Source organism: Phascolarctos cinereus, unplaced genomic scaffold (genome assembly GCF_003287225.1).
Source record: "Phascolarctos cinereus isolate Bilbo 61053 unplaced genomic scaffold, phaCin_HiC Scaffold_4;HRSCAF=312, whole genome shotgun sequence".
Lineage (NCBI taxonomy): Eukaryota > Metazoa > Chordata > Mammalia > Diprotodontia > Phascolarctidae > Phascolarctos > Phascolarctos cinereus.
Window position 1 is genome coordinate 178,226,568 of NW_027555847.1, and position 144,179 is coordinate 178,370,746.

General features: G+C 39.0%; 1 protein-coding gene across 1 annotated transcript; it reads right to left on the minus strand.

Moving 5' to 3' along the window:
* Window positions 1–11,212: 11,212 nt before the first annotated feature.
* On the minus strand, window positions 11,213–75,184 carry LOC110218853 (ubiquitin carboxyl-terminal hydrolase 48-like). The gene is made up of 2 exons (XM_021001841.1): window positions 74,978–75,184; window positions 11,213–11,986 (listed from the first exon to the last, which is right to left on the minus strand). The coding sequence occupies exons 1-2, from the start codon at window positions 75,182–75,184 to the stop codon at window positions 11,213–11,215; spliced, it is 981 nt and encodes a 326-aa protein (XP_020857500.1).
* Window positions 75,185–144,179: the final 68,995 nt, after the last annotated feature.

A 144,179-nucleotide genomic window follows, 5' to 3' on the forward strand; every position in this document is an offset into this window, starting at 1 on the left:
TCCAGTTCTAAATGATCATTTCCAAAGCCTGATGAAATGCAGATAAGCTTTTCAAATTTATCTTCTAAGTTGGCTTCCTTCCTTCCTTCCTTCCTTCCTTCCTTCCTTCCTTCCTTCCTTCCTTCCTTCCTTCCTCCTTCCTCCCATCCTTCTTTTCTTCTTTCCTTCCTTCCTTTCATTTTTAGGATCTCCCTCTCAGGAATAGTCAGGAACAGTTCAAACTGAAAAAAAAAAAGGAAATTATGTAAAGGCATGATAATTTATGTAATAAATTAGTGTAATAATTTATTTTTCCTACTCTATCCATGGCACTTAAGTTCCCAAGAAGATTATTAGACAGCCAATTCTTGTTTTTATTCAGTCATGTACTATTCTTTGTGACTCCATTTGGAGTTTTCTTGGCAAAGATACTGGAGCATTTTGCCATTTTCTTCTCCAGCTCATTTTACAGATGAGGAAACTGGGGCGGAGTTAAGTGACTTGCCCAGGGTCACACAGCTAGTAAGTATCTGAGGCCAGATTTGAACTCAGGAAGATGAATTTTCCTGACTCAAGGCCCTGGGGCACTCTATCTACTGCACTACTAGTTCTCCTCATACCATCTTCCTACTTCTGTTTCTTCCATAGTAATTAAAGGTCCCTTGTTGTTATTGTTCATCCTACATTCTCAGAAAGGACCAATGACATCAGGAGAGTGATGTCTTGAGTTGCAAATGAATTGCATTGAAGTGAGGAAGAGCTTTGCAGAGTCATCAGGCTCCTGTAGAATCATCAAAGTCCATTGGCAAGACATAGATCAGGATGACTGGTGATGGCCCCAGATGCAGTGGGAGACCTTGGCCTTTTCAAGCTAAGGTCTTTCTTAGGTCTCACTTTGTCTGAGGCAATATCCATTCAGTGATTCAAGGCTAGGTGAGAATTGAGGCAAAAGATAGCCTAGTTTGCCTTCACAAAAAAAAAAAAAATCAGTCTGGGAGAGGAAGACCCTTAGAGTGTCTGGTCAGAACAGAGACAGTTGCTATTTATGCTCACTCTGAGCCATCAAAACCCAAACAATGAGCAAGTGAGGCTGGGGATAGAAAAGTCCCTTAGTCTACAATCTAGAGTAAGCACCCCTAGCTTTTTTTAAGAGGGTTACCAATTTTTTATTTCCCTCAATCACTAACAAGCATTTGTTAAGCAACTAGCATGCAAGGTTCTGGGCCAGGCACATGGGATAAAAATACAAAAATGAGATTCTTTGCCTTCAGTGAACAAGCTTTCTGAGGGAAAAGAAAGGTGAGAAACAACAGAACAGTTTAATACTGGGGCAGGGGTAGTAATTCATAGGGTTTGGTATAAGCAGCCTTTAGTATGGTAGTCACAGGCTTAACTGTCTTGGAGGTTCAGGGATCATTTTGGCAGTTTCTAGCTATAAGCTTCTGCCAATGCCCAGAGCTGAGGAGTGGTTGGGTAATGAAGGATGGTGCTGTCATCTGTAAGTCTAAAAGATAAATTTGTAACAGATGGTGCCCTGGGTGCCCTGGTTCTAGAAGAGATCCTCAGCATCGGGATCTCCTATGCTTGGTAACTGTCACCTCTAGCAACCCTCTTTGGTGTCTGGTACAATTCAGGTTGAGAGCTATCAGGGGTGGAGTCAAGATGGCAGAGAAAAGGCAGTGACTTCCCTGAGCTCTCCCCCAAACCCTTCTGAACACCTTTACATAATGCCATAAAAATAATTCCTGGAGCAGCAGAATCCACAAAAAAACAGAGTAAAATGATTTCCCAGCCAAAGACAACTTAGAAGGTTATCAAGAAAGGTCTGTCACACCTGGATGGAAGTGGAGCACAGTCCCACACAGGCCTTGCCAGCACAGCCCTGGCCCCAGCAAACCAGGATCAGGCCTTGGGAGCCACTGGATCAGCAGCTACTTCCATAGGTCTCAGCCCACAGGCAGTAAAGAGGTTAAACAAGTGATCAGAAGATGACAGCTGTCACTTTGCTAGCATTGAGGCAGGACTCTGTTGCTTTACCCATACTCGGATCTGGTCCCACTACTGGGTAGCAGTGCCAGGGTGAGGAGGAGCACTAGTATAGCAGAGCTTATGGCAGCAGTTAAGAGGGAAACTTCTTCACAGTTTCAGGGCAGAAAAGAGTGCTTGTGGTCACTCACAGGCTAGAGCACAGGCCAAGAGGAGTACACACCTCTTCTTAGATCATACCACCTTGGAAGCACTGAAAACTTACAAGTCCCTAGAAGTATCTATGGAAGTAGCTGCATAAAACCCCTGAAGCTTGGGACAGTGCACCCTCCACCCTGGAAGCAGATCCCTACTTTAACAAAGGGTTAAAAGTCAAAAAGTAGACTCAGGAAATGAGCAAACAATAGAAAAAAAATTCTGACCATAGAAAGTTACTATGGTGACAAGGAAGATCAAAACACAGACTCAAAAGAAGGTAACAAAGTCAAAGCTTCTACATCCAAAGCCTTCAAGAAAAATGTGGAATTGGTCTCAGGTTATGGAAGAGCTCCAAAAGGACTTTGAAAATCAAGTAAGGGAAGTAGAGGAAAAATTTAGAACAAATTGAGAACTATCCTTGGAATATGGACCCTCTACATTCTGGTTCTGCTTTTAACACAGCGGCTGAATGAACCTGTGCAATCCTGTAACCTCTCAGTGCCTCAGGCAAATTTCTAATAAGGCCATCAGTTGTTGAGGAGTTTATCACTGCATTGATAGAAGGAGTTTCTTTATTGGGAGCTCCCCACAGGGATGAAACTACAAGTCCAGATCAAAATGGAAAACAAAATAAAACAAGAGAAATTTTAAAAAAACAGTATTGTCGCAATAATATACTGGTTCTTATTCTCAGATCAAAAACATGAATCAAAGGCACAGAGGGTGCAGAATAACTGTTAGCATTTACATGGTGATTTGAGGTTTGCAAAGTGCTTTACAAATATTATCTCATTTTATCATTTCAACAAACCTTTGAGGTAGGATTTATTATGATGGCAGGTGAAATTTTATAGATGAGGAAACTGAGGCAGGTGGAGGTTAAGTGACTTGCCCAGTATTACATAGCTAATAAGTGACTGAGGCAAGATTTAAACTCAGAACATCCTGATTATCCACTATACCACCTCACTGCAAAAGGGTTTTGAAAGATCTTCTAGAACAGGGGTTCTTAAAATGGGGTCTGTGAACTTGCTTTTAAATAGACATACATACATACATACATATACATATATATATATATATATATATATATACATATACACACACACATACATATATATTCTGATAACTATAATAATTTGTTTCCTTTGTAAACCTGTATGTTTTATTTTATTCATTTAAAAACATTATTTTGAGAAGAGGGCAATAGATTTCTCTAGACCACCAAAGGAGCCCATGACACACAAAAAAATTTAAGAACTTCTGTTCTAGAAAGATCCTAAAAAAACCAACAACCCTAGAGTTAAACACTTCCTGGGTGACATATGGGTGCCCATTATCCTTTTCATTTACTCTACCTGTCTACTCTCTGCTCCATCACCACTCATGATCACAAAGAACAGAATTCAAGCTGAGCTCAACCAGGTGGGGTGAAAGCTGAGAAAGTCAAGAATCCATAAATAGGTCCCCACTGTGGCCTACATAGAATAGAACTTAAAGTGATCACTGAAGCTTTGGAAAAAGATGAGATCACTAACAAAGAGAATATACAGGGAGAAAAGAGGGCCAGGACAGAAACCTGGATGTTACCAACAAAGTAGAGGGCTGGAGCATTCTGGGATCACAGGATCATAGATCTGGAACTGAGAGGAACCTCAGAGGTCATCTAGTCTATTTTATTTATCAAATCAGTTTTTAAAAATTTTCAACTTTATCTCTTTTTTGTTTTCAGAATTTTTTTTATGTTCAGTTTTTTAAAAACAAAAATTCATCAATCTTTCTATCTTCTGTGAATGGAAGTATTTAAAGATTAAAAAAAAATCTCTGTAAGGACTATCTTGGCTGCATCCCCCAAATTTGAGTATATTATGTCATTATTGTCAGTGTCTCAGATGAAATTATCTATTGTTTCTATGGGGTTTTTTTTTACTTATTAATTCTTTAGTATTATTTTCTAAAAGTTTGAATGCTTTGTTCAAATGCCCTTTGTTGATTAACAATGCTATTGCATTGTGACCATTAAAGGACATTTTTAATATTTCTGCTTTATGAATGTTTTTGAGGCTTTTATGTGCTAACATATGGTCATGGTCAAGTTTTTGCCACACACACAGCCAAGAAATGTGCATATTTCTTTCTATTAACATTCAATAATTGCCAGAAAGCTCTCATATCTATTTTTTTTTCAAAGTTTTATAAAAATCCTTAATTTATTTGTTTTTCCTTTTCTTAGATTTGACTAGATGTAAAAGTTACTGTTGTAGGTCAAATTGAATTCAGGCTGGTCTGTTTACAATTCAGAATTTGAAAGAGGTGATACACTTGTAGATAATCTAGCATTTGACAAAAGGAAATTTACTTAACTATAGTGTGGAAAGGACATTCAGCAAGGATATAGCGTTGATTCAGTTGAACACAGTTTCCCTGTTTTGGCCATGCTAATACTGGCACATCAGTTAGAAGTGAGAGAGAACAACACTTGCTTCTTAGTGCGTGTTTTTGTTCTTAGACTACCAGGAAACTATATTAATGGCCCTTGTCGTATGAATCTCAAGGATAGTTTCAATCTCAATGAAGGAAAAACTAGCTGAGTCTACTTAGCATATATTGCTCCATACTATAGTACACATGGAAGTCCTTACTATGGTTTTGCTGTCTATTTCTTATTATTTTATAAATCCATTATCTTTTACTTTAATAATTAAGATCTTATGCTATTTAGTACATAAATATACATGGTATTGATACTATTTCATTACCTATGGTGCCTTTAAGAATAATGTTTTCTGCTTATTTGTTTTAGACATGTTTGTTTTTATTATTATCTTGCTTATAATTTCCACCCTTGTTATTTTGAATTCACTTTAAGTATAATAAATTCTACTTCATCCCCTCATTTTTTAATTCTGTATGAACATTTATGTTCCAAGTGTGTTTTTATAAACAATATATTTTTGGATTCTACCTTTTAATCCATTTTACTACCTTCTTCCATTTTATAGATGACATCATTCCCTTCACCGTTATAATTGTTAATTTTTCAATTCCCTTTATCTTCATCTCTTAGAAAGATATGGAATCTGATGAATATTAATTAGCTATAATTGGTCTGCTCATATTCCTTGATAGCGCCTTTTTTTTTTCCACCAAGCCCAGACACTGGCCTCTGGTTCTTATGTTTTCTTTCTTCTTTAACCACCTTTTATTTTCATCCCTTCCAAAGAGAAATTTGTTTTATTTGTGACTATTCACTCTTTGCTTCTGCTCTACCTATTATATCTCTTTCTCCCTGCCCCTACTTTTTTTTCTTGAGTTTAATGTATTTCTATGCCAAACTCTGTGTGTGTGTGTGTGTGTGTGTGTGTGTGTGTGTCTGTCCTAGCATTCAACTCTCCTTTGTCTGGTTCAGTTAAGAATAAGGTAAGATGTCTAATACTTTTATCCCCATCTTTAATATTTCTGTAGTCTTCTTATGTGCCTCATCTATGTACATTCTTATATACCCCTGTTATAACATGTTGATTTGCATAAAATAAGTGCTTAATAAATATTTTTCCCTCCCCTCCCCTCCTCTCCCCTCCTTTGTCCTCTCCTCTCCTTCCTTCCCTTCCCTTCCCCAAAGTCAAACAGGTAATGTACATCAAAGATGGCATTTGAACCTGAGTTTGCAACTCCAGAGGTAGTGGAGCTATGTCACTAAAAGAGAAAGAAAACCAGGAGAGCGCAGTGTTATAGAAGGCAAAGAGATTGTAAACTTACAGAATCTGAGTTGGAAGAGTCATCAAAGGGCCTTCTAGCCCAAGGGTCCTTGACCTTTTTTGAGTCATAGATCCCATTCACAATCAGGTGAATAATGTTTTAAATGCATAAAAATTCATAGGATTATAAAAAAAAACAATTATATTGCTATGCAGTTATATGTGTGGGTATTTAAATTCACAGAATCCAGGTTAACTCCTGCTCCCCAGAATCCCTGATCTAGTCCAATCTATACCTGAATAGTAATTCCTTCTATACAATTGCCAGCAAATGCTTATTCAGATATTGTTTGAGAGGAAAACTCACTACCTCCTAAAAGTTCATTCAAGCTTGGGGTAACTCTAAATTTTATGCATTGCTGCTGATTAAACCCTTTAAGGGGGAATCAAGACATTATTGATAAGCTGGAGTATATCCAAAGAAGGGTGAACAGGATAATGACTATGAACAAAATCCATCACATTATTACGAGTGTTAGTTGGAGTTTGTCTGGGAGAAGAGAAGGGGGAGGGGAGGAATATAATGATATTCTTCTGATTACTTTAGTAGAATTGTCATATGGAAGAGAGATTAAATTTGTTTTTCTTGCATCTGGAGGGTAGGAATTGGAGCAATGGATCGAAGTTACAGAGAGGAAGATTTTGGCTCAATATAAGAAAAAAAAATTGTTGAGAATGATGTTGAAAAGTAGAATAAGTTGCCTTATCAGACAGTGAGTTCCCCATCATAGGAAGTTTTTCAGCAGAGGTTGAGTGACCATTTGTTGGAAATGTTGAAATTGATATTCATGATTTGAGCAGAGATTGTACTCTAAGGTCCCTTCCAACACTAAAGATATTGTTAATTCTAATTTTTGTTGTTCTGTTGTTTCAGCCATGTCTGACTTTTTGGGACCCCATTTGGGGTCTTCTTGGCAAAGATATTAGAGTGGTTTATCATTTCCTTCTCCAGCTCATTTTACAAATGAGGAAACTGAGGCAAACAGGGTTAAGTGACTTGCCCAGGGTCACACAGCTAGTAAGTGTCTGAGGCCAGATTTGAACTCAGGAAGATGAGCCCTCCTGACTCCAGGCCCTTCACTCTACCTGCTGTTTCACCTAGTTGGGTATTCTGTTAGTATGTCTAACAACACAACCTCATACTCATAGTGATGCCCTTTCTTAAAGCTCTTTATCCTCTACTCTCCAAGTTCTCCATTCTTTCAGCTAATACTTACATGATGTAGTCTCCATTGCTCTCACTATCTTCATCATTCTTTTAAGAACCCTTTAAACTGCATCAAGAGAGGCTGGTCAAGCAACAAATGTCGCAAAGAATTCAATGAAGAAACAGACTGAGAATAGCCCATTATATTCAGAAAATAGGAGGTCACCTTTAGGGAGTAGTTTGAGTACAGTGATGGAGACAGAAGCCAAACTACATGGGGTTGAAGGATGAGTTGATAATGAAGAAGTAGACCTAGAAATTGTAGACTCCTTGATCAATGTTTGACAGAGAGAGGGAGAAGAAAGAAAATAACTTGAGGGGATAGCAAGGTGAATGGAAAGATCTTTTTCTGTTAGAGAAGAGCTATGAACATTTGTAGGCAGAGAAAAAGAAACCACTGGAGAGGAAAAGATCAAAAGTACAAGAAAGAGAAGCAGTAATGGACAGAATTAGGACTAGAAAGATGGGACAGGGTGGGATCATATGCATAAGGGAAAGGGTTAAATTTGGGAAGGAGTAGAGCCCTGCTTCCACTGAAACATCAGGGAAATAAAAGAATGTAGGCATGACAACAGAAAAGTTTGGAGGTTTACAGAAATGGAATTATGGAAGTTCACAGCAGATAGCCTAGATCTCGGTAAAATAGATAATAAAGTTTGTGATTACTTGACAGTGTGGAAAGTGGGTAGAAAGAAGAAAAGGTTTGGAATAGCCACAGTGGGGAATATAGAATAAAGAATCAATAGAAATTGAAGAAAAAGGCCATGGAGTAGCAGTAAAGGCCTGGCCATCATTGGGCAGCGTGGATTTAACAGAAATGTTTCCTTAGATATGCTCAGAAACCAGAAAGTAGGGACAGAGAAATCATCTGGTGAGAATTAGCAAAGAGAAAAAGGTCAGAGGTTCAAAAGAACTCTAGGGCTTCTAGTCTACTTTGTCAAGGGAAATGATGTGAGATAAAAGGCTATAGTGAAGGGTTATATTTCAGGTAGACAAGACTGAACTTCCAATTCCTTGTATAGTAAGCATGTAAGGGAGGGAGATAGTAAGCATTTATATAGCACCTACTCCATGCCTGGCACTGTGCTAAGTGCTTTTATAAATATTATCTCATCTGACCCTCACAGCAACTGTCTACTCACAACACAAGGTAGGTGCTATTATTATCCCCATTTTACATGTGGGGAAACTGAGGAAAAGAGGGGGTAAGTGACTTTCCTCAGGTCACAAAGCTGGTGAATGTCTGAGGCCAGATTTAAAATCAAATCTTTCTCACTCCAGGCCCAGTACTCTATCTGCTGCACTAATAGGTGCCTAATTTAATGAATACTTATTAATTTACTTGAAAAGGAATAATGAGTTATTGGTAATTCTTTTTTCAAAAGAGCCAAATCAAATCTTCGTATGATGATGGGCCTATGAGTTCTTCGTGCTCTATGCCTTTTTGTGGTACAGTGCATAAATCAGAGGACCCAGGTTCAAATGCTGCCTCTGTCATTTTCTACTTATGTGATCTTAGGCAAGTCACTTGACCCTTCCAGGCTTCGCAGTGGTAGGACTCAATGATCCCTGGAGGTCCCTTGCAGCTAGCTATAAACCAGTGCCCATGCCTGGGAACTTTCTGAGGGCTATGGATGACTGCTGATATAGAAGGGCTAAAGAAAAGTTAAAGAATTTGCTAGAGGAGACCCCAACTCTGAATCCCAGTAGTGCCTAGAATTGATGTCTTCCTTCCACAGCCTTCAGCCTTTCAAGATCCAGCTGAGGTCCGAGTATGGTTGTGAGGTAGCTCTGGATTCCTCCTTGTAGTAACCCTTCTTGCTCACAATGAGCAAATATATGGTTCCCTAAAGCTTGGGCTTTTGGGATGTGTGTGTGTGTGTGTATGTATGTATCCAACTCAAGACGGCCAAAAGCTGGGTGCTAATCTTAGTGTTTTCCATTTAGAGCTGGAAGGGATTTTAGCAGTACTCATCCACCGTCTCCATTTTACAGATGAGGAAACTGAGCCCCAGAGAAGTTAAGCAATTTCTGCAAGTGACCCAGGTAGTAAGAAGCAGAGCTGGGAGTCAAACTGAGGTCATCTTACTCTGGAGACAGCACTATTCTGTACCTTAAGCTTGCCACTCAATCCACAGGCAGTGAGCGGGCTTACGGCTCAGTAAGGAAGGCAAGTTAATCTATAGAGGATGCTTTACAGCCAGAAGAAAGTAAAGGAAAGGCTACCGCTACTTCTTAGGTGTTAAGGTAGCCCAAGTTAACTTATAGCAACTCTCTTAGCCAAAGTCAACTTTCTTAAATAAACATTCCATCCGCTCAAAAGGTTTAAGTTTATAGCTTGGCCCTCAACTAAAATGTCAGAAAAGGTCTCCTTAGCTTATTGTGAAATAAGCACATGCCTATGAGAGGAGACCTGTCCTTTCATATTACCTCCCCAGCCTCCAACCACTGCAATGCAAAAGTTACTTTGAGAAGAATTTACAACTATAACCTGCTGTTTTTTAATCTATAGTCTTTCTAAGTCTTTTAAATTCAAGCTTTTAAAATACATTTGGAAACAGCAGTGAGTCAAGATGAGTCAGGAGGCTATAATGAATAGTCATTGTTATCCCCATTTTACAGATGGGGAAACTGCATCTCAGAGATTTGACTATGATCATATATGCTACAAGTGTAAGAAGCAAGATTGGAGTTTTATTTTTTGTGACTTCAGGTCTAGTGTTTTATCAACTAATGCCCTGTTACTCTGAATAGCTGGGGCAACTCAACTTTTTTTTTTTGTCTCAGTTTGCTTTTCTGTAGTCTTTGGGAGTGGGACAGGGTGAACTTCATAGTCATTTCCAATTCCTCTGTTCAGTGATTTTCTGTAAGGAAAGGCAATATGAAGAAGTGAAGCTATAGATGGCTTTGGAATCAGGAAAACCTAGTCCATACTAGCTGTATGACCCTGGATACATCAATTGACCTCTCCTTCCTCCATGTAATTCTTTAAGTAAGTGACAGCTAAGTTGCCAATATGCATTTTTCTAGAAAGTATCTCACTGGGAGTTTCCCTACAATGATGAAATCATAGGTCTCATGGTTATCCACACTCCAAAATAAAAACAAACAGACAAATGCTACCACTATGTCTTGGATGGCTGATGCTTTCATAACTAAGCCATGTGTTTGGTTATTTAGTTATTGGTTAGTTATTGGAGCCATAACCAAGGTAGAGAATGTGGGATTTTGACCCAGGTGGCAGCAATCACTAGCATGGAGGTAGCAGGCAGGGTCAACCCAAACCAAGAAGGAGAAACTTATCCATACTCTGGGCTCCATCCCTCTACCATAAACTGCAGAAGATGGGCCTAAATATTTCCTTTTTCTTCAGTTCATCCAGGCTCCAACTCTCTGGGTACTTTCTCCTATTATTAGGCAGAAAGAAACAATATGGGAATGGGAATAACCAGGGGGGCCTGATCTTTAAAAGCTACCTCTGGACAGGACCCTAGTTACCCTAATCCTCATCTTTGGCAGGTCACTTAAATTCTGAGTGCCCCAGAGAAAGTCCTGTAAAAGATTGTAAATTGCAGAATCTTTGCTAATTTGGTTTGGTGTCAGAAATTCCTTTTGTAGAATTAATTGCTCATGTAGTGAAATTGTAGTGGGTCTAGACCAGGAATGTGCTGGAGCCAGCTCTGGCCTGATTTTTAAATTTTCAGTGTGATCATTCACCCCTCAGAAACTGGCTATAAATCAGGGCTTGATTTATTCTTTTGTCGATTGTTTAGACTTAAATAAAATGATGAAGCGTATGTTAGTAATGCAGATTAAGCCTGAAAGTGTGTCTCCTTTTTTTTTCTCTTAGAGACCTGGTTGTTAAACACATATAAGCACACTTTTGATCTAGACTCACACACACAGATACCCAAACATATACACATATAGCTACAGCTAGATTTTATGTATAGATATTATTAATATTTTATTATTTCAAACATAATTAATCATATATCACCATATGAGATATAATAATGATACAATGTAACATTATCATTATGTTAAACTATATTAATATATAATAAATATATGTGCACGGTGTTTATATGTGTGCATAGTCTGGTACTTGAACTGTCAAAGAAGATTTCTCTTGGGTCTGTAATCTATACACCAACATGTAGGCATTTCCAGAGCAGTGAGTTCCTTTCCCACACTTAGGTTTATGGGTCTGTGACTTGGAAGGCGCTAGATCTTCCTCAATCCCTAGCTGTAATTTCTTTCCCTCCATCTTTTCTATGTCTTCGTCACTGAATTTATACCATTCTCCAGTCTGAGGATCCTTCACGTGAGCAATGTAGTGGCCAGAATATGCACTTATGCCTCGGTGTATGAGGACAGCACTGAGTTCATATACACAGATGCCTTCTTTATGCTCCATGTAAGGTTCCATATCCAAAAGTTCTGAGAAACCAATGTAGGTGTTCAGTTTTTTCTTATGTCCCATTTGTCTGTCAAACACAAAACGCATTAGCTGTAAATTAAGTATACAGGGAAGACTGAGTAGTCGGATCTTCCTCGTTGCATTCTGTTTACTCTGACAGTTTTTACAAAAGTATCGATTGTCTCCTTCTAATTTTTCTTCCTTGAGAAATTCAGTGATGCAATCTGTTAACTGCTTGTGCCCTTGGATATTTAACTCCAGTTCATAAAATTTTGAGAAAAGCTTAGACTCACGACCACACTGGTTACAGACGGTGACATATGCATATTCCCCACAAAATTGCTGCTGGACGATGTTTTGCACATCTGGATTCTTCTGCTTAGACAAAGTATCCTCCAATAAAGACATAAACAGCTTTGAAAACTCTTGGGCATCCTGTGACAGAAATGCTTACAATTGTTCACCAAGGTGAAGTGATCAAATCACAGTTAAGGAAAGTGACTATTCATAGGTTTTTCTCGGAATTAGCAAGGCAATTTGCTTCAAGGACCATCAAGTAGAGAAGAAGAAAGGGTTGAGTCATTGGCTTCTAAGGAACAATGTACTAATTCTGATTCTTTCTCATAACCTGTAGGTGTAAGAATAGCTTCTAGCACTAGCATCATTTCTAAATGTTCTCCCAGAGTCATACTGGACTTTTGAATGACCTTTCCCTGGGGCAAGGGTGGGGCATGGGGAGACAACCCTCTTCAGTCATTGTCTATTGTCCCAGATGAGAACTGAGACACCACCGAGATTTGTATTGAATCTTAGAGCTAACAGCTTCCTTGGAAGATATTTGCGGTAGAAGGATGTGTGGCATATAAAATCTAGCATAACCCATACATACTTTGAGACATTGCATTTTGCTCATCTTCACTACAGTTTAGCACTTTCTATGCTATCAATATGCTAATATTTATTTTAAATTTTCATTCACGTCTTTTTTTTTTTCATCACTTCATTTCCTTATACGGCCCTCATCCATTCCCGTGCTCAGAGACATCCATTAAAACAAAAAGTTTAAAAAGAGAAAGAAAAAAAGCTGTTCAGCAAAGCTAACCAACATATCAATAAAGCCTAACAATATATGCAGCTGGGTGGCTCAGAGGATAGAGTGCTGGACCTCGAGTCAGGAAGACCTGAGTTCAAATCCAGCCTCAGACACTTACTAGCTGTGTGACCCTGGACATGTCACTTAACTCTATTTGCCTCAGTTTCCTCATTTGTAAAATGAACTGGAGCAGGAAATTGCAAACTACCCCAGAATCTTTGCTAAGAAAATCACAAATGGGGTCACAAAGAGACTGAAGTGACTGAACAAAAACAGTAACAACATATTCACAGTTCCCCACGTTTTCAAAGAAAGAAGAATGGCTCATTTTCACATCTGTCCTTTGGATCCAAATTTAGTCATGATTACACAGCATGTGGTTTCAATTTTTGTTGTTCTTTCTTCAATCAAGGATTTATTAAGCATTTATTATATGCCAGGTACTGTGTTAAGTGGTAACGTTTCTTCATTGAAAGTTCCATTCACCAATAAAATCATGGTATTGGACCAAATATGTGTGTGTATGTGTGTGTTTAGGGGTGGGATGGTGAGTCAATTAAGAATGTCTGAAAGGATTGCCTTGACGCAGTGAGGGCCCCATTGAGATTATATAACATAAATTTGTAGTAGATCCAATCAGCACAGTTTTGTGATTTTCTACAGCTTCAATCAACAGCATATGTGAAGGCTGTGGACGGTGGAATTAAATGAAGGCTGAGGCTTGGTTTTGAGAGAAGAGGATGATGTACAGTTGACTTAATTCGCCAATATATCAAGATAAGGAAGGGAGGAGTCTTTTGCCAGTGGAAAATTGAAGGCCTGGAAAAGAACTAAGAGGTGAAGGGATCAGAGATTATGGTTAGTATAAAACAAACCAAAAAACAAAGTTTGGAGGTAAAAAGTAGAGGGAGAGGTGGAATGACAATAGATTGTAATCAGATATGGGAATGGGGCATTTGTAAGTGATGATACAATCAAGGATGTGATCATCTTTGTGTGTAAGTTAGAACAGAACAATAAGTCATAGGAATATGTAAAGTGACTATATGGCCATCTAGGCTGTTTGAGGGAGCATCAATATGTATATTGAAGCCCCTAGTAAGAGGGAAGGAGTTGGGAAGGGAAGACTGTGAGCCAGGCACAGAACTCATTGAGTAAAGGAGTGCAGTCTCCTGGAGGTTGGTAGACAACAGCTACCAGAATTTTGATTGGATGGTAGATATGTATTTAGTGAATCTCAGTGTAGGAAACTTTACTGAATATGATGGTGGTAATGGGAGAGCCTGGAAGTAGCAATGGGGAATAAGGAGTATTCCAACTCTCCCACTCAACTAGGGAGTCAGAGGGAATGAATGAATGTGCAATCAGTGCTGGAATAGGGTAACCAGGGATGCTGTGTTATCAGGAGGGAACAAGGTCTCAGAAAGAGTAGATGGAGTGAGAAGGAGTGAGAAAGGGAAAGATTTAAGATGAAACAAGCTTGTTACCTATGAAGCATTAATCCAGAGAGTATAGTGGAAGATATGCCCTACTTTACAGAGGAACGTCGCTGGAGGAGAAGGGGGAGGAGAGGGTTGAGGGGAATAGGAATAAGGGATCATGCAATAGAAGAGAAAAAACGGGGTTTGAAGACTGATGGTTGGAAGTTCAGAATTACTGATATGGGGAGGCTATGACCAAGTGGGAGTGTGTTAATCATTAAGGAATGAGTTTAGGTAAATCATCAACATCCCTAGAGATTTGTCCTTAGAGTGGAGTCCTCTCAGGGCATTAGGAACATCCTTTCCTCTTCCTCTAAGGGAAGAGACCAGTGCTAGATGGAATGACATTTCTTCCTTTCCTCTGAAGTCTGGGAATTGGGTGAAGTTGTACTAAATAATTCCAAGGGCCCTTTCAGTCATAAATACATGGGCTTTGTGAGTAGAGATCATGGCATGTTTCTTTTGTACCCCCTTCACACCTTTTATTCAGTAAATACTTATTGACTAATGAATTAAACCTTCAAGTTCACTCTCATTCCTTCCCTCTAAGGATGATACACTCCACTCAGGAATTGTCAGGGAAATATCCTCTTTCTTTTCTCTTCTCACATTAATTCCTTTCTCTAATTCTTCCAAATTCTCTTTGGACCAGTAATTTACTTGCATTCTTCCTCAAATCTTCCCTAATTCTCTAGGCTTTACTATTGTTGGCATTCTTTCATCTTCTGTTCTCCTTCATCATTTCCCCTCTAGTACTGATTACCCAGCTGTGACTTCAGTGACAGTTATTATAGATCATTATTATATCACAAATACTTATTATAGAATCACAGCCATAAAGTTTAGAGCCAGAATGGACTTAAGAGGTAATTTAATCCAACACTTGCAGTTTACAGATCAAGAAACAGAATTCTAGAGATGTTATTGTTCATTGTTCATTTTTGAAGAGGACCAATGACATCACAAGGGCCATGTCTTGGGTGTGAATTGAATTGAAGTGAAGCAGAGTTGCTAAGTGTCATCATCCTCCCTCTGTCTTCCAGAATCATTGAAGTCCAGTGGCAGGACAAAGTCAAGATGGACCATGTAATGGTCCAGGATGCAGTGTCATTGTGTCTTTTATGTCTGACCAAGCTCTAAGTGCTTCACACCATCTGTTTTAGCCAACTTCATGGCCATTGGAATAAATTGTTCTTACTCACCCATTCCACCAGGGAAAGTCTTCACATGCTTGGGGTAGACCAGTTGGTAAGGAGCTACACTGGGATTTGAACCCAGGTCCTCAGGCTCCAATCCTAGTGACTTATCCAAAAATGAGTTAAAGTTCTTTGTGAAAATATAATCAGTATTCTTCCATCTCGACATCCAGAGCACATGTTCAGTAGCCCCCACTAGCTAACAGCACAAAGGATTAAAGTGAGTGTGAGAAGTAGTGGAAAGAAATCTAAAGGATAGTTTGTTGTCTTTATGTGGCGAGATGATTGACAAGAATGATGGGAAGAACTGGTGTAAGTCATGTATCGAGCAACCTGTGTGGCCCAGCTGTGTTCAGAACAAAAACCAGGGCATGTGATGCAAAGAGCTTTGAATAGAGCCCAAGATTGCATGGAGAAGTTGCTCTTGTTTCTGTGCTGAGAAATGCCTTACTTTGTGAATAATGTATTTATATTTCTAGCACACAGGGCAGACATCATTCATATTCTAAAGATACTTTCCCCATCACCCTGGCTACATTCCCTAGGCAAGTCAAGTTTATAAAGCTTCCAATGAAGAGAAAAATTTCCTTTTTTGCAAAAACAAACAAGCAAAGTTGAGAAAACTCCCTGACAAAATCCCACAAAATGGATCATCCTTTATAGTGAAGATTGATTCAAATGTTCAAATTGACACATATGCATTTGTAGTGTCAGGGTTCACGACCCCCAACTCCAAGCTTATGAGCCCCCACAGATGTGTTTATTTTTAATAGTCAGCCAGAGGACACAATTAGCCTGAGACATTTCATGAAATGTCATATTAAGAAAAAAATAGTAACAAAATATTTCCCTCATAAACTTTGAAAGGATTGTAACATGAATATACATAACATCAAAGAGAAGAGTAGGCAAACGTATGGGGATTCATGTGGAGAAGCATAACATGTAGGAAACAAACATGGCCTATCTCATCAATAGAATCCTCTCATCTCTAGAGCAGGAGATAATGTAACTCAGTATCAAACTGTTTAGAACAAAGAACGATTCCAGTAAGATAGCTAACGCCCATAGATCTTTTCTTTGGACTTGTCTTTTTGGTCCAGGGGCTTGTCAGAGACTTTACCAGAGCCTATGGTGGGCAGTCCATATAACTCCCAGTTTTCAACTTCTGCGGTTTATAACATAAGCCAGATAATTGTTATTTGCCTAATAAGTACTGAACAGCTCTGGAGTTTGGGTTTCCCCAGTTTCCTGAACCTAAGTGCCTTTTATTCTCCCATGTAGATGAATGGGTAGAGGAGACTAGGTATAAAGATAAGCTAAGCCCACAGGGCAAAATCATTGTCTTTTCTACCTGGCTAATTATATTTCAGACCTTTTCATGATCAGACACAGCTGACCCAAAGCTCAGAAGGAGTTTGTGGGCAATCCCCTACATGCTTCTCTGTTTAAATATTGTATTTTCCCCTCCCCCAGAAAAATAAAGGCTTCTTCTTTTCCCTTTTGTCTTTATCCTGTCTTTCAGCAGAGTATCTTGGTTATCCTCAAATGCTCAATGGAAATGGGTAGTATCTCCAAGGATGCAAAATGCAACCCATCCATCCATACTTATCTTGTGGAATTTTTCCCTTTGCCCTCCTCCCATAGGTTTACCAGAATGAGAGTATACTCATTCTCTTAACAACACAAAGATACCTATGTAGCCCATTGGCTATTCATCTAAACAAGGAAAAAAATTTAAAAGGACTCTCAATCCTAGGCATGCTTATTTTGCTTCTATCATAATGGCAGTAGAATAATGGAAAAGGGAGTAGAAAAGCCTAGAATCACATAGGATTTCCTTTGTAATATATATGTAACACACACATATGTGTCTGTATGTATGTAAATATGTGTATATGTGGGTACTTAACTGTTACCACTGGGAATGTGAGATCTCTGTCCAATGACCAACAGGAGATGAGGATATGTCATTGGAGGAACTAAATCATATCAACCTTGGCCTCCTTGCCTTGCACATAGTAGGCACTTAATAAATATTAGTTGGCCAGGGTTAGATTAGATTGCTTAAGCCTCTGGAGAAATTGACTTTCTGGAAGGGGAAATAAGATCATTCATTCTCAGGGCTGGCTCACTTACAAGCTTCACCTGAGAGCAAGCCATAAGCTGTGTCAACCTGTGGTGAATTATAAGGTTTGGGTGAGGTTTTTCTTTGTATATGTCAATGGGGTGGGGATGGATAGAGACTGAGGGGCAAGTGATGTAGTTTACCTGCAGTGACTCAGTAGGGACCTGGGAAAAGGTGTGTGTGTGTGGGAAACTCATTTTGACTTGGAATAAAATGCATCCCAAGCAGGATAAGAGAAAAACCTTTATGAAGTGCTTTGTCTGAAAAGCTACCCAAGCCACCCTCCCGCACCTACAATAGGTACCCTCATGTCAGCTAAGTGGCACATGCCATCTACATGCAGACACACATATGTAACAAATAAATAAAATACCCACATGTACACAGTGGATTTGTTCCATCGCAGTGGGAAGCCACAGCATTTATTACATTTCTTTCTCAAAATAAACCTCAAAGCAAGCATTTCATCTTTCCCCATGTAATCATCATAAGGTAGGAAATGAAATTTCCCAAACCTAAAAGCCTGCCGCCAAGAGCTTCAGGGCACTGCGTGTCACTTTTTACTTTGATGTACTTTGTGTGTGTGATGGGGGGTTGGGGAGGGTGGGAAAGCAAGGAGAAAGAAAAGAATAGAGAATGAAAAGATGCCCTGCATCTTGCTTGAGATTTCCTGAGAGCATGCTTTAACTATTTAGGCAGAGACAAGATGGGTTGGCTTAAAAAGAAGGAAAACCAGGTTTCTGTACCAGACCCCTTCAGAAGCGAAGCATTCCAGGAATGGTGGGTAAGAACTCCCTTCAGGAACAATCAGGGATGATTTCACGCACCCTCTTGCATATTAATGAACAACAAATAACCTCCCTTTAGGAGTGCAGGTGTAACTGTTTTAGGAGCGATGCCAACATCCAGCCAGAAGTGCCAGCTCCCTAGGAAATACATTTCAGGCTAAGATTAGAAAAGTAGCCATCTGAGCCAGGCCAGAGAAACACTGTTCAGAAACCCGCTAGAGTGAAAGGGTGCCTACTGAGCCTATGTGCTTTGTCAGTGGCAGAGTCTGGGAGGGCGGGGTGATGGTGCCTCCCAATATGGAAGAAATGCTGGATCCCGGAATCAGAAGACTGGGAGGTGGATCTCAGTTCTTTCACTTGCCACCTGTGTGATCTTGATCTTGGCAATGAATAGAGAGAAAATGCATTTATTAAGTACCTGCTATGTGATAAGTGTGATAAGCATATTGCCACATGCTAGGAATACAAATTGGAAAAATGAGACAGTCCCAGACCTCAAGGAGCTCAAATTCCAATATGGGGTGATAAAATATAAGGGAAGGTGCAGCTACAGGGTTGATGGAAAATATTGGTCAGCTGATGGTATTTCTGGCAATATCTCTGCTGATGGTGGCCACTAATCCTGTAGCTTCACCATTACCCTGAAGGATTAAAAAGTAAACTGTCTGGCTGTTCCGCAGCTTCAGACAAATGTGAATATACTATGTATCTTTAAGAATTCTGCTCTCAAGGTAAGTCCAGTAAACTGTTTGTTGCATTTGCCTAATTTTTTAATTTGGTGTAGTAGTGATCTCTAGGCCTACCAAGTAGTAGACATGGATGCATATGCCCTTCCCCACCCGTGTATTTTGGGGTTAGTCTGAAAAAAATGTGCTGAACAAACTGCTTGAGACATTTTAGATTGAATTTGACATACCATTGGAAAGAAAAAAAAGAAAAAGAAAATACTGGTCATCCCCAGGATGCAGTGGCAAGGGTCCTCAAGATACATCTCCAGGGAGGATTATAAAGAGGGTTCAGTAGAGGCAGCTAGTGATGCTTAGAGTGGCAGAGGAAGTCCCTCAACCCTTCTAAGTCTCAATTTCCTCCTCTGTTAAACTAGGGAGCCAGGTTTGAAGGTGCTCTCTAGCTCTCTATCTTTGGTCCTTTATGCAGGGGATGCTTGTTCTACTTATGAGCAGCCCTCCCTCACATAAATCCAATTCACTTGCAAGTCATAGCATCACCTTCCTGATGGCACAGTCCTCTTTGAGAATGAAGGACAAACAACAGCTCCGCCTTCAGCTCTTGATCTGTGAGCATACTTATTTTCTGGGGCAGCAGAATTTCTCACCAGTCAAGTTCAGGACTTCACCGATCTTTCTTCTCTCTCCCATGCTTTTTAGGATGTTGCACATCCCTCCCCCTCACTTGAATGCACAGCCCTTCCTTTTACTCTCTATTCACAACCCCAGTTGCCTCTCTGCTATTTCTATCTCCCCTCAAATTTTGACAATCTTTTCATAAGGAAAACTCCTGGAATATTCCCTTTCAGAGTTCTTCTGTGTTTTTTTTAAACTATGCTTGAATCTCCCCCCACCATTCCCCTTTGCCCCTACATACATACTGTAACATCACTGTCAGCTGTGCTCACCATCTGCTTCCAAAATTCCTATGATACGGAAATCACGTGATGGTTTGAGGTTTATCCATGTAAATGAGGGAGGTTTTTATTTTATTGTTTGTGGGGTTTTTAGGAGTATTTTTTTTGTGGGAGATTTTGTTTGATTTTGTATAACTATGAATTTGATGTCTTTGAAGGTGGGGTCATAAAGCACTATTTTATATACCAGACACCACCTGACCATTCACCCCCCCCCCCCCCCGGCAAAAAGAGAAAAACTACCTATCCTTGGATATTATCTTTTCTAGGGGTATCTGGACAAATCTTGACCTATAGTATCTATTGTCAATCCACTTGTGGAACTCTGAGGGGAGACTGCTTACTATGTTAACTCATGCTAGGAGTGTGAATATTAGGATAAAACCTAAAAATTCATTTTTTCCCTGAGGTTCAGCCCAGAATCAAATTAGAAGATATCAAAAAATAGGTGGAGTGACAATTCACTTTTGCAAAGCACCAGGTTGGCAGGTTCTGTCTTAATTCATTATTAACAATCAATCAACAAACATTTATTAAGTACCTACTTATGTGCCAGGCATTGGATTAAGTGCTGGTAACTTAACACTTAGTAGTGTGAGTCTGTGCAAGTCGTATTAAACCCCTCAGTTTCAGTTTCTGCACCTAAAATTGGAGATAGTAATAGAATTTACTTCACAGGGTTGTTGTGATGGCCAGATGAGGCAATGTGTGTCAAATGCTAGGCAAACCTGAAAAAGCTACATACAGGCAAGTGATTACCATCATCACCAACATTATCATTATAGGTATAAAGACAGAATATCTCTTCAATTTCCAGTTTCACAGCAACCAAACTATCTGCTCCCTCCTACTTCTGCCCTTCCTTTTATCAGTGCCCCCTCCACTTCCTTTCCACTTTTCCCTCCTATTTCCCTATAGGGTAAGATAAATTTCTATACCCACCTGAGTACGTATTTTATTTCCTCTTTGTGCCAAATGCAATGAGAGTAAGTTCAAACAATGCTCACCCCCTCCCTTTTTTCCCTCTAATAGGTCTTTTGTACCTCTTCATATGGTGTAATTTACCATATTCTGCCCCCCCCTTCCTCTTCTCCCAGTACAATCCTTTTTTCACCCCTTCATTATTTTTTGTATCGTAATATCAAAGTCAATTTATACTCACACTCTCTATCTATATGTACTCCTTCTAATTGCCCTAATAGAGATACAGTTCTCAAGAATTACAAGTATCATCTTCCCATTTAGGGATATAAACAGTTTTATCTTATTGAATAATATGATTTTTTTCTTTCCTGTTTACTTTTTTTATGCTTCTCTTGAATTTTATATTTGAAGATCAAATTTTCTGTTCTGCTCTGGTCTTTTCATCAGGAAAGTTTGAAAGTCCCCTATTTCATTGAATGTCTATGTTTTCCCCTGAAAAATTATGCTCAATTTTGCTTGGTAGTTGATTTCTTGGTTGTAATCCAAGCTCCTTTGCCTGCTGGAATATCATATTCTAAGAACTTTAATCCTTTAATGTAGAAGCTGCTAAATCCTGTGTAATCCTGACTGTGGCTCCTTGACATTTGAATTGTTTCTTTCTGGCTGCTTGTAGTATTTTCTTCTTGACCTGATAATTCTGGAATTTGGCTACAATGTGTCTTGGAGTTTTCATTTTGGGATCTCTTTCAGTAGGTGATCAGTGGATTCTTTCAGTGACTATTTTGCCCTCTGGTTTTAGGCTGCCAGGGAAGTTTACCTTGATAATTTCTTGAAAGATGATATCCAGACTCTTTTTTTTTAAATCATGGCTTTCAGTAGTCCAATAATTCTTTAATTATCTCTTCTGAATCTATTTTCCAGGTCAGTTGTTTTTACAATGAGGTATTTTACATTTTCTTTTCTTTTTTTCATTCTTTTGATTTTGTTTGACTGATTCTTGATGTCTCTTGAGTTGTTAGGTTCTATTTGTCAAATTCTAGGTTTTTTTTTTGCAAGGCAATTGGGATTAAGTGATTTTCCCAGGGTCACATCGCTAGTGAGTATCATGTGTCTGAGCCCAGATTTGAACTCAGGTCCTCCTGACTCCAGGGCCGGTGCTCTATCCACTGTGCCACCTAGCTGCCCCTCAAATTCTAATTTTTAAGGAATTACTTTCTTCAGTTAGCTTTTGTACTTCCTTTTCCATTTGGCCAATTTTACTTTTTTTTTCTCCAGCCAAAGACAAGGTTTATTAGAACATCCATCATATTGGGCAGACCGAACATTAGTAAACTATTGGCTAGATTATAAGAATCTAAGCAGTGGTTAGATTTTAAGAATCTAAGCCTCCAATTCTACATTTTAAGGAGTCATTTTCTTCAGTGTATTTTTTTTTCATTTGGACAATTGTATTTTTTAAGGAATTATTTTCTTCAGTCAATTTTTGTCCTTCCTTTTCCAATCTGTTGACTCTCTGTTGTGTAACTCTCATTTCTTTTCCCAATTTTTCTTCTACCTTTCTGATCTTTAAAATTCTTTTTGACCTTGTCCAAGAAGGCTTTTTGGGCTTGAGACCAATTTGTATTCCTCTTTGAGGCTTTGCATGTAGACTTTTGACATTATTATCATCTTCTGAGTTTGTGTTTTGATCTTCCCTATCACCATAGTAGCTTTCTATAGTCAGGGCTCTTTTTCTGTTTTTTGTTCCTTTTTTGCCTATTTCTTGACTTCTAAAGTTAAACTCTGCTCCTTGGGTACAATGGCACTGTCCCAAGCTTCTTGTGCTTTCTGCACTGGGGCCTCAGGTGCTGGTCACTTGCCAGTGTGCTGCTGTGGCCAGACCTAGTTATGCCTATTGTGGCTGGGGTTCTGGGGCTGGCAGTTTGCCTTGTGCATGAGTGTGGAGGCCTCACAGCTTGCCTGCTGTGCTGCTGGCCTGCTGAGCTAGGACTTAGGGGCCTCAGTTGCTGATCTGTGCTGTGTCTAAAAGACTCTCACTGGCTTACCTGGACCCTGCCTGTGGTAGGCTGTGCTCCCCTTTTACCCACGTGAGACAGATCTTTCTTGAAGTCCTCCTAAGTTTTCGTACGCTGGAAAATTTCACTTTTTCTTTTTGTAGGTTTTATCCCTCCAAAATCCTTGATTTAGCATTGTTTCTGAGGGAAACTGGGGAGACCTTAGGCAATTTACTGGCTTTTCTGCACCATCTTAGCTCCTTCCTTCCAAATTAACTAGATTTTAACCTCAAGCTTGTTATTTTTGCTTCTTGAGAAATTTTTGTGTCGTGAAGAGGAATAAAGAACCTTAACATATCAGCTAGCCAACATCATTTATTGAATATCTTCTGGTGTTGACTTTGATGAATTCAATTATCATTTCTATGCAGATGGCTTTCAGACATATACATCCAGCTTCAATCTGAGAACTAAATTCCAGATCCATTTTATCAATAATTATCCATTGTACATCTCCAAATGTATATTACATAAGTATTTCCACGTTCACTGTTGAACTAATTTTCTTTCTCCCCAAACCCACTGATCTTTCCAATTTTCCCATTTCTGTTAAGGGTAACACCATCTTTCTAGTCACCCAGGTTGGCAACTTTGGATTAATCCTTGTCTCTTCCTAATCCCTCATCCTCTACAACCAGTTAGTTATCATGTTTTGGTGATTATAACTCCACAATAATAATAATAACCATAAAATAGCTAGAATTTATACAATGCCTGAAGACTTATGAAGCAGTTGGACTGCTGGCAGCCAAAATGGTAGAATAAGCAGTAAATCACTGTAGCTGTCCCATATTTACCTCCAAACAAATATAAAATAGCACCCCAGAACAAATCTTGGAACAATAGAGCCAGCAAAAAGTTGAGATGGAACAGTCTTTTAGCCCAGGAGACTTGGAAGATCAGCAAGAAAGGTTCATCTCACTAGGGTAAAAGAGGAGTGCATTATAGGACAGGAAGCATCCCAGAAAGCCAGCAGCAAGCCCCACCTTAGCAAACTAGCCGGAGATCCTGAGCCCCAGTGTGGTGCAGCAGGCAAATGCCAACACCAGGACCCATCCCTTCTCCCCCACCACATGCTTCAGCGTAGCTGAGAGAGCCAGCAGACTCTAGCTCTGAGAACCACCACATGCTTCAGCACAGTCCAGGGAAAATAAGCATCCTTCAGTGGCCAGACATCCATGTAATTCAGTGTAGCCCTGGGGAAGCACAGAAAAAATCCACCTGGCCTCAGCACACCACTAGGACCCCAGTTCAATACAAGGTAAGTCAGACTCCTACAACCTCCAGAAGTGTCAACCACCCCCAACTCCACTCCTTCTACACAGTACCAGACACCAGGGTCTCCTGTGGGCCTCAGGGCAACATCAGAGCAGCACCAGGTAAACAACCAAGGCCTGCAGACACTAATACAAAAAGCTGGAGACAGTGACCCTTCCATCCTGGGAGCAGAGCTCAAATTTAAAAGAAAGGGAAAAGGAAAAAAAAAAGATAAGCAAAAACCAATAACAACAACAACAACAACAACAAAAAATGACCATAGAAAGTTATTATGGTGACAGGGAAGACCAACACACAAACTCAGAAGAGGATGACAATGTCAAAACACCTGTGGGTAAAACCCCAAAGAAAAATGGGAAGTCATATCAAGCCCAGAAAGAACTCATGGAAGAGCTAAAAAAGGAGCATTAAAATCATATAAGAGAGGTAGAAGAAAAATAGGAAAAGAAATGAGGGTGATACAAGAGAATTATAAAAAAAACACTCAACAGCTTAGAAAATTGCTTAAAAAGTAGAATTGGCTAAATGCAAAAGGAGATACAAAAATCTGCTGAAGAAAACAACTCCTTAACGAGTACAATTGGCCAAATGGAAAAGAAAGCACAAAAGCTAATTGAGGAAAACAACCCTTAAAAGGTAAAATTGGACAAGTAGAAGCTAATGACTCTATGATACATCATGAAACAATCAAACAAATTCAAAAGAATGAAAAAAATGGAAGAAAATATGAAATATCTCATTGGAAAAAAAATTGACATAGGAAATAGAGCCAGGAGAGACAATATCGGAATCATTGGACTACCTGAAAGGCATAATCAGAAAGAGGACCTGCATAGCGTCTTTCAAGAAATTATCAAGAAAAACTGCCATGATGTCCTGGAACCAGAGGCCAAAATAGGCATTGAAAGAATCCATCAATCCCCTCAGGAAGAATATGCCCAAATAAAAATCTAAAGGAATATTATAGCCAAATTTCAGAACTATCAGGTCAAGGGAAAAATATTATAAGTAGCCAGAAAGAAGCAATTCAGATGTCAGGGAGTCATAATCAGGATTACACAGGACTTTGCAGCTGCAACATTAAAGGATCAGAGGTCATGGAACACAATATTCTAGAAGGCGAGATGATACTTGTAACTCTTAAAAATTGTATCACTGACAGTACAGATAGAAGGAATATACATAGACAGAGGGTATAGGTATAAGGTGAATTTGAGGGAATGACAAAAAAAATTAAGGGACAAGAAAGAGCCATACAATAGATGTAGAAGTAAGGGAGAGATAGGATAGAGTAAATTATCTCACATGAAGAAGTGAGAAAGTCCTATCACAGTGAGGGGGCAATGGTCATTACTTGAACCTTATTCTCGTCAGTATTGGCTCAAAGTGGAGGATAATATACACAACCACTTGAATATAGAAATCTATCTTATCCAACAGAAAAGTAGGAGGGGAGGAGATTAAGTAAAAGTGGAGTGGGTGGGGACTGAAAGAAGAGAGGACAGATTAGGGGAAGTGCAAAACACTGGTGAGGTGGGAAGGGGTGAAAGGAGAGAAAGGTCAAACAGGAAGAAGAATAGGATGGAGTGAAATATACAGGTATTAGTCATAACTGTGAATATGATTGGGATGAATTCTCCCATAAAATGGAAATAGATGGCGGAGTGGATCAAAAAACAGAATCCTACAATATGTTGCTTACACTTGAAGTAAAGAGATACACACAGAGTAAAGGTAAGGGGCTGGAGAAGAATCTATTATGCTTCTGTTGAAGTAAAAAAAAAAAGCAGGGGTAGCCATTCTGACCTTAGACAAAATAAAAGCAAAACTAGACCTAATTAAAAGAGATAAGGAAGGAAACTACATCTTGCTAAAGCATACCATAGACAATAAAGCAGTCAAATTAGAAGAACAAGGAATAGTCTACCTGTTAGATCTATGAGGAGTAGAAGAACTCATGACCAAGCAAGAAATAGAGAGCATTATAAAACGTAGACTAAATAATTTTGATCATATTAAATTGAAAAGCTTTTGTACAAGCAAAACCAATGCAACCAAGATTAGAAGGAAAACAGAAAGCTAGGAAACAATCTTTACAGTAAATGTCTCTGATAAAGGCCTCATTTCTCAAATATATAGAGAATTGACTCAATTTACGGGAATACAAGTCATTCCCCATTTGATAAATGGTCAAAGCATATGCATAGGCAGTTTTCAGATGGAGAAATCAAAGGTATCTATAGGCATATGAAGAAGTGCTCTAAATCTCTTTTGATTAGAGAAATTCAAATTAAAACAACTTTGAAAGACCAACCACACTAATCAGATTGGCTAATATGACAGAAAAAGAAAATGGCTAATGTTGGAGAGGATATGGGAAAATTTGAACACTAATACACTGTTGGTGGAGTTGGGAACTGATCCAACTGTTCTGGAGAGCAATTAGGAACTTTGCCCAAAGGGCAACCAAACTGTGCATACTGTTTGATCCAGCAATATCACTATCGTGTCTGTATCCCAAAAAGATTATCTAAAAGGGAAGAGGACATACATGTGCAAAAATATTTATAGCAGCCCTATTTGTGGTGGCAAAATATTGGAAACTGAGGGGATGCCCATCAATTGGGAAATGGCCAAACAAGCTGCTGTATATGAATGTAATGAAATGCTATTGTGCAATAAGAAATGATAAGCAGGCACATTTCAGAAAAAAAAAAAACTTGGGAAAACTTGTATAAACTTATGCAAAGTGAAATGAATGGAACCAGGAAAACACTGTACACAGTATCAGCAACAATATGTGATGAACAACTATGAATGGCTCAGCTTTTCTCAGCAACTCAATGATTTAAGACAAGTACAAAGAATTCAGGAAGGAAAATGCTATCTACACGCAGATAAAAAACTGATGGACTCTGAATGCAGATTGAAGCATATTTTTTTCACTTACTTTATTCTTTCTTGTGTTTTTCCCCTTTTGATCTATTTCTTCTTCCACAAGTGCAATGAATATGGAAATATGTTTTACATTATAGCATATGTATAAACTATATCAAACTGCCTACCATTTTCAGAAGAGGAGGAGGGAGGGAGGGAAGGAGGAAGAAAAATTTGGAACTCAAATCTCATAAAAATGAATGCTAAAATTTTTCTTGATATATAATTGTGGGAAAAATACTATTTAAAGCAAAAAGAAACTTGCAAAGCACTTTGCTAATATGATCTCATTTGATCCTCATAACAACCCTGGGAAGTGGGTGCTGCCATTATCCCCATTTTACTGATGAGGAAACTAAGGCAAACAGGCTAAATGACTTGTCCAGGGTCACACACTAGTAAGTATCTGAGGTCAGATTTGAAGTCAGGTCTTCCTGACTCCAGATCCCAGTGAGTACTTTCTCTCTCTCTCTATTTCTTCATTTTTTTGTACCTCTTTCTGTCTCTCTGTTTCTTTGTATCTCTGTCTCATTCCATCTCTCTGTTTGTCTTTTTTCTCTCTATGTACATGTCTCTATACCACTCTCTGTCTCTGTCCTTGTCTCTATCTCTCCTTATGTCTCTATCTTTCATTCTCTCTGTGTGCACACACACACACACACACACACACTACACACACACCCTGCCACCACCACCACCTAAGTTCATGTCATTGTCATCTCTAGACCAGACTATTATAGTAGCTCTTTACTCAGCTAGCTGCCTCCAATCCTTTCCACTTCCAATTCATCTTCCATGTAGCTGCCAGAATCATCTTCCTAAAGCACAAGCCAGACTCATCATCCCCTTGCTTTAGAACTTCCAGTGTCTTCCTATTTATTATTTCTAGGCAAAAATACAGATTTCTCAATTTGGCATTTAAAGCCCTTCACAACCTGCCTCTAGTCAACCTTATCAGATATTTCACTTTTTTTTCCATATATATATATTCCAGCCAAATGGTTTACTTATCCCAAATTCAGTGCTCCATTTCCCATCTCTGTTCCTTTGCCCAAGTAGCTGCTCCTGGGATAAATCATCTCCCCCATACCTTGCAACCTCTTTAGAATCCCTGATCCAACCATTCAGCTCACATTCTATCACCTGAGGGCATCATTTCCTAATCACCTTAACTTTTTGTACCTTTTTCTTACTCTTTAGGCATTATATCCTGATCTCTCCCTTTCCTTGGGGCCTGGGGTTATTTTTAATTTTGTTTTTGCATCCTCAATACCTAGCACAGTGCCTGAAACACAGTAGGCACTTAATGCTTGTTTATTTGGTTTGGAAAAAGGTGCCTGTGGTTTCAGGGCAAATTACCTTTTCCAGGCATGTGTGTGTGTGTGTGTGTGTGTGTGTGTGTATGTGTGTGTGTAGAAGAAGTCACATTAATGTGAACATTAGGGACTGCCTCAAAAGTGACCAGAAGTCACAAAACATATCCATGCTGAGATTTCTATAGCTACAGCTCTCTAAGATTTGCAAAGTGCTTTGTAGAAATCATCTCATTTGAGCTTCAGAATTACCCTGTGAAGTACATCCTACTTCATATTATTATTATTATTAATATAATTTTATAGAAAAGGAAACTGAATCTCAAAGAGTCTAGGTTGCCTCTATGATTATAGTTTGTGTCAGAGGTAGGATTTGAACCCAAGCCTGCTTGATGCTAATTCCAGCACTCTATCCACCAGCATGTTGCCAGTAGAATGAGGCTTATATGTGGAATGTGTATGTATGTATATATATATGTGTGTGTGTGTGTATATTATGTATATGTGTGTGTCATATACATATACAATTTGTTGTTGTTGAGGTATTCAGTCCTGTCTGACTCTATGTGACTTCATAGACTTTGTTCGTGGGATTTTCTTGGCAAAGATACTAGAGTGGTTTGCCATTTTCTTTTCCAGTTAGGCTGGATTTGAACTCAGATCTTCCTGACTCTAGACCCCCAGTGCTCTATCCACAGTACATCTAGCTGCCACATACACACACACACACACACACACACACACACACATATATACATAAACATATTATGGGTGTTTTTGGGAGCCACATTTTGCTTCCCATGGGCTGCCTTCCTAATTCATACATAGCCCAGCAGGCACTAACAAGCATAGAATCCTTATAGTGGGGGAATAGTTGCCTAAGTTCCTGTTAACAAGTCACATTTGCACCACCTGCCATATTGTACTATTGTGGGAAAGTGTCTCATAGACCTTACAGTTATATCTATATCTATGTATCTATACATGCATACACATACATATATATATGTATACACATACACATAAATGTTTGCATATATTACCTCTGTGTTATTATTACTTTCCTTCCTTTGTTTCAGCCAAACTGGCCTAATTATTATTTCTCATACATGGCATTCCAGTGGCCCAGTAGACAGAACATTAGAATTAGAGTGAGGAAGACCTGAGTTCAAATCCAGCCTCAGATACTTACTAGCTGTGTGACTTTGGGCAAATCATTTAACTTCTTTCTGTCTCAATTTCTTTATCTATAAAATGGGGGAAACCTTCTGAGGATATTTTGAGGCTCAAATGAGATAATTTGTAAAACATTTTGCAAACCTCAAAGTACTGTATAAATACCAGTTATTCTATTATTTTTATTAATGTTATATTCCAGCCTTTATATAGGCTATCCCCATGACTAGAATGCATTCTGTACTCAATGATTGTTCTTAAAATATCTAGATTCTTTCAAAGTTCAGATTCATAGACACCTCCTACATAAAGTTTTTCCCAATTCTCCTTTCAGAATAACCTTGTATTTAATTTGTACGTACTTCATATTGATATATGCTTCAAGATTCTTTAAAACAAATAATAATAGAAATAGTACTTATTGATGCCCCTGTGCTCTTCAATATTAGGCAAGGAACAAACAGGTGGAGGGCATGTTGACATATACTAGTTAATAGCTAACATTTATATGACACTTACTGTGTGCCAGTCACTGTGCTGAACACTTCAAAATCATTACCTCATTTGACCCTTAAAACAACCTTGAGAGGAAAATGCTGTAATTATCTCTATTTTACAAATGAGGAAACTGATGTAAACAGAGGTTAAGTTTCTGAGGCCAGATTTGAATTTAGATCTTCCTAACTACAGGCCTGGCACAGTGCTCACTGTGCCACCTAGCTTCCTCTGTGATAAAGGAAATTCAGCTTAAAGTCCAAACTGAAGGGAGTTTTCCTATGAATGAGGAGGTCTTTCAGACAAGCCTACTTATGGATCACGCTGGTTGGGCTGCATCCAGCCCCTGGAATAGATCTACATTCACTTAAAAGAGTATAGCCTGACAATCCACATAGGAAAGACCAAGTAGATGAAAAACATCCATTCTTCAGATTATGACATTCATCTGGATGGAGAATCTATGGAGTTTGTCAATCAGAATGTATATCCAGGGTAGATAGTACAGAGGGACCACATTTTGGGGCAGGAGGAGAGAAGGATGGATTGCATTTGAGAAATTGCAAATTTCTTTTAATGACACAAGCTTCCCATGGAAACGAGGGCCCAATGTTTTAGTACCAACATTCTATCAATGTTACTATGCAGAAGCAAAGCAATAAACTCTGAAGAATTAAAATTGAACGTAACATGAAGATATTGGACAAGCATATAGAGGGAATAAATAGACTGCAATATGCAACCAGTGAAGAACTTTGAAGAATAAACTGTCTTATCAAGGAAATCTATAATAGGAAAAAAAAGATATTGCAAAGATAAGGAATGACAGGTGGTCTGCCAAAGTGTTCCACTGGTACATATGTGATGTCAGGAGAAATCGAGGAAGGTGAATAGGACACCAAGTGTGCTTCCTGTGGCAATCCTATGGGATGACAGAGATAGGACTCATACAGTGACTAGTGATTGCGAGCTCTTCTACCCCAACTTCTCATTTCAGGTGGGACAGTATGAGCCCCACAGGATAAGCAGGCATGGATAGACTGGGACTCACCTACATTGCATGATTTGTCATCTGCATTACTGGAGAACCTCCCATGTCAATGAGATCATAGATGCATGTAAATTTATTTTATATTTGCTTATGATTCTATGTTGATTTCCCTGGTAGAATACAAACCCTATGAGAATCAGAACTATTTAAATCAATAAACAAACAAGTAGCTTTGTATCCTTAGCACGTAGAACATAGTATGTCACATGCTATACACTTAATAAAAGTTTTTATTGATAGACCTAGTATTATTGTTATCTCCTGCTGTGGTCATTAGTGGATCAATGAAAACACAATGAGTGATACTGTAGGTAGCAAGCTTGTCAAAGTTGCAGATAATAGAAAGGTGGGAGCAATAATTAACATCTTAGAAGACTGGCTTAGGATCAAGGTACACTGTTAAGTGTGCAATAACTAATTCTCTGGAAATAAAGCCATATATATGCAAGACACTTCTAAGTTTAATCTGAATTATTTACATTTTTCCATCACTTTCCATCACTGTCTGTCTAGACAATCAATAAAACAACAAATCAAGCCTTGATTTGTGGAATTTTCCAATTTCCAAGGTGTTACTGCTCACACTAAAAATTTGACAATTATTTCTAATGAGCCAGTATGAGTTGCTCCAGCATATCCCTGTTTAAGTTCCAAAAAGATGTGGACAGGTAGAGTTGATGGAGTGAATTGAATGAGATGGACTTTAATGGAGACAGATGTAAACTTCCTTAAGGTTCAAGAAATCAATTTCACATGTACAGGATGTAGGAGAGTTACAACTAAAGACCAATTTCTATGGGAAAAGAATATTCAAGAGTTTTAGTGCATTGAAAGATTGATAAAATTCAAGAGTGTGACATGTCAGTAAAAAGTAGTTCGTCCTAAGTTATGTTAGGAGAGACAAAGTATTTGGGATGAAGAGCTGAATAGCTCTGCTATATATTTTGCACTGAGAAGAACACATGAGGAGTCCTACGTTGTTGTTTGGATGCCACATTTGTGGCAGATAAATTGAAATGGATCAGAAGAGGGTGACCAAGGTGGTGAAAGAACTGGAGAACATGTCATGGAGGAACAGGAAAGGAATAAGCATTTATTAAATGCCTACTATATATACCAGGCACTGTGCTAAGAGCTTAACAAAATTATCTCACTTGATTTTCACAATTAAGGTGCTAGGTAGGTGCTATTATTATCCCCATTTTACAGTTGAGAAAATTGAGGCAGACTTAAGTGACTTAGCCTGGAGAAGACAATGCAGGATGTATGTATTAATCTTCAAGTATTGGAAGAGAAGTTGTATAGAATAAAAATTAGATTTTTTTTTCTGCTTGGCCCCAAGGGCTGGAACAAAGAAGAACTAGTAGAAGTTCCAAAGAAAAGGATTAGACTTAACATTAGGAAAACTATTCTTCAGTTAGAGCTGGCCCATAGTGGAATGGTCTGCCTCTGGAAGTGATAAATTACCTTAAAAGTGTTAGAAGTCATCATCTGCAAAGTGAAGATTGTAATACTTGAACTATCTATCCAATAATAATAGCGAGCATTTATATAGCACTTTAAGGTTTATAAAGTGCTTCACAAATATTATCTCATTTTATCTTCACAACAATTCTGGGAAGTAGGTATTGTTATCATCCCCGTTTAACAGATGAGGAAACCAAGGCTGAAGGAGGTTAATTGACTTGCCCAGGGTCACACACACCTAGTAAGTGTACAAGGTCAGTTTAGAACTCAGATCTTTCTGACTCCAGGCCCAATGCTTTATCCAGAGTACCTCCAAACTTCCTCTTAACTCTGTTGTGGTTTCACTATAACATTGGGCAAGTCACTTTAAGTACTATTACCTAGACACCCAGAACGGCAGCTATGAAGCTGTTACATTGGGAAAAATCCCTCCCTGCTCCTTCTTTATTGCACAAAACTGTTGTGAGGACTACTTTGTAAACCTTGAAATGCTATAGACAAGTATTTTATGTATATTTCTCTAGGACAATGGTTCTCCAATGTTGTAGTGTCAGGACTTCTTTAAGCTTTTAAAAATCATTGATGATCCCAAAGAAGTTTGATTTATGTGGGTTGTATGTATTGATAATTACTATAATAGAAATTAACATGTCATAGTTATGAAAATCTTTTCATGCTAGGAAAAATTTTGATCTCCCAAACTCTCTGAAAGGTTCTTAGCATTCTTCAGATCCTGCTTTGAGAACTGCTGCTCTAGAAGATGACTGTAACTTTGTTTACTCTTCTATAAACTTTTATGTAGGGGATTTGGGGTCAGGAAAGACCAGGTTGTGGGCTCTGACCCTTGCTAACTCACTTACTCTCACTGAGCCTTAGTTTCCACATCTATGAAATGTTATCCTACAGTTGCTGAAGCACTTAACTCTTAGGGTTATTGATCAATTGAGACAGCATATGTAAAGTACTTTGCAAACCTTAAAGCATCACATTATTACTAACAATACTATTCTTATAGCTTCTTTTCATTATGTTGTCTTTTCTTTAACATCCCTATGAGCTTCTTCTTCTGTTGCTTTCTTTTCTGTATTCTTCTTGTTCTTCTTAGGTGGAAGGATCACCAGTGTCAGCAAGAACAGATAGGCAAATGAGCCTATCTGGTCCTCTTCTCTACAAGCAGGTCTTTGCATAATTGCTTATAATGATGAACCATCTTGACTCTGAAACATCTCTTGTCCACGACCTTATTGTGGCAGAGTGGGAAGACAAACAAGAGGGAAAAAAGAGAGGGAGCATTCAGTTCACAGCTACTGATAGACATTCTCTGGATGTCTCTGTCCTTGTGGCAGCAGGCCCAGCTCCTGTTAGAGGAGGGGAGTGTTTCATATTATAAAATATATGTCTCAAGTATTTCTTTTCATTGTGAAAAACAAGAGCTCAGAAAGCCAATGGCTGAGGGAGAATCTTGAAACCTTTGTAGAGCAACATGAACTGTCCATTGTTGGCTGGGCCTGGGAAGGCTAGTCGGGTCCAGGATTATTACCACCTCACCAGTGAAAAAATGAGGCCTAGAATCAGAAACCCACCAAGAACGGGAATATCTAGCTTGATGCTTTGAACAGGAAATCTATTCTGAAAGGAGGTCCCAGGCTGGTGGAGTTAAACTCAGTGGAAAGAAAGATGGAATCTTGGGTAATAATGAGAGGATAGGGGTGAGGGAAGGACGTAGAGCATGCTGAGGGGAGTGGAGGTCATGTCGGGTGCTGGAGCCCAAAGCTTAGAGCATTGTCCAAACCTCTAGTTTTACTAGAGAGGGAATGGAGACACATCACAAAGTCACTTGCTCAGTATCATAGTGAAATAACAGCAGAGAAGGATGATAGGTAAAATTCTCTTGACTGCCAGGTTAATGTTCTTTCCATTAGGTCACATCATCTACAGAGGATGCAAAATGCCAGCCTAAGGCCACAGGGTGAAAAAATTCCCCTCTCACATAAAAGCTGGGTTAAGTATCACAATCAGCTAGACTAGCAGTCTCTAAAGTGGCCGTCTAGGGTTATCTAGATGGCTGGAGTATGACTTCAAGGGGACATTGGCCTGCTTTTAGTATTTAGTATCATGTATTCAACTCATCAGAGGGTAGGAAGATGAGTCATTTCCCAGCTTCCCTCTGAAAATCAACCATGTGGATTATCTCCAATAGAACCACACCTACCTACATCTTCCTCCTTCTCCAGATCCTTAATTATGCAAGCTCCTAATCTACCCCCTTCTGAGCTGGGAATAAGCTCCCTAGGAGGGATCGTTATAACTGAACCATTAACTGGGTACCCAGAACAGCAGCTATGACACTGACACATGGGGAAAATCTCTCTCTGCCTCTCCCTATGAGTTTCACCTTCACCTCAATCTCTTAGAAAACTAACCCTCTACTGCCTACTGCTATGACAGCTTTCAGGGAAGTGCCTGGAGAATAAGAAGCCCCTCCTCCCTTTTTCATTTTTCATTTCATCCCATAAGATGATCAGGCATGGTTGTGACCTACATGGTAGATCTCATTACATTATCTCCCCCCTCTCCTCTTCTAAATGTTCCTGTTACCATAGAGGATCCAACCATCCTTCCAGTCACCCAAATTCACAACCCTGATGTCATCATTGAATTCTTGTTCTTTTTCATCGTTTGCTAAATCCTGTCATTTCCACCTTGGAAACATTTTGCACAATCACAACCTTTATTCAGGTCTGCATCACCCAAAGTGACTACTACTAATTGGTCTAGGGCAGCACTTCTCAAACTGTGGGTCATGTGTGGGATCAAGGAAAATTTGGCAACAGTAAATGGTTTCTGAATGCTTAATGATCAAAAATTCATTAAAAATCAAATGCATAGTGAATCCAAGGTGTTTTGGGCAGCATTTGCCTGTTTTGCATTGGACAACTTCACTGTTGCCTTGGTTCTGAACACAAAGCATGCACACTTTGCACTGTGCATGCCCTCAGGCTAGGCAATGCTAAGGAATGCTGCCAAAATATGAAAAAGGGTCTTGAGTGGAAAAAGTTTAAGAAGCCCTGGTCTAAGGTGATGCTGTAGTCCACAGAGCACCAGGCCTAGAGTCAGGAAGACCTGAGTTCAAATCTGGCCTCAGACACTTACTAGCTGCATAACCCTGGGCAAGTCATTTAACCCTGTTTGCCTCAGTTTCCTCTTCTGTAAAATGAGCTGGAGAAGGCAAACCACTCCAGTAAAGTGGCAAAGATAGCCAAGAAAACCCCAAAGGGGGTTCACAAAGAATCAAACACAAATGAAACAACTGAACAACAACAATAACAAAAAACAATTGATCTCCTTGACCCTAGTGTTTCCCCTCTCCAATCCCTCCACTGCTGCCAATGGAATGTTCTTGGTTCAATCGTGTCACTCCCCTACTCAACAAACTTCAGTGGCTTCTTATCGAATCTAGAATCAAATAATATTTCATCTTTATTTCTTCTTCTTAATTTCCACTTTCTTGTTCATAATATACATAATTATTAGCACAGTAGTATATCTATGTAATTAACAGGTAAGTAAATTTGCACATATTAGGGGTGCATACTTAACTTTTTTAACCTGGTAGAAGTGTAAGATTGGGGGCAGCTAGGTGGCACAGTGGATAGAGCACTGGCCTGGAAGTCAGGAGGACCTGAGTTCAAATCTGGCCTCAGACCAAACACTTGACACTTACTAGTTGTGTAACCTTGTGCAAGTCATTTAACCCCAATTGCCTAAAAAAAAAAAAGAACAAAAAAAACTGTAGGATCAAAAAATTTTGAAGGTCACTGATCTAGGCAACTACTTCAAGGCAGCCAGGCAAGCAACTAAAGGAAATATCTCTGGTATATCAATACCCTGGTGTGCCAATGGTATACTGTGGTGTGCCAATGGCATACCAATACTCTGGTGTGCCAATGGTATACCAAATAATTTGGTGTGCCAATGGTATATCAATACCCTGGTGTGCCAATGGTATACCAATACTCTGGTGTGCCAATGGTATACCAAAATATCTGGTGTGCCAATGGTATATCAATACCCTGGTGTGCCAACGGTATACCAATACTCTGGTGTGCCAATGGTATACCAAATACTCTGGTGTGTCAACAGTAAACCAATACTCTGATGTGCCAATGGTATGCCAATACCAACAGTAACCTAGGGGGAAAGACTAGGTTACTTCCCAGACCAAAGCCAGAAAGAAAAGAATAGTTCAATTTCAGGGGCCGTGGGAGGGTTCAGGAAGCATGTTCTAGAATGGTTGAGATATCTACAATTTTGTCAAACAATTCATTTGGCTTAAGATAAAGAAGTGAGATAACATTCAGTTGACTGGCTCTTGGACTAGAACTAGAAGTTAGAGGTAAATCAGACTTTTGTTCCACATCCCCCAGTGACATATTCCACAGCCTGTCCTTATTTTTTTTAAGTTTTTAATTTTTTTGTTTTTTTGTGAGGCAATTGGGGTTAAGTGACTTGCCCAGGGTCATACAGCTAGTAAGTGTCAAGCGTTTGGTTTGAGGCTGGATTTGAACTCAGGTCCTCCTGACTCCAAGGCCAGAGCTTTATTCATTGTGCCATCTAGCTGCCCCTCTGCTCCTTATTTCTGACCTTTCTTTAGTGGTATGTGAAGTCTAAAGGAAATGAGGCCATTATTCATAAAGGGGTTAGGAAAAGGCTTAGTTAAGGAGGAAACTACTTGAACTAAATTTGAATGTAAAGGATGTATGCATATTCAACAGGTGAAGAAAGGAAAGAGGACATTCAAAAGTCTAGTAAGTAAAGTTATAGAGAAAGAAAATCTTAATGAATATTGGGGGAACTGAGGTGAGACCAATTTTTCTGGATCATAGAATATAAAAAGGGTAGTGGTATCTGTTTGTGAAGGTCCATGAATACCAAGCATCAAAATGAATTTTCCTGTTAGAAAATGGGGAGCCATGGAAGATCTGGTATCACCATATCTACTTCTGACAGTGATGTGAAGGATGAACCAGAGGGGACAGATTGAGGAGGTGAAAAGACCTTCTGTTGAAGGCCACTGTAATACAATGTTGTATAGTAGTGAATTGAATTAGAGGCTGAAGAACTGTGTCTGGCTTGGTTACATTGTGTGATTTGAACAAGACTTTTCACACCTCTGGTTCTTAGTCTTCCTTCAATGAAACAAAGAGGTTGGCAAAGATAATCTCTAAGATCTCTTCCATATCAAAAATATTAGGATACCAAGGCATCATAGTCTAGATGCGCAGTAATGAAAACTTTGCTGTTCAGTCATTTCAGTCATGTCTGACTCTTTGTGACCCCAACTGGAATTTTCTTGGCAAAGATATTGGAGTGGTTTGCCATTTCCTTCTCTGGAGCATTTTACAGATGAGAAAACTGAGGCCAACAGGCTTAAGGGACTTGCCCAGGGTCACACAGCTAGGAATCTGAGGCCAGATTTGAACTCAGGAAAATGAGTCTTCCTGGCTCCAGGCCCAGCACTCTGTCCACTGTGCCACCTAGCTACACCTAATGTGAACCTATATGAGTTAAATTAAAATTTAAAGTCCCCTGTATGTTTATTTGTGTTAGGGTCTAATAGCGTCTAATAAAGACATGCCAAAGAGAATAGGGAAAAGAAAAGAAGTGGAATATAAGTTCTGAAAATATTTTAGTTATATCTTTTTACCCCCTGAACCCAGCACAGTGTCCATCATATAACAGTGAGAGACAACATGCAGAGTGGAGAAAGTGTTGGGCTTGGGTCAAGAAGATCTGGTTCACATCTTGCCTCCATTATTTACTTTTTCAAATGTAATATTATATTTTTCCCCAATTACATGTTAAAATGATTTTTAAAAACTTTTTTTTTTAAGTTTTGAATTCCAAATTCTATCCCTCCTGGTTCCCTGACATGGTAAGCAATCACCTCTGTTACTTACTAACTTTGTGATGTTGGGCAAATCACTTGCTTCAATCTAGGATCAGATGGTCTCTTCATGCTCTAAATCTATGGTGTTTAAACATTAAAATATTTGTAGATTAAGATCTCCTTTTCCACCCTACCTTTGCTTGTCATCTTTTGAAACTTCAGTTTTCATGGTGATGATTCCACAATTCCTTAGCTTCTTCAATTCTATTAACCTTATTTGCCCTCTTCCCTCTACCCCTACTTCACACACTAACATGGTCTCAGCTGAGATGAAAACCATCTCTTAAAATTTTACATCTCCAAGACCTGTAATTCTGAGCTTCTATCTGTTCACAACTTGTCATCCTTTCACTTACCCTGCCCCATTCTCTCACTCACACTAAACTTTGTCTTTGCATTTGTGCTGACTTCTGGTTCCTTGAACCATTCCTATTGTCAGGGGTGTGCTGGAGCCCACCTCCCTTAAAGCCAATGGTTAATTTTCATCATGAGCATTTACATTTTAGAAGTCAACAATCTCTACAATTCAGGGCTTGATGTGACACTGTTTATACAATTACCTATGTTTGTATCTTATTCCTTACTAGGCTATAATCTGAGTGGAAAGGAATTGTGGTTTATTTAAACTCCATAAATCCAGGGAGCCTAGCACAGTGCTCTGCATACAAAGAGTGCTTAATAAATATTGGTCAAGTAGGCAAATGATTCAGTCCTTGGGGCTATTGTCCTTTATTGCAGGTCATACAACTCAGGTTTTTGGGTTTCTAAACTTATGTAGGTGCTGGGGCCACAGAAAGCTAACACCATTTCTGCATACTTTGCGGATTATAGGTCAGAATCCTTTCTAAACTATAGCTCATGAACCCACATTGATATGATTTGCTTTTACTAGTTAGGAGGAGGACACAGTTCAAATAAAAAACATTTAAAAAAATCTTTTGTAATTATCATTATTATTAACTCATTAATTATCAACAAATTCAAATATCTCACCATATAATGAACAAAAAAGATGATTGCATGTGAAACTATGAACTATTGTTCCATGGAGTTTATTTTTAAGTATTATATTACTGTGTTTGCTTATCTCTTTCTGAACCTTTCTTCATTTACCTCTCTGCAAAGAAAAGCAAAAACAGTCACTGCCTTGAAGAAGCTCGTGTTCTAATGGGGGAAACAGCAAGCAGATAGCTGTGTTCTAGGGATATGCAAGACAAACTGAAAGTAATCTCAGAAGAAAGGCATTTGTTGGGGAGGGTCCTTAAGTGTGGCCCTAACTATCACTGAAAAGAATGGAAAGTCCTCTTATGAAAAGGGAGATTTGAGTTAAGGAAGCTAGAATAACCAGGAGGTAGAGATCAGGAGGGAGGGCATTCCAGGCAAAGGTCACCGAATCAGAAGATGGAGGGTCCTGTTTGAGGAATAACGAGAAGGACATTGTCTCTCTCATTAAAATGTGGGCTCCTTAAAAACAGAGACTGCCTTTTCCTTTCTTTATATCCCATCCTTTAACAGAGTGCCTGACACATAGTAAGCACTTAAGAAATGCTGTTGGAGTGACTGACCATACAACTCTAATGTTTTATCAATGCTGATTTTTTTTCATTTTTCTGACTTTCCCTCTTACTCCTGCCCAAGTAGAAGGCTTCTTATGTAAAACAAACAAACAAACAAACAAACAAAAAACCAAAACTAATATAGCTGGACAAAAAAGCAAAAGCAGTTAATGAAGTAGCATAATAATTACAACATGCCATTTCCTCCATAAATCTCTAGATGACTCTTCCACAGACATTCTAATGCTCAGGGGTAAGAATGAGCAGGCATAGAGATAATTTGTGAGACATACACATCTAAGAGACATATGTAGCTAGACTACCTACATGGAAGTACACACCCAGGGAACACTAGCTACTAGACCAGGGGTGGAGAACCTATGGCCTTGAGCTTCTAGGTCCTTGAGTGCAGCCGTTTGGCTGAGTCTGAGTTTTACAGAACAAATCCTTTTGTTAAGGGGATTTGTTCTGTGAAGTTTGGATTCAGTCAAAGGGCCACACTTGAGGACCTAGAGGGCCACATGTGGCCTCGTGGCCACAGGTTCCTTACCCTTGTACTAGAACACAAGTGTCGAAAGATAAGATTTCTATTGCTGCAGAACTGTTGATGTCTTGTGATGTCATCATGACATTTTCTTTTGTATCTTTTCCATGCTGAGCATCATATCAAATGTTCCTCACCAGGCATTGCATATCCGCCTTAGCTGGTCACCCACCATTCATTAGGACTACTATGGTTATAGTAAACCTCTCCCTCCAACAGACAGCTACAGCTCTTTCAGCTACCTTTGTCACTCAGTATGGAGCACTCTAGCTAGTGACTTTCTCATCTGTAGGAAAGGGATGTCAGCCTTTTAGCAATTCTTTATTTTTAGCAGTTTCTTCTGTGCCTCTTTGGCTAAGGAGCAATCTTCAGGGCCACCTGCTACTCTGTCCTCCATCCATTGTGGGGATGTGTGCTATGAATGATAAGGTACTCTGCAGTAGGGGAATAGAACAGCTCTCAATCAGTGCTCAGCCGGTATCTACGGAGTTCGTACCCTCAGCCAAGCTGCTCTTGGAAGGTAGCAGCAGATTATAGGATCACAGCTTAGACCTGGAAGGGACCTCACAGGCCAATCTCTTCATTTTACACATCCAGACTAATGCTACATCTGTGCTTTAGACCACTCCCTTTTTTTACCCTCTTCTTTGACTTCTTTGATTCATCAATCATTCGAGATCATCAGAAACTTATTTTAGCTCTTTGTTCTTATTCCACTCCCCTAGTGAAGCAAATACTTTTTTAGGTTTCTACTTTCTGAAATAAAAAAGGATCTGAGTGAAACTCTGGGGAGGAAATTACTTTCAACTCTCTGCTACCTACTATGTTATTATGTTCTATGTAATTTACATGGACTGGATAGTTGGAGAAGACTGAAAAGTCTGGTGATCATTTCTCCAATTCTTCCCCGCAACAAATAACCAGGTTTCTCCATAATTAATAGTAAAATACTTTGAAACACCTAAAACAAGTTGCTATGCTATTTTCAGGGAAGATGTGTTAGGGAATTACTTGCCTTTATCCTTTTCCACAGGCCAAGATGAAATTTTTACAACTATGTTCATACAGAGAAAACAGTAGCAGCTAAAAAACTGCAGAACCCTAGAGATTTAACTATCATGGGGTAATTGTCTCAGAACACTGCCATGCAGGAGTGGGAAGATAGTTCCTCCTCAGGAAGTTTTATTTCTTCCTTACAGCCACCACTGTCCCTCCATTTTACTTCATGGTCCTCGACCAGACTTTGAAACTACCTTCCTAAAGTTCCTTCACCAAGGTACTCCTCTCTTTGACTGCCTTTCCCTACCCAACACCCTCTGGGACAAGGTTCGGATGGCCTTCTCTCTTGTCGTGACTGTATCTATTTTCAGATACTCTTTATCTCCTCTTTACCGTCTATGCCTGGGGTGTATGGGGTGTTCAAGGAGGACCAGCATCTCTGGCATGAGGGCTTGCTGAAAACTTTTCAGGGCTGCTCATCCACCTTTGGTGTCTACCTGGCACTCAACTCTTAACTGTGGCTCCAAGAAGCTGTAGTATATGCAGTAGCCACATCCTGGTAAACCATCTCAGCAGACAGGCTAAACCAGGTTGAGGGTAACTGATGGGCCTCAAGCCCATCGGTGAGTTCAAGTATTTGAAGACTTCCTCTATGGAAATGGGCAGATGAAAACCATTTGTTCCAATGGCCATGAAGGCAGCTGAAGCAGGCGTTATGGAGCACTTAGAGCTTGGTCAGACATGGAAGACATCAAAGCCATCTTGATCCTGAGCCATCACCAGTCATCTTGACTTTTGTCTTGCCACTGGACTTAAGTGGCTCTGGAAGAGAGAGTGAGGCTGATGACTGTACAACTTCACCTTGCTTAAAAATCCAATTGACACATGAGTCAAGTCATCACCCCATGATAACATTAGTCCTTCTCAAAAACAAAGGACAAACAACAACAAACAACAACAACAACAACACAACCCTCTATGCCACTGGGGTTTTTTGCCTTAGGTGAAAACATTTCTAGTTACAGCTATAAAGGCATATAAGAGTTTGCTATGAAAAAGAAAAGAATGGCAATGTGGGGTATCACGACGTTAGTGGGATCATATTTCTGGATAATGCTACTGTGATAGGACTAATATCTACCAGTGTTTCACCATGATTTAGATTAGGTTGGGGCAGCAAAGTGACACAGTGGATAAAGTACAGGCCCTGAAGTCAGGAGGACCTGAGTTCAAATCCGGCCTCAGACCAAACACTTGACACTTACTAGCTGTGTGACCCTGGACAAGTCACTTAACCCCAATTGCCTTACCAAAAAAAAGAAAAGAGTCAAAAAAACCAGATTAGGTTCACATTTTCTCTTTCTTCACTGTTTCCTCCACCTCCCAGCACACCTAACGAAAATTAGCTTTGTTTAAAATGTAACAAAACTTCCCTCTTAGGCAGCTTTGTTGTCAGCTAACGGCATAAAAAACCTCACCCATTTAGAGTCTGGGCCTTTCAGACTTGGTCAGTGACCAGGACCACACAAGTCGTCTTATCCTTCTGTGCTGACCACATGTTTCCATAAGGAGGAGAGGATGGCTTCAACTTCCAAAGCTAAAGCTAATTGCCACTCTATCCTTCGTGATATATTTTCTATGATATTGTTGACTGGACCTATGAGGATCTCATTTCATTCCATCCCATTCCAACATTGAACTCAAGCTAACATGGTCCCAACATCAGGCTGGTCCCTAAAAACTAAGGAGATGTTATGTGCACATATCTACCTTATAATCATCAGATAATGTAAAATATGTAGCCTCAGTTACAGGAATTTGATAGAATCTGGAGAAGATTCCATTTGGTTATATCACTTTCTACCCAAGTTTCTCAGAGTCTAAAGGATCTGCATGTGAAAACAAGAAATAAACAGGAAGAGGGGTGTGATATGATTCATACCAACATACCTTATGTACAAGTATCTGTTCATTAACAAAATTACAAGTGGCGATACACTGCTCTGTAACTGATAGCTCTAGTTTTATCATCAAGGTAATAATAACAGGGACAAGAAGAATCTTGGCCTAGTGAACAGAGATCCATCCTCTGCATCAAGAAGATCTGGGTTCAAGTGTCTCCACTCTTTTCTGTCTGTGTGATTCTGGCCAAGTCACTCAATCTCTCAGTGGTCTAGGCAACTTTCTAAGACTATAGATTACAGAGGAAAATGCTGACCTGCATTGATAAAGGGAATTTCCTTAGCAGGAATTTCTGTATATTGAAGAAATCAGAGTTCTCATCCCTAGGCATTATCAAATACCTAGAAGTAGGCAGACAGAAATAGAAGCTAGGATGGGGGTGGAGGGAGAAGATTAAAAGCTTATTCTGTACTTTCTGAACATCTCACCAATTACAGAATTTTACAGTTGGAAGGGAACACAGAGGTGATGAATTTCCAAGCTATATCTGAAAAACAATTGTCTTTACAACTTTCCCAGCAAGGGCTTCAAGGCTTAAAGACCTTCAGTACCAGGGGAAGCCATTGCCCTGGTATTATGGCAGGTTGTTAAATAAATGGCTGTTGGTTGGGAGACAGCTAAATTACACAGTGGATAAAGTGTTGGACCTGGAGTCAGGAAAACCTGAGCTCAAATTTACTTCTGAAACATACTAGCTCTATGACCCTGGACAAGGCACTTAGCCTCTGTCTGCCTCAGTTTCATTATTTGTAAAATGGAGGAACAGTAGCATTGATCTTCTAACTTTATTGTGAGGATGAAATGAAATATTTGTAAAAACCTTTACAAACCCTAAAATACTGTATGAAAGCTTCTTCCTTCTGCTCATTCTTGTTGTTGTTGCTGCTGTCATCGTTGTTGTTGTTCTTCTTGTTGTTGTTGTTGTTGTTCTTGTTCTTCTTATTTTTGTTCCTGTTCTTCTTGTTTTTGTTCTTGTTCTTGTTCTTATTTTTCTTCTTGTTTTTGTTCTTGTTCTTCTTATTTTTCTTCTTGTTCTTATTTTTCTTCTTGTTCTTGTTCTTATTTTTCTCTTTGTTCTTATTTTGTTCTTATTTTTCTTCTTGTTCTTTTCTTTTTGTTCTTATTTTTCTTCTTGTTCTTGTTCTTATTTTTCTTCTTGTTCTTCTTGTTCTTCTTGTTCTTATTTTTCTTCTTCTTACTTTACTTCTTGTTCTTGTTCTTATTTTTCTCTTTGTTCTTATTTTGTTCTTATTTTTCTTCTTGTTCTTCTTGTTCTTGTTCTTATTTTTCTTCTTGTTCTTATTTTTGTTCTTCTTGTTCTTATTTTTCTTCTTGTTCTTGTTCTTCTTGTTCTCTTCTTATTTTTCTTCTTCTTGTTCTTATTTTTCTTCTTGTTCTTCTTGTTCTTCTTACTTTACTTCTTGTTCTTCTTATTTTTCTTCTTGTTCTTCTTACTTTACTTCTTGTTCTTATTTTTCTTCTTGTTCTTCTTACTTTACTTCTTGTTCTTATTTTTCTTCTTGTTTTTCTTCTTGTTCTTCTTGTTCTTCTTACTTTACTTCTTGTTCTTATTTTTCTTCTTCTTGTTCTTATTTTTCTTCTTGTTCTTCTTCTTACTTTACTTCTTGTTCTTGTTCTTCTTCTTACTTTACTTCTTGTTCTTGTTCTTCTTGTTCTTGTTCTTGTTCTTATTTTTCTCTTTGTTCTTATTTTTCTTCTTGTTCTTCTTGTTCTTGTTCTTATTTTTCTTCTTGTTTTTGTTTTTTGTTCTTCTTGTTCTTGTTCTTATTTTTCTTCTTGTTTTTGTTCTTGTTCTTTTTCTTGTTGTTGTTGTTGTTGTTGTTGTTGTTGTTCTTCTTCTTCTTCTTCTTCTTCTTCTTCTTCTCCTTCTTCTCCTTCTTCTTCTTCTTCTCTGCCTCCTCCTCCTCCACCTCATTCCCCTCATTGAAGGTCTTCAAGCAAAGGGTTGTTGGACAACTTGTAGGGGGAATTGTTTTTTCAACTCTGAGTTCATTTAGATTTTGAAATTGATTTTTTTTAGACACTCAAGAGGTACAGGGCAAACTTTGATATGATTCTACTAAAGATCATAGTGCTTTAAAGAAAGCTCTGTTAGAGAGGAGATGCAAGTCTCTCTAATGTAAAAAAAGATCAGTATTGTTTTGTGGAAGTAATCCCAACATACTGGCAGATTGTCTTGTTAGATGAAGACTGTTTTGGACATTCATGCTCAAACTGAATAATCCTTTAGCTGTGGTTTCAGCAAGATTTTCCTCTTGTGAGTGCACTGTCTTTCTAAAACTCCTTTTCTGCCTCTGATCACACATTTAGAGATGATTCTTTAAAAAAAAGACAATAAAAACTAATTAATTACCTAAAATTAATTAATTAATTAAAAACAGCAATGACAAAATAAACTCAAACCATGGACAAGTCAACTAAAGACTTTCAAAGAATGCTTTAAATTTTGCGAAGCATTTTATTTCCAACATCCCATCTGACTCAAAGAAGCCTCTGTGAGATAGGTACCACTGCCATTATTGTCCCTACTTTCCAGATGAAGAAACAGAGGCTCAGAGGCATTAAGATACTTGTCTATGGTTACCCAGCCGGTGACTATCAGCGATGGGATTTGAACCTAGTTCTTCCAGATTCTGAGCATCATGCCACATAGTGACATGTGGAGTGAGTCATATGTTTATTGCTTTGTCATAGACCTCTGTGGATGCTAGCATCAATATTTTTCAATACATTTAAATTTATTTAACTTAAAGTAAGATTCATGATGATATATACCAAATATCTGCAAGACAACATGGTCCAAAGTATCTTGCTGATTGATGGCAACCTCACATATTGCTATAATCATTCAACAACAAAACTATCATATCAAAGCAAAACACCTTGTGAGGAATTTTCTTTCTTAAGGCTCAAGCTGAGAGCAGAACACATTTTTCCCCCTTTCCAAAGAGGCCTGTGCTCTGATCCATGTTTATTACTTTTATTATTTAATAATATTATTTATTATGTGTTTGTTATTTTATAATAAAGAAAATAAAAATATATAAATAAAATTCCACAGTGTCCTCCAAAGCTGATTTCTGCAGCTCAATCTCATGAACTTTTGTAGGATCTGGAGACAAAAAAAAATTCCTGATAAATTACAATCCACATGCTATTCTCCCCCTCCCTCCCACCAACTCTGTTCTCTAAGAGACCTCTCCAGCAGAAGCTTGCCAAGTTATCTGGAGCCATTCAGCTAGCTGGCAGGTTTGGGTTTGTCCATTCTCTCAACACTGCAGGCGAGTAACCTGTTCCCTTTCCCTCCATCTGCCACATCCATTTCAAGTTGGATGGGCAGAGGAACAGTGACCATCCCTTCAAAAATGAGTGCCACCCCCTTCGATCTGTAGATAGCCATTTGAGTCCTATTTTGTAATATTATACTTCTAATAATGCACTTCCCTGCACAGCATGGCAGTCACAAAAATTATAACAGGACCTACAGCATCATAAACTCAGGTAGAGTCACCATGGGCCAGGAGACCAGCTACAGACCAGATGGCCCATTAAACGCTTGCCTGTGTCAGCCCAGGAAAAAAAAAGTTAGCTTAATCATCTGAGCCCCCAAACTGTAGTGAGTGGTGGGGCCCCAACATCACCATTTTTAGACAAATATGTTTACTAGCTTTTGTATCTGCTCTTGGCACCATCTGTATTCTCATTTTTTTTCCCATGCCAAGAAATTCTCTCTGAAATGCTTGCATTTGGTCACTTCTCTATCTTCAGAATATATTGTTATGTGTGCATGCACACACAGCATACTTGCATATGTATGTATATTCGTATGTGTGGGCATGCCCTATAGTTGAAAATTCAGTCTAGTATTTGTCTCAGTTGAGTTAATTGTGTTTCAGGGTCATATGTGGCTCCCACAAGGACTCCCTTTCAATCTTGGCATTTATTTTCTTAGTGCTGGAAGGAAAATCTATTCCATTTTTCTCCCTAATGTATGGCTGTGCTGAAAGATTACTGAGTTCCTGGGTTGGCTTAATTTTCTAACTGATTGTGAAGAGCAGGATGAGTTTGTAAACAGTAGATCTTCCTCGGCAGTGAGGGCTTAGCTTAGATGTCATAGCTGATTTTGGGGGTTGGCATATTTCACAGAATGCAACTATTACCGAAAATGGGGCTATTAGCTTTGCAGGTGTTCCCTGCAGAGACGACTCTGGGAGCAGGTACTTAGCTCCATAGGTTCTGTCAATGCGGCATCTCTGCTCATGAAGCATCAGATGCCTGATGAGACATCTTGGCCCATCCTAACCTCCCAGATCCACTATACATCTCAATTCCTGTTCACTTTCACAGTGGCTGTGCTATATTGCTTTTGGTTCCTACCCAGGTGCTATGGGGCATCTATAGATTTTTGGCTGAGGCTGGATGTCATGTAACTAGTTGAAGTCACAGGGTCCTCAACGGGTGATCAGCAGAAATAGCAAAATTCAAAAAACAGCTACACTGCAGACACCTTCAATTAGAAGTGTGACTCTCAGAGCCAGGCCAAGAATCAGGTGGAACGATTTATAACAGTCTAATTCATAAATAAAATAGTCACCCTCCTCTCACTCCTCCTACCTCCCATTCCTTATCAGTGCACTTTGTAGCATGAGTGAAAAAATCTTAGACGTGAAGAATGACTGGGACCTTAATTAAAGATGACTTGTCTAATAAGGTACATACCACTGCAGAACTTAATTTCTACCTTTGTTGGAAGGCTTGACTGACAGTTTGAGAAACACTGCTGTAATGAGTGCCATAAGCCAAGAGGCTTCTCCAGACCTCATTTCTCACCTTCCCCTATTATCTTCTTCTTCCCTCCCCTAATGGAGGGGGGAAAAAAAGGAATTGCCCAACTTCTCTTCTGCGCATTTCTAGCAATTGCAAGGTAGGAATGGCTTAGTAAAAAGCCTAATTCCATTCAAAATGACTCATTTTATAGTTCAAAGGAAGACCGAGTATTCTGCATTTTGAAGTTGAAAAGTGAGGGAAGTAACCAGGTACAGTAGAAAAGAGCCTAATGTTGTAGAAAGAATTACACGATTTGAATTCAGATCTCGTACTTACTACTTGTTTGAACTAAGGCAAGTCACATAACCTCGATTAAGTAAGACTCTAAAGTCTTTTCCAGTTTTAGAGATACATATGACTAGAGCCTGTATGTCATGTGTCTAGATTCCTAGAGTAGCTATCTATAAATCAATCAGCAAACATTGAGTAAGCAGCAGCTATGTACCAAGTATTGTGCTAGGTGGTCGGGGTAACAATCCCTGCCTTCAAAAAGCTTACATTTTATCTGAGGAGACAACACATACATTTATGAGCATATATCCAGTAGATATATAACAGGACATGAGTAGAACTACCCTGTCTGCTTCTAGCTGACCATATGTGTCAGTTCAGGATCTGGGTGCTTCGGGGTTGTTGAATTCCTTGACTGTTTCTCACTGGCCATACCTATTAAACACTGATGGATTTTGAGTGTTTTGGGGAAGAAGCAATTTCTTTATTGTCTACTGAGCAGCAAGAAAGCCTGATAACTCAATAGACCTTTTAGAAAATGAGTGGTTCTGCTCCTGTATCTCTTCTTTCAACCTTCCAGAGGGCATCATGTAATTCTGGGACTTCCCATGAGTGGTGACTCTTCTCCACACTGACAGAAAGTTAACTACTGCCAAATGGTTGGTAGAACAGTGACATTCAGCTAGGTGAGGTTGAGCCTGGATCTTTCGCTATCATTTCTATTTAGTATTTGTTTGCTTTATCCTAGGTGACTGAAAATTGATTTCAAGATGGATGGATCAGGGCTTGGAAGTATCCTTATGAGTCTGACAGATCCACAGATCTTGGATTCTCATTTGGAATCAGTTATACTTTGGAAAGGGTCTATGGCAACTACTCCAGTTATATTGGAGATGACCCTGGTCTGACTGCTTAGAAGATATCTGTCATGAGGAGGACAGTGCCAAATGGAGGTGAAATGTAAATGCCTATTTTGCAATCCCAGTTAATGCTTTGTGTTTTGATGATTTTAGGTTGACTTCAACAGGTGACTTTTTGTCTTATCTTGCCTCCATGATACTTCCTAGACTGCTCCATGTATATATACATGCTCTACGCTGTATACGTAATCCTCTCTTTCCAACTCCCTCTTAGAGGGTTGGGACTGTCTTGCTTGTATTTTTATCCCCATTGCTGAGCTTACCACAAAGCCAGGCACATAGCAAGTGTTTAATAAATGCTCTCTATATGCAAAGCATTTAGCACAGTGCTTGGAATGTAGTAATTTAATAAATGCTTGTTTCCTTCCTTAACTTTGGAAACAATACCTCTCTTAATGTAGCCCAAAAAAATTATAGGTTTCGTTTGGGTTAGGTCTGCCACATTACATTGCTTACTCTAATTGAGTTTGTAGGCCATTGGAACTTCCAGAGCTTTCTCAGAACTCACGCTCTACTATATTAGTCTTTCAGGATTCATGGTCCCCTTGATACTATTATGGAGTGTTAAGGGAGGACTTTAACAGAATAAATGATGCCCAGCTTAAAATTTAACAAGGTAATCTGGGAGCTCCAAAAGCAAATTTGCTGGATTGGATAAAGATCAAACTCAATGACATTTCTGGGTCAACTCCAAATCTGGGCTCCAAATTCATGCTGGACATTAGTAAGACTCCGTATTCATACTGGACATTAGTACAAGTGTCCATCTGTCCCCATACATGCTATATATGACTTTGTGACTTGTTATGGTCCAGAGAGCCATGGTTTCACTAAGAACAGTCTCCCAAAAGAGCAGTCTAAGTCTTAGTGTCTGTACCATCAGTGCTATTAAAGATTTTCATCACTTTCATTATGATAATTTAGATGTAAGACTTTTTTTTTTCCTATTCTAACACTTTGAGAACTGGGTTAAGAGGCCATAGAATGGAACTTACTTGAGACCACTCAATGGGAACTTAATTAGAAAAACACAGGCATTGTTTTTGTTGGTAGAGATAAACGCATGGTTTCTGGGAATTTCTTTCCCTTTTTTTTTCCATCTCCCTGCCCATTTGATGAAGCAATGACTTCCTCCCTTGTACCTTTAATGATGGTATCTTTTTTCACCAAGCACAATCACTGGTCTCTAGGACCTTCTTTGTTTAAAAACAGAAAAACTTCCCCCAAAATGATATTTTGTAAGCAAAAAATAGAAGGGAGAGGAAAAGGGCCAGATTCTACATAAAACATCTAACTATTACTAACAGGTTATCGTTTGGCTTCTGTTACCTGGGACATGCTTAATTGGGGCAGCTGTTTTATTGGGCACTCTCTCTGGAAAGTCCATGCAGCTTTATGAAAACAGGGGTAATAAAAATGATGCACAACTTCTGGTTGTAGGGGAGAGCTTTGGCATAGTGGGAGGCAAATTGAGAGTGAGCTTGGTCTACTGAATTGAACACTGACCTGGGAATTAAGCCATTCTGGGATTCTGGGAAGTCTCTTTTTAATGCCGAGTATCCTCGTCTCCATGAAAACAAAATGGGTTGAGTATAAGTCACCTATCTGCTTTTGGCATCAGTTTAGACTGAAGCCCAGTTTATGTTTCTTATGTATGTACAAAGGTAAGTATATATGTGTACATGCAGATGTATATCTACATATATATTCACCTATGTGTGTGTATATGTGTGTGTGTGCGTGTGTGTACATATATACACACACATACACCTGTATGTATACGGGCTAAATCCAGGTTGAGGGTAGCTGACAGGTCTCAAATCTGTCAGTGAGTTAGGTGGATGTCTACTCCCAGCATGTGAAGATTCTCCCTGGCAGAATGGATAGATTAGAACAATTTGTTGCAATGGCCATGAGGGCTGCTGAAACAGGCCCTGTGGAGTGCTTAGAGCTTGCTGAGACATCAAAGATGCCGACATTATCCACTGCATCCTGGGCCATTGCCAGACATCTTGATTTTTGTCTTGCCACTGGACTTAGGTGAATCTGGAGAAGAGAATGAGGCTGACAACTTTGTGGCAACTCTATTTCACTTCAATCCACTTCACCCATGAGTCAAGCCATCACCCCATGACATCATTGGTCCTCTTTGAAAATGAAGGATGAACAATGAGTACAATGTATAGGTATACATACACATATGTACACTTGTCTCCTTACTTAGAATGCAAGTGCCTTGGAGGTGGGATTATTTCATTCTTTATATTTCAAAATCTAGCACCTCGCACATACTATGTTTTGAATGAATGCTTGTTGATTGAATGGTTGATTTGGTAAATCAGTTCACTTCACTGGATCCCTGTTCTCTCATTTTCCCACTAACTACGTCTTCATTGTTTTGTAACCATAAAGCTCTGAACACTGTTCTCTAGGGATGGTAATCCTGAAACAAGTTTGGAGGTTAATAAGCTCACTGGACTGGGGGGGACAGCTCCCTAACTTTCCCCAGCTGTTGAAACTGTTGCACTCTTAGATCTGTTAGGTTATCAGGGCTCTGGGAATCTTTTACTCTTGGTATTAATGCCACAGCAAAGCTGAACAGACAAAATTAACAATACGTTGCTCTAGAGGGGGAAAAATTAGTACTTTTTAATAAGGATCATTAGTGTCAACAAAATGGATACAAAATTGAACTTGAAAGTAAGAAGACCTGGGTTCAAATTCTGCCTTTGACTTTTCTTGTCTGTGCAGTCCTGGGCAAGTCCTTGATTTCTCAGTGCTCCAGGCAACTGTCTAAGACTACAAGAGTAAAGAAGGTGGCAGGCTACAATGGTAGGCATTTTCTCACCAGTGAGATTCCCTGTACGAAAGAAATCATCGATCCACTCCTTATCTCTAGCTATTAAAATATAGATTATAGAAGAATCCTTTACTCAGTAATGAACATACCAGTCTAGTGTAAGTCACACTACCAAGTATGATGTCCTTGGTCCATCAGAGGAATCTATGGCTCAATGAAATACAAATCTATCAATTACAAGTTATGTATAATTATAAGTATTAAAATGTATCAACAGTTTTGATAAATACATACAGTACATGTTTATTCCTCTAAAGAAGATGAAACTGGATTATCTATTCTAGGCCTGATTGATGAGCATTTCTGGATTGCATCCATTTGGAACTTGGTAAAACAAATGGACTATCAGTGACAGACAGACACAAAGACAGGAAGAGAGGTAATGAGAGAGAAAGAAGAGAGGGGAAGAGAAGAGAAGAGAAGAGCAGAGAAGAGCAGAGAAGAGAAGAGAAGAGAAGAGAAGAGAAGAGAAGAGAAGAGAAGAGAAGAGAAGAGAAGAGAAGAGAAGAGGAGAGAAGAGAAGAAAAAGAAAAGGAGGAGAGAGAGAAAAGGAGAGGGAGGGAGGGAGAGAGAGAGAGAGAGAGAGAGAGAAGAGAGAGAGAGAGAGAGAGAGAGAGAGAGATGCAAAATAAGCTAGGCCTCTGTTGTACTGTTTGTTCCAGCTCCAGGTCAGCAAGCAGGGACAGGAAGAAGACCTACAGGATCTGAGTTACCAGACTGTTGTTCTCTCAACAGCCCAGAGACTAGAGAGCAAATATAGGAATAGAACCAGGAAGTTTTTTGCTCCTTTCACAGCTACCAAATGATAAAGCAATAAGAGGGAAGGTTGAGCATTAAAGGTCCTGAAATTCTGATGACTATTTCTGATCATACTACGTACTATGCTCAGGCATGTTTGCTCCACTTCCTCAAAGATGATGCAACCCTGTCCAGCATAAATGAATATGGATGGGAGTCTGATCTCCATTGAGTAAACAGAGTTCTATCTTTTTCCACGAGGGCCACATGATTGAATCATGAGAATCCTGACCTATATCTAAGATATTTTCATTCTATCACCCATTGGGTAACATGCTTGTGTCCTCCTAAAAGAAAAGAAGGAAAAAAGCACTTATTAAGTGCCTACTATGTGCCAAGCACTTCAGGTACTAAGTGCATTATAAATATCACTGCCCTTGATCTTAGTGACAACCTTGGAAGGATTTTACAGTTGAGGAAACTGAGCAGACAAGAGGTTAAATGATATGCCCAGGGTTACATAGATATTGAGTGTTTGAGATTGAATTTGAATGCAGGTCTTCCTGACCGAGGCCTGGTGCCGTATCCATTGTATCACCCAGCTGCCAGGTGAATTGACCAGACAGGTTAGAGAATTGTTAGGCTCTTCTACTACCCTCATCATCATTCAAAGAACCAGAAGATATTACTTGTCAATCAACACACTGCCAAGGCTAGTGGAGGAGGAGACATCCCTGACACAGCTGGTACAATTCAGACAAGTTGTGCTAGATTGGATTTGACATTGTAACTTCTTCATCACTTTGTTCCCCAATGGTGCATAATGGCATGTGGGCACTAGAGCAACGTGAGCCATGCAAATGGATTGTAAACACCTCATGAGACAGGCAAATTAATAATAATAATAATAATAATAATCCTCACAATAGTCCTGTTAGGTAGGTACTATTATCACCACCATTTTACAGTTGAGAAAACTGAGGCAAACAGAAGTTGAGTGACTTGCCCAAGACCACACAGTAAGTAATGAATGCCAGATATCAGATTTGAACTCCACTCTTCTTGACTCCAGGCTCAGCACTCTATCTACTGTACCACCTAGTTGGCTGCGAATGGACTGTATGACACCTCCACACCCCTCACTGGTAATGCAAAGGGAGTAGCTGCAAAACATAAGTCACAAATGCTAATGATGCACCACACTGCCTCTGTTTTGGGGGCTTTCTTTCACATGCATAACACTGACCAATTTTTTTTTCTATTTTAATTTTTTTTTTAGGTAACTGGGGTTAAGTGACTTGCCCAGAGTCACACAGCTAGTATGTGACAAGTGTTTGGTCTGAGGTCAGATTTGAACTCAGGTCCTCCTGTCTTCAGGGCTGGTGCTCTATCCACTGCACCACCTACCTGCCCCGGTACTATTTTAAATTTTAAAACATATTTTTGTTGCTATATTTTGTTTTATATTTTCTACAATTCCTCTTGCATCTCCTCCTCTCCTAACATCCCAGAGAGCTATCCCTTATAAGAAAGATTTTCGAAGACGAGATAGGAAAAAAATTAGTAAAACCAATCAACAAATAAAAAAAATCTGGTGATCTATGCAATCTCCTAGTCCTGTTGACCTTCATCTCTGGCAGGAGAGGAGAGGAGAGGGTAGGAAAGATGTCTTTTCATATCTCTTCTCTAGCTGACTGACTTTCATGATAATATCCACTGGTTTTCACCAGATACCTTCCATCATGTTCTCTTACATTCAAATGCTGGCTAGTTTCTATCCCCACCCAAACCACATTTCCTGGTCCTCTTTCTCCTCTTTGACAAGATTCTTAAGATGCCTTACAGGGTCATTGGACAGAACGTTAGATCTTGAATCCAAGAACCTGGACAATCCCACCTCTGTCCTTACCTTTGCAACTCTATAGCTCTTATGGGGTGTAGTTATAGCTCTGATCAGTTCCCTATTATCAGAAGGGAAGACTGATAATTTTAGGTAGAGTTTGGACTAACTGGTTTCTGAAGTTCCTCTCAAATTTTCAGTTTAATGGTACTATAGTATTTGGTCAGGTTGTTTAACCTCTCTGAGCCTCAGTTTCCTCATCTATACAACAAGGGACTTAGACTAGATAGACTTTAAGGCCCATTCAAGCTCCAGATCTATCATCCTATGAACTGCTGTCCAGTCCACGGGTACTCACAGCAGAAATGCTTAGGGAGATCTCCACCATGTTGTGCAAAGTAGACACCTCAGTTCATTCTTCTGCCTCTCTACCCTGGGCAGCACTCCAATTCTGACCTCCAAAAGTCAAATAAGGTCTTCACAAATTTAACATTCTATGAGCCTATGCTTTTATTCTATGATTTCACATTAAAGATTTTGTGATTAGTTTGTTAAGTCCTGTGTGATCTTCAGTAGAAGGTTAAACTAGAATTAAAAACTTTCTACCAGGATCTTTAGGCTAAATGGCATTTCCCAAATGCCAAAGCCTGAATTCCATTCAAAGACATACGGACAAGATTCTTAGCTCAGTGTCACGTGCTAGACCAAGAGTCAGGAAATTTGAATCCTATTCTTAGCCATCTTCAAATGTGTCAGGGGCTGCTATGTGGAAGACACATTTGACTTATTGTTCTTCGTTCTAGGAAAAATAGGTAGAAATTATACAATAGCAGATATTAACTCAACTCTCTAATAATTAGAGTTATCTAAAACCGGAAATGGTCTGCCTCAGAATTCCAGAGCTGGAACTAGCTTAGGGGAGGTGGGCCTTTGATCTAGAGTGCTGACATGGATAAGGTGAGGACAAGGGGTCTTTCCTCCCTGTGGCAACCAATGCTGGTATTGCATTGCTATGATGCCATTTTCTCTGGGGACACATTTTCTTCCAAAGCCCTAAGGTAGGGATAGCTAGGGTGTCATTTCACCCTTGGTCAAGCTGTCTTCTGTGTTGCTAATATGTTGCGCTTTTCCTTCATTGAATTTGTGCCATGTGTAGTTATGGCACCGACAGTTCCCTATTATCAGAAGGGAAGGATAGACAATCATTTGTTGGGCATGTTGTAGCCAAGATTGATGATTTCTGGTAGAGTTTGGACTAAGTGACTATTAAGGTTCCTTCCAAATTTTCAGTTTGATGGTATGATGAATAAAGAGGGCTAGTCAAAGGATGCTTAAGTGGAATTTAGTTTTTTAACTCAGATAACCCATGCAGAAGCTTTTGGAATTATTTTCAAAGGAGATCAAAGGATCTAGTCACACCTTTCTTTTTCAATACTGAAAATGATATTCATCAGCTTACTCACCTACTTTACTCATAAAACTTGGCTCCAAAAACTTTTGGCCAGTTAAAACATTCAGATCTACCCTCAAAGGACAAAAACTTATTAAAGATCTTTGGCAGAATCTTTTTAAAAATATGCTATAGTCTCTGGCTACTAACCAAGTCTCCAAACAAGTTGTTCCAAAGTTGTTTTCAGCAAGGGGAGCATTTTTGGAATATGTGTGTAGCTTCCATAGGTGACTATTTGGAAAGGGACAGCACATTGCATCATAGCTTCAGAGCTGGAAAGGACCTCAGAGGCTGAATCCAACTCCTTCACCTTACAGATGAAGAAAGTGAGGAATAGAGAAGTTAAAATGACTTGCCCAGGATTACAGAATTAGTAAGTGCCTGAGGCAGAATTTGAACACAGAGCTTGACTCCAAGTCAATGTTTTCATTTGTGTGCATAAATTGTTAAAAACTCTTTTGTTAATATATCAATATTCTTATCATGCAGCCACATTTCACATATCATTAATAGTATGCTTAGGAGTCAGATCCTACAATAAAAATGAACATTTATGTAGTATTTTAAAGTTTACAAAGCTTTCCCCTCCCATGTCTCTGAAGTAGGTAGTACAAGTATTTTCTATGCCTATTTTATAGTTGAGGGAACTGAGAGAGATTAGGTACCTTGTATATACCACAAAATTTCAAATGATTAGAGTTGAGAGTTGAATTCAAGCCCTCAGCTCTTAATTTTTTCTGTATTTGGCTTTTCTTTTCCTCTTCATTCCACCCTCCCCCCCCAAAAAAACACCTGCCATTGTAGTCTTATTCTCTACTCTTTATTTGGAAGGAATGAATATCTAATAGAGAAGATGAAACAATATTATTTCTTTGTGGCTTTTCCTAGTCTGATCATGATGGGCCCCTCTCAAACTTTCCCCTCTCTCTTTTCCACAGGGAAAAGGCCTTCTAGCTCATTGCTATGCTATTCAGCAAAGCACCTTGAGCTGTTGAAATGTTTGCAGTCTGATCATAAGGTCAATGCTAGAAATTTTAAGGTATAAAAAGGATTAGCAAGAGCTTGCTGCAGCGTGGTGATGTCATAATCATTGTTGGAATTAATGTTGTGTTACCTCCACTATTTGCCTCCCAAAAGTCTTTGGGGGTTGTTCTGCTGAAGGTCACTCTGGGCTGAAGAATTGGCATTTAAACGATTTTGCTCATAATGAATTTCTTCTCTGGGAATGGCTTTATGCCATCATTTGCTATTATTTTGATTAACAAAAGCCAGGGTACAATGAAGGATCGTAAAGTCTGCAGTTGCGTGTATGTGCATCTTGGCTCCTCATGAACAAAAGCCAGTTATCAAGGGTCATTGACTTTCTGGGCTAAACTACAGACATGGAATTCCATTTCCATAAAAAAGTTGGCCTTGTGAAGCAAGATTCTGAAATGCTCCTGGTTTAGGTTGCTCTGGCTGCTGATTTATATACCAGAGAGACTTCACCAATCTTAGGAGCTTAGAGTCAAAGCTGGTAGGAACCTTGGAGATCACTGCATCCAATCCAAGTGAGGAAATTGAGGCACAAAGGCATTATGAGCTAGTGTCTGAAGTAGAATTCAGACTCAGATCTTCATCCCTCCAGATTCAGTATTCTATCTACTTTACAATCCTTCCTTTCAGATGATTTCAACCCAAATTCCAAAGCATGACAACAGTATTTGACCCTATTTGGATATCTTTTCTTTTACATTGGCAAGATAAATGGATCCCTGCTGTTGAGGTTCATTGTCAGTGACATACGGCAATGGTATGTTTGTGAAGGGAATCATTACTAGTTGTCCACAATGATGGCCCGAGTGTGGTATAGGAGACATTTGTTTTTTATTCTTCCTGCCTAATAGAAATTCTTCTGGAGAGAATAGAAGGTAAAGCAGGAGATGTGGGATAGCTACTGAGGACTTGGTACTCAAAACCGTAGTGGGGACTGTGATTCTGGTGATTCGTCCTTCCAACAGGAATTTTGATCTTATCTATCCCATTCTTGAGAGTTGGTTGACTGACCGCAGGCCATTTTCTACTTACATACAAAAGCATTCTTAAGTTGTACCAAATAAGGTAGTTATCCTAAGTCTTATTCTCTGGGAACCCTATTTGGATAGAGATACAGGAAGAATGAAGTGGTCCTTCATTTGGTTCCTTTCTTCACCCATCTCCATCATGGTCCTCCTTCCAGGAGAATAAGGTAACTAGTTAAGATTGGTTTGATCATGTCTCAGAAGCTGATATGGGATACTGCTAGTATTTGGGTCACCAGTTATTCAGGAAGAAGTCCAAAAAATGGAGAAGAAAAGCTATGCATTAAAATAAAAACATTTTATTGATATCTTTTGCTTTTACATCACTTTCACTTCCCAATATATCCCTCCTCATTCTTCTTCCAGATACCTATCTCCTATAACAAAGAATTTTTTAAAAAAGAGGAAAATAAGAGCAGTTCAATAAAACTAATTAACACATTCACTAAGTCCACCATTATATACTGTGTTCCAAACCCATAGCCCCCATCTATTCAAAGACGGGAGGGAGCTACATTCTCATATGTCTTCTTTAGAAACAAGCTAAGTCATTACAATTTCACAGTATTCAGTTTCCATTTTTAAAGGAGTTTGCAATAATTCTGTATATCATTTTGTGATTCTGTTTATTTCACTCATTAGTGGTTCACATATCTTCCCATACTTCTCAGTATTCTTCATTTCTTATATTTCAGTGCTATTCCATTACATTGAGGTGCCATGATTTGTTTAGTCATTCCTCATTCTGTGGTGATCTGCTTTGTTTTGAGTTCCTTGCTGCCATGCAAAGTGTTGTTATAAATATGTGTAAGATGTATATGAGATCTTACTGTCTTTGACTTTGACTTCCTTGGAATATACATCTAACAGATCTCTGGTTCAAAGCTTGTGAGTGTTTTAATTACTTTCTTAGCATAATTCCAAATTGCTTTCTTTCTAGAATGGCTCAACTAGTTCACAACTCCATCAGCACTGTATTAAGGTTCCTTTCTTTTTACAAGCCCTCTACTATTCACTATTTTCATATTTTGTGATGTTTGCCAATCAAGCTACATATTTGTACCTTGGAAGATGGGAATGGGAGATACTGGCCAGTTCAAAATCAGGATAAGCTTAATTTAGCAGAAGTTGATAAACTGAATGTGTGAACGGAACATCTAACGAACCTAAACATTCTGCAAGAACTATTTATCATTCATTCTACTCTGGTGCTCCCTATTCAAGGGTTACTCAGACATTCTCAGCACACAGATTTCCATGTGGATTTTCAGAAAGACCTTAGTAACATGTTGGAATTGAGGCCACATGCCCAAAGCTTTTGAGTAGTGAAAATAAAAGAATGGCCTGAGTTCAAGTCTTACTCCTTTGACATACTGGCTGTATGACCCTGGGCAAGCCAATTTACCTCTGAGGGCTCTAGGTAACACTATAAGACAATAAGTTGCATAAATGGTGTCAACCTGCTTTGATAAAGGATATTCCTTACCCAGAAATTCCCATGCTAATGAAATCATGGGTCTGGTCCTTATGACTATTACTAAAAACATGAATAAATTATATATTAATATATAATTTGAGGATTGATATAATAACTGAGGACCCAGTGGAGGGTCAAGATAGCCAATAATAATTAAAAAAATATTATTCTCATTAGATTTAGGAGTTATAGTTGATCCTACTCTTAAAGATCCAGGTAAATTGGAATTTGGAAGTCCAGACTGAAGGACAAATGCTAGAGGCCACAGTGTTGTAGACATGATTGAGGTAAGAAGGGCCACAGTTAGTATGCCTTTTTCATTAAAAAAAAAATCCTATCTCATAAGGTCATATTCTTTATTTAGGATGAACTGTCATTTGCTGAAACCTTGTGCTTTTCCCCCCATAAGGCTAGTAGACTTCCTCTGAATTAGTCTATTCCCAAGAACCCGGGGAGATCAACCCACTGGATGTATTCACTTCTGTGAACTTTTTGGCTCAACACCAGTGCATTGCTCTGTCATGGCTTGGATCATGGCTTAGATCCTTAAGCCTTTATCTGCTCCTCTTCTCTCCATCCCCCCAACCCACGCTCTCCTTCCAGCCCTGTTAATCATCCCTATTCATCACTGGTAGTGAACACACCTCCGGAGAGCAAAGGTAACTAAGAACAAGTCTGAGCAGAAGTGCCCAGAAAGGGCCACAGGGGAGAAGGGGGTTGGAAAAGGTCCATGTGTAGTATTTGCCAGTTTCAGTTCACCCCCAGTTCAGGCCCAAATCACATTTCCCCTAGACTATTGCAACAGCAATCTCATTGGTTTCTTTGCCTTTCTAGTTGACTAGGTAGGTCTTTGGATTAGCAAAATGGAAGCACTATCCTGCCATCACCCAAGTTCAAAAATAATAATTACAATGGATGAGACTAGACCTGTGATTTCATTTGTATAGGGAGCTCATGATGAAGAAACTCCTACCAATGTAAACCAGTGTTTTCTCTTCAACTAATAGTCTTAGAGAGTTTCCTGGAGCACTGAGAGGTTAAATAATTGCTTAGGTTGACACAGCCACTATATGTTGGCCAGCATTTGAACCCAGACCTCACAGATGCCAAGGTCAGCTCTCTTTCTAATGTGCTACATTGCCTAACTTATAATCATAATCTCCCTCCTCTCCTCCCTCCCTTCCTCCCTCCCTCCTTTCCTTCCTTCCTTCCTCCCTTCCTTCCTTTCTTCCTTCCTTCTTTCTTTTTTGATATTTAAACATATACTTTAATACTCTTTGTATTAACATTCATTTCAAAGCTTAAGCCAAGTTACAGGTGATTTAGTTTATAAAATTGAATTTTACTTTGTTGTCAATATGGAGGATTTTCTAATCTCTGTAAACAAAGAAAATATCCATAGTGTTGAGATTATGGATCCTTGAAAGTATCTCTCATTGCTAAAGGGATTTCATGTAATAAGGCAAGGAGGGGCAGGTACTATGAGGGGGAAGACCTTTTCCTTGACCCTCAAATAATATTAAGTTTAAGGATAATTATGAAGGCAAATCTGCTATAGTCATTTTCAGATGTCTAGGTCAGAAGGAACATTAAGGTATCTGGATTATTTCTCCTCCTTCCTTAATTTTAATCTTTTCTCTTCCATCTCCCCTGCCTAATATGCCTAGATTCTATGGTCCCAGAGCCCATTCTCACTATATCTTTTCTTGTTCCCTGGGCCACCACACATATTTTGTATTTTTCTCCAGCTGCAGCATGGCAGTGGCTCTCCAACCTCAGGCAATTCCCAGCCTCATATTCAGGTTTTCCTGCCGTATCAAACCCTCAAGCACCAGCACACAAGACAACTGAAGAGGAAAAGATTAGGGAAAAACTGCCCAAGATATGCCTGTGTTGGGAGAGGGCAGTTGGGTACATATAGACAAGGGACTGAGAACACTCTGCTCTAGTTGTGGGGTCTAGGTAGTGGGGGAGGAAACCCTAGTTGATGGGGAGCAAGATCCAGGTGTTTGTCTTTTAATGTGTGATAATAGCAATAATAATATGGTACATGCTCTCAGCTCAGTACTGTTCAGGTCAATTCATTTCAATGAATTGGACTCAATTCAACAATCATTTATCAAGTACCTGCAATGAATAAGGGATTGTACTAGGAACTGAGAATACAATGAAAAGAACTGAAAGACTTCTCTCCCTGAAGGAGAAATGATATGTTCTCAGGTAAGTAGAATACAAAGTAATATGAGTAAGGAGAGAACTCTAAAAACAGGTGTGCATGTGTGTGTGTGTGTGTGTGTGTGTGTGTGTGTGTGTGTGTGTACGTGTGTGTGTATGTGTATGTGTGTGCAGGAGAAGGGGGGGCTGGAGAGTGGGGGTGGGTAAGATCAGGGAAGGCATCAGAGGATATGGCACCCGATCTGAGTCCTGAAAGAAAATAAATATCATAAGAGACGGAAATGAGGGCAACAATTCCATTCTAGGCTGAGTTGTGGTTTGACAGGCACAAGGTGGAGGGAGGGGAAGGATGGAATCTTGATTTCAGGAAACAGGTAATTGCCCATTTTGGCCAAAATATAGAGTGGGTTCAACGGAAGAACATAAAATAAAACTGGGCAAGTAAATTGTTTCTGCCAATGATTATGCATTTTAACCCAGAAGCAATAGATGGCTTATTGTTATTATTATTATTATTATTATTATTATTATTATTATTATCATCATCATCATCATCATCATTGAAAAGGGGAGTAATTGTGCCTTGGGAAGTTGACTTTGAAATCCGTGAGAAGCATGCATTGGAGAGGCGAAAAATGTTACAAGAAATACCAATTGAGAGGTTTTTTAAGAACTTGAATGAGGATTACAGTCATGTTGGTAGAGAGGAGTTGTAGTTTTGCCCAGGTCATTCCCCTACTCAGTAACATCCAGAGGCTCCCTATCACCTCCTGGATCAAACACAAAAATGCTCTGTTCGACATTCAGAGTTCTTCATAACCTAGCTCCTACTATCTTCCCAGTCTTCTTATACCTCAACACAAACTATTCGATCCAGTGGCACTGGCCTCCTTGCTATACCACGAACAAGACACTCCATCTCTTGGCTTTGAGTGTTTTCTTTTGGCTATTCCTCATGCCTGGAATGTTCTCTCTCCTCAACTCTGCCTACTGGCTTCCCTGGCTTCCTTTATGTTCCAACTAGTTTCTTTTGCCTCTTTTTGTATCTTCAGCACTTAGAATAATTCTTGCTACATAGTAGACCCTTAATAAATATTTATTAAATGATTTGTTGAGCCACATGCAAGAGATAATGTGGTAGTGGGACTGACAAACCTTGGTAAATGGTTTTAGGGGGTGAAGGCAATGCGAAAATTAAAGAAAACTTCAAGGTTTGAAATCTAGGTAACTTGAACTGTCAGTGGTACCGTAGAGATAGAGAAGCTTAGAGGAGTGAAAGTTCAGGAAGAAATAGTTGGCCTGTATAAAGTTAAGCCAAGCCAAGTCAACAAGCATTTACTAACTGCCTCCTAGGTATTAGAGATAAGATTTGGGGCTACAAAGAAAGGCAAAAACCATCTCTGACCTCAAAGAATTTACATTCTAATGGCAGAGAGAACTTTGTAAACAACTACATACAAACATGATATTTAGAGGATAAATTGGAGGTAATCTCAGAGGGAGGCACTAGCATTAAGGGACTAGGAAAGACTTCTTGCAGGAGGTGGGATTTTTAGCTAACACTTAAGGAAGTCAGAGAAAAAAAGAATGGGATAATTTTCAGCACTCTATAAAAATTATCTTGCTTCTCCCCGAAACAAATTTAATAATCTAAAAACTAAAGGTATTATTTTTTCTGTTTTATGAATGAGGAAACTGAGGCACAAAAGGGCACATGACTTGTTTATGGTCCTACAAACAAAAATGTCGGATGTAAGTGCTGGACTGAGGTTCCTCTTTACTTCAACTATAACCCTCTTCCAAATCATACTTTCAATAGTCCATGGGAGATTTATTTAATGCTATCCAACAGACACTTGGGATGGAAGTCCAGGAAAATAATTAGGGTTAGATATGTAGATATGGGAGTCATCTATTCTTGTTGTTGTTGTTCATTTGTTTCAGTCAGGTCTGACTCTTCACGACCCAATTTGAGGTCTTCTTGGCAAAGCTACTGGAGTGGTTTACCATTTCCTTAACTGAGGCAAACAGAGTCAGGCCAGATTTGAACTCACCAAGGTAAGTCTTCCTTATTGCAGTCCTGGAACTCTCTATCCACTGAGCCACCTGTATAGAGATGATACTTAAACCTACCATAACTGATGATTCACCAAAGGATAGTGTTTTGTGTGTGTGTGTGTGTGTGTGTGTGTGTGTGTGTGTGTGTGTGTGTGTGTGTGCCTGGCACATAGTAGGTACTTAAATAAATGTTTATTGACTCTGACAAACTTCTGATCCTTGTTAAACCTCCTGTGTTAGAGTTGAGTCTGACTTATGTCAAATACCCTTTATTTCAAGTTCAGTAATAGAACAAAATGAGGGGCTGGTAGATTATTCAACAGTCAACAAAAAGAGATAGCATAATCTTTTTTTTTTTTAAATTATGAAGGTATTTTAATCAATAGGTTTTTGTTCTGTTTGGTTGTTTGACACTGCAATTTTGAAAGACTCAAAATTGAACAAGATCTCAAAAGTCATCTAGCCAAACTTGAATAAAATCCCCACTAAAATATTCCCAATAAATGGTTATCTAGTCTCTATTTGAAGACCTCCAGTGCTGGAAATCATGGAATTTTCTCTTTTTTTCCCTTTTTTTTTGAATTTTATTAATTTTTTTTTGATTTATTAACAATCACTTCCATATGCTTTTGAGTTTAAGATTTTTCTCCCCCTTCCTCCCCACCACTCTCTCCAAGACAGCACACAATCTGATATAGGCTATACATTTGCATTCCTATTAAACATATTTTCACATTAATGATGTTGTAAGTAAAAAATTAAAACCAATAGGAGGAACCATCAGAAAGAGGAAACAAAACTCAACAGACTAGAGAAAAAATAGCAATTCAAGTTCCATAGTTCTTTCTTTGAATGTTGATAGCATTTGCTATCATGAGGCCTCTGGAGATGTCTTAGATCCTTGTATTGCTGGGAAGAGTTGAGTTTATCAATATTAGTCATCACACAACATGGCTGTCATTGTGTACAACGTTCTCTTGGTTCTGCTCATTTCACTCAGCATCAGACCATACGAGTCTTTCCAGGTTTTTCTGAAGTCAGCCTGTTTCATCATTTCTTATAGCACAATTGTATTCTATTACATTCATATACCACAACTTGCTCAGCCATTCCTCAATTGATGGGCATCCTCTTAATTAGAAAGGCTTTTCAACAAGGATACTCTAACTTAGCTTGGGTGCCCTCTTCTCCATATGGAAATGTCAGCAGGGCAAGGTTTATGCGGTCTTGAGACCTCTGCCAAGTCTGAAAGGTCTGACTTCATACAGGTGGGCCTTTTTTGTACCCTTAGGTGACCAGGAAGTTCAGCAATATGACTAGAGACAATCAGGAAGTCAAGGGAGGCATGGTTTGAGCTTTAATTTCCTTAGCCAACTGAATTCCAGGGAAACTTTGTCCCTTTCAAGGAAAAACTAGCCCAACCCACATTGTTATGCGGGTAGAAGAGAACCCTAGTAGATAGTGGTTTTCTCACAGAAAGCAATCTTCTTCTTTTTCCAAGATACTTGGAATCTTGATTTGTTCCTATGACAAAATGATTTTAAGGTCTTTTCTAGATCTAGAATTCCATTAATTTTGATTACAAAATAACTTCTGTCCACATTTGCTCAATCTTCACAATTTGCTGCTCTTGTAGCAGGTTTATCTTCCCAGAACTTCAACAAAATAAGGGGAGTATGGATTCTGAGGACTTTCATAGAGATAGTACCCTCTTCAGAATCTACCACAAAGTGGGGATTGAGAAAATAGGGTATGAAAACAGACAGAGTGGCTCTTCCTCCCTAGGGGAGGTAGCCCTCATGAAAACATTTACTTATATGGATGGTGGATTGGATGAAGGAACAAAAGGATAGGAAGGATGGAGGTTTTAGGCAGGTGCTCATTCTTGTATAAAAGTTTTAATTTTATATAATGCTTTAATTTTTTACTCATTTTTTTCACTCATTATCTCATTTGATCCTTGCAATAATCCCATGTTTGTTATCATTTCCATTTTGCCCAGATGCAGAAACTCAGACTCAGAAAGGACATGTAATTCACCCAAAGTCACTTGGCTAGGGGGTGTTTGAAGTGAATTTAAACCCAGAATTCCAAGTCCAAAGTGCCTTCCATTATGTCCATTTCTACTATGTCTAATTGCACAGAATTCACTTTAGCCTTAAAGGTCTGAGGACTCTAGCCTGAGAGAAGGCATCTACAATTGAAAGTTGGATAGAAGAAAAAGTTGATCTAAAGTACAAGTGAAATATCTGTGCTCATTAAACAAAAGTACTATATTCCTGCCTAGGTTAAGCAGAAAGGATCTTGGTTTATAGGGTACTATCTGAAAGAACCATTCACTGTGAACTGCATGGAGTTCAATTCATCTCTGTGAGAAGGAAGGAAGACTGAGTCACCCTCTGTTAATGAAAAACCTAATGTGGGGAATAGAAAATGGCCCCACCCATGCTCCAGAGGAGAACTTAAGACTTTCACAGTATAACTAAAATCTTTTCTCCTTTCTTTGCCTTTTTCTAAGAATAGATTGAAAAATCTAGCTGTGCTTGAAAAGAATATGTTTCTATCACTCTCCCTGTAGTCTTCCAAGCTTTTGACATTTTCTCCAGGTCAGAGACATTGCATGCAAATACCTGTCTGTCTATTCATGTTCTGCCATTCAGGCAGTGAGGAAAAAAATCTGGACTCAATCCCTTCCTTGGAATAATTGCTTTGCAAACAGGATGCCCATAATCCATTTTCATTATTAATTCTCCAGTTAAGAGTGAGGCTCTGTATTTGGTTTCTTATAATGAGTGCTGCCTTACAAAGGAGCAGATGAAATTTACAGCTTAGTAAATTTCACCCAGTCGAGGCTTCAGAATTCCCTCCCGTGTTACAGATTTGGATTCATGAGATTTCTAATCCCAGAGAAGCAGTGTCTAGATAGACACAAGATGCAGGGTATGGTTTTTTTTTAACCCCACCCTCAATTGCATGTGTTATTTTGCACAATGTCCTGTCATGTCTCTATCTTATTGTATGTTCCTGATTTTTAATCTAAGCCCTATAGCTCCTTGGACAGTTTCTATACTGTAAGATTGCACAATCAGGGAGCAGGATTGCTGGCATGGATTGTAACAGGGTTCCAAAGTGATTGTCAAGCAGGGTTTAATTCAGATATAGCTAGCACAGCTGCAGTGTTTGGCTCAGCTACTCAGCAAAAACCTGGTTAGCTTGTAGACACATTTAAAAAAAAAAACACTTGATGCAGCAGTGTTTCCCAAAGAGAGACAGGACTTGGTGGGGAAGGGTATTATTATTTCCCTATAACTTTCATTCAAACTCAGTGGAAGGTATTTTTCTATTAAAAGAAAAGAATCCATTAATACCATGAGCCTTTAGCTACCAGGAGGATGCCTGCAGCTAACTAGCAGAAGTGCCTGATAACTAGTATTTTTTTTTAAAAAACTGATCAATTACAAGCTGGTTTCTCACCACCAGTCAGAAATAAACCATAAATTTGCCTAGGGGCAAAAGGACTGGATCCCTTGGAGAGTTTCCAATGGGGTTTGAAATACTTCTTTTTCCCTTTAGGTGATTGGTTCAAGCCCAGTTTGAATCTGTAGCGACTGAGTTAGTTATTTTTATTGAGCTCTTTGGTGACAGGTGTTTTTGTGATAGAAACAAATTGGCACTAATTGGGTACTCTCGTTGTCAACTTGGCGGCAGAGACCATCCCTTGCCCAAGCCATAGAGTCTGGACATTAAAAGGCAAGGGAAGCCAACAGTGACCATAGTCAATCTGTTCCTTGAGAAATACTAGCTTTCAATGGAGAATTTTCAGCATAAATTAAAAAAAACTATTCATGAAGCAGCAGTGCAAAATAAGTTGTATGTGATAACTAGTCTTGGTGAACATGGGGTTCTAAGAATGAATGATTCTCATATTAAAAAAAAATTCATGAGAACTGCTAACCAAGAGTATACATACATGCATAATGCATACATACACATACACATACATAAATGTATATATGTAATATATATATAAGTGAATTTATCATTTACCATTTAGAGATATGTTCTAATATCTACCTACCTACCTACCTATCTATCTATCTATCTATCTCATCTCTCTGTCTCTCTCTCTCTCTCTTTCTCTCTCTCTCTCTCTCAAAATGGAACCATAGATTTCCAGGAGTTAAAGGATCTTAGAGATCATCTACTTAGACCTCATTATTTTACAGTTGAGGAGAGGTACAATGATTTGTCCAGGGTGACACATATAGGTGATGATGAAGAAAAGAGACTAGTACCCAATCTCCTAACTCCTATCTCAGAAAACTTTCCATGAAGTGCCAGCACTTTAATAAAGACAAAAAGTTTTCAGAATATGACATTATATTCTAATGGGCAAGGTAGCGTACCGTGCATTAGAAGACCAGGTCACAGGTCTTCAACCAATCTCAATTACAGTATGTCAAGAAAATCATTGAACTTTTTTTTAAAACATCCTACTGCTTTCAAATTTGGTTCAATTCAACAAAAATTTATTAGGCATCTATTGTGTACAAGGCACTATGCTAAGTTCTGGCTCTACAAAGACCAAAATAATCCTTGCCCTCATAGAACTTACCTTCTACGGAAGAATACCACATATATATGTAAATAAATATAATAAATAAATGAATATAAAAATATTTAAAAAAACAAAGGCATTTTAAGAAGCAGAGAGTTCCAATAACAAGGGGAGAAGGATCAGGAAAGACCTCAGTAGGATGAGATACCTGAAGTGTGTTTTGAAGAAAGCTAGGGACCCTGGGGTAGGGATACTGGATGAGGATGCATTCTAGAGATGAGGGATCACTTGTACAAAGACACGGAAGTAGGAGATGAAATGTCTGTGTACTAGGAACAGCTAGCAAGGCAGTTTGATCAGAATGGAATATGTGTCAAGGGTATTGGGATCAGACATATTATTTTGTTGGTATAGTGCATTCTTAAATGAGGGTACTTCCTCTACTAATGCAGGCTAACACCTCTGTAAGTCTTCTTGGGACTATTCAGAAGGGAATGACCCACCCAGGGTCACATAATCAATACGTGCCAGCGACAGGACTTTAACCCAGGTCTTCTTGACTTCAAGGCTGTCTCTTATCCATTCCCGCCACACTGGCTCTACAAGGAGGACTAATGAAATGTGACTATAAGGGGCTTCTGGGATCCAGATTCCAATCTCACAGAATGAGAAGAAATGAATTGATATGTAGTAATGAGTCTAAGTAGCTTAAAAGATAAGTATAGAATGAAAGAAGAAAAAAAAAAGCTAGTACAATTTTGGAGGAACTTATTTATTATTTGTGAATGATCTCTTTGGTCTGCTCTCATTGGCCTTTCGTAGCATAAAGTCTTGGTGGTCCCTTGGGAAGATTTATACTGACTCACCAAACATACACTAATGATCCACTAGGGGGAAGTAGAGGTCAACTTGTTCCCAGACTAGTTGTGGTAAAGCGATTTGGGTTGTGTAATTAAGGGCAGGTAATAATGAGTAGACAAGGCTTATGAAAATGAGAATCTGAAATGCCATGCCCTGGCATGTGGTTGGGTATATCTTGGAACAACTTCCATGCAGCCATCTGAGCAGAGTGAAGTGACTCTCCTTTTCTTGCTTTAAGTAGCATCTGGGGAAGTGATTATCAGGATTTAAGCCTTGGTGCTCATAGTGGGTAAGAGTTTCTAGCCAACAATGTTCTTTGGTGGTCATTTTATAGAGACAGAAGGTTGGAGGGAGGATGCTTTTCAGAGTCTGCTAGAATAGAGATTAAGCCAATTCTTAATTATCTCTGGAAAGGAGCTTCTTATCTAATATGCATAAATGAACCCCTTAGATAATCCAAAAATCCTCTTCTTCCATCTAACCTTTTACCTGAGCAATTAACAAGTAGCTTAACTGACAGATTTGTGTTTCTCTTTCCTTCCCCCCTCCCCATTTTTTAAAAGGGAGCAGGAGGCATACTCATAAATAGTATTAATGAAATGGCTAACATGAAAAGAGAAGGGTCTGGACTAATTAACTATTTGTACAATTAGCTCCAATTAGCCACAGTCAGGAGTTCACTCTGGAGGCTGAATCTTGCAGTGAGGCGATCCTCTTATATATCTAGATTCCTTGATTAGCTCCATATTTAGAGGCACGTTTTGGACTCTTTGGAGTCACTGATACACCAGTCATTTCAGATGGAACGGCCAGCAGCCAATGGAAGGCAACCTGAGGCTTAGCTTGGGGCCCCAGTAAATATTGAAACTAGAAAGAGACCTTACTTTGTAATTTGTTAAAATGAGGGAGAAGAGGCCGAGGATGAGGTTGAATTAGCTGATTTTTAAGTATGATTGTACTATTTCTTCTTCTAGATGCACATACTTCCCGGAGAGGAGAATGGGGAAACTCAGAGATAACACTATCGGATATGCATTTATTCTACAGAATCCAGGACCTGCGTTCATCATTGACCACTTGCTTTCATGGTTTGAGAAACCCAGGTCATTTCCTTGGTTCTTTTCTTCTGTAGTAACAGAGGTTTCTACTCTCCAAAGAAAGGATAGAAAGGACAAGCTACCTGGGGCCTGATTGGATAGAATTGGATAGAATTCCTCAAAGATAAACTCATATAACTAGCTATGAAAGAATGGGAACAGAAAGCCACCCTAATTGTACAAATAGTTAATTAGTCCAGACCCTTCTCTTTTCATGTTAGCCATTTCATTAATACTATTCATGGGCATGCCTCCTACTACTTCTTAAAAAATGGGGGGGAAAAGAAAGGGAAACACAAATCTGCCAGTTAAGCTACTTGTTAATTGTTCAGGTAAAAGAATAGATGGAAGAAGAGGTTTTTTGGATTATCTGGGGGGTTCATCTATTCGTATTAGGTCAGGTCTAAAATAAAGGAATTTCCCAAGCTCCATAACTTTCACCCAAGTCTGCCATCTGTAAGTTGGATAGCAGGCACACTAGAGAAAATCTGGCCTGGCTTGTTGTATGATCAAAAGCCAACTGAAGAGATCAGTAGCTTCAGAGGTAACTCCTTTAATTATTTTCAAGGCATTAGAAATTGAACACAGTTAGGTCTAACTTTTGTTCTTCTTGAGTCCTATATCCTATATATTTATTCTATCTATGTTGATTATTCTTGTCTCCTTTTTGGACCTTCCTTGGTAGGCTTGTCTCTTGATGTCTTCACATGGCCTTGTTTAAATATTGATGATATAGCTTTGCTTAAGTAGAGATAGCCACCAAATGCTACCCCAGAATCTCTATTGTACCTGTGTATTTGCTCTAAGTATTGATAGCTCCCTTAACTGTCTGTGATTTCATGGTGGGCATGACTTTTGTTGCTTATCTATGGATTCATTTACTGGAACTACTGACAATGGAGAAGTGAATTGTCAGGTCTAAAGTCACATAGCAAATTAGTAGCTGAGCAAGTCTTGGAACCCAGGTTTTGAGACTCTAGGTCTGCTGCTCTGAACGCTTGACTTTATTCTATGTGAATTGTTCAAAATCAAATTGACTAAAGGAAGAGACGGGAAGCCAGAGAGCAGTCCTTCCCAATAGACAGCCTCAACTTTTTTTTTTTGTAACCAGCTGTTTAGTAACTGAGCCAAATTTCCTTATCTAGACATCTGCCATTTGAATCGAAGGGCAAAAGTCCTGCAATGAAGGTGACAGAATGTCAGGGCCTCTTTCTTCCTTTGTGTTATTAAATCACTAGGGGAAAAAAGTTATTTCCTTTAATGGACTGATCCATTCACTGCCCATCTTTTTACATGTCACCCTGGTGAGAAACCCACAGCCCTTTTGTAGTCCAAAGTTTCAGAAATGCACTTCTTGGAATACACAGAGCTGCGGAACAATGAGATAAAGATGGAACATAAAAAGATGATGATTCTCAAAATTTTTCTGCCTTAAACCTTTTTCAGTGATCCAGGGTTGGATAAGCAAAGCAAGCAAATTCCATGGCAACCAATCACTAGACAGCTTCCTGGGGGTGGTAGGTGGCTACCTCCTTCAACCTGAAAAAGGAATGAAAAGATGGAAGGTAGCAACCCCTTCTCCTGTCTAGTCACCTCTCACAGACATGCACACCCAGGAGAAATCTCTTCTTGGTCCTTGGTGAGGAATCCAGCCCTGTCTATATCTATCTGAAGTAAGCATCATATAATGAATTGCTCTGTCTTCCATGCCTTAAATGCTGTCCCTCTACATGATCATCTCCTAGCTTCCTTGATTTTCTTAAAGACTCAGTTTAAATTCCACCTTCTGCAGGAGACCATTCCCTACCTCTATCCCACCCTCTTTCCCTCTGAGACTACCTTGCGTTCATACTGTGTATATCTTTTATCTACATAGTTATTTACATGTTATTACTTTCATCAGAATATAAGCTCCTTGAGGGTAGGGACCATGTTTTTGCTTATCTTTGTATCTGCAGCACTACATATAATATCTGGCACATAATAAGCACTTAATAAATGCTTATTAACTTGACTTTTGGGGATGTGATATGTATTGCTTTATGTATGTACGACTTTTGAGCATCTTTGATGAGGAGAAAGAAAAAGATAAAAGGGGGATAATATGAATAATGCAATCAATAGCCTCAGCTTTCTCCCTTACGCTTCCACCAACTTTCATATAGATCTGTTAAACAATTAAATAGGAATTCACTTTCTCTCCATACTTGTGTGATCTGGGTCATGGCACTCAACCTCTCTGGGCCTCAGTAAAATGGGAGATTGGACTATATAATCTCTAAGGTTTCCCTAGATCTATGACACTATGATCCCTGGACTTCTCTTAGCCTATATGCTATCAAGAGAGTTACCCACAGGCAAATAACAAAAGGAGAAGAAGCAGAGCATAGCAGGAATGTGCTATGCATTTAACAACTGACTCTCCAATAAAGTGTGTTGTATGCGCAACCTATTTTAAAGTTTATTCTGCATTTTTAACATTTCTCCATAACTTTCTTCAGTATAGGCAATCAATAAAACAATAAGTCAATCCCTGATTTGCAGCAATTGCTGATTTCCAAGGTGTAAATGCTCACACTGAAAATTTAATGATCAACTGGCAAGCTGGTCTGAGCCAGCTTCAGCATGCCAGAGGGCAGGGGTAATTTGTAACATGGATAACTAGTCTCTGAGTCACAAATGGAAAACTTGGGACAGTCTAATCCTTTGCTCAACTACCTTCCGTGGCTCCCTTCGACCACCAAATAAAGTAGAATCCCTGATCCTGATGATTAAGCTGCTTAAAAATAAGGCCCCTGTCTACCACTGTTTAAAAACCTTCACTGGTTTCCCACTGACTACTGAGTAAATACAAACTCTTGATTTTGATGTTTAGGGTCCTCTAGAACCTCGTGGTAATATCCTATTCCAACTTTATCTCATACTCCCCTTAGAATGCTCTTACACTTCAGGAAAATTGAATGATTCAACTCTGTCCTTTGTATAAATGTAGGTATCAGCCAGGCATGAGAACAGTATACACAATGACCACAATAAAGTAAGTGAAAACAACAGTAAAGGGCAGTTCTCTGCTTATAAAGACTCACCTTGGTTCTAGATGAAATGTATCTTCCTCTTCTCAGTAGGGAGGGACAGGACCATAAATGTGAAATGTAGAATACGCCGTCAGATGAATGTCTTGGATTGTTTTTGCTCAGATGTTTTCTTTGTAACAAAGGAGACTTCAGCAAAAAGTGAAGCTTAAGGGGAAATAACTGTGGTTTTCATACATCAAAATTTTTAAAATCTTTTAAACAATATGGAAACTTGAGGTCATTGAAATCATAGGCCAGTTTTCAAAAGCAATATAGACTTCCATTCTCTTGTTCTTTAATTCTGAACCCAGCTCATGTCTAACGCCAGTGTCTTTCCAATGTATCTTTACTAGTAAGTCATCTCTATGACTGTCCATCCAGCTGCAAATTATAGTTTGGACACTAGTCATTTTTCATCCACTTAGTTTTTCTTGGGTGGATAGTTAGGCCACCCATTTTTGAGTGATTGCAAATCTGACTTAAAAGGTTCTGTAGTGTTCTAGGGCTTATACGAGTCAGCCACACAATATCACTCAAAAACAAGAATATCAGGAATACCTCACTATGAATAAGGAATCCCTCTTCCTTTTACTCTCTGTGCTGGACAAAGTCTGTAATAGTGGCAAATACTGTGGACAAGCATACATCCCCTTGTTTCATGTTCTCCTTATTAACTACCAGCAGGGCATCAAACAAAATTACCTATGCCGCCTTTTCAAAAGAATCATATAATTTAGACATACGTGTGAGGGTCCTTGTTGGAGGACTCTCACAGCTATGTTGCCAACACACAGTAAGTGTTTAATTGACGTTTGTTGATTGACTAGAGAACTTTTAAGTTGGAATTTTGATCTACTGAATCAGATATTGATTTGCTTGGTAACAAGAGTGTTTTTGGGGAGTCTTGCATACTTTGTACCTTACAGTGACTTGTAAATCTGAAGAAAAAAGGTCTGGTGTAGAATTTGCAAAAGCCTGCCGGTTCTTTTGTCATACCTGTGTGACAGTACCTCTGAGATGAATATGTTTACTTATTTATTTATTTTGGATTTGAACTCAAGTCCTCCTGAGTTATCAGGGCTGGTGCTCTATCCGCTGTAACGCCTGGCTGCCCCAATACGTCTGTTTTCTATGTGTTACCTTACCAGGTGGGTGCGCTGGACACAGAGGAAGCCTGTTTGCTGAAGGGAGCCAATCAGGAGCCTGCAGTGAGCCAAAGTCTTGCTCATTCCCAGATACTGTTGCCGGTATTTGCTGGCTGACCTATGAACCCCAAAACAGCCTGCACCAGCCTTGCGGTCAACTGTTATCCCACTTCTGTGTCCCACCTGCTCCTGGGAAAGACTGTGCATTCTTTACCCTAACCCCTCCCCGAACCTGCCCCTTGTGATTTTCAAGCATAAATCTCCCCTGCCTCTCCCGGGCTGTACTTTGTACTGGTGTACCACAGCACTAGTGTCTGGTTTTCCTCCTAATGAAATTTTTCTGCTTTCAACTCAGCTTGGACTCTGCTGCATTTTGAGGAGTGGGCTTTGCCAGGCTGACACCTTCGTTGAGGATACCCTTGATGTTTGCGTCGATTTTTCTCATTAAAAACTTTTAAGAGATGGGAAAGTTGGCGGATAGACTTGAATTCATAAAATCTGGCTTTGAATCTTGGCTCTGTCACTTTTCTCTCTCTTTCCTAGCTGTGTGGCCTTGAGCCCTACCTCTCTGACCATCAGTTGCCTCATTTATAATGGGGATGATATTTTATTGTCTACTTCACACAGTTGCTGTGAGTAATACGTTAGATAATGAAAACTGCTTCATAAAGCCCCATAAGAGAGTTGGGGGAGGGGACAATAAAAAAAGTTGCTGTTGGCAAAGAATTGAGGTGTGCCTTCTGCATTTGCCTTAACGGATGATTGATATTTAATGTGTCTCAAGCCCAGAGTTGGAAGCTGGGCTATTGAATGTAAGGAGAGAAAGTTCTTGGACAAAAGAAATACTGTCTTATCTATCTGTCTGTCTATCTATCTACCCATCTACATATCTCTCTGTCTCCATCTGTTTCTGTCTCTCTTTCTAACTCTATTCCCTGTCATCTATCAGTTATCCCCATCATTTACCTATAAATGTAGATCTATAACAAAGGCTACATATATGTATTGTTACATCTCAATCTTGATCCATATCTCTCTTCTAACATCTCTCTCTCTCTCTCTCTCTCTCTCTCTCTCTCTCTCTCTCTCTCTCTCTCTCTCTCTCTCTCTCTCTTTCTCTCTCTCTTTATTTCTAAAAGAAACTTTCACAGGATTTCTGTGACCTTCCTGATATTTGAAGTCCCTTCCCCCTACACAGTTAACAGGCTACAGATGTTTTTTCTTTCTCCCTGTCCCATATCTAATACTCAGTGATTGACAAATACAGTATTTGGTCTAACTGCATTTCTCCCTACTCCCATTTGAATCCATTTCTCTGTAGGGTCCTTGAAGGCAAGGACTTCATTCCATGATGAGTCTTGAAAAACGTCTTGCCATTGCTAGGCAGGCAACACGTGTCTACCGACGATCACTTCAGAGTGCTTACAGCCAAGAGTACTGGCCAATAGAACCAGTCCTACCTAGCAACCAACAGGCTTTCTGAGCTAGGGGAATAGCAGAATTGGGAGAAAGAGTGTTTCGGCACAGATGGCTCCCATCAGAATGAAGACATACCGGTGGTGAAAGGTGCTTATGAAACAGGATCTCAGGGATTGGCAATGCTTCTGATAATTTCCTGCCTGCTAACAGATTGCAGATGAACATCTATCTCTGTGTGAGCTTTTTCTCCTTCAGGGACAGCCCATGCTGAGTTTTTTGTTTTGTTTTTTTTTGTTTTTTGTTTTTTTTGTTTTTTGTTTTTTTTGGTCAGGACTACGACACCAGAGAATTCCGTTTGAGGTCCCTGGCATATATTACTGCTTAGTTCCCATTATTTCCCCTCACCCTATTGCGCAAGTCCAGAACATCTGAGGACTGCATCTTATTGGATTCATTGAATCTGAGACTGAGATCTAGAAGGCCGTGTAGTCTAAGTTTCTTACATTACAAATGAAGAAACTGAGGTTCATGGAGATTTAGTGTCTTGCCCAAGGTCACACAATGGAGCAGTTAGGATTTGAACCTAGGTCCTCTGACTTCCAATTCATCACTTGCCCTCTCTGTACCCTGTTTCCTTTACTGATGGGGAAAGAACTCATGAGTGTGGGCTGATACATTATGTTCTCAAGACAGTTCTGCTAAGTTCCTTCTCTGTCCTGACCACCGACCCATTTCCAACTGCCAATCACGCTGAATCATGCCAGATTATGGAGTGCTACACATATTCACAAGAGAAGGGTTGAGACCCACAAATTCATTTTCACATGTGACTTAAGCCAAAATCTTTTTCTCAGGTCTGCAGTGGTGTCACAAAGAAATAGTCTGCTAGAGGTCAAACAGGGGTAGAGAAGGCTAAAACCTTGCCCCTGTAAGGAATTCAGAACTCTGAGCTTCTGGCAAGTGATTGACCCTGCCACCATCTACTTTTTACTCAGTCATCCCCATACTAAGGATTCACAAATTAAAGTAAATTTTTGTATGATTCACATTCTCATATATTCAGAAGATCCTGACTGAAGGCTTTGGTTATCAGCAATCACATGTCACAGTTAAAAGCCCCTTGTCCGGTAAGAGCTAAGAGAAAATAAACACTGGATTTGGGAATTGAGAAGACCAGGGTTCTAATTTTTCCTTTGCCACTGAGATCTTGGACAAGTCATGTGACAATGTCTGGATCTGGGTTTCCTCATCTGTAAAATGATGGCATTACACTGGGTCTTCTTTAAGGTCCCTTGCCCCTCTAACAGTACATGATTCTAATTATGAATTCCAATTTTTTTTTGGTGTGTAAGGGGATATCATTTGTTTTTTGAATTTGTGTTGGATGACTTTTTTTTGTCTTTTGAATTGGTTTTATAATTTTTTTCACTCTGTGATTTTATCAATAGATAGAACTAGCTCCCTGGGAGGAATTTTGCCTACTAAAGTGGATCAGTATCTTCTCTGCAAATTAATAGGCTAAGAGAGTTGCTTGGAACCCTGAAGGTTAAATGGGGAGGAAAGATCAAATATTAAGCACTTAGTATGTGCCTGGCATTGTGCCACCTAAGTGCTTCATAATATTACCTCATTTGATCTTTATAACAACCCTGGGAGATATGTGTTATTTCAGTCATTTGATAGATGAGGAAACTGAGGCAGGCAGAGGTTAAGTGACTTGTCCAGGATCACACAGCTAGTATCTGAAGTCAAATTTGAATTTGGTCTTCCTGACTTCAGACTATACTACTTTGGTTAACTGACTTCTCTACCATGCCCCAGGGAGCCCATTATTGGGGTAATCTAAAAGATCTCATCAACCATGCTTAGTCACCCTACTGCTTAGTTTGAATAACTTTCACAAGGTCAGATTTGAACCTGGGTCTGCACAATTCTTCCCTTCTCCTTCTCCTCCTCCTCCTCCTCCTTCTCTTCCTCCTCCTCCTCCTCCTCCTCCTCCTCCTCCTCTCCTCCTCCTCCTCCTCCTCCTCCTCTTCTTCTTCTTCTTCTTCTTCTTCTTTCTTCTTCTTCTTCTTCTTCTTCTTCTTCTTCTCTTCTTCTTCTTCTTCTTCTTCTTCTTCTCCTTCTTCTTCTTCTTCTTTTCCCTCCTGATAAATAAAGCCAAGTTATTAAAGGAAACAAATTACATTGTAAGCAAATAAACAACCAAACAAATTCAGTTTAATTCAAAAAAAACATTTATTAAGGCCTTATTATGTGTTGGCCATTCTGTTAGGTGCTAGAGACACAAAAGCAGACAATAAAATAGCCTTAGACCTTGAAGAGATTATATTTTATGGGGGAAATAGAAAAGAAAGTACATGTGCATATAAAATTAAATTAAATATAAGATCTATTAAAATTAATTTCAGGAATTTGGTTGGGGACACAGGTCTAATATTAAGGGCAGTTTGTTAACAACAAGACAGTAGTTACCAGAACAATGGAAGGGTAAGGTAGTGTAGGAAGAGGCTGTTCCCAGTGACTTCAATGAAAAAGAAAAGAGGAGGAAGATATTTTCCAGGAAGCAAAGGCAGTTTCAGTCTGTGCATCCATGAACATGTTAGCTGCAAGCCCTGATCCTATATTAACATTGCCCGTCGTTTCTTTGTCGTATAGAACGGATGAACTGAAGCAGACTGCTCTACTGGAACTTTTTAAATTAGGAGAACGTAAAGCTCTTAGAGTTTGGGATCTTTTTGTTTGACACCTTGCCATATCCTGGGGGCTTCCAGGCCTTGGCTTGGCTGGTGCTCTAGAAAGCAGGGTGGACCCCATTCCATCTTTGCAGCCCTCCAAACTGTGGAATTATAAGTCAATCAGACGAAAAGCTCATCCTAACAGGTTCAGATCTCTGCTTGCATTTCTTGTTCCACCGTTGTTTTCTGCCTGCTTTTCTACAGACTTTTCTACCTCTGGGGAATTTCAAAACTTTGATTGCAGAATTCATTGATACTTAGCGTATGCTGATATTTGCACCCTCTGTCTCCCCCAACACAGCGTAAGATCCCATGTCATTTTGGCTTTGGATCGCCACCTTTGTCATTGTTCAGTCATGTCTGACTCTTCCGGATCCCATTTGGGGTTTTCTTGGTAGAGATACTAGAGTGGTTTGCCATTTCCTTCTCCAGCTCATTTTACAGATGGGGAAAGTGAGGCAAAGAAGGTTAAATAATTTGCCCAGGGTCACATAGATAGTAAGCGTCTGAGGCCAGATTTGAACTCAGGAAGATGAGTCTTTCTGACTCCAGGCCTTGCACTCTATTCCCCGAACCACTTAGCTGCCCCCTCAAGTCATGTAGTAGGCATTTAGTAAATAAATACTTATTGATTGATACACTATATTTATACCTCTCTGTAAGCAACCGCATCTCCACAAGTTATAGGGAACAATGGCTAACATTTGTATAGAGCTTGCTCTGTGCCAGGCACTGTGCTAAGTATTACATAATTATTATGTCATCTCATCCTCATAACAATCCTAGGAGGCAGGTGGTATTATCCCCATTTTATAGATGAGGAAATTGAGGCAGGCAGAAGTTGAGTGACTTGGCCAAGGTCACATAGCTAAGTAATATCTGAGACTGGATTTGAACTCAGCTTCTCCTGATTCTAGGCCCAGTACTGTATCCACTGCACCACCTTGCTGCCCAAGGTTTCAGGATCCCAATAAATACTCTATTCTCCTCTCTATAGGCATGGGGACAAGACGACCTGTTATTTCAGTGATATGCAGAACTCCTGGGTTAGGAGAGGACCACTAATGATGGAGGATGGCCCCTTCTCCACAATGTAGAGCCTTGGAGAGTTACCAGAGCCCTCAGAGGGTTCTATGGCTCACGCAGGGTCTCATAGCCAGGATGTGTCAAAGATGGCCCTTCCATCCAGATTTTCCAGGGTTTGAGGCTGGCTCTATCTATGCTGCCTCTTCACTATTTTCTATCAATTTATATAAATGGAATGTTTATTGAAAACCACTGCCATATAGACTGACTACTCATACTCACAGCTTTCCGAACTTCAAAGTTGTTGTCATCCGAGATAACGAACATTCTGATTTAGTTGCTCTGCTTCTAGTTTTATTCTTTACAAACATCTGTTGTTGTTGTTATCATAAAGCATTCCCTCACAACAGCTTTATAAGTCAGGTGGTATAAATATTATAATCTTCATGATGAGGAAATTGTGGTCAAATAACTAGTCCAGGGTCACAGAGCTAGCAGACATCTGAGCTAGCAAAGCAACAAATCAGGGCTAAATTTACATTTTTGTTGATTTTCTGGACTTAAAAATGTGACGAAGAAAATGTTAAAAAGGCAGATTAATCTCCCAAATGTGTCATGGGTATCTATATATACCCACAACTATATATGTGTACATATATGTATATAAACACATATACACATGTGCATGTATGTATACGTATACGCACAGATACCCAGGCATACACAGTAAACACCTACCCATACATACATAACAAAAGTGGGTGTCATACATAAGGGTCAGCTAGATAGAACAGTGGGCTTAAAATCAGGAAGTCTCATCTTCATGAGTTCAAATCTGACCTCAGACACCAGCTGTGTGACCTTGGGCAAGTCACCTAACTCTGTTTACCTCAGTTTCCTCATCTGTAAAATGAGCTGGAGAAGGAAAAGGCAAATTACCCTAGTATCTTTGCGAAGAAAACCTCAAAATGGAGTCACAAAGAGTTGGATATGACTAAAATGATTCAATAGTAATATAATACATACACACATACCCATGTCCACATATATATAAATATATACACATATATGTATATATGAACATGTTTGTGTATATATATGTATGCATATGTGTATACATGGATATGTGTATTACATGTGTGTGCATGTGTGTATGCATATATGTATTTATATACACATGTAGAAAATATATACCCATACCCATATATATTTAAATAACCATATACATACATAAAACATATCCATACTCATATATATTACATATTCACATGTGTATATGTATGTATATATAGTAAATACATACCCATACATACATACACACATATAAATGATATATAAACATATAAACTATATACAGACACATATATACATGTACATATATACCCATGCCATACCCACATATACATGCACACAAAGAAAATATATACATAATATGTACTATATCTGTATCTACATACCTATACAGATAGTGAATTCATGCCCATACTTATGTGCATGTATATATAGTAAATGCATGCATACATGTATATGTTTGTGGTAAATACATACCCGTACTTCATATGTATATGTATATGTATATGTATACGTATACGTATGTGTATATGTATATGTATATGTATATGTATATGTATATGTATATGTATATGTATATGTATATGTATATGTATATGTATATGTATATGTATATGTATATGTATATAGGCACATACAAATATATGTGTATGTTTCTTAGGCAGCCAGTTGCTTGAGATTTAAAAGCACATCCCTGAACACCACTCCATCTAGCTAGAATGTCCCACCCCTCCAAATTGCCTATCTAAATCCTCTCTAAATCCATCATTTAAGCTGTGAGCCAGCTGGGTGTCCCAGAATATAGAGCATTGGACCTGGAGTCAAGGAAGACCTGAGTCCAAATGCCTCCTCACACACTTACTAAGGAGCTGCTTGACTCAGAGCAAAAGACTTAAGCAGCTACTGTTTGCTTTGGTTTCCTAATCTGTAAATGACAGCCTAATTCTCAGGTCTGTCGTGAAGATAAAATAAGATAATTCTTATAAATATTTTGCATACCTTAAAACCCTAAATAAATACCAACTGTGATGATGACAACCCAGCTTTCCCCATTAAAAGCCTTTCTTGACCACTTAATCATATATAGCACTGCCTTGAATTGTTAGTTTTTCATATGATTAAGCCTTATTTTTCCAACTGGATTCTAAATTCTTTGAGAATGGGCATCTGGGGCAGCTAGACGGCTCAGTAGATACAGCACCAGCCCTGGAGTCAGGAGGACCTGAGTTCAAATCCAGCCTCAGATACTTGCAAGCTATGTGACCCTGGGCAAGTCACTTAACCCCAATTGCCTCAAAAGAGAGAGAGAGAGAGAGAGAGAGAGAGAGAGAGAGAGAGAGAGAGAGAGAGAGAGAGAGAGAGAGAGAGAGAGAGAGAGAGAATATGCATCAGATATTAGGCTTCTTACTCTCAAAACACCTGGACCAGTACTATGTGCATAGTCATTGCTTAGAAACATTCACTGCAGGGGCAGCTAGGTGGCGCAGTGGATAGAGCACCGGCCCTAACGTCAGGAGGATTTGAGTTCAAAAGTGACCTCAGACAAAACACTTAACACTAATTGTGTGACCCTGGGCAAGTCACTTAACCCCAATTGCAAAAAAAAAGCAAATATTCACTGCAGCTTCAAACAGTGGAGTAAGACGATCTATGTTCAAATATCTACTCTGCTGTTTACTACCTATGTGACCTTGCGCCAGCCACTTCTTCCTAAACTTTAATTTCCCCATCTGAAAATTACAAGGTTGGACTAGATCAGCTCCAAGATCTGTTCTACCTCTGAATCAATGCTCTTAAAAATTCAACAACAGTTAATGATTTTTAAATGCAATTATTAATAAAAAAAAAAAGAATGGCAGGGTCCCTCTAACAGCCTCACTGAACTCTCCTACCCTTACTCACCCTAGTTTTCATTCTTTTGTCTAAACCTTAATACAGTGTATTTCTAGCCTTTAAAATAAGCGATCTCTCCTGATTGGGACAGTGGTGTCATCTCCTTCCCAAACCCCCTGCCCCCAGCCCCCCACTCATCCTATTCTTCTGCTTTCCACATCTCGCTCTCTCCAGACTCGGGAGGATCGGGGAGCTCAGCTAGGCCCTGATGCCTTTAGAAGCTCTCCTTGTTTGTTTGTTCACTACCGCAGGAGGGGTGCTTCTCCAAAATTGAAACTTCCTACTGTGCCATGCCTTCATCTCATTTCCAAGGCCCCCCCGCTGGGTGACCGTGTGACACACAGCCATTCCGTGAGAATTGAGAAGGATATTGGCAGTTTGGGAGCTGTTGTTCCTGCTTATGTATGCAAAGAACATAATTGCTAAGTGCATCATCTGCTGTAATTTACACATCCACATAGAGCATTGAGCAGGCGAAGCATTTCCTTCATTCACAGACACCCAGGGCTTAAGTTGTGCATGCTCTCTGTCCCAGAAAGAAGCTGGACACTTCCCAAGGCCGGAGAGCCACTAGAGGGTCTCCTGTAGAAAAAGGCAAATTTCCAAGACCTCAAAAGAGGGACTTGGATGGTTTTCCTCTGGATACTTTGGAATTCTCACATGAAAGAGGAAAGAGAAGTGAACCAATATTCCCTATTCTTGACTTCTTGTTTTCAGTCAAAGTCCAGGGCCCATGGAAAGTCAGTTTTCATTGACCTCAGGGACCTCACCGGCCTACGAGTGTTACCCTTGCTTTGGGTGAGAGGGGTAAGGAATTTAAAGCACAGATGGATTCATCTTATTTGTTGTTGTTTTGTTATCAGAGGCAATAAATGTGGCACAGAGAATATTGGCCTAAAATTGGAGTTCCCATATTTGAATGGCCATTCAACCACTTATTGGCTTCCATGACCCTGAGAGAGTCATTTGAATTCTCTGGGTCTCAATTTCCAAATCTGTAAAATGGTGCAATGGAAAGAATACTGAATTTGGAACAAGAGTATTTGGGGTTCAGATCCCAGCTTTCCATTTTTTGAAATTAGGTTAGTTTGAAATTGGAAAAATCACTTAACCTGTCTTGGTCTCAGTTTCCTCAACTGCAAAACGAAAGCACTGGGCTGGATGAATGCTAAGGTCCCTTCCAGCACAAAATCTATGATTCTATTACTAGATGACCTACAAAGCATCTTCCATCTACCTATTATTATATTGTTGTATGTTTAAAGAATAGGTAGCAGTATACTAAGTGAAATATAAAATCTCCCTGCCCTCCATATGCTAACCATCTAGTAAAGGGTCAACACTAAGGGACAGATTTCTGGTGTCCCCATAGTGTCAACTTCATCTTTAGTCTTAGAGGAGATTCTTTCATTTCCCTGTACTCTTGTGTGTGTGTGTGCGTGTGTGGCAATCAGGGTTAAGTGACTTGCTTAGGGTCACACAGCTAGTAAGTGTCAAGTGTCTGAGACTGGATTTGAACTCAGGTCCTCCTGACTCCAAGGTTGGAGCTCTATTCACTGTGCCACCTAGCTGTCCCCCTGTACTCTTTAGATTCTTAGGAAAGACATTTAGGGAACTAGGAAACGGAGAAGAATAAATCAATTAATACCTATTAAGCAAGTACAATGTGCCAAAGTGTTCTAGGCTGGAGATGCAGAGACTAAAATGAAATAGTTCCTGCCCCTATTTTTTATGAGGGGACACAACATATAAATAAAATCAATACAAGTTATTGTGGTATGTGTATGGATGGGAAGGAATCAGAAAAGATTTCATGGAAAGTGTTTCCTGAGGTGAACCTTAAAGGAAATTAAGAATTTTTTTTTTAAGCAATTGGGGTTAAGTGACTTGCCCAAGGGTTACACAGCTAGTAAATATCAAGTGTTTGGTCTGAGGCCAGATTTGAACTCAGGTCCTCCTGACTTCAGGGCCAGTGCTCTATCCAGTGTACCATCTAGCTACCCCTTTTTCCCCCCCTTTTTTCTTTTTTTTCTTTCTTTTTTTTTTCTTTTGAAATTAAGAATTCTAAGACATAAAAATGAGGAGGAAGTGAACTCCAGGCATGGGTGACAGATAGTACCAAGACATGAGACGCAATGTACATGTAAAGAACAATAAAAAGGCCAGTTTGGAAGGACCATCGAATTCTTGGTGGGAGTAATACAATAAGGCTAGAAAGGAAGGTTGACACCAGGTTGTGAAAGGCTTTAAAAGTCAAACTGGAATTCATTGAGTAGATGAGTGATATGGTCAGACATATACTTCAGGATGATCACTTTGCTAGTTTTGGGGAGGATTGATAATGGGGAGGAGAATAAAAGCTCTCAAGGCCTAGCAGAGTACATTCTCAATAAACACATTCTGGCTGAATAAATGTTTGTTCCCCCATTGCATGTAAATCGCCATATTGACCTGGTAGTTACTACATGAGAGGCAGCTTATCACAGTGGATAGACTGCTAGACTGTAATCCAGGAAGATCTGAGTTCAATCTGACTCATCCTGGATGTTTAGCTAGGCAAGCTGATTAACCTCTTCATTCCCCAGGCAAATTTCTTAAGACTAAATTCCAGGGAAGCTGCTGATCTGTTCTGATAGATGGAGTTCCTGAAAGCACAGTGTCCCTAGCACTGTTCATTAAGCTACAAAACATCTAAAGATGAATGAATCTTTCACAGTCCAGTTGTGGAGACAAAACTAACACACTTGACGTAAGTGCAGGCAATCAGGCTCAAATTTGGAGTCAGAGAACTCCTTTTATCTCATATACCAATGTTTACTTAATGTTTCCCATGGGTTCCTTTTGTAGAACCCTTTCACAGGAGACAACACAACGCAATTGACCTCCAATTCGTTGAAAATGGCGGCATGAAACCTCTTACTGGCTTTGCTCCACCAGACTGGGAGGTTGTGAATTGCAAACCATGGCTTCACCACAAGGGTCTGAAGATTGTGAGAGGGCTTGGCAAAGAGAGAGAAACTGGCCAGGAGCTGTTTAGCATTCACATGGTATCCTTCAAATGTAAGTTTTCAAAGGATAACTCACCTAGACATTCAGAGCCCTCAGTGTGCCAAGTACTCCTTGCGAGGAAAGCAGGGCCTGTGTAGACCTTCGACCACTAGAGGGCATTTGAAGGACGCAAGATCAATAGACAGCAGACCTCCTGTGGTCAACTGAAGGCAATACACTCTGTGTGACCCACTGTGATAAACTAGGGAATAAACTATTTCAACCAGCCAATATATTATTTATTTTCTTTTGCCACTTGCAGCTAGGTTGGTCTGGTTAGTGATTCAGAGCAGGTAGTGTAAACATGCTGTGTGTGTCCTGTCCTGCCTGGCGTTGCAGATGGTGATGGCATTTTTCCAGCCATGGGGGAAAAAAAAGTCCTCAATCAACTCTGGAAGAATTTACTTTTCTGGAAATTATTTTAAATACAATAAGGGTTAGATTTCAATTCAATCTTAATACACTAAAACCAAGTCTAACTTTTTCTAATAGGACTCAGATACCCAATTCTAAAAAAAGAGGGGTTTGGACTAGACAATATTAAAGGTCCCTTCCAGGTCCAATATTCTATTTTGTTCCATTCTATTCTATTTTACTCTATTCCTAGGATTAGACGCATAACTGAAACACTTGGAGAGAGATACAAACTCAGAGCTTCCATTAGAATTGGATCTTAACTCCCTGCAATGCAAAGCACCACAGGGGAATTGGAGGATAAGCTGGGGACTCTCAAATTCTCAGAGACAGGGAGCAGAATTAGAGACTCAATTCTGTACCAGGCTCAGCCAATCTCTTTCTAGACAACCTTAAGCAACCTACTTAACCTGTCTTGGTCATTGTTTCCAAGAGTACAAGGTAGAGATAATATGTTGTGAACAGAATAGCTTTCTAGAATTATTTTTCGTGTCTTCTAATGAAAGGCACATTACAAACACATACACAAATTGTAATGATGCCTGAGAATGCTTTTAGTTTGAGGAAGCCACAGGGCTTTACTATCTCTGACAAACATATAAGGTTGTAACTTTCCTAATTAAAGTTTTAGAGTCTGATTGTTTTTGACGTTGTTGTTGTTTTCCAGAAATGGATCAGACTTGGTTCCTAACAGGAAGACGGAAACCAGGAAACAAATGAAAACCAGCCTTGCAAAGAACCATTGGCTTCAACACCTTTGAAGGTAGCATCCTAGTGGAAAAGACTCCTGGAGGTCAGGAAATCTGACTGCTGTGGTTCCTGGCTCCTCTTCTTCATGGAATGTAATCTCTGAATTGAAAGGGCCCTTGGAAGTCATCAGTGCAACCCAAACCAATACAGGAAAACCCTCTACTGCATCCAACCAGCTTGGTCATCCGACTTCTGCCTGGAGACCCCAAGGGATGAGTAAATCATTATCTACAAACATAGTCCATTTTGTTTTCTGTCAGTTGAAGTTGTTAGAAAAAAAATTTGTAGATTGGACTAGACTCTGTCTCCTTATAGAACTTCTAACCACTGCTGGTAGTTCTGTTCCTCAGAGGTATGCAAGACTGAATTAAATCTCTTTTAAAAATAACAATTCCATAAGTTTTTAAAGAAAGATATCATGTCCCCCCATCTTCTCTTTGCTAGGCTAAGCATTCCCAATGCTTTCACCTTTAAAAATACATAAATTTTAAAATGTCTTTTATTTTTTCTTTGTTACTAAAATTTTCCCCTGTATCTCTCTTCTTCTTCCTCCTAGAAAACCGTTCCATATAACTAATAGTACTTTTAAATTAAAAAAGAGTAAAAATAATCAGCAAAACTAAAACATTCAGAAAACATTTTCAGTGTACCATACCACATGGACCTCCCATCTCTTGCAAAAGATTAGGAAGGGGTTTCTTTTCATATCTTTTTGGGAGCCATGCTTGTTCTTTTTAATCCTGGAGCATTGCCTTGTTTACTTATTTTTGTTAAAGGGCTATAGTTTTTAGTTTCCTCAACAGCTCTCTCTCTTTTCTCTGAACACCCTCTTTGTCTGTTCCTTTAAAAACTAGCATCCCAATCTAAACCCAGTCATCCTGATGCAGGCACAGAGTACAGCTGGACAACATGTTCTTTGTTCTGACTCTGGGGCAACTGTCTTTAACTCTCTGCACCACACTTTCCTCACTTGTAGAATGAAGGGAGTTGGAGAAGATGATCCCTAAAGTCTTTATAATTATAAGATTCTATTAAAGGAAATCAGTCTGAGCCTAAAGGTAATCAGCATAAAAGCAACTGAGAATTTTAATAAAATTTGAAACTCTCACAGCACAAGAATGCTATGTTTCTCTTAGATGGCAATGCTTTCCGCCTTGAGATGCATTAATACCTTCTATTGGTAAGTGGGGAATGGACTGGTAACTTGCAATCTGGGAAAAGATTTTTTCTTCCTGATAGTTTTTTTTTCTTTAAACTTTTCAGCAAAACAGGAGTAAATGCACTGGTGAAAATATGTTGGATAATATTATTTTTCAAAATAGTGGCTTAAGATATGGCACTCTAGGGAGGAAGGAGAACTTATTTCAGGAAGACAGGATTTCTGTTTACTCCAGCTCAGAATTTTGTGCAAAGTCAGGATAATACTTGGGATGAAAATTCCACTTAAGTAAAAATATTTCATTACTTCCTTACCCCATGGAAGATGCTAATCAGTAACTTTATAGAATTAAGCCAGCTCTGCTTTAGGCTGGTGATTTTGCCTATTCAGAGCCAGAGACTGGACGACAGGCAAATGATTTGAGCAAAGAGAACAGAATGGAAAATATGGACAGCTGTCAGCTAAAGAATCACAGAATTTTAGGGTAGGAGGGGAATGCAAAAGCCATCTAGTCCAACTCATGCCCAAAAAAGGAATCCAAACAAAATAAGTGGTCATCTGGCGTCTTCTCTATAACCTCTAATTAAGGGGAAGACTATCGTTTCCTAAGGCGGTACATTTTTTTTTGTAAAAATTATTAGAAATATTTTTTCTAATGTTAAACTTAAATGGACTTGTTGGAACATCTACTTTTGGGGAACTCACCTTATGGGGTCAAACAGAATACGTTTATTCCATCTTCCATATGATAACTCCTCAAACACTTGAACATCATCACTGTCATTTTTTTCCTGAGTCTTTTCTGGTTAGTCATCCACAGTTCTTTCAATAGATTTTTACATGACATTAACTCTAGACCCCTGTATCACTCTGGTTGCTTCCTCTGATGCTCTCCAGTTTATTAGTATCCCTTCTAACCTATAGTACCCAAAACTGAATGCAGGCTGTAGGTGTGGTCTGACCAGGGCAGTGTACAAAGGTACACTTAGAGAAACCCTTCTCATTCCTGGAAGCTACGAAGCCCAAAATCACTTCAACTTTGTGGGCTCCCCTATAGCTCTGCTGAGCTATAAGTGCATCAGGCACCAAAAACCTGTTTTTTTAAAGCTGCCGTCTAGCCACACCTCCCTCTTTTTATACTCATGAAGCTGATTGTTTGAACCCAAGTGTAATACTCCATAATCATTCCTATGGAATTTCATCTTATTAGGGTCAGCTTAATGCTTAAGCCTATGGAGATCTGTTCTGTTGTTCAGTATACTATCCTTCTTAGCTTTTTGTTATGTGTAAATTTGATGAGCACGCCATCTGATCCCTCATCCAAGTCCCCGATGAAAATGTTAAACATCATAGAATCAAACAGCGCTAAGTCCCTCCGCTGGAGACCTCCTTCCAAATTTACAAAGAAACATGAAAAAACTTCTCTTTGAGTCATTCTATTCAACCAGTTCTGGATCCATTGATCATATCATTGTCTAGTCTATACCTCTCTGTCTTTCAGAAAAGAGCAGAAGGACATACTTTATTATATTCTTTGCTAAAAATCTAATGAAACACTCTACAGGCATGGTCAGGACTGAAGCATCTCACTAGAACAAATATTTTGAATGACAGTTTGACATCTTGGGAACAGCAGTTTGCTTTTTTCCTTAAGCTGAGAGAAGATAAGGTAAATGTCATAGAGTTTGGGTTGGGATCCAGCAGCACTGGGAGGAAGCATGAGCAAGAGGGGTTCTTGCGGCTGGGAGAAAAGCAGTAGTCGTGACCTGGAGGCCAGGAAGACCAGCAGAAACTGTTCAATGAGGCATAGAGCAGCCTAGCTCCTTATAGCAGGCAGACAGGAATATAAGTCTTGAGCAGTAGTAAATTTTTCCTCTTTTGCTTCAAACAAGTGGCTGGGTTGCAGGGAAGCCATGTCTTCTTTTTTCCTTTCCCTCTTTCCTTCTGCTTAGATGGAGATGAAAATAATAACAATAATAATAACTAGCATTTATGTAGTACTTTAAGGTTCAGAAAGCCCTTAAAGGTAGATGCTATTATTATCCCCCACTTAACAGATGAAGAAAAACTTGTCCAGGGGCACACTGGTAAGTGCCTGAGGTCAGAATCAAAGTCAAGTCTTCCTAACTTCAAGTCCAAAACTGTGTCCTATTTTCCTTTTCCCCACTGCTGATGGTAGTTTTTAAGCCTGATTCTCTTTCTCTAAATGAGTTTGTTCCCATTGGCTGCCCAGCTGTTTTAATTTGAGATCAGAGAATGCACTGGGGAGTACCCTAAGGAGTTTTGTATTTCACAGACTTTCTACACTAGGACCTTGCATTTCTGGTGGGGAAGGCTAAAAGACTTCCCTGGAGGTTATCAAGTTATATTTTAGTTTTATGAATAATCTTATTACTTTCCCAAGAAGAAGCTAAAAACTTGAACTCAGGGCTTACTTAGATTTCCGATGGATCCCAAATATTTTGGACTCAATACTCCTTTGCACTCTTAAAAATGACTGATGACCCCAAAGAGCTTTTACTTACATGGATTATATCTATTGATAGTTATTATATTAGCTGGTAAAATTGACCAAATTTTTAAATATTCATTCAAAATAACAATAATGAATCTATTACACGCTACCACAACACTTTAAAAAATAAAAATACCTGTATTTTCCAAAACATATTTAATGAGAAGAGTGGCATTGTTTCACATATTTTTGCAAATCCCTTTACTATCTAGCTTAATAGAAGACAGCTGGATTCTCATATCTGTTTCTGCATTCAAGCTGTTGTGATACGTTTTGGTCAAAGTATATGAAGTAACTGTGGCTTCACCCAGATATGTAGTCGGAAAAGGAAAATGTCTTTGATAAGCAAATAACAAGGGGGAAGAGGAAGGGAAGAAGCATTTGTTAAATGCTGACTCTTTGCCAGGGATTGTGCTAAGATCTCAACAAATATCATCTCATTTGGTATTACTACTATGAAAAGAGTTTTGACCTCGAGGACCCCCTTAAAGCCTGAGCCATCAATGGACCACATTTTGAGAGTCACTTACTTAGAAATATGATGTTTAAAAAGGTCTGAGAAACATAATTTCTGAGTAATTTAATCATTTTATTTATAATGCCAGCATTTTAATAAAAGGATGGTCATTTGGCTGTCTCTCTCTTAAACCAAAGACCATCATGGCTTATATGTCCTTTTGGAAGAGGAATGTTCCAGAGTGAGGCAATAAACTTTGATTGGTTAAGTATTTTTTTAAATAGTATTTTATTTTTTCCCACAATTACAAGTCAAGAAAATTTTTAGCATTCATTTTTACAAGATTTTGAGTTCCAAATTTTTCTCTTTCCCTTCCTCCTTCCCCTCCCCTCTTCTGAAAATGGTAGGCAGTTTGATATAGTTAATACATATGCTATGATGTAAAACATATTTCCTTATTCATCATGGTTGTGGAAGAAGAAACATATCTAAAGTGAAAAAAAAATATGAGAAAGAATAATGTGAAAAAATATGCTTCAATTTGCATTCAGAGTCTATCAATTCTTTATCTAGATATGGGTAGTGTTTTCCTTTGTGAGCCCTTTGTACTTGTCTTGGATCATTGTGTTGCTGAGAAGAGCTGAGTCATTCGTAGTTGATCATTACATGATGTCAGTGTTTTCCTGGTTCTGCTCATTTCACTTAGTATCAGTTTGTTCAAGTCTTTCCAGGTTTTCCTTTACTCTGTGTGTGTCACTCCACTTCAAGTGTGTTTCTTGTAGACAGAGTATAATAGGCTATTGATTTTTGATCCACTCTGCTATCCATTTTTGTTTTATGGGACAGTTCATCCCATTCATATTCACCATCACAATTACTACCTATGTATTTCCCTCCATCCTATTCTTCCTCCTATTTGTCTTCTCTCTTCCTTCACCCTTTCCCACATCACCAATGTTTTGCTTACGTTTACCACCTCCCCTGATTGGCCCTCCCTTCTTTTAGTTCCTTCCCCGCCTTTTACTTAATTTCTTCCCCTCCTACTTCCCTGTTGGGCAAGATAGATTTCTATATTTGACTATGTACATTATTCCCTCTTTGAGCCAATACTGATGAGAGTAAAGTTCAAGTGATGTCCATCACCCCACCTCCCATCTTCCCCTCCACTGTAATAGGACTTTCTCACTTCTTCATGTGAGATGATTTAACCCATTCTACCTCCCCCTTCCTTCTGAACTTATTGTACTGCTTTTTCTCATCCTTTAATTCTTTTTATGTCATTCCCTCAAAATTCATCTTATACCTATACCCTCTGTCTATGTATACTCCTTCTAGCTGCACTGTTAGTGATACAACTTTCAGGAGTTACAAGTATCATCTTCCCATGTAGGAATATAAATAATTTAGCTCTATTGAATCCTTACCATTTTTTTTTCCTTTTTACCTGTTTATGCTTCTCTTGAGTCTTGATATTGAAGGTCAAATTTTTGATTTAGTTCTGGTCTTCTCCTTATGAAGGGTGGAAATCCTTCTATTTCATTGAGTGATCATTTTTTTCCCTTGATGTATTATGCTTAATTTTGCTGGGTAAGTGATTCTCGGTCATAGTCTTAGCTCCTTTGCTATCTGGAATATCATGTTCCATGACCTCTGATTCTTTAACGTTGCAGCTGCTAAGTCCTGTGTGATCCTGATTGTGACTCCCCAGTATTTGAATTGCTTCTTTCTGGCCCTTGCAACATTTTTTCCTTGACCTCATAGTTCTGAAATTTGCCCATAAAAACCTTGGGGTTTTTATTTTGGGATCTATTTCCTGAGGTGATCAGTGGATTCTTTCAACGCCAATTTTGCCCTCTGGTTCCAGGATATGAGAACAGTTTTCTTTGATGATTTTTTGAAAGATGCTGTCCAGGTCCTTGTTTTGATCATGACTTTCAGGTAGTCCAATGATTCTGATATTGTCTCTCCTGGATCTATTTTCCAAGTCAGCTGTTTTTCCCATGAGATATTTTACATTTTTTCCCATTTTTTCATTCTTTTGAATTTATTTGATTGATTCATAATGTCACATAGAGTCATTAGCTTCCACTTGCCCAATTCTAACTTTTAAGTGTTGTTTTCCTCAATTAGCTTTTGTACTTTCTTTTTCATTTGACCAATTGTACTCTTTAAGGAGTTGTTTTATTCAGTGGATTTTTTTTTAAATCTCCTTTTCCATTTGGCCAATTCTGCTTTTTAAGCAGTTTTCCAAGCTGTTGAGTCTTTTTCACAATTCTCTTGCATCCCTCTCATTTCCTTTCCCCATTTTCTTCTACCTCTTTTATGATTATTAAGCTCCTTTTTGAGCTCTTTCATGAGTTCTTTCTGAGCTTGAGATGACTTTCCATTTTTCTTTGGGGTTTTGCTTATAGGTGTTTTAACATTATTGTCTTTCTTTGAGTTTGTGTCTTGGTCTACCTTGTCACCATAATCACTTTCTATGATCAGATTCTTTTTGTTGTTGTTGCTGTTTTCTGCTGATCCCTCGCCCCCTTTTGGCTTTTTTCCTTCCTTTTAAATTTGAGATCTGCTCCCAGGGTGGAAAGGGCACTGTCTCTAACTTCTTGTGCTGGTGGCTGTAGGCCCTGACTGTTTACCTAGTGCTGTACTGATGATTCCCTAAGGCGCACAGGAGATTCTCATGTCTGGTGCTGTGCTACTGAAGTGGGGTGGGGGTTGGCTGGTGCTGCTGGAGGTTGTAGGGGTCTGAAAGCTTACCTGGTCCTGAGCTGGGGTCCTAGTGGTGATATTTGGCATATGCTGAGGCCCCATGGGGTTTTCTGCATTTCCTTGGGGCTATACTGAAGCATATGGAGGTCTGGCCCCTGGAGGATGCCTATTTACTCTGAGCTGTGCTGAAGCATGTGCTTTCCCGTTTCTGGAGGGCAGCTACTGGCCTGGAGTCATGTTGAAGCACGTGGAGGTCCAGTCAATCTAGGATGTGCAGGGTGAGAGGAGGGGATAGTAAGGTGGGTGAGGTGCAACACTGAAGAGGACTCAGAGTTCTGGCCACTGCAGGATGCCTGCCCACCCCACCTGGGGCTACAGAAACACATGGTGGTTCTTAGAGCTGGAGTCTTCTGGTTCCCCTGCCTATGCTAAGGCATGCCAGGGTCCTGGTGTTGGTATTTGCCTTTTCCACGACACTGGGGCTCAGGATCTCCTGCTGGTTTGCTGAGGTGGCTGATTGCTGCTGGCTGGGACATTTCCTGTCCTGGAATGTGTTTCCCTTTTATCCAATTGAGATGGACCTTTCTTCTGATCGTCCAAGTCTCCTGGACTAAAAGACCCTCCACCTTGTCTTTCTGCTGGTTCCCCTGTCCTAGGATTTGTTCTGGAGCACTATTTTATGGTTATTTGGAGATGAATATGGGAGAGCTACAGCGATTTACTACTTACTCCACCATCTTGGCTCCTGGAAATCTCTGATTGGTTAACTATTAATGAGACAATGAATATTGCAATGAGTAGCTGGACCTAAACTTTGATTACATCATTTACTTCTAAGTCAATCCCAGCATTGGGCAACCTGTTTAAAAAATTTCTCCCCAGTCAAATCTGAGTGGAACACAATGGTTGCCCCACCTGGATGGGGTCTGTATATTAGCTCTATGTTCAGAGACTGAAGTCTTGAAATGTTGTTATTGTTACTGCTGTTGTTGTTTGTCCTTTATTCTCAAAGAGGATCATGACAACAGGGAGGTGATGACATGCAAGTGAATTGTATTTAAGTGAGGGAGGGCTGTGCAAAGTCACCAATCTCATTTTATCATCTGGAGCTGTCTGGGTCCAGTGGCCAGATATAGATCAGGACAATTGGAGATGGCCCAGGATGCAGTAGGGACCTTTGCCTTTTCAAACTAAAGTCTTTAACAGATCTCAGTTTGACTGAAGTAATGCCCATTCAGTGATGAAGGTTTAATAAGAAATGAAACAGAGAATGGCCTCTTTACCCAGTCAAAAATAAAAACAAAATACCAGCCTCACTTTCTCCTCCCTCTTGAAACGAGGATAAAAGAAAAAGGGGGAAATCTGAATCTCCCCCAAATCATTGCTTACCAATAATCATTTCTCTCAGAAGAAAGAACTCATTTGCTGTGCACTGGTCTGGGAGCCAGTTTCCACCCCTTTGAGCTAAAGGGAGGGGAAAAGCTAGGAGACACTAGAAGAGAAAATCTTGCTTTTGAGCTGGCCTCCTAACTTGATCTGTGAGGGTTCTGACTACCTCTTTCTAGTTAGAAGGGGAAAGTGAATGGAATCCCTTGTGTCCATTGCTAAGCAACTACATCTACAACACTTTCATAAGTTGCCAGTTTGGTAATTATCAAAAATGGAAAGGATTCTGACAAGACCTGTTCTTGATTCTTTTTTTTTTATATATATTCACTAATATCTCTTTAATGTCCCCTTAACCAAACCCACTGGCCTAGGGTTTTTGGATTCTCTTCTTTTTGAAAGCCAGGATGACATTTGCTGTTTTCCAGTTCTGTAGCAACTCTATCACTCTTCACAAGCTTTCAATTATCTCAGCTCAGCAATCATGATTCTTTTAGTACTCTGGGCCAGGTGACTTACACGCATCAGAGGCAGCTAGTTTCTCTCTTACTACCATCTTCCTCCTCTTGGGTATCAATAATTGTTACCCATTTTTTGTTCTATCATTTCTAGTGCAAAAGCCATTCCCTTTGGCAGAGAAGACTCAAGAAAAATAAAAACTGGAGGGCAATATCTCCCTCCTGTTGTCAACTATAGACATCCCATCCTCTCCAAACAGTTGTCCTATACCTCTTTGATGTACCTTTTCCTCCTAATATGGCTTTAAAAAAAAAAAAAGTTATGTAGCTTAGGGAAAACAAACTCATTTGTTCTTAGCTTTCTTTGCTAGTATCAATTCATTCTCCACTTCAGCACTCCTGACACAATTTTTCGAGGATTCTGCCACACTAACGGTGTTCTTTTATTACCTGCCCTTGCTTCCATCTTTTGTATTATTATTTTTTTTACATCTAAGTTTGTTGGGGAGTTCTCTATGCATCCACATTCATCTCTTCAACTAGTTTTGTTTTTCCACCTCATTGGAAATTTTCTATTTGCAGCCCCAGAATTTCCTCATTGAGATTTTCCAATCACTCCTGGTCTGACGTCCTATAAAAATATTAGTCCACAGGACCTCACCTAACCTTTTCCTTAACCTTTTGAAATCCCTGCCCCAAATCTGAGATGCATGTTAGACTATGCCTGATTTTTTTCCCCTCTGCTGTCACAAACTCCGGAAAGGAGATTTCACCATTCTCATTTTCTCCATAATTCCCAAAATGTTAATGAGAATTAGATCAACATGTAATTTCCCTTTTTTGTTTCTTGCATTTTATGAAGGATGCGTTTATTATCAAAGAAGGTCAAAAGTAATTAGCTGCTCTTTTTTTGACACAGAGAGCCACAGTAATTACTTTGATAATTGTCATTTCTCATCCTTAATATACTATGTTTCTGGGCCAGGCTGATTTCTTTTCCAAACATTTCACCTGTGTCCTTTTCCTGTTCATGTGGTTTGTAGTATTCTCTGATGACTAAAATGTTTCCACTTTCCCCTCTATTAACCCAAATATTCCCCATCATGCTTAAGCCATTCTGGTTGCTGGATTTCCTTACTTGAGTAAATCATCTTAATATGCAATGCTATCGTACCCTGTTCACTCTTACTGTCACATAACTCTTACTCTTTTTGCTTCTTTTTAATAAGATGTACCCATTGAGAAATATATTGTAGTTCAGAAGGGTGAGTTTCATCCCATCAAATCTTAGTGATAACCTGCAAAGTCAAGTTTTCCTCTTTGTATTGGTATGTCTGGTTTCTCTTGATTTTTGCCTAAATATTGGACATTTGAGGCCATGGGTTTGACCACTAACCATTTTCTTGGGTTTTCTCTGTTATGAAACAATCGGGCATCTCAATCATAATTTTTCCTCCATATTATCTAGGTTGAAGTCCATGGATAGGCAGTTTTTACTCCTCCAACTCTTTTTTTTTTTAAATTTTAAAACACTATTGATTAAATTTGCAGGATACCAGACAAAAGCATTCATATTAGCCTTTGTTATATATTCCATAGCTGGCCATCATTCCATTTTAAGCCACACTTCAAATATCTAAATCCTTTTCTCAGATATATTTTTTACTCATCCATTCACTTCCTAAATCACTATTGTTTTTCTGTATCCCTGGCCTTCGGTGAGTAGAAATGAGGAAAACAAAACATGTTCTCCCTTGGTTTTCAATTTCTTTCCCAAGGCTTTGTAATCCATGGCAAATCTTCCTAGTTTCCTTCTGGCAGTATCATTTCTGCTTTTGTGAGTTGCCACAGATGGTTAGTGGTCATCCATTTTCACAAGTCTGGGGAAGTTCTTTATTGAGTCTTTCACATATGCCCATAGAAGAGAACAAACCACTCATGTCATTTTCAGATTAAAATGGCTACCTCAGTTTCCCAAAGTGGGGAGTGATCAACCACTATTTTGCTTTTCTTCTTCCTCTGACCTCTCTGATCTCTCATCTTTTTTTCCCCCTTTAGATGGAACCTTTCTCCTTTTTCAGCTCAAGTTTTTATCTCTCAAATTTTCACCCCTCTAGTTCAATTTCTGGCATTCTTTATACATGTAAACTTTATATTTAAATGTTATTATTTATTTTATATAAATTTATCCTCTATACGTGTAAACATGTCAAAATTACCCTCACAATTTCCCTCCCCCCTTTTCAATTTAAATCCTTATCTCCCCTCTCCTATTCCTTCTCCTGCAATTTTTTCTCACTGAACTCTGAAGAAACCAGAATAAACTTCTCTCCACCCAACTGAGATCATTATCTTGTGATTTTATTATTTTGTTCAACTGAAATAATAGATTTCATTTTGTGACTATTGTGCTAATTTGTTTCATATATATGTGTGTGTGTATATACACATATATGTGTGTGTATACTTAAATATTTATGTTGCGATGGAGAGGTTAGTTGGGGCAAAGATGAGTTAGTAAGCAGTGGTAGAGATACAAAAAAAAGAAATAGAAGATCATCAGTAACAGTAAAAATAAACAGATGAAAACAAGAAGATGCTTAGAAGGGGATATAAACAGACAGTTTTGTAATTATCATATTAAATTAAATATGCTTAAAAAACCAAGCTATATAATGGATTCCAGTTACATATATAATGCTCTGTTAAATTTTTCTTTTTTATGTGGAAATGTTCTCATTCATTGATGATTATTAAGATTAGAATGGAAATAAAGTTGAAAGTGATATTATAAAGTAAAACATAAATAATTTGAGGATTATAAATAATAATGCTTTCTTCCTTTACTATAAGGAGTAGAAAGTCAACTATAACATTTCTTTGAAGTCTTTCTGACTTGTGAGTTGTTTTGATATTCCTGGAACTTTTCTTGATATATTTTGAATCACAGAATCTAAGAAGTGGAAGCAACCTCACAGGCATCTAGGCCAACCTGTACCTGAATATGATTTCTCTTTATTACATCCTCAATAAATGGCCATCCAATGTTCATGTGAAGATCTCAATTACTTATTATCTCCAAAGTCATCCCAATCCACTTTAGAATAACTCAAATTATTAAGAATATTTTCTTTCTATTGAGCCAAAATTTGCCTCTGTTACTTCTACGCTCTGTTCATGGTTCTGTCCTCTGGGGTCAGGGAAACAAGTCTAATCTCTTTTCTCCATGCCCTAGGTCACTGTATTATTAGTTTTACTTAATTTATTTAATTGTTTTACTTTGTTACAGGAGATCTCTCAGGGAGCAAGGGCAATCTGTAAATGTTTGTACATTGTACAGTTCTAATTAGTGTGAATAATGAATCCTATGAAGTGACCACGTTGTGTGAATTCACACTGAAGAATTCCATTGTGCTGGAACAAATGACCATATTTTACATAATTTTAACTTCAAATAATGTGAATTCAAATACCTGTGATGACCTCATAGTATGTGTTATTCACACTCATCAGAATCTAGCTGGAAAAACAAAACAAATCAATAGAACTTTTTTAAAAAAGGAAGACAGACATCATATCCTTTACACTCAGACCCAGACTAAACATTCCTAATTCCTTCAATTGATCTGTCTATGGAATGGCTTTAAATTTCTCATCTTTCTAAGTCACCATCTTTTGCACAGCCTGTCAATAGTCTTCCTATAATCTGATGTTGAGAACTCTACATAGAATTTCAGCTATGGGCAAACCAGGAAAGTGTACTACATGGTTATTACCCACTTCTTTCTGAATACTTTGCTTCTGTTGGTGCAAATTAAATTCAAAATAACTTTGGTGGCTGCCAAGTCACACTGCTATCTAATACCACTACTCCATTTAATTTTCACATGACTTATTGTTTAGTCTTACTTTCTAATTCTCATGCTCATTCTCATCTCCATGACATTGGATTTTACTTTATATTTACAAATTATGTGAATGCCAAACAATGGCATTTGGGATATTATATGGTGGTGGAGGAGGAGTGATACAGAGAAGAGTCATTTGGGATCTTAAGGATTCTAAGATCATTTTAGATCTGTAAATGGCTGGGACGGAGAGTTGCTCTGTAGGATGACTCATGCATACTCATGCAACTGGTTTTTTAACCCAAGCACAGGGCTTTGCATTTATAACCATTGAAGTGATTTGAATTTGTTTTCATAGATTTGGACCATTGTTCTATTCTGTTGAGATCTATGGAGAGATACATTTTGCTATCCAGCATTTTAGTTATTCCTCCCAGCTTTGTATCATCTGCATATTTAATAAGCATAAAACCCATGATTTCATGCAGATCTTTGTTAAAATTTTTGAACGAAAGACAAACAAGGAACAATCATTAGGATATTGTATTTTAGGTAATGTTTTAATAAGTATGTGTATATACTTCCATGCCAAGTGGGAATATAATCAATTTAAATAGATTGGCTGGTTCTTTTTTTTGTTGTTTTCCCTGATTTTGGGGCATTTCATTACTGTCTAATATTAGAAGATGACCAGGGCAATGAGTGGAAGTAAGGCTCAAATTTGCCAATTTTTCTAAATTGCCAGCTGCTCTTATAAGCCTTGCCATTTATGAACCACTCCAGTAAAACATCTCTTAGAGTTGGGATAGGATTTTAGAATTTATTTCTCCATCATCCAAGGTAGGGGGAATGAGAAGGCAGAAAGACAAAAGATAATTAGAGTAGGTCCACCATTAATCTGACACCCAACTTTAGTTTATTTTTATGAACTGTGTGACCATTAAAGAATGGTATGATACAGAGAAGAGCTGTTTTAGACTTGGAATGTATGGGAGGAAGGTGGAAGAAGTGACTGCAAAGAGGTTTGGCCTATCTTGGATATATTTATTTGTTGCTGTGTTCTTAGAAGTTATTCCTTTGCCATTAAAAAAACATCCAAATTAATACTTAATATAATATGACTGACCACCTTGTCTTGCAAAAAGAAAGGTAACACTTTGGATCTTTGTCCAAAGGGAATGAAAATGATTCGAGGAGGTATTTGGAGAGTGAAGCAGGTGGCTCCACTCTTGGTGGAGTTGTGGCATGTGTATGGGGGTGGCATGTGTATGTTTTGGAAATATGAGAGAAAAAAGCAGAATTGTTGTGTCTGTGGCAAACCAGTGGTTGGAAGCTAACCTGTGTGGTGAATGTTAGAGTGTAGAAGGAAAGACAGTGGTTGTAATGTGTTATGAGATCGAGTAAATGCCAAGGTTGGTAGCTCTTATCAGCGCATTTGGGGAATTCATTTCCATGTCAGAGAAGTCTGCATACAATGCTCAAAGGGCAACCAAACTGTGCACACCCTTTGATCTTGCAATACCGCTACTAGGTCTGTAACCCAAAGAGATCACAAAAAAGGGAAAGGGACTCACATGTACAAAAATATTTATAGAAACTGTTTTTGTGGTGGCAAAAAACTGGAAATCGAAGGGATGCCCATCAATGGGGGAATGATTGAATAAGTCGTGGTGTATGAACGTAGTAAAATGCTATTGTTCAATAAGAAATAATGAGCAGACAAATTTTAGAAAAACCTGCAAAGACTTATATGAATTGATGCAAAGTGAAGTGAGCAGAATCAGGGAAACATTGTACATAGTTACAGTAACATTGAGTGATGACTAACTATGAATGACTTAGCTCTTCTCTGCAATCCAAGAAGTTACAAAGGACTCATCTTGGAAAATGCTATTCCCATTATCCACAGAGAAAGAACTGATGGACTCTGAATGCACATTGAAGCATAATATTTTCACTTTATTTTTTTCGTAGTTTTTTTTCCTTTTGCTCTGTTTCTTCTTTCACAATTGTAACTAATATGGAAATATGTTTTATATGATTGCACATATATAACATATCAAATTGTTTCCAATTTTAGGAAGGGGGAGGGGAAAGATGGAATGGAAGGAGAAAAATTTGAAACTCAAAATTTTGTAAAAGTGGCTGCTAAAATTGTTTTTACATATAATTGGAAAAAAATGCTATTAAAAGAAGAAGTCTGGAGCGTTGATGAGTAGAAATGGGAGGATTGCATGGGGCCATGAATGAATGAATGATAAAGCTTTTTATTAAGTGTTTATTATGCTCACTATTCTTACTGCTGAAGATATAAATAGAAAAGCAAAATGGTACCTCCTCTCAAGGAGTTCACATTTTAATGGGGAAAATATTAACCACTGGAATTTGTATACTTTTAGTAAGAGTTAAGAACATCAACCAAAGGGCCTGGATGGTTAACTGTGGCCTGCAGGCTTGTGGATTTGTGTGTGGATATTTATCTTGGTTGATTATTATGCCTTGGTTGCTAGTTGGACCTCCTTCCTTGTCTTGCCCCACCCCAGAACATACATCAATCTAAAGCAAGTAATGATGAAAACTACTAGATCAAAGTTTGTCAAGTACAATTTATTTGAATTATGGGCACAGATGAACTCACCTTTGAGTTTCTGTGTTAGGAAAGTGCCTAGGGGACAGTGAAAAACCTAGCCATTAATACCAGAAATACCAAAGAGGCAGCTCCACCCACCCACTTATTCCCTTCACAGGAGTTGATGGGAATGATGCACACTCTAGAAAAGCACTTTCAGTTGGCTGTTCACCTTTAAGTTAAGGCCCAATAATATTGTCCTGTCACTGCTCCTCATGTTCTAGGTAGTTCCTCAACAAGCAGTCATTTTATCTCTTACCATTTTTTAGAGGAAGCAGGAGGGAGTCTTAACCTTTCTGACCACTTTGCCTTTTGTATGAAGACTCACATTTTCCACCTCTCTGGTGTGGGTATCCTTCATGACCAGAAGCTAGGGTGAGCTGTACTTCCCTGTACAGTTAACAGTCAAGGGGAGTGGGGAGAGCCCATTGCTGTGCAAGAATCACAATTCTGGGACTGAATCTCAGGTGACATTTGATTATTCTTGTAGGATATAGATATCTGTAGCTTCCATGCTGAGGGTTAGTCAGGATGCAAGACTCTTGCTTGTTGTGTAAGACTCTCTTACACAAGATAAATGCCATTTTGGGCCTAGACGAGTTAGTCTTGGTGGCTATCTTTAATGAGTAATTGAGTGAGAAACTGCAAGGACTCTTAGGAAGGTGATATTGCTCCTGATAACCTGGCAGATCAAATGGAAAGGCATGTCCATTTTAATGAACATTAGGAATAGCACAAAAAAGTAGAATGTGGGCCTCAAAGAACTGGTGTGAATAAATGGGCATCCAATAGAGTCTTTAAGTCCATGCAGCAGAAAGTTAGAAGGCAATGTTGTCATTTCATCACTTTTCACGGTCTTGGTCTATAGCTCTAGTTGTCTGACTCACCAGTACACATGGCCCAGGGATTAGGATGGGAAAGGCAGGTCGTGTGAAAGGCAGGCAAGACACACTTACTTGTGATCAGTCAGTGACTTTAATTACTCAGGATGAAGCAATACTGAACCCACCTGGGTTTGTGTTTCTAAAGTGGGAGCCCTAGTCGCCTAGCCCAGTGGTTCAGGGAGTACAAACCTACCAGAGTCGTTTGGATGGGAAATATGGATAATGCCCATTCCAAAACCATGTTCAGAGGTGTAGCTCTGGGACCTTCTCCATGATTCCACCATAGCAGCCAGGGTTCAAGTTCTGAAGGAAGTAAAGGCTGCAAGTAGCCACAATAAAGCCTAGGGATGAGAAAGAGCTAAACAACATCATTCCTGTCCTTTAAAAAAACAAACAAACAACTAACTGTCTTGGGCAACTGATGGTGCAGTGGATAGAGTGCAGTCAAGAAGACCTCAGTTCAAATCCAGTCTCAGACACTTATTAGCTCTGTGACCCTGGCAAGTCACTTAAGTTCTGTCTGCCTCAGTTTTCTTAACTATAAAATGGGGACAGTAATAGCAACTACCTCTCAGAGTTATTGTGAAGATTAAATGAAATAATACTTGTAAAGCACTTACATAATGCCTGGAAATCAGTAGGCATCTAATGTTTATTTCTTTCTTCCTAAAAAGAAGGATCTGTGAGACTTTATGCCTGGTGGTGAGAAAAAATTTCAGTGCAGAAAATGTTTAAATTCAGGCTTTGGAAGTAAAGGCGATCAAAGGAATGACTGCAGCAATCGTTAGCAATATTCAGCACTTTGAAGGTGGTCAACAGGAAGAAGACTGGAGGATTGCTTCCCAAGAAAGTGTACAGGCAAGCTGACAGAACTTTTTCCTCTCCAGACCCAGAAGCCCAGTAGGAAATAGAGAAACCATATATGCTCTTTCAGGGAGCAGAGGTCTTTGCCAGAGCTCCATGGTTTCCTCTCTGAGGAATGTGGAGAGGCAAGGTCCCCTCTTCCCCAAGAAGAAGAAAAGTGGGATAGGCCTTGAAACACAAGGAAACTGACAGGATGTGGGGATGCTAGAAGTCTAGAAGCAAGAGACAAGTATAACTGTTATAGTTTACATGGGGGAATTTGCTTCCCTACCTCTTACAACTGTGGGATCATAGAATTAGAAATAGTAGGGCTGCTAGGTTCAACTTTCTCATTTTAAAGATAAGGAAAATAAGGCATAGAAAGGTTTAAGCAGGCTCAGATTCTTATAATCCAATCAATAGCTCACTAATGTTCAGACTCCTTAAGAGTCTTCCCAATATGACAGATGTTCTAATAAACCTTGTCTTTGGCTAAAAGAGGTCTTGAGTCAAATTCTTTCGGGCAGGATCCATGTGTCATAATTTTGGGGTTCTAGCACCCCATAAAATCCTGAACCTCAACATTTTGGTGACCCCTACAGGGAAACTGCCTAACCCCAAGTTCTGCTTCAGCCAAGACCGGAAGGTATGTAAGCCTCCCTCCATCCTTTCTTGCTCTGCAGTTGGGGTCACTCTCCCAGCACCAAGGCTTAGAGGTGCTTTTCGGGCAGAGAGTTATAAGGCTGTTTCATACTTGGCCTGACCTCTCAGGCTTTTGGTCCACAGGGTTGGTTTGAGGCCATGGACCTGGGTATACCTTCCACAGCATTGAGGACAAGGACCTACACCCTATCTGGAAGTGTATGCCCAAATCTGTCAATTCTCTTGGTGCTAGGGAATTGGGGAAAACTGCAGTTGCTTTTTGGCTTCCTGAGGCTTACTAACTCCCTTCCCTCTACACCCCTGAATCCTCTTTCATGGAGGTTACAGGGAAAAGTCAGAAAAGCTAAAAGTATCTTGGCAGATTTTGGACGTTTTATGATTGATCATTAAGGATTTTGAAATTCCTCCCTACAACCCTGGTCACTCCTTTCTCCCACTCCCTTCCCTTGAGTCAAGAGGTTTCTGTTAACCGCTCTCATAGGAGAAGAGAGATTCACCCTTTACCCCTCACCCTTGATTTTGCTCTCCCCCACCTGGGAAAGGAAGGAGTGGGGAAGGACAGCAGCTACAGCGTGGGCCCCCTGGCAATGGCCTTGTGCCCTAGGTCAACCTTTGCCTAGAAGCATCACCCAGATTCAGCACATCCTGCTCAAGGTAAAGAAGCTAACCTCCCAACTTGGGTAAGCACACTCTTTTAAACTTGTAATTTTAACTCTTAATGATAAGATGTTGATTCTCTGTGTAATTTGGAAATGAATTTAACAAAATTGAAGTCACCTGATTGGTAATGGGTTTGTTTCAAGTTTCAAATTAGTGAACTTTTTGTATCAGTTATGTCAAGCAATTTTTCAAAATTTGGTTACCACTAAAATAATTTGGCTATTGTTGGTTATCATTTTAATGTGTAAACTAACCAAAAGACTCGTTTGTTTTGCTGAGAATTTGGAAGTGTATAGAAATCTCTAATGATTGGCTTTTTAGACCAGGACAAATTTAAGTTTGAGATGTAAATCCTGGAAAAGTTTTTCCTAAGCTGTGATTAGTAAAACTTGCTGTTTGAGGTAAAAGCTCATAGGATTTTGAGTTGTCTGATGGATCATAGTAATCCATCCATAATCAATAGTCCACCATCTGAGAGAAATGCCACAAGCTGCTCAGAGAACGTGATACTGGTGGGAAGTCAGCATCTGGAAAAGCTGAGAGAACAATTTTAGCCTCAGTCTAAGATGGGCTCCTCCTGGCTCAGTTTCCTCATTATGTTCCTTTGAAAGAGAATGTTACCCACCTGGCTATTCCTGAGTCTGGCTATGAGGTGGATTTGATACTGCATGGTTGGAAAACTGAATTATCTGAATCCAAACAGAGCTAAGGATGGTTTATCCTCTCATATTTTGGCCCTAAATCTAGTCCCTGATTTATATCTGGCCCTGCAGTCTTTTCTGACAGATTTATATTTTTCAGACTACAGGCCATTCACCTACAATTGATAGCAAACAGCGGGTACCAGCCAATGTCCCCCCCATCATTCCCTGGATGCAGCCTGTGCTAGGGACCACCTCGAAGTAGGGACAGTTCTATGCCCCTTGACAGCAGGAAGCAGTTTTAGAAGCCAAAACCTTCACCCCTTACCTCTAAAGAATTTGTGTCCCATTGTTTGAGGGGGGAATGATGGGGTTGAGATCTGGACCCCAGAAAGTAAAAACCCTGGACTTTCCCTCATGGCCAAATCTCTGGTGTTCCCCTGAAGCTATAATCCCATCAACTGGCCTTTCATTGTGTCTACATACAATCTCACAATTCTCTGTTACCCTTAACCTAGCCTACCCCTCCATTATTTTACCTCCCTATGGCCCCCGTCCACTTCCCACCCTTAATCCTAGCTATGCTCCATTCTCCCTTGGCCACATGGTCCAGGTCCCAGGAGTTCTGTTCACCCCAGCTTACTGGCCACTCCCATTCAGATCTTTCTTAGACCCCTTCTCCAGTCACCCCAAACTACTTGGCCACTCTTAGATCCCTCTCACAGTCTTTTTGTATGTAACATCTACCTTGTCTCCATTAAGGTGCTCAGATTCTTACAATCTAGCCACTGCTCAGATACTTATAATCTAGCCAATAGTTCACTGATGTTTAGACTCCTTAAGAGACTGCCCAATATGAGGGATGTTCTAATAAACTTTGTCTTTGGCTGAAAAAAAAAAAGATTTACGTGATTTGAAAAGGATTATATATTAACAGTCTAAAGTCAGGATTTGAATGCAGTATTCTTGAATTCCAGCTCTACAACACAGGAAAGGAGGGAACGACTGATTTCGATGACTGATTCATAGTGGTTGTTTGTCCTTTGTTTTTGAAGAGAACTAATGACATCATGGGGGATATTTTGACTCCTGCATGAATTGGATTTAAGTGAGGCAGAGCTGCACAAAGTCATCAGCCTCACTCTCTTCCAGAATCATCAAAGTCCAGGGGCAGAGTCCAAGACAAAAGTTAGGACAACTGGTGATAGCCTGAGATGTAGTGGGTGACATTGGCATCTTGGATATCTGACTAAGCTCTAAGCACTCAGCAGTGCCTGCTTCAGTTGTCATCATGGCCTTTGGAACAAATTATTCTCACCTGTCCATTCCACCAGGGGAAGTCTTCATGCTTGGGGTAGACAGCCCCTTAATTCACCAGTGGGTTTGAGACCTGTTGGTTACCCTCAATCTGGTTTAGCCCATCTGCCAAGATGGTTTACTGGGGTATGGCCAATGTACATACTACAGCTTCTTGGGTGAAAATTGAGTGCCAAATAGACGCGATATGTGTCTGAAAAGGTCTCAGCAAGACTGCATAACAGAGGTATGATTCCTTCCTGAACATCCCATAAACCCTATTCATAGCTAGTAGATTGCTAGCATATATGGTAAAGAACAACTATGTGGCACAGTGGATAGAGTGCTGGGCTTAGAGTCAGGAGTTCAAATCCAGCCTTAGAAAATTTCTAGCCATGTGACCTCAGACAAATTACTTAACCTCTGTTTGCCAATGGAGAAGGAAATGGCAAACCACTCCAATATCTTTGCCAAGAAAACACCATGGACAGAGGCCCATGGGGTCATGAAGAGTCAGACATGACTGAAACTACTGAACAACAACAAAAATATATATGGTATGGGGATTGTCTGGGTATGCTGAGTACTATATAGTATAAAGGTGATATGAGTATGTTGAGTATTAGAGTTTGGAAGGAGAAACATTGATTGTGATTGAGTTCAAGTCATGAGAGACAAGAATGATTATAAAAGTGAAGAACCTGCATGACTGTGACACCTATATGGTCATTATGGTGTGTGTGTGTAGGGGATAAGGCAGAGAATGTTGATCACAGGTATTTGTCTCTGTTAGATCTTATAACGCGATAGTTACACATCATATGCCAGAGTGGGATGAGCAATAATGAGAAATGTATAGTCAGATCATGTCTGACAAAATTATTGAACTTGCGGGCACAACTGAACTCACCTCTTGATTCAGTTTTTGAACAAGAGTGACTAACATTGGGAGGACACAGAAAAAACTAAAACTCTGTATATTAAACAAGTCAATTTGTGTGTGTGTGTGTGTGTGTATGTGTGTGTGTGTGTGTGTGTGTGTATGCATGTGCATGCATGCATAGGGAGCACAGGAAAAAAGAAAAGATAAAGGAAAAAAAAGCAGACTTGATCTGTATTGCTCTAGGGATTATGTATAAAAATAGATCATGGATTCACTGAGATATTAGCAGTACCTTTAGCAGAACCTGACAACAGATGAACATGACAACACATGAACACAAACAACACAGAACATGATAACACAACCTGACAACTTATCTGGATCATGCCCAAGACAAAAGTGAAATACCAAGTCATGCTCATGATGAAGGAGGAATGAACCAACCCAAGTCAGAAAAATGGAGTAGGTTAAAGCTTCTGTGATGATTACTATTAGGTTCCTTTTTTTTTTTTTTGGCTAGGCAGTGGGGTTAAGTGACTTGCCCAGGGTCACACAGCTAGTAAGTGTTATGTGTCTGAGGCCAGATTTGAACTCAAGTACTCCTGACTTCAGGGCCGGTGCTCTATCCACTGCGCCACCTAGCTGCCCCCGATGATTACTATTAGGATGAGGCCCTGTGAGTGACTTATGTACTTCCAGCCTAGACAAGACAGGAGATCCAACCTCAATAAGATAAAATAAAATAAAATATTGAATTTTCCTTGGGAGATAATTTAAAAAGTGGACTGGTAAAGTTGGAGCGAACCAATAGAACACTGGTATTGTCAACTGAATGTAGAATGGAAGAAGACTCAGAGACTTGAGGAAGAAAATAACAGTTTGGGTTTTGTTCTTTCTTTTTTTCTTTTTTTTTCTTCCTCTTCTTTTTTTTTTTTTTTTTTTGGTCAGGGTTTGTTTTGCTCTTGGAATCCTGACAGTGTCACTTATTTTATTAGCAGTTGCTACAATATTTGTTTTCTCAGAAGGCAAATTGAATCTGGATTAGCCTTTCTGAATTAGCTCTTCCTGACAATGACTTGGAGAAGTTGGGGGAGGGGGGAGAAAATAAAAAGGAAGGCTAAAAGGATTAACAGGAAAAATGAAATGCCTCAAACTGGATTGTATATTGAATCATCAGCCTCTTTGCGCAGAAGTTAAAATGTTGTTTTCTGTATAACCGAGGTCAAATCCAGGGTATCTGTTAATGTAATCCCATTGGACATAAGTTTATACAGACAGAATTAATCATAGATTTATTCAGACACCTAATTTACTACTTGCCTATACTTCCTAGGCCAAGAAATAAATTAAAATCAGGCGATTGGCCTCAAAGGAATTAAATTAACTCAGCTCTTCTTGTTCAACTTTTGTTCAGTTTCTACGTGTGTGTGTATTTTGTAGAGGATCCAAATGTGCTTTATATGTAACCAGGGGCTCAAAGCATGGAACAATCAATCTCAACCAATGAGGAGAGTCTTGTCTCATTGGGCTTTGGACCCTTAGTTCAAACATATGTAAAAAAAAAAAGTTTTCCTTCTCCTAACCTATAAGGTCCAAGAGAACTTAAGCTTTCATGGTGCCAAGGAAATGTCCAGAAGTTTACCTTGGGCAATTGGCAGCAGAGATGATTGTTTTTGGTTCATAAGGTTGATTTCTAAAGAGTGGTAGAATTGCAGTTTGCCTTGGTGGAGATACTGATGAAATTACAGAAATTATATATTAGAACGAATATTAGATGAGCCAGGATATCTGGGCTGAAAGGTCAGCTCAGTCACTTAGTGCCTTTGTGACTTTGAGGAAGTCACTTCACCTTTGGAATCTCAGGGTTTTTTTGTTTCTAAAATAAGGTGGTGGTGTAAATGATATCTAAGGCCTCTTCCAGTCTTAAAACCCTTCTATCCACTAATGCTTGAAGAATTATTGTTAGTGGGGCTGTGAACTGGTCTAACCATTCGGGAAAACAATTTGTAGTTGTTTTTCAAAAAGTAGCTAAAATGTCCTTAACTTTCGGGCCAGAAATCCATTGTTGGATGTCTAGATTTCCTACTCCAAGGAAGTCAAAGAATGAGAGGTCCTACATATACCAAAAATACTTCTTTTTGTAACTTATTTTTTAAGAACAAAGAAATAATAACACACTAAGTGGCCACTGAATGGGGAATCACTAAGCAAATTGTGGTATGTGAATGTAATAATCGATATTATTCTGTACTTTAAGAAATAATGGACATAAAATTCAGAAAAATATGGGGCCACATATGAAACGGTAAACCAATCAGTAATAGGAAAACAATAGAAACAATGACCCCAACAATGTTAAAACAAAGAACAATTAAACCAAACTCAGCACTTTGGAATTTTAATGGTGAACATTGATCCTGAATTGAAATTAAAAAAAAAAAGAGCCTCCCTCCTTTCATTGCAGAATGGATGTGGGGGGGCACTAAGGGCACACAGTACTACATATGCTGTCAAGTGAGGTGAATGTGTTACTTGATTTTGCTATGCCATTTTTTTCTTTTTCTTTAAAAATCTTTATTGCTAGCAAAGGCATCCAAGGAGGGGAGGGTGGGACAAGCATAATCTGAAATAATTATTACCCTCATCTTACAGATGAGAAAACTGAGGCTGAGAAAGGTGAAGTGTCTTGCTTTGAATCACACAGCGAGTAAATGTTCTGAGGCAGCATTGAAACCCAGGTTTGGCTGGCTCCAAAGAAATGGAGAGGGAAATGGCAAACTGCTCCAGTATCTCTGCCAAGAAAACCCCAAATGGGGTCAAGAAGAGTTGGACACGACTGAACAACAACTTCCTGGCTCCAAGTCTACCACTGTTACTGCCCCGCTGGACCCCTCTGTTAAAATAAAAAAGCATCAATTGAAAAAGATAGTATAGAGGGACCGAAGAATTCTGAGTGATGATATTAGTAAGTGTAGTTGGGACCACTGAATACTGCAGGTCACTAGATGTTTGAAACCTACTCACATAGCACATATTCAGCAGCTGTTTACTAATTGTTTCCTTTATTCAAGGAACTGTGCACTGTTCAGGGGCAGCTAATATAATATGAACCCTATTCATGATATTTTCAACATGTACAATACATTCTGGATTTTACCAGTGAGGAAGGTCATTTGTGGCTGAGGCAATGAGGAAGGCGGGGACATTTGAACCAAGCCTTGAGAGATACACAGTATTTTAATAGGTGGAGTCAAGGAAGAGGTGTGTGGTGAGGGTATTCCAGGTGTGAGCAACAGCACGGGCAAAGGTATGGAGACAAAAACCTACAGCATGTTTAATGATAGCAGTTTTCTACCATCTTGAGATGATATATTTTCCTTGGGTGATGTTCCTAAATCTAGATCTGGAAGACATCTCAGAGGGGGTCTAGCCTAAGCATACAACCCCTCCGCCCTTTTATAGATGTGGAAACTGAGGCCCAAAAGAGTTAAGTCACCTTTCCAAGATCACAAAAGTAGTAAGTGTCAGAGCTGGGACTCAGACCCAAGTCCTTTGCCTTCAAATTCATTGTTCTGAAGATGGAATCTGAATATAGATCTAAGCATGTTACTTTTTTTATTATTATTTTTTACTTTTTTCAGGTTTGCTTTTTTTTGGTCTGTGTTTTCTTTCACAACATGACTGATATGGAAATATATTTTACATGACTACGCACATGTAGCTTAAATAAAATTGCTTGCTTTCTCAATGAAGAGGGGAGGGGAGGAAGGGAGGGAAAGATTTGGAGCTTAAAATTTTTTTTAAATGTTAAATTTTTTCCATGCAATTGGAAAAATTGAAATACTAAAATTTAAAAGGAAAAAAATGGTTCTTTTCCCTGTACCACACTGACTTCCTTACCTCTCTGATCTCAGTTTCCTCCTTAGTCAAATGAGGTGGGGTGGACTGTAATAATTAATCAATCAATCAACAAGCAATTATTAAGCATCTACTACAGTGCTAGGTTGGTAAAGCAAAAAAAAAATCTCTATTAAGTGTTAACTGTATGCTAGCCACTGTGCTAAGAACTTGGAATACATATAAGCAGATGGTCCCTGCCCTAAAGGAACTTATGTTCTATTGAAAGAAGACAATATTAAAGGGAGCTTAAAAGGGGATGTGGGACTCTCATTCTGGAAGTATTATAGAGAAAGTTCAGAGAGTAGCTTGGAGAGGAATGAGACATGGCTGACCTTGGGTGGGCCACTTTAAATGGAGGTTCTCAAGACCTCTAATCAAAGGGAGAGGATACAGGGTTGTAGAGTATTACTAATGTATGAATTCCAGGGCTAGAGTGAACTTCCAGAATAAAGAAGGTTCTGGGGCATGGTAGAGAAAGTCCTGAATCCTACCTGGAGAGGAATGCTAGGTACTGACTTCTGAAATCCCTTCCCCACTATTAATCTAGATGCGAATGTTGAGCCTGGAGTCTGGAAGACCTGGGTTGAAATCCAGCCTTAGATACTAGCTCTGTAACTCTGGACAAGTCACTGTTTGCCTCATTTTCTCATCTGTAAAATGGGGATGATTACCAGTACCTACCTTTCAGAATTGTCATGAGGTTCAAATACAATAATAATTGCAAAGCACTTAGCACATAGTAACAGCTATAAATGTGGGTTATTATTATTCAACCTCCTTGTGTTAATGTCCAGGAGTGAGATCACTGGCTGAGGGGTATGAGTAGTAAAAGCCCAAGGTCACACAGGTACTAAGTATCAGAACCCAGATTCCAACCCCAGCCCTCTGACTTCATATCCAGCAGCTAAATTATGTTGGGTCTGGAATAATGAGGGGTAGGGGATAAGCAAGGAACCTACATTTGATCATATAAATAATGGAGAGTCAGGCCTTGTCAAAGCCTCAGTATCTCAATGGGTTATGCTTGTTTTCAGAATCCGATAACATTGACACAGTGCTCCTAAGGTGACTGCAGCCCACTGATTTACAAGGTACAGGAGCATCAGGAGTTAAAACTTATAAATTAGAAATTTATCAGTCGAGAAGGTTTTCTTGTGTTCCTCTCACCAAATGTTGGGGGGGGGGGTTAGGAGTTATTTTCCAGGCCATCAGTCTAATTGCTTTTGGAATTTCTTTTAAAAAAAGTTAAAAAAAAAAGGTGGGGAAAACAGTGTGGTTCCATGCATACAAAGCAAAACTTTTCTAGTCTATCAGCCTCGAGTTTTCTGAAGCGGGGGAGTGCATTAAGTGGACAGCATTTGGGATTGAAAGCCTATTTGGTGACACAACTTTTAATTGCTTTTATGACTGAAGGTAGGAGTCTTGAATTTTAAGCTTCTCTTACAAATGGAATTCGCCTTTTTTGTGCCGGGATCAGGGAATGTGGGTACCACTGCTCTCTCCCTGTTCCCTATTCTTCAGTCATGACGTTTGTGTAGTCCCATTTCCTGATTCATTTCATTATGCACTGAAAACAAGTGGTGCTTGTAACTGTGAAAAATGTTGGCCTGCTGTTTTTTCATCCCACTCCTTTACACTGGAGAGTTGCTTCCTCTCAGGTCACTGCACTTTAACCGATGTCTCATTTGGAGCCATCCAAAGGGATGTATTGCTCTTTACAACCCAGAAGATGCCTTCTCCATTCACCTTCCCCCAAGCCCCTTCTCCCCACCCAAGGAGAGAAAAACAACCGCTCAGAAACTAAATTCGGGCTTCTTCCTCCTCCCACCCTAAATCTGGAAGGAAGCTGAGTAAAGAAAGATTCTGGTATCCTGGAGCAGGAAGGAATTTGAGAAATCAACTAGGCCTACCAGGGGTGGGGAACATGAGGCCTCGAGGTCATGTGTGGCCCTCTAGGTCCTCAAGTGCAGCCCTTTGACTGAATCCAAACCTCACAAAATGAACTGGACTCTGATTTCAGAGTCCCAGGCAACTGAGGCCTGGAGAAAGGAAGAGTTGGCCCAGGATTCCATAGCTTTCTCATGCTCCTTTAGTCAGCAGGATCATAGGATTAAATCTGGAAGGAACCTTGCAGGACATGATCTACCCTTTCCCCCATACACAGTCAGTGAAACTGAGGCCCAGAAAGATTAGGTGACTTGTCCAAAGCCACATGGATAATAAGCTGCAGAACTGGGATTCTATAGGAGGCCCTTTGTTAATAGCACTCTTCCTACTTTAGCAAACATATAGTGTTGAACATAGCTACCTTTGTCTCCAAGTAGCTTAGAGAAAATAGTAGCCTGGGTAAAGATAAGTGTCAGAATTCCCTAGTAAGAATGAATGAATGAGTGAATGTATAAGATTTCTTAAGAGCCTCTCCCTAATACACTCTTCAATCCACCCAAATTCACCTTTTCTCTCTTCTTCTCACACAACCTCAGTCTCTCAACTTTCTGTTTTTGCATTGTCATTTCCTTATGCATGGAATGTATTTCATCCTTACCTCTATTTCACAATACTTCTCTTCATTAAAACATAGCCTTAGGAACCACCTTCAGTATGCAATCTTTCTTGATATTCCCAACTACCAGTACCCTTCCTCCCAAACTACCTTGCATTGATACATAGTGAGTTTTCCAAAAGCATATATCCATATCCAATCTATATCTATATCCATATATTCAACACACATATGGATAGACATATGCCTATCTCTATCTCTATAGGTATAGGTATATACCTCTACAGGTATAGAGATAGAGATAGAGAAGTAGAAGTATAGATGTAAATATGCCTATTTATAGCTATATTTAGAGACATCTATTTATAGATAAAAATATGTACCTACATATGTAACATGTCAATATATATATAGATAGATAAAATATGGACAGGTACATATTTCAATATACCTATACCTATAGACATAGATCATCTAGATATACACATGTCAATCTGTGTAGACATAGAGAAAATATATATATTTCTATACCTATATAGTTGTTCTTATCTCTATCTCTTTATCTATATCTATAGATAGATATCATCTAAATCTATCTGTAGATATATCTTCATGTGTTTATATATGTATTTATCTCCCCCATTAGAATGCGAACTTATTTCTTGAAGGATTGTCTGATTCTTTGCATTTGCATCCCCAGTACCAGGCATAGCACCAGGCACTTAGTACGTACTTAATGAATCCTTGTTGATTGAGGATTCATTACTATGTTCCAAGTGTTAACACCCTGTTACAAATGATAAGCTCAGTTTAAGCCTAGAGAGCAATATAAAGGCCAATATAATGGTGAGTTTCCTTGGTTTCCTTCTCTACAGCTTTAGCAAGTTTATTTTAGATGGATAGTTCAGTCACAATTGCTTTGAGTCCCATGTTTAAGAGTACATGTGGATCAAATGAGATAATAATTATAAAGTGCATACCACAGAGTCTGGCACATAATAGAGTAGGCATTTAACAAGTGTTGCCTTCCTTCCCTCCCTCCGTCTTTCCTTTCCTTCCTTCCTTCCTTCCTTCCTTTCCTTCCTTCCTTCCTTCCTTCCTTCCTTCCTTCCTTCCTTCCTTCCTTCCTTCCTTCCTTCCTTCCTTCCTTCCTTCCTCCCTTCCTTCCTTCCTCCCTCCCTCCCTCCCTTCCTTCCTTCCTGTCTTCTATATGGTATAGAGATAGCTAAGAAATGGCATCAGGAGAATTGAACATATACTTAGCCACCAAAAGAGTTGGCGTAGAAATATATTGAAAAGCACGGCATTACCAGATCCCAAATGTATTGTAAAATAGTAATATGTAAAATTTTTGACACCAATTTCAAAAAACAACAACAAGGTAGAAGATTACTAGAGCAGATAAACAAGTAGATCCAAAAGCCGGCAGATATAGGAATCCAAAGTTAAATAAAATTCAAAATGAGTAGCACTGGCCACTCATTATTTCCCAAGAATAACTATGGAACTGATTATTAGAAATTAGATTTAGGCCAGTATTTTACAGCATATTTCATAAGAAGCTCCAAACGGATACTCAGCTTAAATACCAAAGGACATGTTATAAAAAAAAATTGGGGAAAAATTGGGTGTTAACTCTTAGAACGTAGTAAGTACATACTAAGTGTCTGGTACTTTGCCTGGTACTGGGGATGCAAATGCAAAGAATAAGACAATTCTTCAAGAAATAAGTGCACATTCTAATGGGGGAGATAAATACATACATAAACACACACAGATATATCTACAGATAGATTTAGATGATATCTATCTATACATATAGATTTAGGGATAGAGATAGAGATAGGAATAACTATATAGGTATGGAAATATATATATTTCTCCATATCTACACAAATAGATTGACCTTGGTGTCTTTGATGTCTGACCAAGCTCTAAGTACTCCACATTTTTCACAACTATAAAATGAAGGATAAATATGATCATAAGAGAGAAAATAGACAATTTTAATTATGTAAAATTAAAAGGCTTTTTCACAAAGTCAACTTCTATAATTAGAAGAGAAATAATTGATGGGGAAATGTTTATTTGTGTTGAAAATATGTGAACAATCTCTTCAGAAGAACAAATCTAAGTGATTAGCAACCATGTTAATTCTCAATCACTAATAACAAGAGAAATGAAACTTCACAGTCACCAAATTGGAAAAGATGATATTAGATGGAAATAGTAAATGTTAGAGGGCCTGTGCCTACAGTAATGTACATGAAAACAACACAATCAATCAACAATCATTTTCTTAGGACTTACTATGTTCCAAGCACATTGGTAAGCCTTAGAGATACAAATAAAGGCAAAAACACGCTTCCTTTCTTTTTTTTTTTTGAGCTAATCTATTTTTTTATTTTTAAAAATTTTAATAGTATTTTATTTTTCCAATTGCATATAAAGATAGTTTTCGACATTCACTTTTATAAGATTTTGCATTCCAAAATTTTTTCTCCCTCCCTCTCTTTTCCCCTCCCCAAGACAGCAAGCAATCTGATATAGGTTATACACGTGCAATCATATTAAACATATTAAACATTAGTCATATTGTGAAAGAAGAACCAAAACAAAAGAAAAAAGAAAGAAAAAACAAAAAAAAGTTAAAATAGTATGCTTTGATCTGCATTCAGACTCCATAGTTCTTTCTCTGGATGTTCATAGTATTTTCCATCATAAGTCTTTTGGAATGATCTTAGATCATTTCATTGCTGAGAAGAGCTAATGTTGCTGTTACTATGTACAATGTTCTCCTGGTTCTGCTCACTTCACTCAGCATCAGTTCATATAAGTCTTTCTACGTTTTTTTCTGAAATCTGCCTGCTCAGCATTTCTTATAGCACAATAGTATTCCATTACATTCATATACCACAACTTGTTCAGCCATTCCCCAACTGATGGGCATCTCCTCAATTTCTAATTCTTGGCCACCACAAAAAGAGCTGTTATGAATATTTTTGTACATGTGGGTCCTTTTTCATTTTTTTATGATCTCTTTGGGATACAGATCTAATAGTGGAGTTTCTGGATGAAAGGGTATGCACAGTTTTATAGCCCTTTGGGCATAGTTCCAAATTGTTCTCCAGAGTGGTTGAATCAGTTTACAACTTCACCAACAATGCATTAGTGTTCCAATTTTCCCATATCTTCTCCAACATTTATCATTTTCCTTTTCTGTCATATTAGCCAATCTTATAGGTATAAAGTGGTATCTCAGAGTTGTTCTAATTTTATGGTTCCTTTCCTAAAGGAGCTCATATTCTAATAAATGAAACAATATGTAAATGACTATGTACATACAAGATATAACCAGAGGAGATAGAAAGCAAGTTCAGAGGGAAGACATTAGCAACTGGGGATTTGGGAGGTGGGGATGGATTGCAGGCAGGCAGAGTGAGTAGGGGTGGGGGGGGTGGTGATGAAAGGCCTGCGACAGAAAATGGGATTTTAGCAGAGTCATTAGTAAGAGAGGAAAGACAGGGGACAGAAGCATGGAAGGAGCACATTTCAGATATCAGAGACAACCAATGGAAGGGCACAAATTTAGGAGACGGAGTATGATGTGTGAGGAACAGCAAATGGGACTGTGCAGCTGGATCATAGACTATATGGAGGGGTATTAGATGTTAGAAGGCTAGAAAGATAGGAAGAAACCATTAGAGTATAACTAAGAAGCAACTGGAAGTGAAGTAGTCTCACAAGTCCTCAGCCACACTCTCTTTTCCCGATTTATCAAAATCCAGTGGCAAAATGAAAGTTAAGATGACTGGTGATGGCCCGGGATTCAGTAGATGCCCTTGGTGTCTTTGATGTCTGACCAAGCTCTAAGTACTCCACAGAGCCTACTTCAGATGCCTTAATGGCCATTAGAACAAACTGCTTTCATTCACCTGTTCTACCAGAAGTAGTCTTCACATGCTTGGGGTAGACATCACCCTAGCTCACCAACAGGTTTGAGTCCTGTCAGTTCTCCTCAACCTGGATGAAAATTGGGTAACAGGTGGAAACCAAAGGTGGATGAGCAGCCCTGGAAAAGGGCTTAGCAAGCCCTCACAACAGAGGTGCTAGCCCTCTACATAGAAAGGGGACTAATAGATGTCTGATGATGCTTTTTTTTTTCTTGTTCCAAAGGAACTTTCAGTAGGGGAAGGCCAATGCCTATGATTTTTATAAGATAAATCTTTTGTTGATTTGAATTGACTTGCATAGCTCCCACTAAAAGAAGAAAACTATTCTAGTTTGCATTGTTAAATATTTTCTTCACACAATTCCAGTAGAGATATTTGAGATTGAAGGTCATGTCTATTATTTGATTCTATAAATGTAGAAAGTATCTGCTCCTGTTTAATAAACAATTCTACCAGTAAATGTCTCTTTCCATATCTATCTTCCCCTTCCCTACTTCCCTTCCTGTATTTATTATAGTTATAAAGCAAAAAGTCTCGGCCTTATTATTTTTTTTCTGCCACTGGAAAATCTTACCAGTTCTAGTACAGCAATATTCCAGGTCTGATCAAGACGGAGAAGTCATAGTCATCAGATCGTAGATTTAGAGATGGAGGGAGCCCAAGATGACCTAGATAGTAAATAGCCACATCAGAATGTGAACTCTGGTCTTCTGACTCCAATTCTTCAGTGTACTACATCGTCAAAACAGGATACAGAATGTTGTAATTCGAGAAATTATGTAGGCACTGCTTTTTAAGGTCCACCACCTGCTGGAAACCTAACCCAGGTGATTGTCCTGAGAATGCTTTTCAACCAGATAGATGGTTGACCTAGAGAAATGTTACCACCACCCCCAAATGATACAATGAAATTAAATTAGGTCAGAGAATTAATCATCAAACCTGTATAAAGTGCCTACTTTGTGCCAGACACTGTAGTAGGCATCAAGGATACAAATTAAAAAAACAAAAAAAAAAAACCAGAAAAAAAAATGAAAGAATACTTGTGTTCAAGGAGCTTATATTCCTGAGAGGTCATGTGGACCTTGAGTAATGGAATTTAGGAGTCATAAAACCTGGGTTCAAATTCTCCATTATCCCAGGTAAGACACAACCCACAATCTCTATGTAACAAAGAGGTTGATATGGAAGAACTGTAACATATCTTTCAGTTCTAAGCCTTAAAACCCTTAGTATCTTTGTCTATGAGTTAAATGAGAGAATGAGTTGGGAAAATCACCTGCAATTTATAAGAAGTTTGAGCCAGGACCACTGGGTTTGGATTCTGGATCTGACACCTATTAGTTATGTGGTCATGGGGGAATCAATTGACCTCCCTAAGTCTCAGTTTCCTCTCTTATAAAATGGGGGTCATAATGTTTTTATTGCCATACTCACAGGGATGTTGGGAAAATAAAAACTTTGGTCAATTTTAAAGTACTAGACAATGAGGAAAATCTTACACAAATGTCCAGGCTTTAACTCTGGGTTACATAGAAATGTGTGAGTTATTATTATTAGGGGATGAGTATGAAGGAAAAACTAGCTCAGAGGAGCAGATGCAATAAATTTCTTATTGTTTTCAAGTATTAAATCCTTAGGAAAGCTGAATTCTGAAACTAACTCATTTTGCTTATCCAGACATGAGTTACCCAGAAGAAGAACATAGTTTTATATTTGCCGAGGCTGAGCTAGTTCTTCAAAGGGCTCTGAAGGTCTTTATTAGTAGCTATTTCCCAGTAAGAATTTTGGACAGAAGTTTCCTTGATTGGAACCCCTAAGGACAGCTATCTCAAAGCTGAAAGCTGAGTTATGCGTGGAGAAAGGAAATTAAATAGCAATCACCAAGGGGAGAGTGTGAAGTGTCAGGTGCCTGGCTTGAAAGGGGCACTTATTGGTAAGGGTGAGTTAATTAGTCTTCCTGGAATTAGGGTGTTCATCCTTTTCCTCTCTCCTCCAGCAAGAGGAACAAAAGAAAGAAGGCTGTTCCAAGTCCTCTCAACCAGGGATACCCAGCTGATGGCCTGGGGCCGCATGTGGCTCTTAGTAACAATAGTTGACATTTATATAGTGTTTCATTATTACAAAGCACTTTGTATGCACTATATCATTTGATCCTAAGATGAAGAGGCCCTTGAAGCAAGAATGAAAGTAGGGTGGCTATGGGGGAAGACCATTAGGAATTATATTGATGCTGTGATTAAAAGTAATGACAGATCTTTAATGTTAAGACCTAAAATGATATGGCCATGAAGAAACAAACAGACCCATGAGAACCAGTTCCTCAGTTCTACTCAGCATCATAAATTAATTAGGGCTTACTTTTTTGAATATTATTTTAGAGGCATTAATGGGATAGGAGATAACGAGCTGGTTATGGAGTCTGGAAGACCGAGTTCAAGTCCAGTCTTTGAGGCATCCTGGTCATGTGACACTGGGTAAATCATCTAATCTCTGAGTGCCTCAAGGCAACTCTGTAAACTTATAAATGGCAGAACAGTTGCATATCAGCATCAGAAGGAATTTCCTCTCTGGGAGTTCCCTATTCTAATGAAGTCACAGGTTCAGTCTATTATTTTAAGTGATTGGGGATCATTCTCATGATGATACCAGCCACTTTGGCCCTCTTTTTCCTCCTCCCAACAGAACTTGGACCCCCCACCACTAGGGGCCTTGGGGCCTGTTAGGTACTTTCACCTTGTTTTCCCCAGATACAATTCACCATGATACTTTTTTTTTTTTAGTTAGGCAATGGGGGTGGTGACTTGCCCAGAGCCACACAGCTACTAAGTGTCAAGTGTCTGAGGCCAGATTTGAACTCAGCTCCTCCTGACTCTAAGGCCAGCGCTCTATCACTGCACCTCCTAGCTGCCCCCCACCATGACACTTCTTCACTTGCTCCGAGCCATGATGTCTATGCTTAGGGACCACCTCCCCTTCTAACTCTGGCTCCCTATACCTGATGTCTTCCCCTATTTGAATGTAAGCTTCTTGAGGTCAAGGCTTTTCTTGCTGTTGTATTCCCATGGTTTAGCATAGTGCCTATGTAAGAGCAGAGTTGATATTACCCTATTTGGCTATGGTGCCTTGAGTAAGAGAAAACACTTAAAAAAATTAATTAAACAATCAGAACAGAGTGTAATAAGGACCTGAATACCCTTGACTCATGAAAGTCATTGAGACTGAGATTAAATTATACCTTAAGCAATTTATATAAGTGTGAGAAGCTATCTCAGAATCAAGAGTAGAAGAGATTCTGAGTCTCTGGATTCAAGAGGTTGGAGCAAGCATGCAGAAAAGGGAATTCTGAAGATGTGACAGAAAAGGGACTTATTGAAGAGAGTCATTGGTTCTATGGGAATATTCAGAAGGCCAAGAGAACTCCTCGGTTGAGGTCCCACCTCTGATATTTACTATATGCGTAACCTTGGGCAAGTCACTTCCTCTCAATGGGCCTCAGTTTCTTAATATGTCACTTGAAGAAGTTAGATTCTGATGATTTCAAGCTCTTGATCCTCTTGTCTGTCTATCTATCTATCTATCTATCTATCTATCTATCTATCTATCTATCTATCTATCTATCTATCTATCTACCTGTCTGTCTGTCTATCTATCCATCTATCATCTATCTTTTTGTCTTTTTTTAATCCTGCCTTTTCCCAGACCAGATAACATAGGAATTTAGAATCCTCTGTATTCCCTTAGCCCTGTGCATCTGCCTAACTTGAGTAATATTCATTTGTGAAGTCATTTTCCAAAACATGTCCCTTTTTGTCCTTTTTTTTCTTTCCTCATCTAGTCTATTTTGAAATCTAGTCTTCCATTCATGGTCTCTACCTGCGTAGGTTTTTTTTATTTTGGAGAAATCATTTGAATGCCACCTTCTTGTTGAAGATTCTTCTGTTTTGTGGTTCATGATGATGATGAGGATGATGAGGATGAGGATGATGTTGGGCAGCCTTAGCTTTGTAGTATATATTATATTAGCATGTATTCCAATATTATTTGCTTTTTGAAATATGTTACAATTTCTTTTTGGGCGTGTTTTTTTTAAAGACAAAGAGTATTTCTGGGTTATTTCATTTAATTTTCCTTGAAAGCCAAGGTCTTTCTCTTGAATACTTGCAAATTTTGTTGTTTGACATTGAAATAGACATCTAACAATGTAATTCCTTAGTGATTGAGGCTTGGAGTTTTAGTTGGCTATCTTTGAGTCTATCAAATCACATTATGTACTCCTCTCATTTTAATATTTTTGAGAAAGTTTTTGTATTATTTATTGTATCATATTCAGACTTTTGATTTCATAACAGTTTTCCCCTGGGAGAACTATGATCCTCAAATTATTTCTGTACAACCTGTCCTTAAGGTCAGTCACTTTTGTGTAATGTTTTATACAGAACACATGTATTAGAGTTCTTTAACTCTGTTTTACCAATTTTTCTCCATGTATTTTTTGAGATTCATATCTGCCACTCTCTTTTTCCAAGTTTTTACTGTCATGGAAACATTATCTGTCATGTTTTCTAAATTATTTATATTCTTTAGTTATCTTATTTATTTCTACTTTGAAAACTCTGATTTCAGTCTTATTTCTATCCTTTTAAAAAATTTTGCATTTTTCTTCAAATTATCCTATCATTCTTACTGTTGATCCATTATTTGGAGGGAACCTATAGAATATAATGACTTACTTTCTTTTACCTTGGGGATTTTCATTCCAATTTCCATTATATATTAATATTTTTTCATTGTGTTGTGGTCTTTCCTATTCCTTTTGATCACTTTTCTGCTTGGGAGCTCAACTTATCTCAAAACATTTTGTTGGCCTTCTTGCTCTCTTTCCTTTACCTTCTAGTAAGGAAGCATTATTAGTGTCTATAATAATTGGCCTATTTCCCAAATATAGTGTCCATATTTCCTTTCATTTAAACTATGAGGACTGATTAATTTGAAAAGCCTAAGTCAAACAGAGGTTTGGTGGAGGGTGGGCATCTGATATGTTACCTGCATCGTGGTGACTTCATCATTGTCAGCTATACCTAGATTTGAACTCACCTCTTCTGTCTGCACATATAGGCTCTGTGTTGTTGGGTGTCTTACCTAGTTGTTGGGTTTCTTACCTCGATAGAGTTGATTACCCTCCTCAACAATGCTGTTGTTATTGTTCAGTTGTTTCAATCATGTTGGACTTTTTGTGACCTTATTTGGGTTTTCTTGGCAAAGAGACTAGAGTGATTTGTACTCTATCACTGTGCCACCTAGCTATCCCTTAACAGCATATCCATGGTTTTCATAATGTAAAGAACATTTGATCTGGAAAAGATATAGGTTCAAATTTTAGGTAGGCTACATAAGTGACCTTGGTCAAATCACATAAACCTTGGATTACAGTCTCCTCCATGATCAAATGAGAAAGTTGGACTAAATGCCTCCACGTAGCCTTCTGATTGAAGCTGAACTGTAAAATGGATGTAATGATTTTATTTATATATATATATATATATATATATATATATATACACACACACACATATGTATATATGTATATATGTATATATACACATATATGTATATGTGTATATGTGTGTGTGTGTGTGTGTATATATATGTATATATATGTATATATACATATATGTATTACCTAACAGCCTGGCCTGCCTGGTGGCACGGCAAATAGAGTACCACACCTGAAGTCAGGAAGACTCATCTTCCTGATTTCAAATCTAGCCTCAGAAACAAACTAGCTGGGTGACCCTGGGCAAATCACTTAATCCTGTCTGCCTCAATTTCCTCATCTGTCAAATGAGCTGGAGAAAGAAATGGCAAACCACTCTGGTATCTTTGCTAAGAAAACCCCAAATGGGGGTGTCAGAAAAAGTTGGATTCAACCGAAAACAACAATAGCAGCTAACACAAAGGATAGTTATGAGATCTATATAGGATAAAGCATGTAAAGTGTTTTATAAATCTCAATAGGTTAAATAAATATATTCTACTATTATTATTATTTGATACCTAGCAGACTGCTTATTGAGGGTCATCTCAGCATAACTCCCAGAACACAGAAATGCAAATCAAGAAGTAGTGTGTCAGATACATAGATATTAAAATCTCATCATAAAGAGCTGGGGGTTGAGACAGCAAGTTGTAGTGCATAGAGCATTTGATTTGAAGTCAGAAAGACCTTGGTTTTAATCCTGTGCATTAGATCCTAACAACTAGCTATATCACTACGACCATGGGCAAGTCATAAAACCTATCTGTGGTTTAGTATTCTCATTTCTAAAATATGAGGGTTAGGCTTAATGAGTTCTAAGGTCCCTTCCCGCTCTAATCCAGGATCCCATGATCTTAAATAATAATGGAATTAAAAACTCATGCCACTTGCCCTGCCCAAATTCACCATCCTATCCCCTCACTCCCCACCAGTTCTGCTGCTCAGATGAATCCAATCCTTTGGAACTTTGACTGAGGTGGATTCTAAGACCAGCTCCTTGGCAGTGATCTAACTCATTAATAGAAAAGGGCAGAAAATTGTACTAGCCTAGTGCTACTCATGCTTCAGTTTTCCCCCTAATTATATTCATAAATACCAGCACAGTGAAGCCTGGTAAATCTTCCATTTAAGTATTAAAATAAAAAAAGAAAGAAAGAAAAGAAAAAGAGACATGCCAATTTGACTAATGACTCCCTCACACTACTTTTATCATACAAAGCAGGCATTCTTTGAAAAAATAATTCATGATGGATGCCTTTCTCTGCCAGAGAGGATGAGGTGTGCCTGTCGAAGTCTAAGAGATGAATTACAGATAACTAACTGGCAAGTTAGTTTACAGAAATAAGGCTAAGGAAGGCTGGCCATTGCTCCAATCCATTCATATTTTCTCTCGTTGAGAGAAGGTCATGGGGATAGGCAATAGAGATTGCAGTAAGATAATATGGTCTCACTTAACTCGAGAGAGAGCATTCTGAGCTCAGACTTGCTGCTTCTGGAAGGTAATTTAGCAGAATTATGGGCATGCATTTTTTAGAAGCAATTGAGGATACCATGGGATGGGGTGCCTACACTGGGGACTAGTCTTTGTCGGTGAGAGCCGTAGGTGATTTGATTAATCCTACCAAGTGCCTGATGGGAGAGATACTGGGGAGCAATTGAGATACTTGCCTTAGCTAGTTGGAAGTAGGGCCTTGGGTGAAGGGTTATAGGTCAGAAGCTAGAAGCCATTGCAGAAGCTGTATACTCCAATTCCCTCATTTTATAGTTAAGGAAATAAGGCTCAGAGAGATTAAGGGACTTGTCCAAAAGTCACATAGGAAATAAGTGGCAAAGGTAGGATTTGAACTCTGGTCTTTGACTCCAAAGCCAGAATACTTTCCATTCTGTCACTCTGCCTCCAACACATTATGTCCTATTGTGAGGAAGTAAGATGTAAAGGATTTTGGGGGTAACTTGTTGGTTGGACTGAATTCCTGTTATGAAGTGATGATAACCCTTTAATTTACTAGTTTGTAATTTCTTGTTATTCACATAGTTGGAAGTTGATGCAATTAGAGCCTTTTGCAAACTTTAAAGTGTTACCTAAATGCTAGCTATTATGATTAATGCTAATACTATATAGAGATAGACCATCATAAAATTATCATGCATCAGAAGACTTTGTGATTGCCTGAGTGAACTTCAGGTTCAAGAATGAGCTCTCTCTAGAAAGCCTAGAAGATTGATCTCAAATTCCAGGTGAATGTGTTCTGAAGGAAGCAGAGATTGTTCCAGTCGGGGACCATGATGAAACCAAATGGATTGGGCTGACAGTATATAATAGTATAGGTGGTGCAGAGGATAGAGTGCTGGGCCTGGATTCAGAAAGAATCATCTTCATGAGTTCAAATCTGGCATCAGACATTCACTAGATATTTGACCTTGGGCAAGTCACTTCACCTTCTTTGCCTCAGTTTCCTCATCTGTAAAATGAGCTGGAGAAGGAAATGGCAAACCATTCCAGTATCTTTGCCACAAAAACCCCAATTAGGGTCACGAAGAGTCAGACATAAGTGAAAATGACTGAACAACAATAACATATAATAGTATAGGAAGCAGCTAGGTGGCTCAGTGGATGGAGCACTGGCCCTACAGTCAGGAAGACCTGAATTCAAATAGGACCTCAGACACTTAGTAGCTGAGTGACTGTGGGCAAGCCACTTACCTCTATTTACCTTAATCCTGGAGAAAGAAATCGCAAACCAGTCTAATATCTTTGCCCAAAAAAAAATCCCCTGGACCATTTTGTCATACTATGGTCATGAAGAGTCAGACATAAGTGAACAACAACGTGCAATAGTTTAGTTTCTTTTTCTTTTCTTTTTGGCTAGGCAATGGGGTTAAGTGACTTGCCCAGGGTCACACAGTTGGTGTCAAGTGCCTGGGGCCGGATTTGAACTCAGGTCCTCCTGACTTCAAGGCCGGTACTCTAGCCACTGTGCCACCTAACTGCCCCATACAATAGTTTAAGATAGAAACTATAGGGCCACCTAGTTTGGGAGAATAGATCTCTTTTCCATTTACTTAATCTTTTAAAAAATATTTATTTTTCTTTTTTCCCCTATACACTTTAAATTATTTTGTCCTATATATTCTCTTCTTATTTAAAAAAAAAACTTAGAAAATATGCTTTAAAGACTGGGATATGTGGTGAAAGAGTGTGAAGGGAAAAAAAAAGAAATATGCTAGGAAAGGGCATTGGGAATTCAAAGAACCATAGAGCTATAATTGGAAGGGACTTTAAAGGCCATCTGGTTCAGTTCCCCCATTTTCCGTTTAAGGAAATTGAGTACAAGAGAGGTTAGGTGACTCTCTCTTGGTCACACAGCTAGTAAGTATTAGATTTAGGATTTAAACCCAGGTCTTCTTGACTACAAGTCCAACACTTCATGCATTTCAACATGGTGGCAATGGCAGAAGAGGTGGTGCATTGTTTAGATTTCCCCAATATGGATCCCTGATTATAAGTTGTCAAACCAACTAGGGGAGGTAATTTGGTTCAGAATCCAGGAAAGTCCAGGAGACCTAGTACTTGAAGTTGAGGTTCAGGGATCTGGAATATTGAGTAAGGAACTCATAGTGAAAGAGCCTAGGTGAGGTCTATGCTTTAGAAATATCTCTTGGCAGCTTTTGTAGGATGGACTTAGGAGAATAGAGACTGGTCAGGGACAGTAAGTGAAAGGCCCAGGCAGACAGTGATTAGGGCTTGAGCTACAATCATTGCTTTATGAGTGGAGAGAAAGAGACAGACAGGATCAAGGTCTGCAAAGAGTGTTGTAAAGGTAGAAGCAATGAAACTTTTCAGCTGATTGGATAGGGGGTATAGTAGGGCAGAGGGAAGAGTTTAAGATGATTCATAGGTTTTAAAGGTGAGTGATCTTCAGGATGGTGATCCTCCCATGGAAATAAAGAAATTAGGAAGAAGGATGGGCTTTTATGGGAAAGATGATGTCTTGTTTTGAACATTTTGAGTTGAAATCCCTATATAACAATCAGAAATGTTTAATAGGCAAGTAGTAGTGATATAGAAACTCAAGTGAGAGACTTGGGCTGAATATATAGATCTGGGTGTCATCTGCATAGAGATGATAAATCTTCAGCAGTTGAAGAAGTCACAAGCTGGGTTATAAAGAGAAAAGAATCTAGAACAGAGCTTTAAGAGTATACCCACAGTGAAGATGAAAAATCTTTAGTTCATGAGATCCTACCTACCTTTTCCTTGAGTCTTTTGACATTTACATTCTTTAGAGCACCAGCCCTGGAGTCAGGAGGACCTGAGTTCAAATCCAGCATCAGGAACTCACTAGCTGTGTTACCCTGGTCAAGTCACTTAACCCCCATTGCCTCCAAAAAGAAAAAAAAATTTACTTACATAATATATATATACACTTTCCCCTCTTCTATCATAAACTATTGGAAGGAGAGGCCATCTTCCCACAATGTTCTCACCATTTTGACCCTAGCAACCAGTTCCTTACTGTTATTAAGAATCAGTTCCAGTATAGAATTTCCCATTCTTGGTTCTTCCACAAGTTGAAGGATGAAATTATCATTAAAGCAAGTCAAGAAGTTATTAACTACTCTGCTTTTGGCAGAGAGAGAGCTCTAGCAGATGTCTAAATAATACTTGGGGAGTAATTGAGATCAGAGGCTGTGATCTCTGATGTGATAGCTGAGTCAGAAACTTCAGTTTCCCAACATTTCTGATGTTTAAACATAGAAAGCTAAGTTATTTGGGAGCAAGTAGATGAAGAGAATAGGTAATTCTTTAGATCCTCCTCTTTTTCTTTATGGCTCCTTCCCTTCCCCTGCCTCAAGCCCTGATCTTCCAGCTTGCAATGGAATGAGAAATGGCTGTGACTGGTCACTCTTACAGCACTAGCATCACAGACTTTGGACAACATACACTTTATAGATACCATCATGACCAGTCAGGGCTGCTGCCATAGTAAATAGACCTGGGTTGCTAGAAAGTATCAGCTAGAACAGCACTGAATGCCAGAGCTAGAAGAAATCTTAGAGCTTTAATGGTAGAACCCTCTCATTTTACAAATGAGGAAAATTAAGGCCTTTAGAGCAGAGGCAACTTGCACCATGGCTGGTCATATGACTGGAAAATAGCAGGGCCAGGCTTTCAACCCAGGTTTTCTTACTCAAATTCCACTGGAATTTATTCTACATTATACTACATAGTCTTACCCTATTCTCTCCAAGATAAAATCCAAACTACCTTGGTATTTAATATTGTCTGATGTCTGACTCCAAATGACCTATCCAATATTATTTAATTCATTTCTTTTTCTCAACATTCTTCCCCGAAATGTAGACTATAAGTTCATTGAGGGCAGAGATTGTCTTATTTTTTTTCTTAATCTCCCTAGAATCCAGCTCAGTCTGGCACCTGGCACACAGTAGGTGTTCAGCAAATGCTCCTTGAATTAAATGGTATTGAAGGGACATTGTGGTACTGTGGAAAGAGTAACAGGTTCTGTGGTTCAAATCCCATCGTTGCCTCTTATTATCTGTGTGACTCTGGGCAAGTAAACTAACTTTTCTGGGACCTAGTTTTTTCTTCTATAGTGAGAGGTTTGTTTGAGATGGTCTCTACGATCTCTTCTAACTTTAAGTCTAGAATCCTGTGAATTTGGATTAGTAGTTATTCCCTGATCTTATCCTGCCCTCGTCTGTCTCCACAATTCTGCTCATGAGCCCCCTATACCTTTATTACACTCTTCCTACATTTCTGCCTGTCAAAATCCTTCCCTTTCTTCAATGCCTCAAATGCCATGTCCTCTAGGAAGTTGATACTCTCTTCACCATAACACTCTGTCTCTCCAAAGTTCCCTTAGATTATTGCACTTAGCTTCTGAATTTAGGAGTAGTGAGGTAGAAAGAAAATCTGAAAACAAGCATATAATTAAAGGGAATTTAGATACTTCATCATTTGCTTTTTTTCTCATAAATTCCTAGGTGTGGGGAACTCCATTAAGGAAAGTCTGTCAATCAATGTAGATCAGCATAGCTCAGCAATGAGTGGTCTTGGAAAAGTACCCTGGGTAATCAGAGGTTAAGTGGCTTGTGCAGAGTCACACAGTCAGTACAAGTTAAAGAGGGAACTTGAATTTAGGCCTTCCTGACTCTGAGACCATCTCTCTATCCTTGACATCATGTCTCAACCTAAAACCATTGAAATCTTAAACTTAGGCAGAATTCCCAAGTTACATGAAGCAGCTAGATGGTTCATTAGATAGAAGACTTGGCCAGGAATCAGGAAGACTTGAGTGGGTTCAAATCTGTCTTCAGGCACTTATTAGTTGTGTGACCTTGGGCAAATCACTGCCTCAGTTTCTGGGTTGGTAAAATGGGGGTAATAATAGCACCAACCTCCCCGGGTTATTGTGAGGATAAAAGGAGACAATATTTGCAAAGTGATTTATGAAACTTAAAGCACTGTATACATACTTTCATCATCATCATCATCATCATCATCATCATCATCATCATCATCATTATCGTTATTATTACTATTATCCAAGTGACTAAGGAGAAGGGAACCTCAACAGAGACAGGTGGGCAGGATATTCATTGTAGCCAGTCTCATTATTAAAGCACTTAGACCTAGGTATTGTTAGTGCTGGAAGGGCTCTCCAAGAACAGCTGTTTCAATCCCCGCAGCTCGTAGATGAGAGAACCAAGGCCCAGAAAGGTTGAGTGATTTGTCCAAGGTGACACGGTTAGTTAATAGCAGAGCTGGAATTCTAAGTCAAGTCTCCTGAGGCCAGTGCCCTCACCAGCATACAAAATGCAGAGCATGAAGACACAGGGTTTTGGTGCAGGCTTTGTTCTTAGCCTCCTTCTTCACTTCTTGTATTGTAAGGAAATACAAAGGTCTCATCTTCCTTAAAAAAAAAAAGTTCTCTGGGAAGTAGTCTCTTAGCCACTGAGAATGAATGTAAAGTCCTTGAAGGAAGAAATTGTTGTTTTACCTTCATATCTCTACTATCTAACATGATACATAAGGTTATAGGTTTAGAGCTGACATATTCCCTTAGAAGTCAAGGAGTCACATCCTCCCATTTTACAGACGAGGAAACTGAGACTGGTAAGGTAAGCAGTTTACCCACGGTCACATATCTAGTAAGTGTCTGATACAAGATTTGTTCTCAGGTCTTCCTGACTCCAAGCCATCCCTGTTCTAGCCATTGATCCACTTAGAAGCCTCACATAGTAGGTGTTTAATATCTCCTCGATTGATTGATAAGCCTAATTGTCTTGCCCCATTATGGCATAAAGACACATCAGGACATGAAGCAGAAGAAGAATACATCCTATGAGTCTACACCTGGAATGGGAAACCTGTGCCCTTCTAGATCCTTGGGTGTGGCCTTTTAACTGAGTCCAAGTTTTACAGAACAGATTAAGAGGATTTGTTCTGTAAAGTTTGGATTCAGTCAAAGGGCCACACTTGAGGACCTAGAGGGCCACATGTGGCCTCAAGCCTGCAGTCTCCCTGTCCCTGATGATGACAGTGTTGATGCAAAGTGAGGGTCAAGGACCTGCATAAAGAGAGATGGACAGTACAGCCCCTGGTTCAATCAATCAATCAACATTCATTAAGCACCTTCCATGTGTCAGGCATTGTGCTAAGTGCTGAGGATACAAAAAGAGGCAAACTATAGTCTGCTCTCAAGGAGCTTACAGTCTAATTGGGGAGACAGCATATAAGCAAATATATATATATGTATATATATATATATACATATATATGTATATATATATATACACATATATATATGTATATATATATATATATATATATATATATACACATATATATATGTATATATATATATATACACATATATATATGTATATATATATACACATATATATATGTATATATATATATATATACACATATATATATATATGTCAAGCTATATATAGGAGAAATAGGAAATAATTAAAAGAGGAAAAGCATTGGAATTAAGAGGGGTTGGGAAAGGCTTCCTGTAGAAGGTGGAATTTTAGCTGGACCTTAAAGGAAGCCAGAGGGGTCAGTTGTTGGAGCAGAAGAAGGAGAGTGTTTCAGTCTGGGGGACAGACAGAGAAAATGTCTGGAGCCAAAATGCAAGCTTTATAGGACATGAGCAGCAAGTGAGACCAGAGCAGAATCACAAATAAGGCATCTTCTTGAAAGGCTTCTTGAGAATTCAAGAATTCAACCATTCAAACCTTCTGTGGCATGACTTCCTTCCTCTCACAAAATTCAATCAATTAAAAGATAGACTCAGAAAATGTATTTTAAAAGGTCCAGGATCTTAGGGATCATATAGAGGTTCTTAAGTCCATTTGGGAAATGAATCTTAAAAGTGAATTAAACATCTCCTAATGTCATATGTAGTTTTAACACTGATTTGAGGTGACAGAGAAAAATGTTTGCTTGGCAAAGTCATGATTTTGCTTCAATGGCCCCAGATGGTTTAAAGATTACATGAAGTAGTTGGATCTCCCTTAGATCCCAGTGTCACCAAACCTGCTGCAGATGAAAAAGGGTATGAGGAAGAAAAATATTTTGAATTGTTCCTCATCAGAAATGGAAAGAAGGTGCTCAGAAATGTATAAAGACCATGGCCTCTTTTTCTAGATTTCCTTTCTTACTGACCTTTTAAGTTGTCTTTGGCATTTGTGGGTTGAAAAGTCTGGAAACCACCATGGCTCCCCTTGATTCAGTCCACTAAGGCCTGCTCTAGGTTCACTGAGTCCTGGTCTATACTGTGGCCCACACTGAACTGTGCTCTTCTTCCAGCCCAGCACAAGAAACCTTTCCTGCTGACCTTCCCTGCCGACATTCCAGGTTGTCTTGGGCTGGAAATTTGTTTCACTCTGTCTTTTTGTGGGTTCAGCTGCTCTAGAATTTGTTTAAAGTTAGTATTTGGAGGGGTTTGGGGGAGAGCTCAAGCAAGTCACTTCTTTTACTCCACCATCTTCTTTTCTAGATTTCTATCCAAAGTTTGTTCCCAGTTGGAGGGGAATTTATAAGGTATCTGACCATACTGCTCCAAGGAAAGACAAAGTCATTTTGTTTGGAGAATTTGTTATAAAGGATAGAGGTCTAAGCAATAAAGGAAATGAAGGTATCTGGGCCTATGGAAGCACCATTAGTTATGGGATTAATGCTCTTGTTATTTGGGTCGGGTCTCTGGTATCTCAGCATAATCATAACACCAACAATAATAATAGCTTTAAATAAGGTTTTTTACAAAGCACTTTATGTATATGCATATGTATGCATATATATATGTATATATATATATGTATATATATATATATATATATATATATATATATATATATATATATAAACACACACACATATATAATCTTATTGGATCTTTACAATTGCATGAAGTTGGTTCTATTATTGTTCCTATTTTACAGACAAAGAAACATGGTCACGCAGCAAATATCTGAGGTGGGATTTGAACTGAGGTCTTCCTAACTTGCATGCTTGACATTCCATCCACTACACCTCTTAGAGTTCTACACTCTGTATCAGAGTATTGGACTTGGGGTCAGGAAGACCACATTAATAGACTTGTAACTAGGCATGCCAACTCCTGGATCAAACTCATTTGAATGGGACAGGTAGCAAGTGATTTCTGTTCTCTTTCTCCTAGAATTCCTGTGAGTTTTAGAGTTGAAGACTACATAAATGAAAACTCTTTTTCCTGGCTACCACTCCTTCATTCCTCAGCCCCATCTACCTCAACCTTCCTCCTCCAAAAATCTTACGCTATTTTCCCCCTTCCTTTCCATTGCACCTCCCAGAACCCCTGATATGTTGTTTCCAAATCTCCCTTTGTTTTAGACCTTTTCTTCTTATACTCCTTCCATACTCTGTCTTCTAATACTCATGGAAACCACTTTCCTTAAACCCTCTCTAGTGTCATAACCAGTTTCCCTTGAGATACTTCATATACCCAGCCAAGAAGAGGCATAATCCTTATTCCTCACTGCCATTTCAAGACTATCCCTCTACCTTCATTCAACACCTTCCCTTTAATAATGTTCACTCCATCTGTCTAGATATAATTCAAGCACCAAGTAACTCAGCACCTAACTTATGGTTTACTTCTCTACCTCAACTCCTGTTCTCAGGGCTCTCGGATTACAATCGATATGTTTATTTCCCCTCAAATACCCTGGCTTTCCTCTGAAGTATACCTCCTTAAGTTCCCTGGAGCTGCATCAGAACTATGATGTCCAAACTCCAATGACAAGGAAAAAGTGCTCTTTTAGACCTGGCACCTGAATCAAAGTCTCAGATGCCCTTCCCAAGTTATTACTTTATATTAAAATCTTTTTTTCAGATATTCATTATCCATGTGACCATGTCAAACTGCTTAACTTCTTTGAGCCTCAGTTTCCTCATCTGTAAAATTGAGATAGCAATTCTTATAATCCTTGCCTTCATAGGGCAAAACTCAAATGAGGGAATTTATATATAATTTTTGCAAACTGAAGAATTATATAAATGTAAGTCATCATTATCATTATCATCATTGTTATTGTTATTGTTGTAACAGCCAGTAACGAACTGAGAAAGGACATAGGGAAAGAAAGGTCACTAGTCATTAGGGAGTACTTGTTTATCCCCTGAGTGATGAGTGATGAGTGAACCTGAATAAGTCACTTAGGCATCTTCCCAATGTTCTTAAATAATTCCCTAAGAGTATAAATTTTGAACAGCTGCTGATTTGCATTAATATAGGATTTTTTTTCTACAACATTTCATGGGTCCAGAATTGTGGAGATACATATATATACACATATATATATGTGTGTGCCAATATAAATTTATATTTTTATTTATTTTAATATATTTTTCCTTTGTCTCCACTCGCTGCACAATAAAATATAATTCCTTGAGAGAAAGGAATTTTGTCTTTGTATCTCCACATACTAGTATACTGCCAGGCATATCATTTGCATCTAATAAACGATTGTTGCTGTTGGACAAGACTGTGGTTCAACAGTCAAGATATATGAGTAGAGAAGAGTTTCTGGATTGGAGAAAGGCAAAGGGAAAGGATTCGGGAAAATAGCTTGTAGTTTGGGATAATCACTCTAGCTGTGGTTTGATGAGTCCCTAGATCAGAGTAAGGGAGCGTTTCAACCTTCCCAAGGACTGCATGCAAGGCAGTGAGATATGGAGCATGGAATTCTTGGTCTTCTCAAAATAAGCTTGTCAAAACCAGCTGATGTTTTCAAAGGATCTTGACTCAGAGAGGTATGCTTCTTGACTCACAAGATTCATAACAACAAAAAAAATTAGCAAGAATTTATATAGCAAGGTACTTTACAAATTTTATCTAATTTGATCCTCAAAACAATCCTATTAGGAAGTACTGTTATTATGTCCCTTCCCCACTTTTTTTTGTTGTTGTTGTTAACAGATGGGGAATGTAAGGCTCAGAAAGATTAAGGAACGTCCTCAACATCACGTACGTTATAAGTATCAAAGGGAGAATTTGAACTTAGGTCTTCCAACTCCAGCATTGTATCTACTCCATCACCTGGAGCTCCCTCAATCAGTACCCCACTATTGCATCCTCTGTAACTCCAGGGGCATGCATATATATATATATATATATATATATATATATATATATATATATATATATATACACACACACACACACACACACACACACACACATATACATACATACTTTTATATATACACACACACACACCACACATATACATACATACTTTTTTTTGGCTAGGCAATGGGGTTAAGTGACTTTCCCAAGGTCATATAGCTAGTATGTGTCAAGTGTTTGGTCTGAGACTGGATTTGAACTCAGATCCTTCTGACTCCAGGACCAATGCTGTATCCACTGTGCCACCTAGCTGCCCCTCCAGGGGCATAATCTTAAAGAGCTCTGGATCACTTCTGTATCACAGTGAAACACTGAGGTAGCAATTTGTAAAAAAAAAAAAATTCTCAGTGAAAACAAAAGAAAAGCAAAAGAGCCGAAAAAGACCAATAAAAAAAGAAAACAAAAGAAAAAGAAAGAAAAGCCAAGCTAACAACAACACTCTATCTTATGCAACTTGCTTTAGGAAAAGTTTAACTACAAATTGACATGCTGGCATCACTCTCCAGGAAATTGAAGTTTACCCATCATTACCCACAGCTCTGATTATGCACAGTGTTTCTGCTAAATGTCTCCTGTTCTGCCATTTATTGCTCATGAAAGGCATTTCCTTGGCCCTATGAACTAGCTCTCTGATACTAAGTCTCATCTTAAGAGGGCTTTTTGGAAGAGAGAGAGGGCAGTTCTAGAGTCACGCAAGCCTGATTTTGGGATCCAAGAATGCTAAATGCATCAGAGCTGCTGATGGGTGAGGCAAAGTCTGTCTGATGTTTTTCACAGGAGCCAAGTTACCCTGGATGCAAAGAGGCAGAGGAATATTGAATTATGACCATTATAATAAAATGACTTGGGAATCCATAGAAAAAGTTTTGGGCCAACAAGGCAGTGGTCTTGAGACTTTAGGTTAGCGGTGACATGTTTAGCAACACAATAAATATTGGAACAAAGTATCATGCTCTTATGGCATATTTTTGGCTCATTATGGGAAAAACTTTTTAATAATTAAAACTGTCCAAAATTGGAATGCCTAACCTCTGAAAGTAATGAGTTCCCCATTACTGCAGACTTCCAGTGTAAGTCAGATAGCTAGTTAGAGAGGAGAGGGATTCTAGTTCAGATATGGCAGCATGGTATAGGATAGCATATGCTGAATTTGCAACCAAAGGATCAAGGTTCAAATCCTGAATCTATCGCTTATTTACATAGGCTCTGTGATTCTATGACTTCTGAGGTACCATTGAACTTTGAGACTTAGCAATTCTGTAAAGACATATGGAAGTAATGAAAACATGCCTTACATCTTTTTCTTTAGATTTTTTTTCTAATACCATCAAAACCAAATTTTGTGAGGCATTTAAGAAACCAAGATAGGGTGATCATAGCAGAGCTGTAATGAGAAATTCTAGCTCATGGGAAACTGTTCCTGGAGGCAAGCAGCGTTGAATGGGGTAAGCATTTTGAAAGGCACCCTAAAGTCAACTTTGTAATTCATGATGTGAAATTAATATAAGAAGTAATTAAGGCAAATGCAATTGAATAGATGGGATAATTAGTTACTATAGTGGCTGAGGGGAAAGCATCTCAGAGTTAGAAAGGCCTTTGGAGGTCCTTTGGTTCTCCTCATGGGATCTGGGACCCCACTGTCTTTCTACTTTACCTGAATGGCCTTGGTGAGGATCTCTCCCACACAGTGTGGGAGGAAAGTACCATAGAAATATGGAGTTAGAGTTGGAAAATACCAAGATCAACATCTCACTTTACAAATGAAGAAACTGAGGCCCAGACAAATTAAGTGACTTGCCCAGTATCACAGAGCCAGTAAATTTCTGAGGCAAGATTTAAAGTAAAGTCTTCCTGACTCCAGCTCCAGTTTCTTATTGATTATGCAATTTTGCCTCTCAATAACTCCCAGGTTATTCTTTTACCTTTCTGGAAGGAATATTGTAGAAGACATCCTGTTCTGTTGGAGAAAGGATAGAGGGAATGGAATATTCCAGAGAGGAAGAGAAGAGAGATGTCATAGGGAGAATGAAAGGAGTACATTGTCTATAACCTAGAACTTCAATGCCTTCTTGTCCATTTTTCTGCCAGTATCTCAGCTCCCACTCATGTTACCTCCTTCTGCTACGCTGAATGAATGCATGTGTTAACATTTTGTATCCTTTACATTTTCTAGCCTTGGTTGGAAGCCCTAGTTACCCTGTGCTAATTATAAGTCTGTATCCTCTATTAGTTTAGTGATAGAATGTAAGCTCCTTGAAGGGAAGAACAATTTCACTTTTGTCTTTGTATTTCCAGTGCCTAGCTAGGCACCTGGCACATCATAGGTACTTACTAAGTGTTTGTTCATTGACTTATTCAATAATGTGGAGCTTAAATGTCTGGTATCAATGTTATATCCTTGTGGAAAGTACACTAGCTAGCTACATTTCAGAATAACTACCAACATACAACTTCATTATAAAAATGATAATGTTGCTAACATTTCAAGAAATGTATATGGCCATCAGGATGCTTCTGCAGTAAGCTTAGCTAATCATGTTTTAAGCCTTTAATATTCTTCTGTGGGGTGCAATGGATAGATAAGAGCACTGGGTTTAGATAGAGTAAGACCTGAGTTTGAGTTGGTCAGGCACTTATTAGTTGTGTGGTTCTGGGGAAGTTGTTTAATCTCTCCAAGTCTCAATTTCATCATATCTGTAACATGAGGGGTTTAGACTAAGTAACCTCTAAGGTCCATAGCTCTGAATTTGTGACATTATGATGCTGTAAATTATGTGACCCTGGACAAGTCATTTCACTTCTACATATAATAATAGCACTTAAACTCTGAAATTTTCATGTAGATCAAGTGAGAGAACCTACGTAAAGAACTTTGCAAACTTTAAAGTGCTATGTAAATGCTAGAAATAATTGAAAAAAACCAAAATAATATGATAATCATCATCCTTATTTTTCTTAAGCCATTGGTAGCAGGCAAACCTTAAAACACTCTTTACTTTTTCCTGTCTTAGTAAGACACAGTTTCCTTAAGACCAGAGGTGTCAGACTTGGCCCACAATCAGTCACAAAACTCAACCGGATTAAAATAGTATTGGGAAATGTTTAACAGAATCAGTAGAAATACATAAAATAGGTAATGTTAATTTGTGATTTTCTAAGTCAGTATGCAGTCTCAGGGATCCATTTCTACTTGAGTTTGACACAATTGCTTAAAACATTAAAATAGTATTGCTGTTGTGTTTCCTGCTTGTCCACTGACTGGTACATAACTAAATTTTACTTACTCAAATAGCTGTTGTCCTCATAACTGAAGTAATACGATTCTAACTGATAGATCTTAGATTACTTTAGTCCTGAGAGGATCCATTATTTCATTGGTTTAAGTACTCCAACTACTGTAGATTGTAGTGTCTCTGTTCTTTTTTAGGTAATCTTTGTAACTTGTTGATTCCACTACAGGTTCAATTAAGGACCCAATTTTATGACCACCTGTAATGTCTGCCCAAAATATGTTGTTCATCTTTCATTTTTGAAGAGGACTAGAGACATCATTATGTGGGGGTAAAATAGTGGATAATGGGTAATGTCTTGACTTGCATGTGAACTGGACTTAAGTGAGTCAGAGTTGCACAAAGCCTCACTCTCTCTTCCAGAGTTGTTGAAATCCAATGGTATAACAAAAGTCAAGATGACTGATGATGGCCCAGGATGCAGTGGATGACCTTGGTGTTTTCCATGTCTGGCCAAGCTCTAAGAGCTCCATAGCACCTACTTCAGCCTCCTTCATGGCCATTCGGACATTGTTTTCATCCATCAATTCTGCCATTCTGCCAAGTCTTCACATGCTTGGGTTAGACATCTTCCTAACTCACCCATGGGTTTGAAATCTGCTGGTTCCCCTCAACCTGGTTTAGCAGGTCTGCCCAAATAATTTACTGGGATGTGGCCACTGTGCATGTTACATCTTCTTGGAGCCACAGATGAGAGTTAGGGGAAAGTAGATACCAAAGATAGATGAGTAGCCCTGAAAAGGGCTTAGCAAGCCTTCACATCAGAGGTGTTTGTCCCCACTGAACACTCCATATACCCCAGTTTTATCATTAAATAATCCTGGGATGACCTATTTTAATGGGGTCTCTTGCTAAGATTTCTATTAACTTACTTCTTTCTCTCCAGTGTTTCTCACTGCTTTATAAGATCATAGGATCATAAATTTGGAGCTGGAAAGGAATTTAAAGGTCAACTAGTCCAACTCCCTCATTTTACAGATGAAAAAATTGAAGTCCAGAAAAGTTAAGTGACTTGCCTGAGGTCACACATATAAGTGGCAGAGTTAGGCTTTGAACCCAAGTCTGCTGCCTTTTATAATCTACTCTTCTCCGCTAGGTTTTGCAACTGAGTTTATCTTTTAAACCCTGAAGGTTATCTTTTGGTTACCAAGCCTATTCTCTGGGCAAGGAGATTAAACGCTTATTGAGAAAGGCAGCTTTTAGGCTCTTTTGGTCTCGTTGTTATGGTGATTGGCTTACACTGGTTAAGCTATTTTAGCAAACGATGATGGACTCTGTTCTCTTATTATTTCCTCCCTCTATCCCCATCCTTTCTCTCTCTCTCTCTCTCTCTCTCTCTCTCTCTCTCTCTCTCTCTCTCTGTCTCTGTCTCTGTCTCTCTCTGTCTCTCTCTGTCTCTCTCTCTCTCTCTCTCTCTGTTTGTCTCTGTCTCTGTCTCTCTTTCTCTTTCTACCCTCCCTTCCTACCCTCCCCCCCACTTATTTAAATGGATCAAGTTAGAGTTGTTTTAATTATGCACCCTTTTTATTTTTTTCTTTCTTCTAATTTGTTATAGATTTTGTTCTTCACTCTAATACCATGATACATCCATACACAGATAGATAATTAAGAAATGACTATCACATTTGTCACTGTTTGCTTTCTATCTGTTAAGATGAGGTCAGTTTCATTTTGGGTGCTATTATTTTATGCTAGCCATATTCCAGAACTTCCCAGCTCTCTTCTTGAAAAAAAAATATTCATTATATAGAAGAGTGATGCTTGTATTTTTTTCTACCAAACTTTACCCCTTTGTATCTCTTACTCCTGAGACATAATTTCCAGAATATTATTTTGTGGGCCATCCCTATGTCCATTTTTGCATGGAAGTCACCAAGTACTAAAGTGCATGTTCATTTAATCTGAAGGATGCTATCAAATTCTTTGTAAAATTTCTCTACTCCTCAGACTCTTTTATTTTTTTTTTGTAATGAGGCAATTGGGGTTAAGTGACTTGCCGAGAGTCACACAGCTAGTGAGTATTACGTGTCTGAGGCCAGATTTGAACTCAGGTCCTCCTGACTCCAGGGCTGGTATTCTATCCACTGTACCACTTAGCTGCCTTTTTTTTTAAACAAATATTCTTTTTTCTTTCTTTTTTTTTGCTGTCTGGTCTGAGACCGGATTTGAACTCAGGTCCTTCTGAATCCAGGGCTGTGCTCTATCCACTGTGCCACCTAGCTGCCCCACTTTTTTTTGGTTTGTTTTTGCTGAGACAATTGGGGTTAAGTGACTTGCCTAGAGTCACACAGCTAATAAGTGTCAAGTGTCTGAGGTCACATTTGAACTCGGGGCTTCCTGACTCCAAGGTGGGAGCTCTATCCACTGCGCCACCTAGCTGCCCCCCCTTTTTTGTATACAAGCTAAAGTTACTTGTATTTACCAAATGTTTATCATCAGCATTGAAATAGGAGATGAACAAGTGCTCCCACAAAAAGCAGCAAGCCACAATTTATTAAGCACTTCCTAGGTGCCAAGTTCTGGAAATACAAATTCAAATACAAAGTAAAAGAGAAAGAAATTCCCTGCCCTCAAGGGAGCTAGGTGGCATGGTAGATAGAGAGCTGTGCCTAGAGTCAAGAAGACCTGAGTTCAAATACAGTCTCAAACACTTACTAGCTATATAACCCTGGGTAAATCACCTAACCACTGTTTGCCTCAGTTTCCTCATGTGTAAAATGGAGATAATAATGGCATTTATCTCCTAGGGTTGTTGTAAGGATTGAACGAAGATAATATTTAAAAAGTACTTAGCACCATGGCTAGCATATAGATGACACTATGTTAGTGATGATGATGATGATGGTGATGATGATGACATTCTAAAGATGGAAAGACAATACATAAAAAGGAAGTGAAATAGGAGGAGGAGGAGGAGGTAAGGTACCCTCATGTAGTCATAGTGGTCAAGTCCAGAGAGTCAGAAAGGTATCCAGGAGGGACTGAAGCATGTGGCTGGCCTGGGCCCATGTCCAAAATGGAGGTGGCAGGAGGAACTTATCAGTGGGAGAAGGGGAGCTGGATGTTCTAGGGTAAGAAGGCCTCAAGCACTAAGGGAAAAAGGGGAAAGGGTTAATATTCTAGAGTTAAGAAGGCAGCTAAGCATAGTGCTGAAAGTCCACAGAATCAGGTAAAACGAGCTCCACTCCTCTGTTTGCCTCTCCAAGGAGAGCTTATGAACTATCCTTCCATTTCTCTGCAACAGAAGCCATCTGGTTTCATAGAGCAAGAATGTCAATATTTCTATGGTTCATTTCCTCCAGTCGTATAATTCCTGACCAGTCCCTCAATAAGCTCCTCACCATTTAGAGTATCAACAGAGAAATGAATGCCTTAGCACCCTCTGCCTGCTTTGTTGCTACTTTGTCACCATCACTGAAGAGCTTATATTCTGCTTTCACAATATTGGTGAATTCAGGGTAACCTCCATTCCACCAAGACATATCCACGGAGAACTCTGTAGAAGGACTGTATGTGTTTGGAGGAGTGCTTGCTTTTCATTCACTCTTCATGTTCCTCCATTTTGACTACTGCTAGCCCAGAATCTCAGTGATTAATTCATGTTTTATCCCTTTTCTTCCTATATTGCATTCTAATTTCAATACTCTTTCCATACCAGGGAGTTGATAAGTCATTTTCAAAATTTCAACATTTCAAATTTTTCAAAATTAAATACTAATTATTGCTTAATGGGGTATCTCCACATCATTTCTCTATTAACAAATTCAAACTAACCACAAAGAACAATTGAATATTTCCTTGAAGGGCTTTGGAATGATCTAGCTAGGACACTCTTTGTACTTATACTGTTTAGTGGGATGGAAGGGTAAGAGGATGGGGAAGCATGCTGGGAAAATGATGAGTAACTTCCCCGTTACTACCCAACCTAGCTCTCAGGACACTTTGCCAAGGAGACTGGCACCATGAGATTTTTGCCCAGCTTGCATTGAGAAGTCAGTACAACCATCCAAATCTTTGTTTGTTGATTTTCTATTTATTTAGATGGCAGAATTCAAGAACATAAAATAAATCACTAATTAAAATTATGCAGGAAAATAATGCAGCAAAACCCCCAACAAACAACCTCTTTTTAATTCTAGTTATGCAATAGCAATCTTTTGATTTAGGAAACAGTGTACAAGCATTTTCTTTTTTTTGGTGGGGGAGAGGATAGTCAAGGAAATGTACTGAGTGGAAGTGTATGGATAGCCCAAAGCTAAGGAAGTTTTCTTAGATAGTTGTGCCAATACAGTATAAAATATCTGTCTACTTTGATTATACCATGTCTAGGCATTGTGTTCACTTCTGGACATCACATTTTGGGAATACTATTGATAAGTTGGAAAATGTCTGGAGAAAGGCAAGTAGCAAGAAGCCTTAGTGGGGACATGATAGCCATATTCAATTATTTGACATCATCAGTTGGTGGAGGGATTAATTGTTTTTCTTGGCTCCAGAGGGACAAACTAAGAGTAAATAGACTATAAAAGTGAAAATAGGTCTTAACCTTTAGAACTAACCAGAAAACAAAATAGGCTTCTTGGAATTGTAATAAGTTCTCCTTGATTGGAGGTCTTCAAGAAAAGGTTGGATGATCAATAAGTTAGTGACATTATCGAGGTACAAGTTGAACTAGGTGGTCTCTGTGGTAACTTCCAATTCTGAAATTCTGAAAATCAGAATTGATTTTCATCTAGCTGATCAACTGTCAAAATAGTGTCAATCTATGAGATTCCTAGGACCTTCACATCTTTGTTCCTATTTGCAATCTCATATGTTAATATTTCCCCACATGAACCCTCCACTTTAGCAAGACTGGTCTACTTCTGAACATGGCTTGTATTTTTCCCATCTGTGCACAAACCATTTAGGTTAATTTA

What these genes read in the sequence shown, in the direction of transcription:
- LOC110218853 (XM_021001841.1), bottom strand. Translation starts at nt 75,184, where the DNA reads ATGCACAGTCTTTCCCAGGAGCAGGTGGGACACAGAAGTGGGATAACA. An exon ending in GTGTCCAGCGCACCCACCTG is followed by an intron (nt 11,987 to 74,977) that starts GTAAGGTAACAC and finishes TTTCTGTCACAG; the next exon opens with GATGCCCAAGAGTTTTCAAA.